General features: G+C 45.8%; 3 protein-coding genes across 3 annotated transcripts in view; all 3 read right to left on the reverse strand.

Moving 5' to 3' along the window:
- The window catches only part of slx4 (SLX4 structure-specific endonuclease subunit homolog), a gene marked incomplete at its 5' end in the record, with an annotated part of 20,367 nt that extends 7,958 nt beyond the window's left edge, over positions 1-12,409 (reverse strand). Inside the window, 7 exons of the mRNA XM_083655826.1 lie at positions 1,658-1,851; positions 4,893-5,145; positions 6,101-6,396; positions 6,844-7,064; positions 8,457-8,681; positions 9,250-9,463; positions 11,950-12,409. Coding sequence (XP_083511952.1) covers positions 1,658-1,851; positions 4,893-5,145; positions 6,101-6,396; positions 6,844-7,064; positions 8,457-8,681; positions 9,250-9,463; positions 11,950-12,409 — 1,863 coding nt within the window. The remainder of the gene's footprint in view (positions 1-1,657; positions 1,852-4,892; positions 5,146-6,100; positions 6,397-6,843; positions 7,065-8,456; positions 8,682-9,249; positions 9,464-11,949) is intronic.
- Positions 12,410-30,739: 18,330 nt separating this feature from the next.
- Positions 30,740-110,347, reverse strand: crebbpa (CREB binding lysine acetyltransferase a). The gene is made up of 30 exons (XM_083656023.1): positions 110,065-110,347; positions 94,428-95,149; positions 89,120-89,248; positions 86,922-87,180; positions 83,314-83,427; positions 80,258-80,512; positions 79,980-80,079; positions 77,205-77,342; positions 76,823-76,940; positions 75,725-75,899; positions 75,243-75,305; positions 73,304-73,425; positions 65,408-65,614; positions 64,277-64,456; positions 63,169-63,340; positions 47,132-47,250; positions 46,410-46,649; positions 45,188-45,276; positions 42,259-42,339; positions 41,532-41,588; positions 40,712-40,789; positions 40,536-40,603; positions 39,703-39,853; positions 37,385-37,531; positions 36,992-37,105; positions 35,788-35,953; positions 35,230-35,403; positions 33,921-34,082; positions 33,309-33,590; positions 30,740-33,128 (listed from the first exon to the last, which is right to left on the reverse strand). Exons 1-30 carry the CDS (start codon positions 110,150-110,152, stop codon positions 30,906-30,908), a joined length of 6,993 nt encoding a protein of 2,330 aa, XP_083512149.1. The 5' UTR covers positions 110,153-110,347; the 3' UTR covers positions 30,740-30,905.
- Positions 110,348-117,534: 7,187 nt separating this feature from the next.
- LOC310793740 (adenylate cyclase 9) overlaps positions 117,535-144,179 on the reverse strand; it is a gene marked incomplete at its 3' end in the record, with an annotated part of 60,835 nt that continues 34,190 nt past the window's right edge. The window contains exons 2-11 of the mRNA XM_083655614.1: positions 137,628-137,812; positions 135,691-135,798; positions 134,076-134,350; positions 133,589-133,691; positions 132,469-132,686; positions 126,761-126,920; positions 123,236-123,384; positions 121,921-121,950; positions 119,790-120,081; positions 117,535-118,539 (exon numbers count right to left, since the gene is read on the reverse strand). Coding sequence (XP_083511740.1) covers positions 117,535-118,539; positions 119,790-120,081; positions 121,921-121,950; positions 123,236-123,384; positions 126,761-126,920; positions 132,469-132,686; positions 133,589-133,691; positions 134,076-134,350; positions 135,691-135,798; positions 137,628-137,812 — 2,525 coding nt within the window. The remainder of the gene's footprint in view (positions 118,540-119,789; positions 120,082-121,920; positions 121,951-123,235; positions 123,385-126,760; positions 126,921-132,468; positions 132,687-133,588; positions 133,692-134,075; positions 134,351-135,690; positions 135,799-137,627; positions 137,813-144,179) is intronic.

Genomic DNA, 144,179 nt, shown 5'->3' on the forward strand with positions numbered 1-144,179 from the left:
TGTCATCAGTGATGTTAGCTGGGGTCGAAGGTGTTTCGGGTCTGTCAACATCATACACCCTCGCCCAGTAGACCCAGCCGAGGCCGATTAAGACCCCGACCCACATCCCAGAAGCAGCCGCTCACGGATCAGCCTTCCTACTCTGTCTGCAACGTTGCCCGTGGAAGGGTTGATCACGCCCAATCCGCTGCAATAGAGTTAGTGCTTGTAAGACCCTTCGGTGCATGGAGGGTCTAAGGCCCTGTGGGTGACTCCCGGCCGCACTCCTCCTTCGTCTCACCAGACCCTCCCGGGGCAAAGGCAATCCAGAGGCAGAGAGGATGACTCAAGAAGGCCTGTGCGCTGCACGTCATTCGCCTGTGCCGAGCACCTCGCTCTAGCCTGAAGGACCCCAGGCCGCGCCGATCTTTGCACAGATTTTCAGGAGGCTAATCCGTAGCGTTTGTGGATTTCTCCCTCACGAGAGAGCCAGGCTGGGGTGCTAAACCCATTCCGTACCGGATGCCGTCTCTCCGACCGACCGTCAACTGTTAATTAATTAATTAATTAATTATTACTATTATTGTTGTATGCTCCACTCGGGCATAACGAGTTCCAAAAATGTTGTAAACATTCTTATCCTATAGTCTTTTAAAACACCTTTATCCTTCTTTTTTCAAACATCTTCTTTTAAACATTGTAAACATCTTTATTCACTCTGAAGGATTTTTCATCATTTTTTTAAACACATCTTTATTATAACTAGCGGGATACCTGTCCCGTGCAGTGTATCGAGTGTATATGTTACGTTCTCTGCCCTATGGCCTGTGTCTGCAGCCAGGCTGCCCAGCGCAGACACACAGTTCCCCAGCCTCATAAATCTCGTCAAATTCATCTGAAATAGCTCCCCAACAGATGGAAACATTAGCATAATATACCTGTTTGATGTACTGTAACTGTACATACAAAGAACTGCCGCGGTTGGATTTGTGAAATACACATTTTTTTTAAATTGCAATTTCCTTCTCCCTGGTTTCTCCCCTGGCGGTCTGAGCTCACCTCGCCTCAACAGAGGCAGCCAGACTGCTGATTCGTGCGGTGGAGGCTGCGCAGGCATTGTGCATTGTGTCCAATTTTCTTCTCTCTGATTTGTCCCCGTCACGTCACACATCGCCTGAAGTTGTCTCGCGCACCCCACTTTGAAAATCACTGCTATAGAGCCAATGGACATTCCAAACATCAACATTCAGTTTAGCCATGACCTGACAACTTTCATTACTTACTGTGCACAACTATTTTGGCACATGTAGACAGACATTACAGAGTGGGCAGTCAATATATGTCGAGAAAGCGATGCTGATTTTTTGAGAGTCCATTGGCCCTATAGGACTGGATTGGAGAGCCACACATCCAGGTAAGCAATATATAAGTAGGTCGTGAAGAAGGTCGTGTGAGACCGAAACGTCAATCAATAAATCTATCCGTCTGGGAGACATCTTGTTCAGCAGAGTGCGGACTCTACTCTTTTTTTAAGCAATATATAAGTACCATAGCTCTAGTGAGGCAATTTACAAGATGTTGGTAAGGATCGAAGAGTATGATGGAAATTGATGGGAACATTTGATCCAGGTTGAAAGTGGCCCGGCTTATGATTTAATGTGATTATGAGTAGTCTTACTGATTTGTGGCTGGCTCGTTCTTCATCTGTTCCTGGGTGACTGGTGGGCCTCCTCCTCCTGCGCTCTGTGTGGTGGGTGGGTGATGTTTCTGGCAGGAAGCCACTCAGACAGAGGTCCGCCTGCTCCTCTGGCTCCTCCAGGACAAAACCACTGAGATGGAGTTCAGGGGTCAGACCGGCGCTGCTCTGCTTGTCTGGGGGGGAACAGAGATGAACAGATTGATTGTATTCGACACTTTGAAAAGAAAACATATAGAAGCCAGATCCTCATACACATTTTTACAAGGGAATAAAGCTGGAAGGCTTATTTAACATTGTGGTCCTTGGGGGTGGGGGTTGGGGGGTGCACCGAGCAGCATATTTTTTACTTACAACACCAATACATCACAGTAATAGAAAACAACATAAATATATATCAGGCCAATTGCATAATTCTAATACCTATATTCAAGATCAATCAATAGAAAGGCTACTTATGCCATGCCACACAACATCAACAACCACACCAACTGCAGCAACATTATCACCATTAAATACAGTACATAAAATACAAAACAATGACAAAATCAGTCACACAGAACACAGCTAAACCGTTTAAGATTCACCTCTAATTCATATTTTTTAGACTGGGCTTGAAACCATTTGCATTTTTTATTCATTTCAAATCTCTAGGCAAACTGTTCGAGACAACAGCCGCAGAATATAGGAATGACTCACTCATACAGCTTCTGAAGCCAACAGGCACAAAATCAGTAGAGGTCCCTCTAGTGGAGTATGCAAGTGTATCCCCCCTGACACTGTTAAAATAGTTCCTGAGATAACTAGGATAACTACGGTAGGTAGGTAGATCACCATAAGCAATCCTATGCACTAGGCACACTGTTATCTGTTTCACTCTGTCTTCCACCTTGACCCATTCCAGACTCTCATATTGAGAGGGCTTGAGGTGAGTACCAGCTGGAAGCCTTAATAAAATCCTGTCTAGCTTGTTTTGTGATGTTTGCAGTTTGTTCTTCAGAACTGAGAACATGATGTCCAGGCCTGTCCAGGTAAATATGTACTCAATGTATGGTATGTCGGGGTATGGTATTGGGTATATATCCCCTAGAGCAGGAGTTTTCAAAGTCTGACACTGTGGGCCTCGCCTAGATGCCTGTGGGATCATGATGATTATGTTATTTGATCCCATTGCGCTGTCACCTCACAGCTAGAAGGTCCAGGGTTCAATTCCTGCCTGGCATGTGTGTACTGGCTGCCCTGCACGTGTACATGTGTGTACTGGCTGCCCTGCACGTGTGCATGTGTGTACTGGCTGCCCTGCACGTGTACATGTGTGTACTGGCTGCCCTGCACGTGTGTACATGTGTGTACTGGCTGCCCTGCACGTGTGTGCATGTGTGTACTGGCTGCCCTGCACGTGTGTACATGTGTGTACTGGCTGCCCTGCACGTGTGTGCATGTGTGTACTGGCTGCCCTGCACGTGTGTACATGTGTGTACTGGCTGCCCTGCACGTGTGTGCATGTGTGTACTGGCTGCCCTGCACGTGTGTACATGTGTGTACTGGCTGCCGTGCACGTATGTGCATGTGTGTACTGGCTGCCCTGCACGTGTGTGCATGTGTGTACTGGCTGCCGTGCACGTGTGTGCTTGTGTGTACTGGCTGCCGTGCACGTGTGTGCATGTGTGTACTGGCTGCCGTGCACGTGTGTGCATGTGTGTACTGGCTGCCGTGCACGTGTGTGCTTGTGTGTACTGGCTGCCGTGCACGTATGTGCATGTGTGTACTGGCTGCCGTGCACGTGTGTGCATGTGTGTACTGGCTGCCGTGCACGTGTGTGCTTGTGTGTACTGGCTGCCGTGCACGTATGTGCATGTGTGTACTGGCTGCCGTGCACGTGTGTGCATGTGTGTACTGGCTGCCGTGCACGTGTGTGCATGTGTGTACTGGCTGCCGTGCACGTGTGTACATGTGTGTACTGGCTGCCGTGCACGTGTGTGCTTGTGTGTACTGGCTGCCGTGCACGTATGTGCATGTGTGTACTGGCTGCCGTGCACGTGTGTGCATGTGTGTACTGGCTGCCGTGCACGTGTGTGCTTGTGTGTACTGGCTGCCGTGCACGTGTGTGCATGTGTGTACTGGCTGCCGTGTGTGCACACACCCAAAAACAGACAAACCCCAAATAAAGATGGGATTTGTCCGTTCGGTTTAATAGACAGTCAATAATTGAGCCACAACAGCCTAAATGCTGTTTGACTTCAGACTACATCAAATACATAATAAAAAGGTCTGTCTGAAGGCATTTCTTTCTGACTCTGGGAGTCACACACATTTAGGCTATTCTACATGATCTGCTTTTGATAACTAATGGAATATTTTTTCACTTCCATTCACTGAGCCTCCCCTGAAACTGTTTGGAGCCCCTCTGGGGAGGCCCGCCTCCCACTTTGAAAGCCTCTGCCAGCCGTTCACACATGCGTACTGGAAAATTACCTGTAAATCAATATCGGCCATTTCCCAGAATTTCCCTTCACACCTGAGCGCTCGCATCTGTGAATATAGTCGTCAAATAGCCTGTATGTTTGGGGGGGGGCTTATTTTGGGGGTCGGCAAAACTCCGATGGTGAAATAAGTTAGCTTGTCACACAATAAATCACACTCGTTTGACTTAAGAGTATGTTGTATCCTTCACATTCGCTCATGGGCTGCAGTGCAGAGTAGTATCCAGGCAGCGTCAAGCCAGCGTAATAAACACAGCCGATTTCCCCCCTCCCCTCTCTGCTCGAGAGAGGCCAGTCCTTCAGTCCTCCGCACTTCGCAGCAGCCCGACACAGGACAGACACAGGGAGAATGGCAGCGGCTTGCAAGCCGCCCAACGCTTGTATGTATGTAGAGAAAGCAAATGCACGAAGCGAAATGTGGAAGTAGTTTGCTTTGATGTGCGCGAATGATTAGATGATGCACGCTGGAAGTGAACGTTAAGCAACGTGTGTACAGTACACCTCGCCCATGAGAGAAGGACCGGCAAATGACTGGACCCGTTTCACACTTGTGTCCCTTATCGCGGCATACCGCTCTTCTGACTGGCTCGAAACTGGTGAAATGTCCGCGATGACGGGGGAACGCTTATACCGGAAAACAACTTTCACACATGAAGGCATTAGACCGCTTTCCGGTCATTTAGCGGTAAAAAGCGCATGTGTGAAAATGGCTCTAGAGTGTGTGTGTCTGTTACCTTTCACAGGGCGTGAGACAGTGGAACCCCACTGTGTGAGGGTCATGCCATCTTCAGCAAGCTCCATGAGGTCCTTGACAGCCTGGGTGCTCACTGGAAGCTGCCCTGTCCTGGGGATGGAGGGAGCTGGGGAGCGTGCAGTCTGGGAGGAGGAGGGGAGGGTGGAGCTCGTGGTCACCAGGACGGAGGTTCCTTCTCCAACGGGTCGGACAGAAGAATCAGGCTTGTCCTGTGCGGTCGACACTATGTCAGTCTAGCAGTGAAGGGGAAGAGACAAGACATTTGTTTTTAAGTCACCGCATTTCAATCCAGGAATCAATTTACTCCAAAGTACCATAATATATGGCATTATCAGTTAACAATACCTACAATTGTAATCTACGGGCATGCAGGTTATCTGTCTTGACTGGCAAATCAAGTCAAACTGAGCCATTACAGGCCTACACAGTACACACTAAACACTGCTCTGGGCATCTCAAGCTGAAAAAAGTTGAACATTTGGAGGAAAAGGGACTGCTCGTCAGTCACTCCTCCTACCTCTTCTCCTGCCAGGGGGATCTTCAAACTCAGCTGCTGCCAGAATTGCCAATAATCTGGCTTCTATGTTTACACAGTGTGAACAATCAACAACATCAAACAGATGACACTAGCTGGCTACCGTCCGTGTGATCGTTGTGTCCTGAACTGTACTGCACACGACTGCAGGGGGAAACAAAACAAAGCACAAAAAAAGCTCTGTGGCTGTGTTTTGCGCGCAATGGAAGTGCTTTCGACATGATTTCCAAAGCGTTGAGAGTTTGGAGTTTTGGAGACTGTGGATTCAGTGCAATGCTGCTGATCTGTGCATTTCCAAATGACAAACATGACCTGATCTGATGTGATGTGATCTGATGTGATGTGATGTGATGTGACATCAGGCACATTAGATTGACGATTGAGCTCAATTTGTATACATTGAGCGACATTTCATTGTGGGGCAATGTGCCAGTATGGGAAATACATTGCATAACCTTGCAGTCAAAGACCCCCTCTAGAGGCCATCTAATAAAGTGTTGATAACTGACAGCTCAACCTGATTATGCCTCTTGATGCCCTCACCTTACCATAAATGTACCGGCCACAGCCAAGATGTGCCAACATTTGGCTAGTCTGATGTTAATTTCCCTCACGTGAGAATGTGATAGATGCAATACACAAGTGTCTCTCACCGTTGCCTTTTCCCAGGGCACTATGAACTCCCTGAGCTCCGGCGTGTAGAACTCAGACAGACAGGTGGGCCCGCTGTCCCGCAATGCACTCTTCTGCCAGAGGGGGGCAGCGCCGCTCCAGTCAGGCAGGCTGCTGGGGCAGCGGGTAGGGGTGGGGGGTGAGGGGGCCCGGTTGCACAGGAGCAGAGCAGACACACGTTCCTGCAGCCTCCGCAGGGCCGCCTCTGCATCCTGGACCAGGAGGAGGGGAGTAGGCCGCGGAACGCCCCCCTTTCTCCTCTTGCCACGCCCCTTACCTGCAGCAAGAGGAGAGGAGAGGAGAGGAGAGGTATTAGATGTTTCCAAAATTATACACAACACACAGTTACAGTCTCAAAAGGCTTCAAAACAGGCAAAGCAAGGCAGGTTTATTTGTAGCATATTTCATACAGAGAGGCAATTCAAAGTACTTGACATAAATAGATTATGAGGAAAAATAACTTAAAATGGAGAGGGTAATGATTCGGTCTCTTGCTCAGGGACACTTCAGCAGGTCTGATGCTTGCTGATACAGACGACTGAACCCAGGTTTACCAATAAACAGGATCTGATGTTATTATCTCGTGTGCTATCTGTAGAAACTAGGCCCAAGTAGAAACCTGGCTTGATTGATAGGGGGCGGGTGTTGGAGAAAACGGGGCCGGTGCTAATATTTACAAAATCTATTTTTGTGTTGTCAACAGAGATAATATAGTGTAGTGTACCTGCATCCGGCCTCCCCTTCAGCAGTGGAGTCATGGAGGTGTGAGGGGCAGCCGTCTCCCTCTGTATCTCTCTCTCTACCTCCTGCTCCAGCAGGGAGGAGGACAGGGCCAGGGCCACCATGGTGTTCTCGTCCAGGGGCTGGGCCTTCTTCCTGGGCTTCTTCCTCGGTCGGAGGAGCGGCTCGGACGGACCTTTCCTCTTGGCACCTCCGGTCTGCGCACTGAATAAGGAATTACAAAAAGGTTACTATACCAGTCAGCATTTAGTTAGTGGGTTATTCAGTCAATGAAACCATAATGTTCTAGCCTGACATCGCCAGACCATTTTGTTGGGAATCTCTCAGGTCAATTGCTATTTCCAGGGGGCGTTACCAAACAGGCACAGTCCCAAATGCCTCAACCAATCAGAGCAACAAAATGTGTGCTGTAGCACAGAACAACTGAAACATGTAAACAGACTACTGATCAGCTGGTTTGCCAACTGCCATGAGATCAGCTGTTACAGCGAGGCGGTCATCATCAGAAAATAAACCCTGATAGGGCGATGCAGGAGCCCGACGCAAATCAACCGTACTTCTTTCTGTGGATTGACATGATGACTGGTCCTGCGTTCGTTTGTTCATAGCAACGGTCTGCTAGCAGCGGTTTGCTAGCGTTATACAGAAATAACAGCCGCCCTCCAAGCCAAAAGAAAGGATGCGTGACAGAAATATGAATTGACCAACCAGGGACCTCGTGGGCGGTGCATTCAGAATTCGGAATTGTGCATTTATAGCCTATATCCCAACGGCCGTCACAGCAAAAGGGGAAAGGCAGAAATGAAAGTAAAAATCGATCCGATCCATCTCGTGCCTGACAAGCAGAGACAAGCAGAGACAAGCAGAGACAAGCAGAGACAAGCAGAGACAAGCAGAGACGAGCAGAGACGAGCAGAGACAAGCAGAGACAAGCAGAGACAAGCAGAGACAAGCAGAGACAAGCAGAGACAAGCAGAGACAAGCAGAGACGAGCGAGAAACAGTCAAACGTTTAAAAGTAGAAACCAAGCGGTCTATTGACGACGATGGCACTTATTAAAAGCAGACTGCAGCTGTTTGACATGCGGGTGTCCAACACACTTTCAGAATGGACTTAAACTTCACAGTTCACAACATGGGAATATTGCTTTATAAAAAAACTGGAACCAAAAGGTAGGAATTCGCCTTATGTTACCTGTAGCCTACATGATGCTGCCTCTGTGATCCATAAAGTCGATCAGATGTCGATCAGCTGCTCGTTATAATATCGACTCCTCGGACATAATAAGCACAACAATGTTTTTCTCCCAATACGCTCGCACCAGCTTGCCCAAGTTTTTTTTTCTTTTCTTTTTTGTGTGCGTCTGATAAATCCCTCTGTAAGTCGTAGGTGAGGATATTTCCTCTGACCAGCTGGTCACATCTCCATGGCAACGATAGAACGTCATGCCGGAATGCCTCCTCATGCTGTGTAAAAGTAAAAAGACAACGCGGACTCATTTTTCGGGCCTTCCTAACAGCAATACCGCGGGATCTCTGTGTAAAGCTGGCTACAATGAGAGGTGTGGATTGGTAGAAGCTGCGGAGTTTGACTCACCGTTGGGCAGCAGCGCTGTCGCTCCGGGGCTCGGCAGCCTGTCTCTGCAGAGCCTGCAGAAGGACACCCGGGGTCACGCCCATATCTGAGGAGCAACGCTTCAGGTGGGCGGAGCGACTCTTCTGGGACTTGAACCTCTTACCACAGATGGGACAGTCGGGGACACCGGGGGGAGGAGGAGGAGGAGCAGGGGCTGGAGCAGCGTCTTCAATCTGGTCCAAACACCTGCAAAAGAGATTTAGACTTACACATTTGCCATCCCACAAGAGTGGAGGTTTTAGGACTGTAGCTTATCAGCAGGTCAACAGCCTCACTCTTTTAGACATGTCATATAGTATACTGCTCCTTAACCAAACTCCAAACCTGCGTTCCAATCCCGATCCCTAATAGTTACTCTAGAAACTCTATAGTATCTAGGGATGCATGATACAGTATATCGGCAGTCATATCGGTATCGGCCAATATTAGTAATTTTTTTATTTATCGGTATCGGTCCAATGAGCAAAATAAAAGCAACGTTAATATTGGTTATTGTATCGGCCAGAATTGTCATATTGAGAGTAAACAATGTGATAAATCTATGATTTATGGGTTGGAAAGAAAGGAAACATAACATTTTTTAATTCGCAGTGTTTACATGTATTTTTCAGTATGTACAAAATTGGTTTATCATAGAAACTTGTTTTTATACAGATCATATCAATATTAATATCAGTATCGCCCAAAGTTTTTATATCGGTGCATCACTGCATCCTTAATAGTATCATATAAAATGTCAATGTAACAGTGGAACCTGTTGAGGTGCTGCGTGCGTCCCTCGGGGCTCATGTGGGACAGGTCTCTGTGGCAGAGCTGACAGAAGAAGAGGCCTCCGTCCTCCAGGTGGACGGTGTGGGCGTCCGCCGCCTCCCTGTCCAGCTCCTGCTGCAGCCGGAGGGCCAGCGCCTCGTCGCTGTCCTGCCGCTCCACAGGGAGGCCAGGGGTGGAGGTGGACGGCTCTGGACTGTCTGGATACAGGGGGGTTGCAGGGAGGAGATACAGTCACAGATTCAGATACAAACCTTCAAACACACACACACATACACACACTTTACCTCCCTGCCAGATTTCAGCCTTAGGGCAAAAACTGTGCCCACTAAAGGGTGGTGAACTTTTTTTGGACCGACCGTCAGAGTGACTTATTTATAGAGCTGCTGGTCGCAGCTAAAAAAAACAAAACAAAACAAATGCTAATTACATCCGCACACATTTCTATTACCATGACAACTACAATTACTGGCTTTTTCAGATGCTAGTCATGTTTCTGTTTCATGTCCTGCAGTGTGTATTAGGTCTGCAACTTAGAATTACTTTCATTCTATGGAATATTTTTTTCAAATAATTTATGAATCATTTACTCTACAAAATGTCATGAATAATGGCAAATGCCCATCAAAATGTACCCGGTGCTGTCTTAAGATTGCTACTAGCCCAGCCAGCAGCCAAACCAACCGCCCCCCCACACACTCCATGAATATTCATTTTTACCGCCGCCAAGGAGGTTGTGTTTTCTGTGCCGTTTGTCTGTCTGTCTATCTGTTTGTTATTACGGACAAAACACTGGGCCAAGGGGCCAAGGAAAGAACCCTACAATTTTGGAACGGATCCGATCTGACTCAAGAAATTTGTATATCATAGCAGACTGGACTATTGGCCTTGGCGGAGGTCAGAGCTCTGAGTCAAAGATATGAAACAGAGAAAAGCAGCAATGATAATACTCTCAACGCGAGACTCAGCCTTCATTCTTCTTCATTTATCATTGTAGCCTCAACGCATTGTAGACTCAACCTTCATTCTTCAGGTTGAGTCTCGCCGTAGCAAGTCCTCAGTCAACTGCAGGCATCGGCTGGAATGGTCTCAAGCGACATACACGTTATCAATCACAATAAAAATGTACCTTACCCACGCACAATGTTGTTATCCAACGATAGGGACCAAGAGTTTCCCAAAATATTGCGTAGTTTTACAATACCAAGCCCTTATTCACATGACAGAGCCAAAGCTAATCTCAAAAACAGTCTTCTTTGTCTTATATCTGTGTCATTGCTGGTTTCAACTGCTCCACAGTGCTGGATGTATCGGTTGCGAGCTCAGTGGTTGGGAGGGTGTACTGCACTGTTTAAAAAAATGTTTGCTTAAAGCAGGACTAAACCCCCCAGATTTCTGGCAGAACGGTATTCTACTTGATTTGAAAACTCTGCAGGCAAGATGGCCGCCTATACTTCCTTCTTTAGCTGGCAGAATTCCTCCCCCTCCTCCCCCATAAACTAACATATCTTGGCCAATAAGTATGTAACATACAAAATAAAACAACCCGTAATGTCTTCATTTGATGTAGAATGCAGAGGACATGTAACTGTTTAGTTAAACTTGCATTACAGGAATATTGCTCTAAAGATAACGTAAATGGCTCGAGACTGTTTCGTCCTGAAACCCACTCGCTTTGCGCCAGACACAATCGAGTGTGCCCAGAACGGTCAAATCAAATCATCGACAGAGACGCTGTGGCCCGCCTCCCAGTATTCTCAGTGTATCCGAGATAGATATCATAGAAAACGTTATGAATATAGCCACGTTATATAAACAACAAACTAACGCTGGTGATCCGTATGGAAACAGTGTTAATCGAAATGGTTAAACGTTCTATCAATTTGGTCATTCAGTGGCGTTTTATTGCCATGTAACATAACTAACTAGCAGCTAATATTAGCCACAGTAGGCATTACCCATGGATGCATTGCTCTTAAAGGGCTCGCGCCGCGTGAACTACAGTAATCACATGGGGGGAAAAAACAATTTTTCACATGAGTGGGGCACGTGCTAACTCCACCGTGATGTCACGATGTACCAAATCTCCCATTCATTTGAGGGCACAAAAAAAAGCAGGTTTGAACCCATAGAGGGAACTTATGCTGCTGAAAATGATACAAATGGTACAATGGTAACAGTTTGGTCTCAAATGTGGAGATTTTGACCAGAATTCTTCACACACCACCCAAAGTCGTATATATTGGTTAAAAGCTGAAAGCTGGGGTTTAGTAGTCCTGCTTTAAACTTTGGCTGTGGCATGTGAATAAGGGCTCGGTATTGGAAAATATGCAATATTTGGGGTTTACTCTTGATCCCTATCGTTGGATAACAACATTGTGCGTGGGTAAAGTACATTTTTATTGGGATTGATAACGTGTATGTCGCTTGAGACCATTCCAAACCGATGCCTGCAGTTGACTGAGGACTTGCTATGGCGAGACTCAACCTGAAGAATGAAGGTTGAGTCTACAATGCGTTGAGGCTACAATGATAAATGACTGATTAATAAATGATCAAAATGATAATAAACACATTTTCTGGCAAGCAACTAATAGTTTCAGCACTAGTGTGCGGAGTACTAGTGAGGGACTGAGTGTGTGTTTGTGATGAAACTAGTGAGGAGCCCAGGCTCCTGTCATCTCACCTGGTCGTCTTTGTGGTGGTGGTGGTGGTGGTGGAGGAGGAGGCATGGCGTCATGCTCGCTCCCTGTTAGCTGCTCCTTGTGCACCATCCTCTGTGGACTGGCTCTCTTGAACTGTTGCATTCGGTCCAGCACTTTCTCTTTGGCCCTCAAACCCTTCAAGCCAACAGTCTCCCCTGCTTCCACCGGGACACTGGGATCCACAGAAACTGACGACACAGCAGCAGCGTCTCCCGGATCGTGCCGAAACCCTCCACTGACCACTGGTTGTTTTGACATAGTAGAGACAGTCTGGGTTGCGCTGACAGCTGTAGTAGCACACCTGGACCCCGAGTCTCCATCTTTCTTATTCCTCCTCCTCTTGTCTTCTCTGGCATCTGCCTGAGTGTCGCCTGCTTTCCTGCGAACCCGTTTCAGCAGCTTTGAGCAGAGCTGTACAAAGTCCTGGTCCGAGTCGTCCATGATGGTGTGTGGCTTTTCTCACAGGCTCTGCCAACATGTTACCGACTGTTGCTGTTCAGCCTGCAGGAACAGACAAGGTTAGAGCAGTGGTGCTCAAATGTGGGTTCAATGGCCATTAGGGGTCCCCAGTGAAATGATTAACAGGTTTGTTTCACACTTTTCCCAGCTCACTAGACGTTAGCATGCTGATAGAAAAGATAAGGATAACGCTAGGTCTTCTGCTTATAAAATCTCAACTGTGCTCACTGTCACAGCCCCAAATAGACATTGTATGCCATTCTACTTCAACAATTACAAACATCTTGGGATTATTTACTTATCAGATGAGGGTCTTGCTCGTCTTTGAGGTAAATAAATAAATGGCTAGGAACCCCTGGTCTGAACTCGCAACTAGGCAAGCATCTAGCTAGCTATCTCTGATGGTGTTTGTTACCAAGCTAGTTAACACTCAGGTTTATTTTCATTCCACCTCGCCGGTGAGATTAGCTTGCATCACTGTTCGTTTACGAGTCTCTGTAGTATGTTGCAATAATCGTTTTTTTTAGGAAGTACTCACATTCGACCGCTTCATGGTGTACTTCTGGTCATGTGACGGTGAACACGTGACAAGGCGACGGCCAGCGACCACACACACACACACACACACACACACACGCACACGCACGCACACACACACACACACACACACACACACACACACACACACACACACACACACACACACACACACACACACACAGACTTGGCAGTTAACATCAGCAAACCAGAAATCAATCCAAGGCCTTTTTTCCCCCTCAATATTTTATTTTCAATTTTTTAATAGAGCAGTACATAAACATTTAATTCAAGTCTGCAAAAACTGATGACTAGAAACCAATGTCTGTTAACCACTTTCATACCCACGTAAAAAAAAGTTGTTGATTGGTACACTACACACTGGTTATTTACCACATAAATGCAGGCAGCAAGTCATTGTAACAATATTGATGATTGTAGCATTCATTAAGGGGGGTACGGTGGGGCAGTGGTAAGCGCTGTCGCCTCACAGCTCGAAGGTCCTGGGTTCGATTCCCACCTGGGACGCTGTGAACGCTGAAGGAATGCGTGCCCGTCCGCATGTCCTCGAGTGCCCACCGCCCGGGTGGGGTTGTCAAAAGGGCCTTTCTGTGTGGAGTTTGCATGTTCTCCCCGTGCCTCCCGGGGGTTTCCTTCATATAGGAACCCCCTTCACAAAAACATGCAATATCATGGTTACTAATGTGGTTCCTCCTCTGGTCGTTAAGGGCGCCTGTTCAGAGGGAGGGGAACTGGTTGGAATAGCGTGAACCTCCCACGTGCTATGTCCTACCGGTGAAGCTTCCCCTGTCAGGTGAAAAGAAGCGGCTGGCTAACTGCCCATGTCTCGGAGGAAGCATGGAGCCACCTTCAGCTCTCCCCAGATTGGCAGAGGGTGGAGTAGCAGCAACCAGGATAAATCAATTGGATTAGCACTAATGGGGGATAAAAATCGGGGGGGAATATAGATTGTAGCATTCATTAGACTGACTCTCATTAGAAAGCTGCTATCTCCTGTCTTGTATGTTACATTGAATGCAGCATGAGCTCATCATGAACCTAACTTTTAGTTATTTTATGCAATAATTTCCTACATTAACTTGTGTTTTCGAATCTGTAAATAGATTGAAATGGCAGAGATCCTGATACTTTTTTTTTCTTCAAAATTGTACAAGGCTTTCATATTAATCAGAGAGATGGCAAAGAGATTAAGATCAATAAGCCATCCCAAATGAAACCCATATCAAAACAAACTTTATTGCAGGAAGCATGCATGTAACAATAGCTTAACAGTTGAAAATGACAAAAAATAAATAAAGAAAAATAGTTGAATGAATATCTTGTCAAGCTTGAAGTGGTTATACGTTTTAACAGCTTTTTTGTTTGTACATTCAGATACTGTTGAAATGTTTGATATACATAGCTCTGGAAAGTGTGGTTTTTGTGCTTAAGATTTTGGATCTGTGAATATAAAAGTAATATAATAATATAAAATGCAAGTAGAGATTCCTGTCCTATGCATTAGTGGCAGTTGTGCAGCCAGTAGCATTTGTTTAAGGAATGAAGAAAGTTTAAGTGCCCTGCAGATCATAAAACCTGTACTGTACTTCCCACAGTAAAATGACATATCTGAGAGTTCCCTCAAGTATCACAGTGGAAAGTCTATACAGAAGTGCATTGGAGTTGTCAAGCATACTGGTGAGTGGTGATAAAAGCTTCCAATAAACCCTAGATGGGTCAGAAAGACAGTGCATTTGTATTATCAAGTTCTGTCAAGGCAGTAAGTCAAGGCACCAATACCCCAGCATTTCACCCTGTGATCCTCCACCTTGATGAAGGATTCAAGAGCACCCTCTGGTGGTGATACAAGATCTGCTAAAATACATTAATCATTCATTTGACAAGATATGCCAATACATTACATTACATTACATTACGTCATTTGGCAGACGCTTTTATCCAAAGCGACTTACATTAACACATTTTTGTCAGCAATAGAGCAATCAACTATGCAACACCAATAATACTGGCATTTGTCATCTTACCTCTAAAGAATGTGCAAAAGTCATTGCATCCGTAGATGTGGATATTAACTCACTGAGACATTAAAAAACAGTCAGAACAGCAGAGGATTGACTGGCACATACCCTTAAAACAGCCTCAGACATCAATTATTGATTAGACAGACTTTCCTGTCCTAAAGTACATTTACATAAATACACATCTTCTACAATTGCACTTTCCAGCACATTAAAAAAGCAACTACATACGTACCTCATACATACATTCCTATACGTATATTTCATACATTCATAAATTTACATTGCTTTGGACTTTGCTGGGCATGGGGACAAAGGAGGGCTTGCAGCTGTTGCACCATTGAGGGACCCTGATCTGCCTGCCTGAGGAGATGAGCTGTCAGCTGTACTCAAGACGTGAGGATAGGGGTCGGGTCAGAGATGATTTCCTGTGCATGACTGATTATGGCATTTTCATAGAAAGCCTGATGGTAACTTGGAATGCTGCATTCCCATGAGCCTCCAAGCTGTGTGATGTGGGCAATCCTTCAGCTGCACTGACAGGTTCAGTACCCTCTTTCCCTGATTTATCAATCCAAGTATCCCCTTTACCCAACTACAACATTTTGCTTAGAAAACTGCAAGAGAAAACTATAGCATTTCAGACAGAGGTCACTATTCTTTTGATGACAATGATCTATTAACATGAGCAATGATGTATTTACAGTACATGTGATCAATGATTATGAATGACAGATTATGAATGTTCAATGGTTATGAAAAGTTCAAAGTCTTTGGCGATTAGACTCCATCACGACTCTGAGACGTCATGCTGACGTGATTATGAAGGGGGTAGTGAAGCCATGAGTTGAATAGGATATCACCCCCGTGGAGTCTAGTCCTGGTGGTGGTGAACTAAGAAGGGCTTCTGGAGATCTCTGACCTGGAGGAGAATGGGGTCGAGGAGGGTTTCTTGCAGCAGCACTGAAATGACAGCAGATAAGAGTATGAGAAGGGAACAGTTCTTAAAGCAGGGTATATGCAGCAATCCTGAGGTTAAATTCAAGACTTTTTCAAGACCCTTCCAATAAATTTCAAGACCCCATCGCGACTTCGAGCTTTGACCGATTACATCAGCAACACACCTTTAACTAACACTTACTATACATTTTGAGTTTGAGATTGCAAAACTAAACGATGTTAGTTTGCCATAACTTCTATGCACTGTATCAATACAACAGAATTCAGATAGGCCGGGAAGGAATCAAGCTCAAGAGAATACATTGAGTGACTAACCCAAAGGCAAGGTTTATTTACACTTAAAAATATATATAAAGTATATTTATAACAATAACATGCTCGCTCGCTCACTCACTCACACATGCACACAACAGTGTTTCCCTGAGGATCAATCTGGTGCACTCTGAGAGCTACCCCCAGGTATTTTCACATGATCAAATCTGGCCCCCATTCAAAAAGGTTTGGACACCCTTGCCATATACAGTCTTATATATATATACTGTATATAGGTTTTTCCAGTGAGGCATAGGAGGATGGCCCTCCTCTATTTTCTAGAAGAGAATGGGGATTTTATATAATAATATATATATTTTTAATAAAATATCAATCAAATGTGTTTTTTCTTAATAAAAATCATGCTATTCTTAAAATGCTTCAACAACAGTGACACCTGTAGGCAACTGATGGAGCAGACAGAGTCTGTGCCAGTCTGTCATGCCCTGGTCATCTGGTGATCTACTCACCGGGGTCCGTGGAAGCTGCGATGCCAGATGAGCATTCTGAGTGGGCAGAGTTGGAGGATGGGGGCAGGTTGGGTAGAGGCCCGGCGCCACCTACACTCCCAGGGCCCATGGAGGCACCGGGGCCCGAGGCATTGGAGCTTGACTGAGCGGCAGGGCTGCTGGCTGGGTGGGAGGGCGGCGTAGACATCTGGTTCTGCTACAGAAGATAGGACAGGCACAAAGGGGTTACAACGACAGGAAGTCATTAGGTCCCTTAGGTCCCCTCTTTTTAACTAGAGCAAGTAAACAGGAAACATGTTCCCCACAATGATGCAGAGGTGTAAAACAAGTTTCTTCATATTTCTTGATTGACGTATGGACAATTAAACAAAGGCTGTGGCGCCCCCCTTAGGCCAATCAGTGCAATCACCCAGATCACCCAATTGTTTTATTTTTACAACCAGATCACGCTATTAAATAAACAGCGTCATGACTCAATAATGTTACTTGGCAGAGGGTCGCTCTGAGCACATGTCCTCCTCAAACTGACGGTGGAAAATGTTTGCTGTCACAAAATAAAAATCGTTTGACGACTTATTTGAGGGAGTGTAATTATGTTATCGATCACATTTGCTACCTGTTGCTCTTTGAAGTCACGATGTTTGTCGGCGTTTGGTCAGCTCCCTTCGCCAGTTCGCCTCCGCACTTTTAAACATTGTTTACAGACGGGCTATGTAGTGTCCATCCCTGTCAGCAACGTAACGTAAGCAAAATAACTCCATATTTCGCTCTCTAGACCGGACAAGACCGCATGCGCTCACAGCAGCCACGTTTGTTGTGTTGAAGCAAGCACTGAATGAGTGAAGGAGAGGAGGGGGGGGGGACGCCCACGACACACCCACACGGACACACTGTCACATGCATGTAACGTTACATTATTTCTTTTAAAAGCTCGCAAATTATTTTTAACTCAGCGTAAATGAACGTCATGAAAACACATCTATTCACATTGAAGAAATAACACATTTAAAGGGTCTTGAATTTGAAATCCACCTAAGACTTTTCAATACTTTTCAAGGGTCTTGATTCCCTACATTGAATTCCCAACTTTCAAGACTTTTCAAGGCCCTGCAGATACCCTGTAAAGGTTGCCGCTAAAGCTGCGATTGGCTGAATGGGAAGGATGTGGCCAGCTGTGATTGGATTAGCAAAACCTCCTATAGATACATGACACCTGAAGGAGAGAGGGAAATGAGTAGCCTAAGTGAGAAACATTAAGGTGACTCTTCCTTTTATCCAAAGCAATTAGTGGACAACCCGCTCTACCTCCTGAGCTACAGCCACCCCCTATGATGAGGATAACCCACCTTATGAAGAATATTACAATACAGATGGAGAGGCACATGGACACTTTGTATGGCTGGTAGCACCATGTTGTAATGTTGAATGTTCATGATGTATGTTTTTGTTATTGTTTGTTTTTTCCCTATCTTATGTACTTTCTTTTCCTGTGTCTGAGCCTGTTTGTTTTGTTCGTATATTGTTCTAAAAAAAATAGGGGGGGGGGTGTATATATATATATATATATATATATATATATATATATATATATATATATATATATATATATATACACACATCCTGACCTAAGTCGACGCAGTGAGTGAGTGCTGAGGACAAAGCGAGAATGGAAAGAAATGGAAATGAATGTTAAGTATTATAATGTATTATGCTTGTCACCCCTTCTGTTACTCCAGTCCTCAGACTTTCCTGCTCAGCACTGGGCCTTTGCTCTCCTTGCTGCCTTCCTCCCATCAGCTTTCCACAAACTGTTAAACAAAAGTGTTGTACTCTTTTGTTAATGCAATAAATGGGATGATATGGGATTAAATGTCGAAAATAAAAAGTTGGGGAATTAGGGATTTTTTTTTAACTTACTTCCATATTTCCACGCCAACACCGCCAACACCACCACCACTAGGCCTCCAACCACAATTGGGATGACAATGGCCACAACGCCACCTGAAAGTATATAAGAAAGATGTTTAGGTTGGGCTCCAGGTGCTACGCTGTGGGTTTTAGAGCTGTACTGAATAGTTTGAAGCTTTGTTCATAATGTTGACATTCAAATTTTAAATCATTTGAATCCTGCGCGGCCTTTAAAAATAATTGTTTTGCACAAAAATGCATTCTGTTTATGACGGAGCTGCTGCTGAAGAGCTGATGACATAAGTCCAGAGCAACCTGGTGCTATTTACAAAGAGTAGATGCTGTAAAAAAGTTGAAAAGAAACATGACATAGCGGTCAGAAGAGCTCGTGGGATAGCGGGAAGGCAGTTTACTGACCTGGAAGCTAGTTGACTTTTTCTAGCTAAACAAAATAGCATGATGTCTTGGCCAACCTGACCGCAAATGTGCTATTATCCTAAGTTTGTATAATATGACCGGGAGGTAACATCATGTGTCTCTACTAGTAGCCTGTTGAAATGTGTTTTTTAGCCACTATGAAGGTGTTTCTCTCAACATGGACTTTACTCTTTGATCCACAGTAGATGTGGTGTGCAGAGTCTCCTTACAGGTAAATAATAAATTGTTTGACTCTGCAATTAGCTCTCACATAAACTGTATAAGAGCAATATTGATTTCGCTGGCTCGTCTCTTTTGCAGCAATTCATGAACACAAATTAATCGGCTCTGTCGTTATTTACTTTAGCAAGCAAGTAAAACTAGAGCGACCGCACCGCGGATTTATGCCTCCGCCATTAGTTCAGTCTCAAGTCCAAATCGCCATTTGAGGCAAATTGGAAGAAATTCCGTGAAGGTGCTCCTGAGATGTTGCGTTAAAGAGCTTGGAAATTGGGTGTGTGATGTCACAGTAAACTTGAACTTTGATCTTTAACCATTAAAATCTAATCAGTTCATCCTTGAGTCCAAGTTAATGTTTGAGGCAAATTTGATGAAACTCCGTCAAGGCATTCCTGAGATATCGCGTTAACAACTTGAAAATGGCGTTCAAAAGGTCACAGTGACCTTGACCTTTGACCACCAAAATCTAATCAGTTCATGCTTGAGTCCAAGTCGATGTTTGAAGCAAATTTGCTGAAATTCCGTCTAGGCATTCCTGAGATATTGTATTAACAAGCTTGAAAATGGCATTCGAGAGGTCACAGTGACCTTGGCCTTTGACCTTTGACCACCAAAATCTAATCAGTTCATCCTTGAGTCCAAGTCGATGTCTGAGGCAAATTTGATGAAATTCTGTCAAGGCATTCCTCAAATAACGAACATTGGACGGACGTACGGACGGACGGACAACCCGGATCCATAATGCCTCCGGCCTGGCTATCGCCGGCGGAGGCATAATAAAAAACACACTATGGTCTGGTGGGGAGCCTACTTAGGTACCCCGGCCTGCCACGCTTTGAATACATTGTGGGAAACCCTGTATTACTTAATACTGGTAATATGTTATGGGTAAATTCAAGAGATAATCTTACTTGTTTCAGACAATGGGAATTTAGTCGTCCCTCTTGGGGAAAAGAAGATAAGATTAATAGTTTGATAAAGCTGTTTAATAAGAACTGTGGACAATAAATAAATATTTATATAAATAAATAAATAAATAGACTAGAACGAACGCACTGCGGATTTATGCCTCCGCCATTAGTTAATTCTTGAGTTCAAATCGCCATTTGAGGCAAATTGGAATAAATTCCGTCAAGGCACTCCTGAGATGTTGCGTTACAGAGCTTGGAAATTGAGTGTGTGAGGTCACAGTGACCTTGAAATTGGACCTTTAACCATCAAAATCTAATCAGTTCATCCTTGAGTCCAAGTCGATGTTTGAGGCAAATTTGATGAAATTCCGCCAAGGCATTCCCGAGATATCGCCTTAACAAGGTGACCTTGACCTTTGACCACCAAAATCTAATCAGATCATCCTTGAGTCTAAGTGGATGTTTGAGGCAAATTTGATGAAATTCCGTCAAGGCGTTCCTCAGATATCGCGTTAACGAACATCGGATGGACGGCCATACATGTACGTACATACGGACAACCTGGATCCATAATGCCTCCGGCCTGGCTATCGCCGGCGGAGGCATAATAAAAAGGACAAAAAAACAGTTAAATGGGCCACTTCTCTGCGACTGAACCCAAAGAGGATACTGGAGCACACGATTCACTGGAAAAGGTAACCGTTTAATAGGTGTTAGTTTGACTCTGATGAAGACGCCTTGTGCGTTGAAACATTAGTCATTGCACCTATTAAAGACCCTGGAAACCAAAATCCACAAAAACCTTCCAACTATGTAATTTAGGGTCGTATGTGACTAATTGTAAGCATAAAATTTTTTGAGACATTAGTTTCAACCCAAATCCTAAATATAGCAATTTCAATATTATTATTTTCTCTTGAGGCAGGTTAACAGCTTCAAACTTCCCGCCTTCCATTCAGTAAAGTAGCTTGCAGTTGTCCATTCTACAAAACCTTCGTGCACCCACACTCAGCCCGCTGGGACGTTAGAATAGAGACACTGCAGTGTGCATCATCGTTCAGAAACCACGCCCAAAACGGGGGGGGGGGGAACAAGAACCCCCCCCCCAATCCTGGCGTTCTCCTATGTTGCACACAACACATCGGTAAAGAATCTGTACTCACCAGATTCAGCCATCCTGCTTGGGTCATCTGTTACACTTCCAGGGACTGTTTAAAACAATAGAGAAAATTCTCAAAACTCAAGTAGTTGCTCCTGCAACAACTGAACCATCTATAGTGCAGGGATTCCCAACAATAGAGTATAAGGTTGCTTCACACCGTTAAGTCGATTGAGAGAAAATTTATCACAAACTACTTATATAATCAATTAGTTGTTTAAGCTGTGTTCACACCGAGATATTTATTTTTCGCTCCGCCGCTCGATTCAACCCTTTGGAATCGCTCTGTCGCTGTGTTTAAATTGCTCGTCAACGGGCACAATAATTGACGGACATCTGGGGGCTATAATGTTACGCAATGTCATGATGTTTGTCCACTACGAGCCACCGTAGATGTTTACAAGCTAAGCGTATCAGCGTGCTCCTAACGCGAGCTCTATACCGGTAGTACAGACTTCACTTCATGTCAGCTGTCAGCCTGTCAATCAGCTGTCAATGTGGTTTGTTGCCACACAATAAACCAGCGGTTTGTTCCAAGCCAGTGTGATCCTTGACTCACTCTCACACGGCAGCCAATCAGCATTGAACAGCGAGGACTGATGCCAGCGTAATTTCGCTCGAGTTGGGATATTTCATCTCGGGCGACGAGCGTATTTTCGCCCTATCGCTGTCGCTCGGACGCCCAGCGATTTTTCTCCCGGGTGAATATACGCTCAATCGGTCGTTTGCATTGACTTTGTATGTAAACTCGATGCCAGCGAAAAACTTTAATAGGTCGGTGTGAACGCACCTTTTTAGATCTAGATAGAAAACAGGAAAAAAATGTGACAAAGGTCATAAAATTGTATCTGATTAATTTGAGGTATATTAGAAACAAGCTGACCATACAGGCTGCAAAGCTGTACTATTAGTGCAATGGTCATCCCTTATCTGACCTACTGTTTAACCAGCAGCTTAACACTAAAATCCATTCAAACTCTCCATAAACAGGCTTTAGAAATACTTGATAAAAAAACAAAGAGTCACCACCACTGCACCATTCTCACTAAACACCTGAGCTGGGATAACCTCATAAAATCTTGGGCTTATGTGATCGACATTTTTCACCATTTTGTGACATTTTATAGACCAAATGACTCATAGTACTCATTAGCCGAGAAAATAATGGACAGATTAATTGATTGATAATGAAAATAAACATTAATTGCAGCCTTGCCTTATACTCACCATGCTTATCAACAGCTAGCTTAATGTAACCAGTCTTCCTTTGTCTGTTTTGTTGGTGTTCTGTTGGTTTGAATATAACAGAACATGTGTATTCTCCTTCATCTGATTGAGTTACGTTAGAGAGTTTCAGGGAAATATTCCCAAAGCACAGTTCATCCGGGAAGAGAGAGACTCTGGTTTTGAACTCCTCCTCCAGCATGTCCTTCTGAACTCCATTTCGAACAGCGTAGAATGTTGTGTTTTGGTCACCTCTACATATACTCCACTCCACCAACAGTTGCCTCACATCCCACTGAGGCTCCAGGTGGCACTGCAAAGTGATGTCATCACCAACGTATGCCTTCATGTCAGATGAAATCATCTCTGGCTTTCCTGGAGAAACAAGTATTACATTCACCAGCTGACCCAGAGTTTCACTCAGACCCAAAATCTAGCCTAACCAGCCTAAATACAACTACTTTAAGATTAGCAGACAGAAATAGCACCTAGCCTAAACACTTACCCACTGTTCTAGTAGCCAAAGTTAAATCACAGACAGGTATCCACAGAATAGGAGCTCTATGTCAGACAGCTATAATGTGTAACTGACAAGACCTCTCTGCAGCAAGGTTTTATGGAGCCTGTAAGCCCCGCCTAGCCAATCAAGCCCCCGTCCTTCACAGGGGGTGCTTGGCCTGATGTCAGCTGAGAGCAATCACCAGCTGACCCAGAGTTTCACTCAGACCCAAAATCTAGCCTAACCAGCCTAAATACAACTACTTTAAGATTAGCAGACAGAAATAGCACCTAGCCTAAACACTTACCCACTGTTCTAGTAGCCAAAGTTAAATCACAGACAGGTATCCACAGAATAGGAGCTCTATGTCAGACAGCTATAATGTGTAACTGACAAGACCTCTCTGCAGCAAGGTTTTATGGAGCCTGTAAGCCCCGCCTAGCCAATCAAGCCCCCGTCCTTCACAGGGGGTGCTTGGCCTGATGTCAGCTGAGAGCAATCACCAGCTGACCCAGTTTCACTCAGACCCAAAATCTAGCCTAACCAGCCTAAATACAACTACTTTAAGAATAAAGAGTTGGCAGACAGAAATAGCACCTAGCCTAAACACTTACCCACTGTTCTAGTAACGTTATGCAAAGCTCAGCTCTATTAATGCTTTAATCTGCTGCTGTGAAATAAATGTTTTATTTGATTTTGAATAGTAGTCTTTCTTGTGTTGTTATTGCGCTTTTCAGAGGTTATTATGGTTAAAAAGTCCAGAAATAGGCATAGCGGGTATATAACCTAAGTTTTACGATATAAAAATATCATATTAAAAAAAAAAAAAAAAATCAGCCCCCTCCCCAGTTATAACCGCCCCCTCAGTCATTTCATTCTGGCGCCGGCCCTGCTTCAAACACTGAAACAGTAGCTCCTTTACAAGATGGTTGCATTCATGCATCATAACCAAACAAATCAGAAGAATCTTTTACAGTTGTGTTTGTTTTCGCACCAATACCGCATCAGGCACTGAAGGATGCTATCCTTTCAATTGAAGTATACAAAAAAGTTTAAGAAAACAAAATAAAGCTCACTTTAAAAGTGAAGTAAAATGAAGTTATAGTAAAAAAAAACTCACCTTCGTGGAGTTGTATGCAAACTGAAATCACAAATCCCAGGAGGAGCAAGCAGGTTTTGGGTGAGAAGGTCATGTTGCTCTGCAGACAGAATGATGGGTGACAAGTCAAGACATCCCTCCAAGGAGAACGAGAGAGCTTAAGATCCACTTGAGGGGAGAAGTGAAGACTGAAGAGCTGCTCTGATCCACTTGCCTTTTTATACACGTGCAGTGCAGAGGGTTTTCCCAGAGCGGCTTTTCCCGGCAGGCTGAGGAATGTGTTCAGTGGGTGGGCGGGACTCGGCAGAATTGGGAAAGCAGGAGGACATACACTTAATAAGTTGAGTCAGCTACATATATAAATGCTTAAAGCTTAATATACTTAACATTCATCATCCTGTTCATCTGATATGTTCCAGTGCAACCTAAATCTTAAACATACAGCTCAGGAATAGGGACAGCTGGAGCCATAGGCTCTACGGCTTCTCGGGAAACAGCTCAGTCAACTTTTACAGACTTGCTGATGTGAAACCTGATGACATCAGAGTTGCGGGACAGATCACGAGGATGGGAGAGATATTCAGGATGACTTCGCTTGGTGTCGAAATGCAATACAGTCATTCTTGAAAGGACCACAAATTCCTACTAATTGCGTAATTCGTCAAAAGTGTAGCCTATCCAAAATGACTGGGAATTTGCCAGAACATTTAATTGAAATTCTAATTAAATCTATTGAAGAAATTTAGGTAATGCTTTAGAATACAGCCCGCAAATAAGCATGTAGTTATAGTATAACAACGGGGTTTAGGGCTGTAGTTATAGTCTAACTACGGGGTTTAAGGAGTGAATTATAAGATCTGTACTTATAGTCTAACTACGGGGTTTAAGGAGTGTAGTTATAGTATAACAACGGGGTTTAAGGAGTGTAGTTATGGTATAACAACAGGGTTTAAGGAGTGTAGTTAGAGTATAACTACGGGGTTTAAGGAGTGAAAAAATACTTTAACTAGAGGGTAACAAGATCTGTACTTATAGTCTAACTACGGGGTCGCGGGCTGTATTATGAAGCAGGGGACAAATGTTTGTACTTATAGGCTAATTACGGGGTACCACACTGTACTTACAGGGTAACTACAGGGTTTAAGGAGTGTAGTTAGAGTATAACAACGGGGTTTAAGGAGTGTATAGTATAACAACGGGGTTTAAGGAGTCTAGTTAGAGTATAACAACGGGGTTTAAGGAGTGTAGTTAGAGTATAACAACGGGGTTTAAGGAGTGTAGTTAGAGTATAACAACGGGGTTTAAGGAGTGTAGTTAGAGTATAACAACATAGTTTAAGGAGTGTAGTTAGAGTATAACAACGGGGTTTAAGGAGTGTAGTTATAGTCTAACAACGGGGTTTAAGGAGTGTAGTTAGAGTATAACAAGGGGGTTTAAGGAGTGTAGTTAGAGTATAACAACGGGGTTTAAGGAGTGTAGTTAGAGTATAACAACAGGGTTTAAGGAGTGTAGTTAGAGTATAACAACGGGGTTTAAGGAGTGTAGTTAGACTCTAACTACACTGTTATTATAAAGTTTGCTGTTTCATAAACTTTTGTTAACCACAGTAGACAGTTATTTCATGCATTTAACCAAAATCCCGATACAAAAATCCCATTGACTTTTAGACTTGGGAACTGGAACTAGCATGACTAGCTGTTGAGTTATGTGTTCTCATCTGTAATATTGTTTATGTTTTATACCCAGTCTGTTAATGCGCTTGTATTGTAAGCTCTGACCAATTATACGCCTACGTCACAATGACAACAAACAGCGTCAGATGCGCAAGACGGAGGCAGAAAGACAGACTCCGCGCAGCCCTGTCAAGTAGTTTTCCAGTGGTCCGAAAACTATTCGAGCAAGACATGTCTTTGTGTTGTACAGTGGGATGCCAGAATCGGAAAGCTATTGTAGCAGAGTATTCGGGTCCGCCTATTCACACTTGGTTAATAAAATAATAAACGATAGAGCCAGGCTGTAACGTTATAACCAGCTTCACCTTTATTCTCCCCACATATCCTGTTCTACGGCAACCGGAGGGAACATACACAGCCTCGCACACACGCAATAGAACACAACACAACACTGAACAGTCTGTTACACTATCAACAAAGCAAGGACTAAAGTTTTACCGAATCCCGTCAACTCATACTGCTTTTAATGCTAACCGTAGGTGTCTTTGGTTGCAAGCCCAAAGAGGAAATCGTTAAAAATGCCCGACTTTGCAGTGCTCGCTCATTTCATATATGCTGTAGCCTAGTAGGCTGCTAGTGACAGCCACATCGCTCGGTTAGTTAACAACCAAGTAACGTTAAATCAAATGTCATTATTGAGTTGAACTGATTGGAACGAGGACATCATTAAAAATGCCCGAAATGTAGTGCTCTTCATAATCAGGTAAGCTGCCTGAAACTGTAGGCTGCTCAGCCACATCACTCGGTTAGAACGACCAAGTAACGTTACATAATGTCCTTATTGAGTTGTGTGCATTATCAACATAACAATATATTGTAGCGTTTCAGGTAATCCAAGTATTACCTGTAATGTGATGTGCAATAGAAGTGTCTAGATTGCACCTAGGAACTAATGTGTGTGGGTGTGTTCCTAGGGGGAAGGGGATATATGTGACCAGCGGCCGGGGCGGAGGCCAGTCAGGCCATGTGGGCGAGCTGACCGGGTGGTTGCAGAGCTAGCAGCGAAGCTAGCTGCTAGGAGCTATATTGTGAAGACAAGAATAAAAAGCCTGTACCAACTTCAAGTCTCCAGTTCCTTGGACAAATACTCACTTTGTTACAATATCTTTGCAAGTTACAGAATAATTATCTACGCTATCCCCAGTTATAAAGGAATGCACGATATATGTATTGCTGGCCACTCTAGGCTTGGCGAATTGACAGCGCCAGTGCGTATGGTATGGGTCTGTAAGACGTATCCCATTAACCAACGTTAATTTCGATGCATAACATTGCTTATCACTAGGCGATAAGCTGTGGTAGTAAGCCGAGAACTGCATTTTAAAACTAAAATCTAACTGTGTGTCGCAGATGAGCACAGAGCAGTCCTGACAGCGGCGTCTTTCACACAGCTCTGTCTGTGTCAATGAGCGGCTCCAGGCTTTTTGCCTACACGATGCGCGCGCAGCTCCATGTTAGTCTGGGCACCTTCCACCCCGCTTTTTGTCATGGGGCGTAAACCACGGAACCAGAATGAACACCGGAAGGCAGCGCGCCAAAAAACATCTGTGTTGCTGTTAGCTTGATGTCTCTTCCCTCGATTAATTGTCTGATGCAAAGCTTCTGTATTGGCTTAAAAGATGTGAGATTGTGAATCCGCAATGTTTCTAAAAGAACTTCGGTACGTCCATCTTTTGTTTTGTTGTTTGCCGTTCTGATACTTGGGTCAAATTGTCAAGTTAACGTGAAAGTTGACGAGCTAGAAACGCTGCCATCCGGTCTAGGGCGGGCTCTAGGCCGGAACCAGTAGGGTGACAAAATCAATTGTGGGCGGGAGCCAGGCTCTTTCTCGCCGAGAAGAGCCTGGTGACGCATGTTGACAAGCTGTATAAGGGGTCATGTGTGACGTGACTTCCTGTGTAACTGTCGTAAAGTCTGCTCTGCTTCCTCTTTACGTTATACGGAAGACAGATCCTGGATGCGTGATTTCTAACCCCACATAGGATAAGCAATAACCACGCCCTGTGGCGCCGGGATTGGCCAGGAGCAACACTGGAGGGCACGCAGCCCAGCGATTTCATGAACCAACTGAATAGCTCAAGCTCAATTCTTACCCAGAGAAAAGGTACAGCACTGAAAATGTAACAAGCAATAGTTTTTTTAAACATCTTTATTTAAAAAGATGAAAAACCCCAGGTGCTTTAGTCCCAAGCTCCAATGCTCCTGGCCAATCCCGGCGCCACAGGGCGTGGTTATTGCTTATCCTATGTGGGGTTAGAAATCACGCATCATGGATGTATTAAAATAAGAGACAGATGAGTAAATTTCTCTTTGACCTTTGACCCCAGCCAGGATGAAAGACCAAGGCAAAGAACCAACAAAGAAAAATCAAGTACATTTTCAGAAAAGCATCTACTTGTGCTTCCCCCTTAAAATACTTTATATAGCTTTCATCTGATACTAAGAATTTAAGATTTATGTCAGCTGAAATAGTGAACTCAATGCTGTAAATATGGTGGGTGAACAGTTTAGTTGTCAGTAACAGATCAGCTCACACTTCCAGGTGTTGTCATACTTTTCTTAAAAGTTGTCAGACAGACTAAGCTCTATCGTCAAAATCCTTTACCACAGCTAAACTATCCAGGACTATTGCTGAAACAGTCAATTATCAGAAAAATAAACCAATTATAATTTTGACAATCATTTAATAATTTTATTCATTAAGTCATAGGGTAGAGTTCACACACCTGACAAATTCAGTCATACGAAATGAAACTGGGACAGACAAGCCCGTCTTTATTGCCAAAAACACCACACGCGCTCATGGGTGCTGCTGGGAGAAAAAAAGCTCTCTATATACAGTATACAGTATACACACAGTGTATATGTAGAGACGTTTTGTCACACCTCCAAAGCCTTGAAGAATTGAAATGATTAAATTGTGATTTGCAAGTAGATGGTGTGTGGGAGCCTTGGATAAAACTCAATCAAATAAAAATACCAAACATTTGCTGGGTAGGTACAGCTTCACAATTTCTATGATTCACTGCTTTTTCTCTGTGTCATCACTATAAAAGTAATACTTTTTTGGGGGGCTGCTGGTTAGATTAAGTAAACAGTGGAATAAATCACTATGGGCTCCGGTAACTTGTGATGATCATGTCATTGTTTTTGACTGTTTCTTGATTAAACAATTAATGGGGGTGGGGGGTCGACAATGAAAATGATTTTTAGTTGCCACTCTATCCTTGACGTTCCCCTAACTGCCCTGATGGAGGATGAACCACTGCTTTACCGACTGCTAAACCTCTGCCTCCACACTGAAGCAATCTCTAGTTCACTGATCAATTATCCATCTGTCCGCTGAACAATGGGACTCAAATTGTGACAAACCTCTCCCCGAACCACTTTCCCAATTTGCATGATTTCAGGTGCAGTGTAAATCCGGTCGGTATACTGTGTGTGTGTGAGGCACCGACATGAAATGGAAAGAATTTGAAATATATACTGTGAGAACTTGATGATCAGGTCAAAGGTCGAGAGAAAAGCACCTGTGGAGCTTTTGTCTACCATCTTTTCTTCCACAATTGACGCTGATTGACGGCTGAATCTTAACTGGACAACACAAATACTGACAGGAATTATTTAGTCAACGGAGTAACTCAAGTTCTTCTGTTGCACAGTTTATTTAACAATATGGTATATAAGTAAGAAATGAGTCTTTAACCAGTTTATACAGTGATTTCATTCTCTCTTCCTTATATTTATAGTATTTCGCTTAATAACTTGCATTTACAATAGGAGAAAAAGTTAATCCCCCCAATTCAAGTTTTTGTGTGAGAGGAAGGAGGGTTGATCATGTTTAGTTTTCCTCAGGGTGAATGTCCACTGCGCCCCCTACAGTAATCCCTCGATAGCACACAGCTTAGTGTAAAATTGAGATCGCAGGGCATCATCAGAGATGTGGCCTATAAACAAGCAGTCAACCAGTGATCATTGTCTCAGCTTAGGGGGCTGGTCTCTTTCGCTCTTTACACTTTACAACATTTGTATGACAAAAAAGGTATGACAAATTCTTTTTAATGTCAAAGCAACAATTTTCTACACCTGCAAGACAGACTCTTCTCCCCCCCCCCCCCCATATTTCCAGGACACTTTGATGTAGGTTGCAGTCCGTGTTTTGCTTGCTTGTGAAAGCGGAAACTGAGGGTTTGTGTCAGCATCTTCATGTGCGCCTGCATACATGCCCAAGTACACAACCTGCCGCAGTCCGTTTCCTATTTTAATACAACTGAGTGCTCTTCATACACACAAAGAGGAAGGGAGGACTCTCCCTCACCTCAACGCATCGTCTGGAAAAATGGTACAACACTAGATTACAATTGCCAGGAATGACAGCTTGAGAAGAGAACGAAAACCTGGCCCAATTCCCAGACAAATTATTTTACAGTTTCAACACAAAAAATGCTTTACGTTTTTTTTCTCCAAAGGTACAAAATAAAAAGGTATGAATAATATAATGCAATTGTCTTGTAAATTTTCTTTAAAAAAAGAAATGAGCAAGGCATGAAACCATACCGAAAACAAACGAGAAATAAAACAAGTATTGAGCACATTTGGTCTCAACCAAAAAATATATTCTTTGTGATTTAAATTTCATTTAAGAAGCAATTTGCAAATCCATCAACATTTTAAGGAAGAAATACCCATCACTTGGGTTTAGGAAACTATTACATTCCCTATAAGTGTTGACATTGTTTTTTGTCGACTCCCCCCCCCCCCCCCCAATGTTCTCTTTTTCTCTTTACAACTGTTGAAACTTTTTACATGTCAGTACAAAAAGTGTTCTCAACCTTAGAAAGAACAAAGAAAGCCCTCTAACGGGATGAGTCCGGGGGAAACGAGGAAGAGGAGTGGGAGGATGGGTCCCTGGGGAGGAAGAGGAGTGGGAGGATGGGTCCCTGGGGCTTTTTCAGTTCCCTGCAGAAATGCTACAATCCCTCCACAAATTTCTCCAGCGTGTCCCCTGTAGCATCTCCCACCATCCCCAAGTCACTGCTCAGCCCCCCTCTGTTGGGCGTGTTAAGCTGCGGCAGCATGGCGCTCTGTTCTGGTGTCCCCATGTGTCCCTGCTCCATGGACCCTGACAGGGGGCCCCCCAGACCTGGGCGGGGGGACCCCGAGTGCTGTGGCGAGGGCTGTGGCTGGTTCTGGACCTGCGGCGAGGGACTGGAATGTGGCGGCTGCTGCGAGGGTGGGCAGGGGGACTGAACGGGCGCCGGGGAACGGACCTGGTTGCTGAGGGCGTTGGCCAGGGCGGGCTGGCCGGGTAAGTGTGCTCCACCCTGGGGCTGGCCGGCCAGCAGGTGGGTCTGGGGGCTCATGGGGCCGGGCTGGGCCGGAGAGCCCATCTGCTGCTTCAGGACGGCCTGCTGCTGCTGGGGAAGCTGCTGCTGCTGCTGGAGCATTCGTTGGTGGAGCAGGTTCTGGGTGGAGTCCATCCCCAAGCTGGGCTGGCCCATCTGAGCCATGGGCGGGAGCTGGCCCATGGATCCCCCAGCTGCTCCTGCGCCTGCCTGCATGGCTAGCTGCTGCTGTTGCTGCATGCGCAGCTGGGAGTACGTGGCTGCTGTTCCCTGGGCCTGAGGGGGGAACTGGCCCGGGTGGCCTTGAGGCATCACTCCCTGTTGTTGCTGTTGTTGTTGTTGTTGTTGTTGTTGTTGTTGTTGTTGCCTTAAGAGCTGCCGGCGGTAGAGCTCCTGGATCTGGGGGTTGGTGTTCATCAGCTGTCCTTGGGCCCCTAATGCAGCCATGCCCTGGGCAGGAGGCTGCTGGGGCTGCTGCGGGGGCATCCCGGGCCTCTGCACCGCTCCTCCTTGCATGGCCATGGCCTGCATTGCTGGCATGCCAGGCTGCTGCTGCTGGCCTGGCTGTTGCGGCTGGGTGGCATGGTACTTGGCTGTTCGCTGTTTGATGAAAGCGGCCATTAGCTGGGGGTTGGACTTGAGGATGTTGAGGACTTGTTGCTGCTGCTGGGGCGAGCTGGGGGATTTCAGGGTGCGGAGGAGGTCCTGGAGGGCGTTGGGAGCGATAGCACCAGGTCTCTGGGGTGTCTGTGGCCGGACGCCAGGCTGCTGGGGAACCAGCATCCTCTGGGGCTGTGGCTGCTGCCCTTGGGGCATCATGGCTCGCTGCATGGTCATGGCCTGCTGCGGTGACTGGCCTTGGGGAAGGCCTGGTTGTTGTGACTGGGCAGCCTGCATGGGCCCCCCAGCTCCAGGCCACTGTCCCGGGGCCATGCCGGGCTGCATGACCTGGGGCCCCCGGGGCCCTGGCACCATCTGCATGGGTTGCTGCATGGGTCCGGCCATGCGCTGCTGTGGCTGCTGGGGATTCATGGGAAGACCGTTCATATTGACCCGGTAGTTCTGCTGGTTCTGCTGGGCCTGGGCCATCATTTCGATGTGCCGGGCCATCTTGACAGCGGCCAGGGGAGGCTGCTGCTGCGGGGGCTGCTGGGGAGGCTGGGGAAGAGGGGACTGTTGCTGGTGTAGAGGGGAGGCCTGGGGACCAGGCTTGCCCTGTGAGACCGGCGTTTGAGGCTGGCCATTGCGGGGCACGTTGGGGAAGGAAGGGGACATGACACCCGCTGAGTTGGGGGTCTGCGGCTGGTTGGAGAGTGGCTGCTGGGGCGTGCTGGGCTGGGGGTGAGAAGTGGGCGTGCTGGGGGCAGTGGAGGCCGGCGGGGACGGTAGAGGCATGGTTCTGCCTTGCATGGTGGCTATCCTTCTCCTCATCAACTGGGCCTGCTGGAGCCTGTGCTGCAGCTGCTGCTGGCGGAGCTTGTGCTTGATGTTCAGGCAGAACGGGACAGGACACTTGTTCTCCTGACAGTGCTTTGCGTGGTAACAGCACAGAGCGATGAGCTGCTTGCACACGGGGCAGCCACCGTTGGTCTTGCGCTTGCAGCCTTTGGTGTGCTGCACCACCCTCTTCATCTTCTGGCAGGACGGCAGAGAGCAGTTGGCGTTGCGGCACTGGCAGGCGTGCACCAGGGACTGGATGCAGCGCTGGATGCTTAAGCGACGGCTCTCCTGCGGGCTCTTGGAGGCCTCTCCGCTCTGGTTGCCGTCGTCGTCCAGGCCGAGGCCCCACTTGACCATCTGGTGCTCGTGGCCCTTGGTGTTGTAACAATTAATGCACAGGTCAAAGTCCTGAGGGGAGAGAGCCACAGAGAAATACGGTCGTTAAAATAAGTGCAACACAGAGTGAGTAATAATGAGAGATTTGGCAAACGTTTCACCAACTGTGTTGACCGTAACCATTTTGGATGCTGGACACAAGAAAAATCCCGGTCAATAAAAAAAAAAAAATACAGTGCAAACTTCTGTCACCTCGCAGACGGTGCAGTGATAGCGCGTCTCTACGTGGTGCTTGCACTCGTTGCAGGTGTAGACGAAGCGGTCCTGGCCCTGGTTGTGCAGCTCCACCAGCATGCACATGGTGCTCCACTTGCACCTCCTCAAGGAGCTGAACTCCCAGTGTTTGTCCCTGGCCAGAGTCAGGAAGGCGTCGCGGCCGTCCATCAGGTCGCAGGTCAGCAGGGGGTCGGGGTCGCTGATGGGCGGCAGGCTGTTGACCATGGGAGCGGAGTGCAGATGGATCACAAAGAACACCTTGAGGAGACAAAGTAGGAGAGGGTGAGAGACTCGTAGCAAAACTGAAATGTGCATTCAGACATGTCCAGATAGTTCAATTTCTCAAATGCTATACATTCATTTTGGAAATATGGAGGAAGAAGAAAATTGCCATACTTTGATCTCATTTTTGTGGAATCACTCATTTTGTAAGCGTGTGTCACCTTTCTTCAAATGGCGGCTGTCTGCATTCATGAAACTATGGCCTATGAATCATACTGTGTCTGTATAATCCGACGGCGGCTTCCAGCGGCACTTGTGAATTGTATCAAAAACACAAAACATGGCTTAAGCTACACAGAGGCTCACCTCTTTGTGCTTCTCCATGTTGGCGTAGAGCTTCTGGGACAGGTCATTGCCTACATTCGGCATCCCAGGCTTCTTCTTATTGGCTCGGCTCACGCTGCTCTTGTTTTTATTGGTCTTTTTGTTGTTCTTCTTCTTGGCATTTTTGCTGTCAACCGGCGCGCCCTGATGTTCAAACACAAAGGCAGAGATGATACAAACAAGAACAGAACTGAGTTGAGTATTGATGGAAGCTGTGAATCGGCCATGAGTCAATATAGAGAGAATTCTTTCAAGCACATAGTAGTTATGGATGATGCCGGGTGCTGCATCCCTATCTTCAATATGTCTGTTTTTTTGTTTGTTAAAGTTAATTGTGTTATCTTATGTGTTCTTTTCCATCAGTGTCCTATTCCTTTCTGACCCAATTTCTCCTCACAGACTACGTTTAATCTCATTTTACATCATACTCACAATTAAAGGTGTCGAAAAAGATACACTACCACTAAGCCACGGAATAAGAAAGTACGTATAACTCTTGTCGCGCATTATTACTCTGCCAAGTTGTTTCTACATTAGTGCTGTGTCATTTGGATGATTGCTCTGTGGTATAACGGTCATCTGTGTCTAACTGTCTACTAGGGAAGTTACAAGTAGCACAAAACAAGGCAGCAAGGCTGCTCCTGGGGTGTCTCGCGTTGCTGGCATGCATATTAGTCTTTCATGGCTTAGTGTTGAGAAAAGGCTAAAGGCCAACCTACTCATATTTTTTGACAGAGTTGTTCAAAATCAAACTCCCAAATGTCTTGTCAATAACATAATTCAGTTTTAGTTTAGTTCAGAGATTCACACACACTCTACCAGATGGGCGAGTGGTGGTCAGATGACTTGACCTAGATCAAAAACCAACTACATGAAGAAAACCGTCATATACAGGTCCATAGCCACTTGGAATTGTCTACCACACAACATTTGTTCCATTAAAGGGAGAGCTTGTTTTAAAAGGATGCTTAGAGCTCATTTACACTCACACTAATAACTATGGTATCACATCACTTTTAGATTCATGATTTGTTTTTTTAAGTACCGATTGTCGTATAACCAAGTGTTATTTTCTGTCTTACTGGCAAGCTAGATAGCTAGCTGACCAAGCTAATGTTTGTCTTAGCTTAGATTCCCCCCCCCCTGTCTTCTTTTTTTTTTTTTTACTATGTGTTTTTGGATTTTAACTATTGCGTGTCATGTAATGTATTGTTGTCTTGGACCCCAGGAAGACTAGCTGTCGCCTAGGCGGCAACTAATGGGGATCCTTTTAAAGAAACACTATTCTGACCTCAGGAGTTTCACAGGCAGCAGCAGCGGTGTTCTCCTCCTTCTTCCTCTCCTCCTCCTCCTGCTGCAGCTCCTTGATGCTCTCCTCCAGCACGTTGGGCCAGAAGTCGCCTTCAAAGTACGGCAGCTCGTTGGCGCTGGTCAGCCGGTCCTCTGTTGCCTGCTTGCAGATGTCCTGAGGTCGAAGACAAAAAGCCTCGGTTCAAACTTCACAAACATTCAAGAGCCTCTGGTGCAACAAACACCAAACGCTGGATGTTCAACTGCAAGGTTTTAAATATTCTGCCGCGCTGAGCATTTCTATATTCTATTCGTTTACTCGTTAGTATGACAATGTAGGAAATGTATTCATAAAGTAATTGGCCTTTTGACAGGAATACAGTAAAACACAGAAAAGCAACTACTTTTACAAAGGAATGGAAGATGTAGTTTATCTGAACATATACAATTAGTCTTAGTTCTGAAAATAATAAACCAATGCACATTGCCCAACAACATATCAAGTCATATCAAAAGCAAAGCCTTACACCAATAGGGTGTGGGGAAAATGGCTCCTCACCTTGTAGTCATGCAGGATCCTCTCAGCGAAGGCCTTGTCCAGCATCTTCCTGTACCACTCTTGCAGCCTCTTGGGCTTGGGGATCTTCTGGTCGGCAGGGTGGCAGTGAAAGATGTAGTCGTCCCCTTCGCTGGGTGGACATGCCCAGATGTGGCCCTGGGCATACCTGCAAAAAGCACACAGAGCAAAACTCAGAGCAGAAAGATGTTAGGGCTTATGCTGGCCTAGAACTGAATCTCCCAGGATTCTCTTGCCTATGTTGTACACCTCTCAGTGTTCCCATCTACTGTCTCAAAAAAGAAAAAAAAACATGGGTGGGTTGTGGACTGCCTATACTACTTTAAAAGGTATACTATGCAACTATTTCATTAAAACACTTTTCTTTAATCCTTATAGAAAAGGTTGCCCTCAGAAACATCAATTCTAACACACTAAAAACTGCGGCAGTGTGTTTGTGGTCAGATGCTGCCTCCTGCCTGATTTTGGTGCTAGTTAAGTTAAGTTATCCTTTATTTATCCCCATGGGGAAATTCATCCTCTACTAGGAACCTTCCTAGAACTAGGAGCAGTGGGCAGCCGCAGTGCAGCGCCCGGGACCAACTTCTTATTAACCCTAACATACATGTCTTTTGGTGGTGGGAGGAAACCCAGACGAACATGCGGAGAACATGCAAACTGCACACAGAAAGGACCTGGGACGGACCGGGGTTCGAACTTGGGACCTTCTTGCTGTGAGGCAATAGTGCCAACCACTGAGGCACCGTGCCGTCCTACATTTTGTTTGGCTGGGCCGGGGCGTATTTGGGCGGGTATATTGTGTAGAGGTCCAAATGGGTCTGTATAACACCCAGCCAATAACATTGCTCACAGCACAACAACCCAGCCAATAGCATCGCTAAGATGTTCCGAGAGTGGATCGCATCAGCACAGTGGAGTCAGCGTGGGCTAATACCAGGAAATTGAGTTTTCTCAACAGAGCATTTTGAAGAAAAAAAAAACTGAAAATACACACAGGGCGCAGCATCTTTCAACATAAACACACTGCCACACTATTATATGGGCCAGAAGTGATCGCTTTGAGGGTCAACTTTTGTATATCTATGTTTTTTTTAATGAAATAGTTGCATAGTACGTTTAAAAGAAACAGTCAAATAGATAAAGAAATGCAGTAGAAGCAGAAGAAGAGCAGGAGAGTGAGGCTTACCCAAGCTTCTTGACATATTCTAGATAGCCGATAAGGATCTCGTGGTAGACTGCTGTTCGTAGCAGCCGAGGTCTGAAGAAGTGAATACTGTCAAGGTACGATATGTAGACCCGTCTAACGAGGGGGAGAGAAGGAAACGAGGTGGAGTTAGGTTAGGTTCGATTCCTCCAACAGCCAGTGTGTCCACAGTGACCTCCATAGGTAGCATTCATGAAATGCATTCATGTACGCGTTTCCAAGATATATGCAAACATACATTTCTATATACCGGTATATTATTTTGTCCAATTTGGTGACTCTAAATCCCTATATTTCTAAAATGCCACATGCCATTCTTACCATGTACCACATACAACCACTACATAGAACTATCCATGTCCACTGGGTACAGACCTGGTGTTGGGCAATGGGGATTCGGAACCGTACTCCTGCACATGCATGCCGAAGAAGCACACGTCCACGCCGTCAATCTCCTCAAAGGCGAAAAGTGCTTTGGTTCTGTAGGGAAAGGTCTCGGACATATCGCCTGTGTCCACAAACCTAGCATACAGAAGGGGGGCATAAACATGTGTGCAAAGCTTAATGCAGGGATTACTCAACTTGCTTTGCCCGGGGGCCACTTTTGTGAAATGATAGAAGGCCAGGGGCCAGTTAATAAACAAACAATATACATTTTTCTGTAGCGGATTGTAGGTTTTTGGGGTGTCAGCCGGAGTTTAGTCTGACAATGTTGTGCACACTGGATAGTTAGTTAGGTTAAGTTAAGTACATACATAAGTTTTTTTTTTTTTTTTTTCAATTCCATCAGGGCTGCAAGTTGAGTATCACTGGCTTAATGTGTTGTCTATTAGGCTATAGTGAAAGTAGGATTTTTTTTAAAGTGCAGATGGGCAACAAGAGACACATCAAGACAACCTCCAAAATCTCCTAATTTTTGTGTATGCCCACTGGTACACGTTGAAGTTTTCACACACCAGTACAGTAATACCAGTACACCAGTTTTCCAGTTAATATATTTTTTTTCGTGAAATATGCCCAAAAAGTTGCCCTGCGTACCACTTGCTTTTAGTGACAGTCAGGAGTATAAGGACACAATTCAAGCCAAATGGCTTTTTTATTGACTCAAGGCAATAAAAAGCCTTGAATCAGTCAACTTGAAGATAACAGGCTCTTCTATGTGGGCCTCCTCCCTCCCAGGATGGAACCAGCATCACAGACTTTGATCTGCTCTGACATGTCACAGGCTTTCTGAGTGGATATAAAAGCTTTATAGAGGGCATTCATCTTTGTATGGCAAAGACAATAAAAAATAAGCTTGGGACAAATAGCTGTGCCTGTGTGGATTTACAAATAGCATTATCAAAGAGGGCGGGACAGGTCATTGGCAGTGTCAAGAAACTCTGTCGTTATTGTTGACTTTGGCCGTCCATTTATTTATTTGGCCAAGACCGTTTTTGTCCATAAGTTGGACTTTCAAGTCAGTGCTTTTACCCGGGGTTCCCACGCCACCTTCAACATCAAATCCAATGACTTTTCAATGACTTTCAAGGTCCAATTGCCCAAATTCAAGGACCCAACACGGCATGGTTTTTGAGACATGAATCAAGGTTCATTACTGTTACAACATTGACTGCGTTTAAAAGGACTTGAGTATCCTGGTTATGAGGCTTATCCTGCTTTTGATCATATTCGGGATATGGTGTTTACATGGAACACAGAGAAAGCAGGTTATTCATATCCCTGTATACATGATAAGTACTAGTATCCCGGTTACTGATTACTGCATACTACTTGCGCAGGCGCCTGTGATCTTTACAATACAAACCGGCGTCATTATTATTATTATATTTTCGCTTGTATTGGCTGCGTGTGACGTCATTCACCTTTTTTGGGCCAAGACTGTGCGGGATTCCCCTGGATTCCGTCTTCACGGTGGTCTGTCCCCGTTTGCGTCACCGTTTGCGTTGGTCTGTCCCCGTTTCATTTGAGTCAGAACACCTTCGTCCTGTAGTCTGTATACTACAGACTTGAATAGGGCAGCATTTCGATGCTTTCTCCTAGCTAAGCTGCCAAGTATTTAATTCTTTCATCACCGAAAGACAAAACTCCGCAAAACTCCCATTTCCTCATCGCTCCAGAAGTGAGACTTGGCTGAAGCCGCGCCTGCGCAGGTAGTCTGCTGCGGTCAGAAAGCAGGATAAGGTGTATACATGCAGCAGTATCCCGGGTTCTTTCAGAGTATTCTCCAGCTAGCATAACCGGCTTTCTCAAAACTGGGATAAGGGCTTATCCAGGTTTCTGAAACCGGGATATGATGTTTACATGCGCAAACACAAAAACGGGATACTCCAAAACCCCGACAGTAACCGGGATACTCAAGTCCATGTAAACGCAGTCTTGAGACATTTTATAATGAGAACTAGCAGACGCTGGAGGCGGCGCAAAATCTGCCCAAGGTGGCCCCCTCGTCATTCTCTACACAGGAAAAACCCTAAATTTCAAAAAACGTTTAATGCCACGATTATTCCTTTTCAAATGCACAAACTTTGAAGGATTTCAAGGGGGAAGCCTGTTTACCATTATCTGAGTTACTTCAGATTATAAACCCATCGCTACATCATTAACAGTGTTTGATCAAATATTAGATCGAAAAAGATGGGTTTAAACGATCAAGCGCTCCTCTGAACCTCCACAGGTGTCATTGCTCTCACCTGGCTTTCATGCCTGGTTTAACTTCCACCGTTTTGTCGGAGCTGGCCACCACTCGCACAAACACCTCCCCAGCCTCCGGGTGGTTCTGCCTCTTCAAGTATTTATTCACACGGTCCTCTATGTACATTCCCAACCGTGTCGACTGTAGCCCTGTAGTGAGAACACACACACACACACACACACACACACACACACACACACACACACACACACACACACACACAGGAGCAATGAGGAGAAACAATTCAGCAAAAATGTGCTACTCCCGTTAACTTTGCCGCAATTAAGAAGAGCAGCCTTCATTTCCGATTGGCATCCATGCATTTGTGAAATGTTATTGTGGGCTTTAACTGGTTTCATGGGTCAAGGACTTGCTCTACCTCTAAAAAGGACCTCCAGTAAGTCTCAATTAAGACCATGAAGACGACAGCCGTAAGAGTTACGAGGGCTTTTCCACAACCAGAGTGATGTTTGATGAGAGAGACGGTGGCAGATGTAATCTGAAGTTAACACCATGTGCCATCAAGGTCAGAAATGTTCTCGCTGACTTACAAACACCAGAGGAGAATGCCAGTAAAACCACAAAGCCAGCAACAACAAAGGCAGCCAGTGCAGGAAAGCGACCGATGGTTATTATCAGGGAGACATATGCAGTCCATATGGGGATGGAGGTGGTTTATATTCTCCTGTTTCTTCGGCACTTGTGAAACAAAACTGCATTAGGTTATGGACATTCTGAATACTGCATGACAAGCGGTGAGGGAAAACCGGTCCAAACCGGTCCAGGGGGGAACCAGGACTGAAGCGTTTGAATATAGAGAACAGCACTAACTTTTTGCAGAGAACTTGTTGTCCTTCCGTGTTTTAGCACTCTTCTTCAAACAATTGTCACAGATGAATCTGGAAAAAAAGAGAAAATATGTAGATCATTTTTTGTCACTATTACCACGGAAGACATGCAACGGCACTGCCGTCCCTCTGGCAAAATGAGGGGGGAAGAGAACTCACCCAGATGGCCAGATGACATCATAGTGTAAGACGCATATCTGGTGCATCTTCCGTCCGCAATCTTTACATTCAACAAACCTGAAGAGAAGGAAAGAAAAGGAACATGTAAGACATTTCAGTGGGAATAAAGAGCGCCCCGCCCTGGCTGTCGCTGAAAAGGTCACAGGCTTGATCCTCGCAACCTTGTCAGTGTGTTGAGCGAATTCTGAAAATGCAAAAAAGTGAACCAGCGTACAAATTGTCACACAGCTTCCGGTCGTGCTGCCAGTGGCCTTCATCTGTATGACAACTTAACTGCAGAGGACAGCAAGCAACACAAACATCTCCATTCAGTTTCATCTTCCTCCAGTCGTTACGCACTTGCAAGCCAGCCAATGCAAGTGCGCCTTTGTAGGAGGATTTTTTTTTTTGTTTTTCAAAGTATTGTGCATTCAAATTGAACTCGGTGAAAGACAAACACTGCATAATCGAGGTGGGCCCATTATTTTCGGATGGAAGTGTGTGACGCTGCGATTCCATTCAGCAGGTGGCGCTGCTGAGCTGCCCCGGGGGCTCTACTGAAACCCAACCGATTGATCTGAAAGCTAGGGAGAAAATATGGAGACCGAGCACCAAAAGCAAAAACACAAAGCCAGATGTGTGCGGCAGAACTAGGATTTACTTTCAAATATGCGATCGGGAACAAGAATGTAGGTAAAGGAGCAGGAGAAACGATTATTCAACAGAAAATGAGGCTAACTCAAAGTAACCATATCCTTTTATGATGATGATGTAACATTAGTCTCTCTCACTGAAAGGGCGTGAGGCTGCGTCTACTTACGGTTCAGGGTCTAGTGTGTCATTCTTCTTCCTTTCAAACTGGTCTTTTGATATCATTCTGCGGAGAAGCAAAGGAATTGGAGGGAGAGTGAAAAGAAGAGACAGTCAGAAAGAGACACAGACACACACACAGGCAGGTATTATTAAGCCAAATCTAAAAATAAAGAACAACTTTGAGGCATTTTTCGACAAAAACAAACGCAATTCGACGTTAATTAGTTGCTCAGGATGGAGCGAGAGCTGGGCTGCTGTTATGTTCATGGCAATGGTCTGTACGGCACGCACAGGATTACTCTAGTCTACACGGTGGTTGAGACTGAATTTGTGAGCATGTGTGTATATGTATTTACTGTTGTTCTATGTTACTCCAATAATGCATACTGAATGATGGATTTGAGGTTGAAGTCCAATCCAATGGAGGACCTAAACACAGCTTGTGGAATAGTGCGATGACAACAGAAATGTTGTCTGTTACCCTCAGCTTTCAAATACAATGAAACATGGGGAACAATGGCATAGTGAGCAGGGATGTCTCCAGTTGGCTTTCAAATAGGGTTATGACCAAAGCAAGGACGTTTTAACAATGTGATGATGGGTACCATGAATAATAAACAAGCCACAAGTCTCCGGTGATGACGGCATGTCTGACAAAAAGTGTTTTTTGAAATATGCGGGTGGCAAATTGAGTCGGTTTTCACGTCGGTAAAGTCAACAACAGGTTCCCTTACGTCTGCGGCTGTGCGGGATCGTCGCCCAACGTCACGCTGTCCCCTTGGATCTCATTGAAGCACTTCTCACAGAAATGATACCTGCAAAGGAAACAAGCACATTCAGCACCTTCAAAACTGTACAAGTGGTTGAAAGAACAGTTGAGTGTGCCTAGGTTTATTTTATTTTAAGTGTATAAATGTGTAATACTGTAATATTCAGGACTCCGCTACTTGTTTATGTGTCAGATACGACGGCGCGCAAAACAACACGAGTGTTTTGTGCGTTACAATAGAGAGAGGGGGAATCCCCGAGCTCCCCGCTGAGAGTGTGAATCGACCACGCTGCAGGAGCCCCATGCTGTATCATTACTGCTGCTGCACAGCTCCCGTTCTCAAAGTGCCCCGTCAAGAAGAGAAGCCCCGCCACAAACAAGAGCTGCAGTTACACAGTCCATGCAGCAGGGGGTGCAAGGTAACATGGAGTGAGCAGGTCATCTGCCTGGCTTTCAACAAGAGGAAAACGCAATGATACGCAACGGCCTCAACACCAAGGCATTATATTTTCAGCTGCCTGACAAAAGAGGGAGCAGCGATCAGTGAATTAAACGGAGTCCCTGAATGGATGCTGAGAGAGAGGAAAACATCAACACTGCCTTGTGTCAAGCCGTGGGGTGAGTGTTTCTCTAATTCAGGGGTGTCCACACTTTTTTGCCTGGCGAGCTACTTTTAAAATGACCAGCTCAACAGTGACCACGCCAGGCCTGGGAGGCAGAGTCACACAGGCCACAGCTGTCATGAGAAACCTACCGCCTGGGTCACAGTGTTCACTCTACAGCTACAGGGCAACGGAGCCCACTGGCCTGGGTCACAGTGTTCACTCTACAGCTACAGGGCAACAGAGCCCACCGGCCTGGGTCACGGTGTTCACTCTACAGCTACAGGGCAACAGAGCCCACCGGCCTGGGTCACAGTGTTCACTCTACAGCTACAGGGCAACAGAGCCCACTGGCCTGGGTCACAGTGTTCACTCTACAGCTACAGGGCAACAGAGCCCACTGGCCTGGGTCACGGTGTTCACTCTACAGCTACAGGGCAACGGAGCCCACCAGCCTGGGTCATGGTGTTCACTCTACAGCTACGGTGTTCACTCTACAGCTACAGGGCAACAGAGCCCACTGGCCTGGGTCACAGTGTTCACTCTACAGCTAGAGGGCAACGGAGCCCACTGGCCTGGGTCACAGTGTTCACTCTACAGCTAGAGGGCAACGGAGCCCACTGGCCTGGGTCACAGTGTTCACTCTACAGCTACAGGGCAACAGAGCCCACTGGCCTGGGTCATGGTGTTCACTCTACAGCTACAGGGCAACAGAGCCCACTGGCCTGGGTCATGGTGTTCACTCTACAGCTACAGGGCAACAGAGCCCACTGGCCTGGGTCATGGTGTTCACTCTACAGCTACAGGGCAACAGAGCCCACCGGCCTGGGTCACAGTGTTCACTCTACAGCTACAGGGCAACAGAGCCCACTGGCCTGGGTCACAGTGTTCACTCTACAGCTACAGGGCAACAGAGCCCACTGGCCTGGGTCACAGTGTTCACTCTACAGCTACAGGGCAACAGAGCCCACTGGCCTGGGTCATGGTGTTCACTCTACAGCTACAGGGCAACAGAGCCCACCGGCCTGGGTCACAGTGTTCACTCTACAGCTACAGGGCAACGGAGCCCACCAGCCTGGGTCACGGTGTTCACTCTACAGCTACAGGGCAACAGAGCCCACTGGCCTGGGTCATGGTGTTCACTCTACAGCTACGGTGTTCACTCTACAGCTACAGGGCAACAGAGCCCACCGGCCTGGGTCACAGTGTTCACTCTACAGCTACAGGGCAACAGAGCCCACTGGCCTGGGTCACAGTGTTCACTCTACAGCTACAGGGCAACAGAGCCCACTGGCCTGGGTCATGGTGTTCACTCTACAGCTACAGGGCAACAGAGCCCACCGGCCTGGGTCACAGTGTTCACTCTACAGCTACAGGGCAACAGAGCCCACTGGCCTGGGTCACGGTGTTCACTCTACAGCTACAGGGCAACAGAGCCCACCGGCCTGGGTCACAGTGTTCACTCTACAGCTACAGGGCAACGGAGCCCACCAGCCTGGGTCACGGTGTTCACTCTACAGCTACAGGGCAACAGAGCCCACTGGCCTGGGTCACGGTGTTCACTCTACAGCTACAGGGCAACAGAGCCCACTGGCCTGGGTCACGGTGTTCACTCTACAGCTACAGGGCAACAGAGCCCACTGGCCTGGGTCATGGTGTTCATTCTACAGCTACAGGGCAACAGAGCACACCGGCCTGGGTCACGGTGTTCACTCTACAGCTACAGGGCAACAGAGCCCACTGGCCTGGGTCACAGTGTTCACTCTACAGCTACAGGGCAACAGAGCCCACTGGCCTGGGTCACGGTGTTCACTCTACAGCTACAGGGCAACAGAGCCCACTGGCCTGGGTCACGGTGTTCACTCTACAGCTACAGGGCAACAGAGCACACCAGCCTGGGTCACGGTGTTCACTCTACAGCTACAGGGCAACGGAGCCCACTGGCCTGGGTCATGGTGTTCATTCTACAGCTACAGGGCAACAGAGCCCACCGGCCTTGGGAATGGGCAATATGATTTTGTTAAAATGGCTGCATTTATAGCCAATTAGACGGTTAATAAGCAACTGTGCATGCAAATGTGCGACACAGTATAATATGTATGATAATTAAAGCTATTTCAGGAAGATTCAATGTTTAACAAAGTGTCCAAGTGTGTAATGAAGTGCAATGTTCCATTTATTTTCTACCAAACTCATAGTTGAGTTCACAGCCACCCATCACTGCACACACACACACACACACACACACACACACACACACACACACACACACACACACACACACACACGTACCTGTTCTGGTAGCTGTAGTATGTGCCTCCAGTGGGTATGGTGCACAGCTGCTTGCCGTAGCAGCAGAGGGTTTGAGGGGAGAACTCGTACTGCAGAGACAAGGCAGAGGACAAACGGTCAGAATTGACAAACCCAAAACATTGAATTGAAACTGGAGAAGAGCGGTTGCCGTGCCATACATCTCTACTATCCACAGTAGGAAAACTAACAGCAGCAGCCAGCAGCTTAAAAGGGATAAATATGGACAGTTTTGGCTGAAAAAATGTGCCTACTCTACCAGACCCTAGAGAAGCATCATCAACAGACTGAGGACTCATTCTAGTCTTTTGAGGAAAGATGCAGAGTTCCATTGCTCGGTACAAGGAGCTGAAATCATGGCTACTTTTTGGACGTACTTCAGGATGTCTGTGGGACAGTTTGAGTCCCAGAGAGCAGATTGAACCAGTCCCAGAGCAAAAGGCTAGTTGTCTGAGGTAAAATAGTCTCAGAAGAAATAACTGAAGTCCAGTTTGGATACCGTGCATTTGGCGAGCTGGCTCAAAATGTGTGTTGGGTGTGGGGATAATGGCGCTAATATGGCTTTTCAGAACTCAACTCATTTCATGGTCGCGACATTGATGATTTCCCTCTGAATCCAGTTTGTAGGTGTGATTTGTGTCCTGTGGTTTACCAATACGCACAGACAGCACTGCACCACAGTATCGTTGCCTACTGAATTCATTGATTGACTGATTGAATTTATTTGACAAATTAAAATATACAATACACCAACAAGCATACAGTATGAAATAAGTCATCAGGATATCACAATACTTATTTAAACTTATTCCCATTGTGGAGTACATGAATTAGTCTAGGTCTATCTATGTAGAACTGTTCATGTCGCAAGCGAAAACATCGAAAAATCAACCTCGATCCGAAAGAATATGTGCTGCAATTTCACTCCACAGAATTTCGCTGTTGATATGCATGGTTGATTTGACTGGATACAGGTTCGAAAAATATTATTGATATGCAAATATTACACAAATAAATCACTCTTAGTAGTGTGTAAAAGCCTTTAGCCACTGTGTGCACATGTTGACTAATATGTTATTTATTCACCCTGGCGTTGTCACAAGGTTGGCTAACAGATCAAATCATAACCCCCACATCTACGCTTTTAACTTGCTTCTCTCCATCGTTCATCCTCCATCCAGCCATTCCCTGTTCTCCATCTCACCTTCCTGCCACAGCAGTAGCCCAGGCCCTGCATGACCGGGTCGATCTCCGACTCAAACACCTCGGCCAGCTTGGAGCAGTACTTGTAGACGCGGGACGTCTTGCGGTTGTAGAGCCAGGCGTTGTTGAACATGAGCCACACATCCTCCACATATTGCCAGGGCTCTTGGAATTGGCCCGTGTCCAGCTTGCGTTTGATTGTGGACAGGTCTATGGGCGTCTTCACGATGTCAAAGTAGTCCTGGAGAGACACAGACAGACCGATACAAGGACAGGTTCCAGGGTCAAAAAATGATTAAAGGTGCAACACATTTTTGCCAAAAAAATCGCATCGAACATTTGACAAATTCCAATTAATCCAGCATTTTACTGAGGCAGGAGATGATCCGGGTCATTCAATTTGGCTATTTAACAAAAAGTGTATAATTTTCCGTTTAAGAGCAAATCGTATACTTTGGGACTTATGGAATCAGGAGACTTGTTCCTTGCGTTATTACTTTCTCAAAAGGTAACTCAATCTTGCAGGAGGCAAACTTGAACTGTAGCAATAAGAATTAAACAACTTCCCTTGACATTTCAAAAGTTGTTTTGGGTGCGTTTCATTTCCCTTAATGGTTCCACCACAGTAAAAGACAGATGGGTATCTGACTGCTTCCCAGCACTACACTGACACAGTGAAAACCTGCCTGTGTGCGTGTGTGTGTGTGTGTGTGTGTGTCCTACCGGGATACCCAGCAGCATGGGGTCGACTGGCTGTCTGAAGGGCAGCGACTCTGGGTCCTGCCTGTAGAGAGACTCCAGCGTGGGCATCAACGCCTGCCGCAACTCCTCAGGCTTGAAGACTGGAGGGAGTGGGGTAGAGAGATGGAGGGAGTGGGGGAGAGAAAGAGGGAGAGATGGAGGGAGTTACAATGCAGAACATGTGTTGTAACAACAAAGACAACACTGTTACAACGCAGAACATGTGCTGTAACAAGACAACAATGTTACAACACAGAACATGTGTTGTAACAACCAAGACAACAATGTTACAACACAGAACATGTGTTGTAACAACCAAGACAACAATGTTACAACACAGAACATGTGTTGTAACAACAAGACAACAATGTTACAACGCATAACATGTGTTGTAACAACCAAGACAACAATGTTACAACACAGAACATGTGTTGTAACAACCAAGACAACAATGTTACAACACAGAACATGTGCTGTAACAAGACAACAATGTTACAACACAGAACATGTGTTGTAACAACCAAGACAACAATGTTACAACACAGAACATGTGTTGTAACAACCAAGACAACAATGTTACAACACAGAACATGTGTTGTAACAACAAGACAACAATGTTACAACGCATAACATGTGTTGTAACATTGTTTGCGCGTAACGTGCATGTGAACTCATGTAAGCGAATGTTCATGTATTTATATAGGATTATAAAGGTATGCTGTCTGAGTATGTTTTATATATATTTATACTATAGTAACTATATGACTTCCAAGTAATATAAATCATATAATTCATAGTAATATATATGATGATATATAGCTTCCAAGTTATAACTATATAACAGTTTACAATTTTGTTAAAAGTAATTGTATTTTAAGTTAAGGAACAGGTTGCAGTTTCTATGATTATGTTATGATTTAATGAAAGGGGTGGGATTAAAAAAGTTTATACTTCTTCCCACTCCCTTTCAAATATGCTAAAAAAAAAAAAAAAAAAGTGAGACCTTTGTTTGTTTTTTATTCTGTAAATTGTAAATGTTTTTCTTCTTGCATATTTGAAATAAAATGGAATCAAATCAAATCAAATGTGTGTTTGGTTCATGTGTGTTTGGTTCATGTGTGTTTGGTTCGTGTGTGTTTGGTTCGTGTGTGTTTGGTTCGTGTGTGTTTGGTTCGTGGTTCGTGTGTGTTTGGTTTGTGTGTGTTTGGTTCGTGGTTCGTGTGTGTTTGGTTCGTGTGTGTTTGGTTCGTGGTTCGTGTGTGTTTGGTTCGTGTGTGTTTGGTTCGTGGTTCGTGTGTGTTTGGTTCGTGTGTGTTTGGTTCATGGTTTGTGTGTGATTTTTCGCCGGAGACTAAAAACTTACCTTTTCGGGCTACACCTGGGTCCCTCCGGAATCGGTTAAACCTTATTGATTATATATGGTTTTAGTTATGTTTTCATTGTTTGTATTTCTCTGAATGAATTGTAATGAAATGTGATGTAAGTCGCTTTGGATAAAAGCGTCTGCCAAATTAAATAAAGTGTGTGTTTGGTTCGTGTGTGTTTGGTTCGTGTGTGTTTGGTTCATGGTTTGTGTGTGTTTGGTTCGTGTGCGTTTGGTTCGTGTGTGTTTGGTTGGTGTGTGTTTGGTTGGTGTGTGTTTGGTTGGTGTGTGTTTGGTTCGTGGTTGGTGTGTGTTTGGTTCATGTGTGTTTGGTTCGTGGTTCGTGTGTGTTTGGTTCGTGTGTGTTTGGTTCGTGTGTGTTTGGTTCATGGTTCGTGTGTGATTTTTCGCCGGAGACTAAAAACTTACCTTTTCGGGCTACACCTGGGTCCCTCCGGAATCGGTTAAACCTTATTGATTATATATGGTTTTAGTTATGTTTTCATTGTTTGTATTTCTCTGAATGAATTGTATTGAAATGTGATGTAAGTCGCTTTGGATAAAAGCGTCTGCCAAATGAAATAAAGTGTGTGTTTGGTTCGTGTGTGTTTGGTTCGTGTGTGTTTGGTTCGTGTGTGTTTGGTTCATGGTTCATGTGTGTTTGGTTCGTGTGTGTTTGGTTCGTGTGTGTTTGGTTCATGGTTTGTGTGTGTTTGGTTCGTGTGCGTTTGGTTGGTGTGTGTTTGGTTGGTGTGTGTTTGGTTGGTGTGTGTTTGGTTCGTGGTTGGTGTGTGTTTGGTTCATGTGTGTTTGGTCCGTGGTGTGTGTGTGTTTGGTTCGTGTGTGTTTGGTTCGTGTGTGTTTGGTTCATGGTTCGTGTGTGATTTTTCGCCGGAGACTAAAAACTTACCTTTTCGGGCTACACCTGGGTCCCTCCGGAATCGGTTAAACCTTATTGATTATATATGGTTTTAGTTATGTTTTCATTGTTTGTATTTCTCTGAATGAATTGTATTGAAATGTGATGTAAGTCGCTTTGGATAAAAGCGTCTGCCAAATGAAATTAAGTGTGTGTTTGGTTCGTGTGTGTTTGGTTCGTGTGTGTTTGGTTCGTGTGTGTTTGGTTCGTGTGTGTTTGGTTCATGGTTCGTGTGTGTTTGGTTCGTGTGTGTTTGGTTCGTGTGTGTTTGGTTTGTGTGTGTTTGGTTCGTGTGTGTTGGGTTCGTGTGTTTGGTTCGTGGTTGGTGTGTGTTTGGTTGGTGTGTGTTTGGTTCGTGGTTGGTGTGTGTTTGGTTCGTGTGTTTGGCTGAGTCCACTTTGTGGGGCTGGCCATCCGGGATGGTGGTGTTGCTGCAGTGGTATGATGCCACTCCCATGATAAATGATAAATGGTGGGGATGATGTGGTTGCGTGTTTGCGCGAAACGTGCATGTGAACTCATGTAAGCGAATGTTCATGTATTTATATAGGATTATAAAGGTATGCTGTCTGAGTATGTTTTATATATATTTATACTATAGTAACTATATGACTTCCAAGTAATATAAATCATATAATTCATAGTAATATATATGATGATATATAGCTTCCAAGTTAGAACTATATAACAGTTTACAATTTTGTTAAAAGTAATTGTATTTTAAGTTAAGGAACAGGTTGCAGTTTCTATGATTATGTTAAGATTTAATGAAAGGGGTGGGATTAAAAAAGTTTATACTTCTTCCCACTCCCTTTCAAATATGCTAAGAAGTGAAAAAAAAAAAGAAAAAAAAAAGTGAGACCTTTGTTTCTTTGTTTTTTATTCTGTAAATTGTAAATGTTTTTCTTCTCGCATATTTGAAATAAAATGGAATCAAATCAAATAAAGTGTGGACCCAAGCAGCTCAAAAGGCAAAAGTATTCAAATTGAAAAAACGGTGGAGCTACTAGGAGTATTTTTATATAGCAATATTTAATGCGAAGTAATATATCTGTGTACAGGCAGTTACAAATCAGAATATATCTTCAAAGTTATACGGGCAGACAAAACGCAACGCGTTTCAACCACGTAGGTCTTCCTCAGGCAATGTTAGCTGGGCGTCGGCCGCCGCCCAGCTAACATTGCCTGAGGAAGACCTACGTGGTTGAAACGCGTTGCGTTTTGTCTGCCCGTATAACTTTGAAGATATATTCTGATTAAATAAAATGGAATCAAATCAAATCAAATCAAATCAAATGTGTGTTTGGTTCGTGTGTGATTGGTTCATGTGTGTGTGTGTTTGGTTCGTGTGTGTTTGGTTCGTGTGTGTTTGGTTCATGGTTCGTGTGTGATTTTTCGCCGGAGACTAAAAACTTACCTTTTCGGGCTACACCTGGGTCCCTCCGGAATCGGTTAAACCTTATTGATTATATATGGTTTTAGTTATGTTTTCATTGTTTGTATTTCTCTGAATGAATTGTATTGAAATGTGATGTAAGTCGCTTTGGATAAAAGCGTCTGCCAAATGAAATAAAGTGTGTGTTTGGTTCGTGTGTGTTTGGTTCGTGTGTGTTTGGTTCGTGTGTGTTTGGTTCATGGTTTGTGTGTGTTTGGTTCGTGTGCGTTTGGTTCGTGTGTGTTTGGTTGGTGTGTGTTTGGTTGGTGTGTGTTTGGTTCGTGGTTGGTGTGTGTTTGGTTCATGTGTGTTTGGTTCGTGGTTCGTGTGTGTTTGGTTCGTGTGTGTTTGGTTCGTGTGTGTTTGGTTCATGGTTCGTGTGTGATTTTTCGCCGGAGACTAAAAACTTACCTTTTCGGGCTACACCTGGGTCCCTCCGGAATCGGTTAAACCTTATTGATTATATATGGTTTTAGTTATGTTTTCATTGTTTGTATTTCTCTGAATGAATTGTATTGAAATGTGATGTAAGTCGCTTTGGATAAAAGCGTCTGCCAAATGAAATAAAGTGTGTGTTTGGTTCGTGTGTGTTTGGTTCGTGTGTGTTTGGTTCGTGTGTGTTTGGTTCATGGTTCGTGTGTGTTTGGTTCGTGTGTGTTTGGTTCGTGTGTGTTTGGTTCATGGTTTGTGTGTGTTTGGTTCGTGTGCGTTTGGTTCGTGTGTGTTTGGTTGGTGTGTGTTTGGTTGGTGTGTGTTTGGTTGGTGTGTGTTTGGTTCGTGGTTGGTGTGTGTTTGGTTCATGTGTGTTTGGTTCGTGGTGTGTGTGTGTTTGGTTCGTGTGTGTGTTTGGTTCATGTGTGTTTGGTTCGTGTGTGTTTGGTTCGTGTGTGTTTGGTTCATGGTTCGTGTGTGATTTTTCGCCGGAGACTAAAAACTTACCTTTTCGGGCTACACCTGGGTCCCTCCGGAATCGGTTAAACCTTATTGATTATATATGGTTTTAGTTATGTTTTCATTGTTTGTATTTCTCTGAATGAATTGTATTGAAATGTGATGTAAGTCGCTTTGGATAAAAGCGTCTGCCAAATGAAATAAAGTGTGTGTTTGGTTCGTGTGTGTTTGGTTCGTGTGTGTTTGGTTCGTGTGTGTTTGGTTTGTGTGTGTTTGGTTTGTGTGTGTTTGGTTCGTGTGTGTTTGGTTCGTGTGTGTTTGGTTCGTGTGTGTTTGGTTCGTGTGTGTTTGGTTCGTGGTTGGTGTGTGTTTGGTTGGTGTGTGTTTGGTTCGTGGTTCGTGTGTGTTTGGTTCGTGTGTGTTTGGCTGAGTCCACTTTGTGGGGCTGGCCATCCGGGATGGTGGTGTTGCTGCAGTGGTATGATGCCACTCCCATGATAAATGATAAATGGTGGGGATGATGTGGTTGCGTGTTCGCGCGAAACGTGCATGTGAACTCATGTAAGCGAATGTTCATGTATTTATATAGGATTATAAAGGTATGCTGTCTGAGTATGTTTTATATATATTTATACTATAGTAACTATATGACTTCCAAGTAATATAAATCATATAATTCATAGTAATATATATGATGATATATAGCTTCCAAGTTATAACTATATAACAGTTTACAATTTTGTTAAAAGTAATTGTATTTTAAGTTAAGGAACAGGTTGCAGTTTCTATGATTATGTTATGATTTAATGAAAAGGGTGGAATTAAAAAAGTTTATACTTCTTCCCACTCCCTTTCAAATATGCTAAGAAGTGAAAAAAAAATGAAAAAAAAAAGTGAGACCTTTGTTTTTTATTCTGTAAATTGTAAATGTTTTTCTTCTTGCATACAAAACAGCCATGAAAACAGCCACGGGCACAAAACAGCCACGAAAACAGCCACGAAAACAGCCACGGGCACAAAACAGCCACGAAAACAGCTACGAAAACAGGCATGAAAACAGCCATGGGCACAAAACAGCCACGAAAACAGCCACGAAAACAGGCATGAAAACAGCCACGAAAACAGGCATGAAAACAGCCACGAAAACAGCCATGGGCACAAAACAGCCACCAAAACAGCCACGAAAACAGGCATGAAAACAGCCACCAAAACAGCCACGGGCAAAAAACAGCCACCAAAACAGCCACGGTGCCCGTGACGAAAACAGCCACGAAAACAGCCACGGGCAAAAAACAGCCACCAAAACAGCCACCAAAACAGCCACTAAAACAGCCACGGGCACAAAACAGCCACGAAAACAGGCATGAAAACAGCCACGAAAACAGCCACAAAAACAGCCACGGGCACAAAACAGCCACGAAAACAGCCATGAAAACGGCCACGAAAACAGCCACGGGCACAAAACAGCCACGAAAACAGCCACGGGCACAAAACAGCCACGAAAACCGCCACAAAAACAGCAACGAAAACAGCCACGGGCACAAAACAGCCACGAAAACAGCTACAAAAACAGCCACGAAAACAGCCATGGGCACAAAACAGCCACCAAAACAGCCACCAAAACAGGCATGAAAACAGCCACGAAAACAGCCACGAAACAGCCACGGGCAAAAAACAGCCACGAAAACAGCCACAGGCACAAAACAGCCACGAAAACAGCCACGGTGCCCGTGGCGAAAACAGCCACGAAACAGCCACGGGCAAAAAACAGCCACGAAAACAGCCACGAAAACAGCCACCAAAACAGCCACGGGCACAAAACAGCCACCAAAACAGGCATGAAAACAGCCACGAAAACAGATACAAAAACAGCCACGGGCACAAAACAGCCACGAAAACAGCCGCGGGCACAAAACAGCCACGAAAACAGCCACAAAAACAGCCACGAAAACAGCCACGGGCACAAAACAGCCACGAAAACAGCCACGAAAACAGCCACGGGCACAAAACAGCCACAAAAACAGCCACAAAACAGCCACCAAAACAGCCACGAAAACAGCCGCGGGCACAAAACAGCCACGAAAACCGCAACAAAAACAGCAACAAAAACAGCCACGGGCACAAAACAGCCACGAAAACAGCTACGAAAACAGGCATGAAAACAGCCACGAAACAGCCACGGGCAAAAAACAGCCACGAAAACAGCCACAGGCACAAAACAGCCACGAAAACAGCCACGGTGCCCGTGGCGAAAACAGCCACGAAACAGCCACGGGCAAAAAACAGCCACGAAAACAGCCACCAAAACAGCCACCAAAACAGCCACGGGCACAAAACAGCCACCAAAACAGGCATGAAAACAGCCACGAAAACAGCTACAAAAACAGCCACGGGCACAAAACAGCCACGAAAACAGCCACGGGCACAAAACAGCCACGAAAACAGCCACGAAAACAGCCACAAAAACAGCCACAAAAACAGCCACGGGCACAAAACAGCCACAAAAACAGCCACAAAACAGCCACCAAAACAGCCGCGGGCACAAAACAGCCACGAAAACCGCCACAAAAACAGCTACGAAAACAGCCACGGGCACAAAACAGCCACGAAAACAGCTACGAAAACAGCCACGAAAACAGCCATGGGCACAAAACAGCCACGAAAACAGGCATGAAAACAGCCACGAAAACAGCCACAAAACAGCCACGGGCAAAAAACAGCCACAGGCACAAAACAGCCACGAAAACAGCCACGGTGCCCGTGGCGAAAACAGCCACGAAACAGCCACGGGCAAAAAACAGCCACGAAAACAGCCACCAAAACAGCCACGGGCACAAAACAGCCACCAAAACAGGCATGAAAACAGCCACGAAAACAGCTACAAAAACAGCCACGGGCACAAAACAGCCACGAAAACAGCCACGGGCACAAAACAGACACGAAAACAGCCGCGGGCACAAAACAGCCACGAAAACAGCCACGAAAACATCCACGAAAACAGCCACGGGCACAAAACAGCCACGGGCACAAAACAGCCACAAAAACAGCCACGAAAACAGCCACGGGCACAAAACAGCCACGAAAACAGCCACAAAAACAGCCACGGGCACAAAACAGCCACGAAAACAGCCACGAAAACAGCCACGGGCACAAAACAGCCACAAAAACAGCCACAAAACAGCCACGAAAACAGCCACGAAAACAGCCATGGGCACAAAACAGCCACCAAAACAGCCACGAAAACAGGCATGAAAACAGCCACGAAAACAGCCACGGGCAAAAAACAGCCACGAAAATAGCCACGAAAACAGCCACAGGCACAAAACAGCCACGAAAACAGCCACGGTGCCCGTGGCGAAAACATCGTCGGCCGCCGCCCAGCTAACATTGCCTGAGGAAGACCTACGTGGTTGAAACGCGTTGCGTTTTGTCTGCCCGTATAACTTTGAAGATATATTCTGATTAAATAAAATGGAATCAAATCAAATCAAATCAAATGTGTGTTTGGTTCGTGTGTGATTGGTTCATGTGTGTGTGTGTTTGGTTCGTGTGTGTTTGGTTCGTGTGTGTTTGGTTCATGGTTCGTGTGTGATTTTTCGCCGGAGACTAAAAACTTACCTTTTCGGGCTACACCTGGGTCCCTCCGGAATCGGTTAAACCTTATTGATTATATATGGTTTTAGTTATGTTTTCATTGTTTGTATTTCTCTGAATGAATTGTATTGAAATGTGATGTAAGTCGCTTTGGATAAAAGCGTCTGCCAAATGAAATAAAGTGTGTGTTTGGTTCGTGTGTGTTTGGTTCGTGTGTGTTTGGTTCATGGTTTGTGTGTGTTTGGTTCGTGTGCGTTTGGTTCGTGTGTGTTTGGTTGGTGTGTGTTTGGTTGGTGTGTGTTTGGTTCGTGGTTGGTGTGTGTTTGGTTCATGTGTGTTTGGTTCGTGGTTCGTGTGCAGCCACGGGCACAAAACAGCCACGAAAACAGCCACGGGCACAAAACAGCCACGAAAACAGCCACGAAAACAGCCACAAAAACAGCCACAAAAACAGCCACGGGCACAAAACAGCCACAAAAACAGCCACAAAACAGCCACCAAAACAGCCGCGGGCACAAAACAGCCACGAAAACCGCCACAAAAACAGCTACGAAAACAGCCACGGGCACAAAACAGCCACGAAAACAGCTACGAAAACAGCCACGAAAACAGCCATGGGCACAAAACAGCCACGAAAACAGGCATGAAAACAGCCACGAAAACAGCCACAAAACAGCCACGGGCAAAAAACAGCCACAGGCACAAAACAGCCACGAAAACAGCCACGGTGCCCGTGGCGAAAACAGCCACGAAACAGCCACGGGCAAAAAACAGCCACGAAAACAGCCACCAAAACAGCCACGGGCACAAAACAGCCACCAAAACAGGCATGAAAACAGCCACGAAAACAGCTACAAAAACAGCCACGGGCACAAAACAGCCACGAAAACAGCCACGGGCACAAAACAGACACGAAAACAGCCGCGGGCACAAAACAGCCACGAAAACAGCCACGAAAACATCCACGAAAACAGCCACGGGCACAAAACAGCCACGGGCACAAAACAGCCACAAAAACAGCCACGAAAACAGCCACGGGCACAAAACAGCCACGAAAACAGCCACAAAAACAGCCACGGGCACAAAACAGCCACGAAAACAGCCACGAAAACAGCCACGGGCACAAAACAGCCACAAAAACAGCCACAAAACAGCCACGAAAACAGCTACGAAAACAGCCACGAAAACAGCCATGGGCACAAAACAGCCACCAAAACAGCCACGAAAACAGGCATGAAAACAGCCACGAAAACAGCCACGGGCAAAAAACAGCCACGAAAATAGCCACGAAAACAGCCACAGGCACAAAACAGCCACGAAAACAGCCACGGTGCCCGTGGCGAAAACATCGTCGGCCGCCGCCCAGCTAACATTGCCTGAGGAAGACCTACGTGGTTGAAACGCGTTGCGTTTTGTCTGCCCGTATAACTTTGAAGATATATTCTGATTAAATAAAATGGAATCAAATCAAATCAAATCAAATGTGTGTTTGGTTCGTGTGTGATTGGTTCATGTGTGTGTGTGTTTGGTTCGTGTGTGTTTGGTTCGTGTGTGTTTGGTTCATGGTTCGTGTGTGATTTTTCGCCGGAGACTAAAAACTTACCTTTTCGGGCTACACCTGGGTCCCTCCGGAATCGGTTAAACCTTATTGATTATATATGGTTTTAGTTATGTTTTCATTGTTTGTATTTCTCTGAATGAATTGTATTGAAATGTGATGTAAGTCGCTTTGGATAAAAGCGTCTGCCAAATGAAATAAAGTGTGTGTTTGGTTCGTGTGTGTTTGGTTCGTGTGTGTTTGGTTCATGGTTTGTGTGTGTTTGGTTCGTGTGCGTTTGGTTCGTGTGTGTTTGGTTGGTGTGTGTTTGGTTGGTGTGTGTTTGGTTCGTGGTTGGTGTGTGTTTGGTTCATGTGTGTTTGGTTCGTGGTTCGTGTGTGTTTGGTTCGTGTGTGTTTGGTTCGTGTGTGTTTGGTTCATGGTTCGTGTGTGATTTTTCGCCGGAGACTAAAAACTTACCTTTTCGGGCTACACCTGGGTCCCTCCGGAATCGGTTAAACCTTATTGATTATATATGGTTTTAGTTATGTTTTCATTGTTTGTATTTCTCTGAATGAATTGTATTGAAATGTGATGTAAGTCGCTTTGGATAAAAGCGTCTGCCAAATGAAATAAAGTGTGTGTTTGGTTCGTGTGTGTTTGGTTCGTGTGTGTTTGGTTCATGGTTCGTGTGTGTTTGGTTCGTGTGTGTTTGGTTCGTGTGTGTTTGGTTCATGGTTTGTGTGTGTTTGGTTCGTGTGCGTTTGGTTCGTGTGTGTTTGGTTGGTGTGTGTTTGGTTGGTGTGTGTTTGGTTCGTGGTTGGTGTGTGTTTGGTTCATGTGTGTTTGGTTCGTGGTGTGTGTGTGTTTGGTTCGTGTGTGTGTTTGGTTCGTGTGTGTTTGGTTCGTGTGTGTTTGGTTCGTGTGTGTTTGGTTCATGGTTCGTGTGTGATTTTTCGCCGGAGACTAAAAACTTACCTTTTCGGGCTACACCTGGGTCCCTCCGGAATCGGTTAAACCTTATTGATTATATATGGTTTTAGTTATGTTTTCATTGTTTGTATTTCTCTGAATGAATTGTATTGAAATGTGATGTAAGTCGCTTTGGATAAAAGCGTCTGCCAAATGAAATAAAGTGTGTGTTTGGTTCGTGTGTGTTTGGTTCGTGTGTGTTTGGTTCGTGTGTGTTTGGTTCGTGTGTGTTTGGTTTGTGTGTGTTTGGTTCGTGTGTGTTTGGTTTGTGTGTGTTTGGTTCGTGTGTGTTTGGTTCGTGTGTGTTTGGTTCGTGGTTGGTGTGTGTTTGGTTGGTGTGTGTTTGGTTCGTGGTTCGTGTGTGTTTGGTTCGTGTGTGTTTGGCTGAGTCCACTTTGTGGGGCTGGCCATCCGGGATGGTGGTGTTGCTGCAGTGGTATGATGCCACTCCCATGATAAATGATAAATGGTGGGGATGATGTGGTTGCGTGTTTGCGCGAAACGTGCATGTGAACTCATGTAAGCGAATGTTCATGTATTTATATAGGATTATAAAGGTATGCTGTCTGAGTATGTTTTATATATATTTATACTATAGTAACTATATGACTTCCAAGTAATATAAATCATATAATTCATAGTAATATATATGATGATATATAGCTTCCAAGTTAGAACTATATAACAGTTTACAATTTTGTTAAAAGTAATTGTATTTTAAGTTAAGGAACAGGTTGCAGTTTCTATGATTATGTTATGATTTAATGAAAGGGGTGGGATTAAAAAAGTTTATACTTCTTCCCACTCCCTTTCAAATATGCTAAGAAGTGAAAAAAAAAAAGAAAAAAAAAAGTGAGACCTTTGTTTCTTTGTTTTTTATTCTGTAAATTGTAAATGTTTTTCTTCTCGCATATTTGAAATAAAATGGAATCAAATCAAATAAAGTGTGGACCCAAGCAGCTCAAAAGGCAAAAGTATTCAAATTGAAAAAACGGTGGAGCTACTAGGAGTATTTTTATATAGCAATATTTAATGCGAAGTAATATATCTGTGTACAGGCAGTTACAAATCAGAATATATCTTCAAAGTTATACGGGCAGACAAAACGCAACGCGTTTCAACCACGTAGGTCTTCCTCAGGCAATGTTAGCTGGGCGTCGGCCGCCGCCCAGCTAACATTGCCTGAGGAAGACCTACGTGGTTGAAACGCGTTGCGTTTTGTCTGCCCGTATAACTTTGAAGATATATTCTGATTAAATAAAGTGGAATCAAATCAAATCAAATGTGTGTTTGGTTCGTGTGTGATTGGTTCATGTGTGTGTGTGTTTGGTTCGTGTGTGTTTGGTTCGTGTGTGTTTGGTTCATGGTTCGTGTGTGATTTTTCGCCGGAGACTAAAAACTTACCTTTCGGGCTACACCTGGGTCCCTCCGGAATCGGTTAAACCTTATTGATTATATATGGTTTTAGTTATGTTTTCATTGTTTGTATTTCTCTGAATGAATTGTATTGAAATGTGATGTAAGTCGCTTTGGATAAAAGCGTCTGCCAAATGAAATAAAGTATGTGTTTGGTTCGTGTGTGTTTGGTTCGTGTGTGTTTGGTTCGTGTGTGTTTGGTTCATGGTTCGTGTGTGTTTGGTTCGTGTGTGTTTGGTTCGTGGTTGGTGTGTGTTTGGTTCGTGTGTGTTTGGTTCGTGTGTGTTTGGCTGAGTCCACTTTGTGGGGCTGGCCATCCGGGATGGTGTTGTTGCTGCAGTGGTATGATGCCACTCCCATGATAAATGATAAATGGTGGGGATGATGTGGTTGCGTGTTCGCGCGAAACGTGCATGTGAACTCATGTAAGCGAATGTTCATGTATTTATATAGGATTATAAAGGTATGCTGTCTGAGTATGTTTTATATATATTTATACTATAGTAACTATATGACTTCCAAGTAATATAAATCATATAATTCATAGTAATATATATGATGATATATAGCTTCCAAGTTATAACTATATAACAGTTTACAATTTTGTTAAAAGTAATTGTATTTTAAGTTAAGGAACAGGTTGCAGTTTCTATGATTATGTTATGATTTAATGAAAAGGGTGGAATTAAAAAAGTTTATACTTCTTCCCACTCCCTTTCAAATATGCTAAGAAGTGAAAAAAAAAATGAAAAAAAAAAGTGAGACCTTTGTTTTTTATTCTGTAAATTGTAAATGTTTTTCTTCTTGCATACAAAACAGCCATGAAAACAGCCACGGGCACAAAACAGCCACGAAAACAGCCACGAAAACAGCCACGGGCACAAAACAGCCACGAAAACAGCTACGAAAACAGGCATGAAAACAGCCATGGGCACAAAACAGCCACGAAAACAGCCACGAAAACAGGCATGAAAACAGCCACGAAAACAGGCATGAAAACAGCCACGAAAACAGCCATGGGCACAAAACAGCCACCAAAACAGCCACGAAAACAGGCATGAAAACAGCCACCAAAACAGCCACGGGCAAAAAACAGCCACCAAAACAGCCACGGTGCCCGTGACAAAAACAGCCACGAAAACAGCCACGGGCAAAAAACAGCCACCAAAACAGCCACCAAAACAGCCACGGGCACAAAACAGCCACGAAAACAGGCATGAAAACAGCCACGAAAACAGCCACAAAAACAGCCACGGGCACAAAACAGCCACGAAAACCGCCACAAAAACAGCAACGAAAACAGCCACGGGCACAAAACAGCCACCAAAACAGCTACGAAAACAGCCACGAAAACAGCCATGGGCACAAAACAGCCACGAAAACAGGCATGAAAACAGCCACGAAAACAGCCACGAAACAGCCACGGGCAAAAAACAGCCACGAAAACAGCCACAGGCACAAAACAGCCACGAAAACAGCCACGGTGCCCGTGGCGAAAACAGCCACGAAACAGCCACGGGCAAAAAACAGCCACCAAAACAGCCACCAAAACAGCCACGGGCACAAAACAGCCACCAAAACAGGCATGAAAACAGCCACGAAAACAGATACAAAAACAGCCACGGGCACAAAACAGCCACGAAAACAGCCGCGGGCACAAAACAGCCACGAAAACAGCCACGAAAACAGCCACGAAAACAGCCACGGGCACAAAACAGCCACGAAAACAGCCACAAAACAGCCACCAAAACAGCCACGAAAACAGCCGCGGGCACAAAACAGCCACGAAAACCGCCACAAAAACAGCAACGAAAACAGCCACGGGCACAAAACAGCCACGAAAACAGCTACGAAAACAGCCACGAAAACAGCCATGGGCACAAAACAGCCACCAAAACAGCCACGAAAACAGGCATGAAAACAGCCACGAAAACAGCCACGAAACAGCCACGGGCAAAAAACAGCCACGAAAACAGCCACAGGCACAAAACAGCCACGAAAACAGCCACGGTGCGCGTGGCGAAAACAGCCACGAAACAGCCACGGGGAAAAAACAGCCACGAAAACAGCCACCAAAACAGCCACCAAAACAGCCACGGGCACAAAACAGCCACCAAAACAGGCATGAAAACAGCCACGAAAACAGCTACAAAAACAGCCACGGGCACAAAACAGCCACGAAAACAGCCACGGGCACAAAACAGCCACGAAAACAGCCACGAAAACAGCCACGAAAACAGCCACGAAAACAGCCACGGGCACAAAACAGCCACAAAAACAGCCACAAAACAGCCACCAAAACAGCCACGAAAACAGCCGCGGGCACAAAACAGCCACGAAAACCGCCACAAAAACAGCTACGAAAACAGCCACGGGCACAAAACAGCCACGAAAACAGCTACGAAAACAGCCACGAAAACAGCCATGGGCACAAAACAGCCACGAAAACAGGCATGAAAACAGCCACGAAAACAGCCACAAAACAGCCACGGGCAAAAAACAGCCACGAAAACAGCCACAGGCACAAAACAGCCACGAAAACAGCCACGGTGCCCGTGGCGAAAACAGCCACGAAACAGCCACGGGCAAAAAACAGCCACCAAAACAGCCACCAAAACAGCCACGGGCACAAAACAGCCACCAAAACAGGCATGAAAACAGCCACGAAAACAGCTACAAAAACAGCCACGGGCACAAAACAGCCACGAAAACAGCCACGGGCACAAAACAGACACGAAAACAGCCGCGGGCACAAAACAGCCACGAAAACAGCCACGAAAACATCCACGAAAACAGCCACGGGCACAAAACAGCCACGAAAACAGCCACGGGCACAAAACAGCCACAAAAACAGCCACGAAAACAGCCACGGGCACAAAACAGCCACGAAAACAGCCACAAAAACAGCCACAAAAACAGCCACGAAAACAGCCACGGGCACAAAACAGCCACGAAAACAGCCACGAAAACAGCCACGGGCACAAAACAGCCACAAAAACAGCCACAAAACAGCCACGAAAACAGCTACGAAAACAGCCACGAAAACAGCCATGGGCACAAAACAGCCACCAAAACAGCCACGAAAACAGGCATGAAAACAGCCACGAAAACAGCCACGGGCAAAAAACAGCCACGAAAATAGCCACGAAAACAGCCACAGGCACAAAACAGCCACGAAAACAGCCACGGTGCCCGTGGCGAAAACAGCCACGAAACAGCCACGGGCAAAAAACAGCCACGAAAACAGCCACCAAAACAGCCACGGGCACAAACAGCCACCAAAACAGGCATGAAAACAGCCACGAAAACAGCCACAAAAACAGCCACGGGCACAAAACAGCCACGAAAACAGCCACGAAAACAGCCAGTGGCTGCGTTGTAACATTGTTGTCTTTGTTGTTACAACACATGTTCTGTGTTGTAACATTGTTGTCTTTGTTGTTACAACACATGTTCTGTGTTGTAACATTGTTGTCTTTGTTGTTACAACACATGTTCTGTGTTGTAACATTGTTGTCTTGGTTGTTACAACACATGTTCTGTGTTGTAACATTGTTGTCTTTGTTGTTACAACACATGTTCTGTGTTGTAACATTGTTGTCTTTGTTGTTACAACACATGTTCTGCGTTGTAACATTGTTGTCTTTTGTCGAACCAAACACACACGAACCAAACACACACGAACCAAACACACACGAACCACGAACCAAACACACACGAACCAAACACACACAAACCAAACACAGTGAGTGTGGAGGTCAATGAAATGCTCCTCTGTTGTTGTTTAGGGCCTCTGACTAAGAGATAGAAACGCAGGGACCCTGCGTTTCTATCTCTTAGTCAGAGGCCCTAAACAACAACAGAGGAGCATTTCATTGACCTCCACACTCACTTTTCCTCCGTGACTGAGTCGGGGATGAGGAGGTTGTGCCGTTGGCTCCTCCCTCCTCCTCGTCTTTGGGTTCCGTCTTCATTTCCGGCTTCTTCTCCTCCACCTCCATTGGCTCCTGCTTCTCCTCTGGCTCCTCCTTTTTTATCGATAGCAAACCAGCGTCGTCCTCAGTCTGCAGACAGAAAGGCCGTGACTCATTCCATCGCTGCTATATTTGTCAACTCAACACTTGCAGGGGTTGGATAATTGATGGCTTACGCCATTCAGAGATTGGTTTAGACCGGGGGTTTTCAAAGTCTGAGAATGTAGGCCTCCCCCCAGACACAGCTTGGAAAAAGGAAGTCCCCCTCAGTCAATTCCTGGAGGCCTATTGGATCATGATTATGTTATTTGATCCCATAGACACTCAACAATTGAGCCATGATAGCCTGATATTGTGGTTTGCCATACTTCAGACTAGAATACCAAATACATACAAGTGTACGTCTGAAGGCATTCATTTGTTTCGGACTCTGGGAGAATGGTAGAAACAGTAACATTGCCCAAAACTACTTTATCTCTGAACTATCTTTAACCAAATCACACACATTTAGGCTATTCTGTGTCATCTCCTTTTGATAACTATAATCTAATAATAACTAATGTAATATGTTTTCACTTCCATTCACCTCACCTCCCCTGAAACTGCTTGGAGCCCCCCAGGGAAGGCCCGCCTCTCACTTTGAAAACCTCTGGTTTAGACAAAAATACATGTTTCTGTTTTTATTTGAGTCTTGTCATTCTCCAAGCTTCACAATGTGAGACATATTTCTCCATAGCAACCAAACAAAGTGACTTCAAATACATTATATTATCATTGAGAATGGAGATCATCCAGGAGACTGATATGTCCAGATTAGAGATTAAACGATTACCGGTTTAATGAACCGTGATCAAATTCCTGGCGTTTGGTATTAGCGTTTAAGATTGTAATTATCATTAAAACCGTGTTACTATGATTACAGTGCATTTGAAAACAAAAAACAATAAATACTGTCCAACATCAACCAAAGTGGCAGTTGTTGAATGAAGATGAAGAATGAAGAATGAAGGCTTAAGGCCCACCCACCTCCATCTTGGGCTCAGTCTTGCCACCGCTGGCCTGAAACGCGCGCGGGTCATGCCGTGGCTCGGCTTTGGTCTCCTGCACAGGCAGGTCAGCTCCAGCATGCTGCGAGTGCAGGTCCGCACTGGCAGCTGAAGCCGGTGTGGGAACCCGGTTATCCAGACTGGCCCCCGGTTGAGACAGCTGAAACACAGAGGAGGGAGGGAGGGAGGGAGGGAGAGAATCCATGAGGCACTGGCATCAGCTCACTGTTTACTTGTGTGCATGCAGGGTTGGAGCTACGAGGACACACATGGACATCTCCCATTTGCAATTCATCGCTCCCTCAAGTCCAAAGATGCGATATTCCCATTGTGACGGATGCTATAAACAGAGATGCGGTTACAAGACAAACAAGGTGAACGTGCGTGGGACGGTTGGTGCATGGCAGTCAAGAGGGATGGAGTTTTGAGGGGAGGCGAGTCAGAGCGGAGGGCATGCGGAGGGGTCTCGGGGTCTCACCGGCGTGGTAGGGGGCTGAGGCGGGGGCTGCGTCTGTGCTGCTACGGGGAGCTCCGCCTGTGTTTGGGGCTGGGCGGGGCGGGGCGGGGTGGCGCCCTGGGCCGGGCCGGGGCCAGGACCAGGGCCGGGGAGGGTGGGGGTGGAGCTGCGGCTGGAGGGCTGAGGGTGCGGCAGGTTAGAGGAGGCGGCGGGCGGAGGCGTGGAGAGCAGGGGGGAGTGGGAGGAGCCTAGCTGGGGGCCCAACGAGGGGCCAAGTGCATTCATGGGGAGGTTAGCGCTCTGTTGTTGTTGTTGTTGTTGTTGTTGTTGTTGCTGCTGCTGCTGAAGAAGAAGACACACAAAGTGTAGGCGGACACACGCGCACACACAGACACGAGATAAGCAGACAGACAGTCACAAGGTCATACAGACAACAAAGACAAACGTAACACCACATAGATTTGGGTTTAGAGAGCACCTTGTGATTGGTTTGAGAGTAATTTAAAAGCAAGTAGCGGCTAGTATGATTGGTTACAGCAGCTTTCGATTAGTCCCCCAGCAGCTAGTCTGAATTAGCAAAGTTTAGTAGCGAATCTAGTCCGAAAACGAACAGCATTAACAAGAGCAAGCCACGCATGTCTCTCCATGTCTCACCTGGGTGACTGCAGCCTGTGCCTGTGGCTGGCCCATGCCAGGGCCCACGGTGACATTCATGGCAGCGGCGACGGCAGCAGATCCGGGAGGAAACTGGGTCTGAGCCAGAAACTGTCCCTGGCTGGCCGTCTGCCCCACCATGCTGCCACCGCCATGCGCCACCATCATGCCCTGGGCCTGGGGCATCCTGGAGGGTGACATGCCCATCTAGACAGCAGGAGAGGGAAGGAATGGCCATGGGATGTTACCATGAATTGAGCAACAGGAATGATGACGTTTCTACCGACCACACTAGCAACACAAGCCATTGCGATGGTTAAAGGAACATGCAAACATTTAGGGAGATTCGCCTATTCCACGCCATTTTCACGAGAAGACAGATGCCCTTCTCTTCTCTGTGCATGCATTAGAACGTAGCGCCCCTCCTGCTAGTTAGCTTAGCACAATGACTGGTAGTCTGCGGAAGGGCTAGCCTACCCCCGTTAAGTCACCAAATACACATTCAAACAGCGGCAAAATGCTCATATGTACATGTTGTGACTGGTGCATTCAACACGCTATGAAATAATGTAAAATTAAGAGACATTGTAATTTTCAAAGGCTTGAAATTTACACTATCTCACAATCTAAGGGCCTAGCTTCTTTTCCTCAGGTCTTTTTTCAGTTGTTTCCAATGGGTATGCGGGTGCACACGGACGTCTAGAGAAAGTGCACTGCAACCAGCGTCTATTTTCAGAGCGCGCCGTCATTTTTGTGCGCCGGGCTCCCAGCGCTTCCAGCTGAAAATATTTTAACTTTTCAGAAAGACGCTGGTGTCGGGTGCTCCTTTTTTGGCAACTAATCACATGGAGAAACTATCACAAGAGATACAATTGTGGGAACAGATTGGCTAGACTTCTGGTGAGTGTTGAGCTAAATCACTGTATGTGTGTTGCTAGCTAATGTTAGCTGTCAGCTATAGCTACCGCACTGAGCTAACGTTACTTTCAGACTGCTTCCTTGCATATTGTGGACTGAGATCAGCGCTCCCCAGCGTACTTCCAGCGTTTAACGGTCAGAAAAAGACGCTAGATGGACACACAGCCTTACATAATTATTTCATAGTGTGGTTAGCAAGCACTTTCAAAATGTTCTTAAAATGTTCTGCAAAGGATAAGAAATGATCCGCTCATCTTCCGCAACAACATTGCCTTTTACCGCTACACAGGCTTGGGTAGCCACTTTTTACTGGTTTCTTGGGACTTGGTGGTTATTACATGAGGGCCTCAAATTCATTTTCCAAATGTCACATGGGGGGATTTATAGACTTTGGTGGGGACAGGATCCTAGGAGTATGGTGGTTCTCATCATGGGGCTTTGACGCAGTACCCAGCAAAGTGATGAATTGTTCAACTTCACCATTATTTCATTGACAAGAAGCCAACAATTAGAGAATGTAGCAGAATGGCCATTTTGAGTATAGTTTCACTGTTACCTCTTTCTCTACCTACAATACTTTTTTAATGGGAATTCTGGACACACTCCTATCTAACAATACACATTTTCAGATTTGGGTCATAGACACAAATCACAATATCATCAAATGGGGGTCTGTGGCCCTAAATCAGAGGTCCGTAACATGGAAAAGGTTGAGAATCGCTGTACTAATGAGCTTAACTCATTCTCTGCCAAAGACGTACCCGGCGGTACTTTTAACAATGGCGTTCTGTGCCAAAGACGTACTCGGACGTACTTTCATGTTTTGGCTGTTTACATTACATCAGACACTTTCCCAGCCTGTGACATTGTTTCAGGTCAAACTGATAAAAGGAACCCGCTAGTTTAGTATTTATGGGTGGAGCCTGTGGTCGAAACAGAGTCCGACTCAGAGTTCTCGGATGGCGACGATGGCGAGGAAGACGCCGGCGTTTTTGTTGTTGCTCCACGACGGAGCGCCATGGCGACGAAGGCTCCCCTTCACAGCGTTCTGGTCCGTCTGATACAGATGAATCGGAGGAGGAGAAATGGGTGCCACTTGGAGAGAGGGATGACGATGGTAAAAAGTAGCCTATTTTTTGTATCGCGTTTGAGATGAAATGATCACACACACAACATTCGAGTATAATTGTCACGCATTGTTTATAACTTATGCCGCCGGCATGACTCGCTTCACGTTTCCTCTTGCCAGCTCTCCCTCTCAAGGGAGAGCTCTGTCACACTCAAGGGAGGGGGAATCACATGGATACGTCAAACGCGTCAAACCGCGTCACACACCCGTCCCCAGCAACCAAGGCGAAACATGTGTCACATAAACATTTCAAAGTTTACAGCACTAACGTAGCTATTGTGTGATCTTCTGTGCTAACGTTAGTTATGAGAGGTAACGTGACAGCAGGTAACGTTACAGCACTCGTTATTCCTGTGTGTGTGTGTGTGTGTGTGTGTGTGTGTGTGTGTGTGTGTGTGTGTGAGAGAGAGAGAGAGTGTGTGTGAGTGACCACATAAGGGTTCGTTCCATTTGTTTATGCTTTTATCAAGCTAAGCTAAAAATCCACATGGCAACTGTAAAAGTAAATTATTTATTTGATTTTGTGCACATATTTATCATACTTTGATAAATACTGCGGCCAAGCTTCATCTGTCAAGAAACCCCAGGGGCCAGACTCTCTCTCTCTCTCTCTCTCTCTGTAGCCGCTCACTGGGCGGGATGGACCGACACAGCTCCCTCAAATACATTCTCTTATTTTTTATTTATTTATTTGGGAAAACAAATACTGTATAATGTGTCTGATGTGTCACTGAGGCAAAAAATAAAAGGCTCAAAAGAGAGTTCTGCTTGAAACGGTGTCCTTCACTAAAAACCTCTTTTTCTCCTATTTCTGTTCCAAAGAGGGCATTTTTAGTGAAAACAAGCTAACTTCCACTGCTTGTAACTAAACAAGGAAACATGGTGGAGTTTCAGTTTTTTACAAGGGGTAAGAAGAGAGTCTCTGCTTTATTGTGAGATATGTTGTGTAATTTTATTCCTAGCACAGAATATTCTGTGGGTCCTGGAAGATCAGGAAATATGCTCAAAATCCTGGCACTGGGAGCACACAGACCGAAATGACCCTGGCAGAGAATGAGTTAACTACAGGTCTTACACTGACTGCGTTTACATGGACTTGAGTATCCCGGTTATGAGGCTTATCCTGGTTTTGATCATATTCGGGATATGGCGTTTACATGGAAGAGAGAGAAAGCAGGTTACTCATATCCCTGTATACATGATAAGTAGTAGTATCCTGGTTACTGATCAATGCATGCTATTTGCGCAGGCGCCTGTGATCGTTACAATACAAACCGGGGTCATTATTATTATTATTATTTGCTTATATTGGGTGCGTGTGAAGTGACGTCATTCACCTTTTTTGGGCAAAGACGTGGGATTCCCTTGGATTCCGTCTTCATGGTGGAGTGTCCCTGTTTGCACGCAGCGCGCGGCTTTGGCTTTAATTTGAGTCACAACACCTTCGTCCTGTAGTCTGTATACTACAGACTTGAATAGGGCAGCATTTTGATGCTTTCTCCTATCTAAGCTGCCAAGCATTTAATTATTTCATCACCGAAATACAAAACTCGGCAAAACTCTTTCCTCATCGCTTCAGAAGTGAGACTTTTAAGTCGAATTGCACTGACATTTGCGCGTGAGTATTTCCAGGTAAAACGATTAGGTATGTGCGGGACCTACAGCAGCGAGGTTAGAGAGGAAAATGCCTGGCAGGGCTCGACGTTAACTTTTAAAAATGGTTGCCGGAGGGGCAACCTGGCAAGAGCTTTTGGTTGCCCGAATAAAAATATGGTTGCCCAATTTTAGTCGCCTTATATTTTGAGTAATTAAGATACTATGCAGTCATAAGCCGGCTTAATAATGACGATGTGACAGAAAAGTAAGTATAATAGTCTATAGTATAGTATAATAGGCCTATTCAGTGTGCGCACCGGGTGTAGTAGTAGTAATAATGATAATAATAATAATAATAAATTTGTGTCATTTCGTTTTCTAAACAAATCTTATTTTTTGTTTTTATAATGCATTTGCACTGAAAGGATTTAACTAATATTTGTGAACTTTCATTTTCATATATTTTTTAACAGTTATTGTTCATATTGTGCTTAATTTATTAATTAAAAGCGTTATTGATAATTAAGTAGCCTACCCTCCTCCAGGCCCAGCTCCAGACCCAAGTTACAGAGGGGGCCTGCCCCTAGCTTGGGGGGGCCAAGCTACCCAAGGGGGGTCCGGGGGGATTCTCCCCCGGAAGAAGATTTTGTACATTTTAAAGTAAAATTTGTCAACCTGGTGCATTTGAGAGCAAAATTAAGAGGCTAAATCTGTGAAGAACTACACACATCTCTAATGTGTTGTGACTTTACAAATAATTAGGCCTAAACAATTAATATTAAGTGTATAATTTTACACATTGTGCACAAATTGCATTCATTGTGACAAATTTACAATAGTTAATATCCAGCCAGAATCATTGCAAATGGATGTTCAAAGTAACAGTTAGCAATAGCATTGAGTTAATCAATGCCTAATGACAGCCAGATTCCATGTTAAACTTTAAAACAGAAAAACAGAAAAACGTTTTTAGCAAAAAAAAAAAAAAAAAAAAAAAAAAAAAATTTAATGGGGGGGGCCAGTTTGTTGAATGGGGGGGCCCGGCCCGGTCAGGCCCGGCCCGGTCAGGCCCGGCCCGGTCAGGCCCGCCCCTAACGCCGGGCCTGCCCTCCTCATGTTCATTCAGGGATACTATGATGACAGTGGTTTGGGGCCCCCACTCTGATGTTGCATAGGGCCCCAAAAGGCCCAGAAGCGGCCCTGCAATCCCTCTCTCTCTCTCACCCCGTATGAGAGGCTGACAGGCCAGGGATGCAAATCATTCCTCAGCACATATACGCGGTGGTAAAACGTTTTTGAAGGATGTCCTGGTCGAGGTGTATGTTGTAGGCTTGTTGTAGGCTACATGCTTTGCAGTATAGACCAAATCAGCGGGATGTTTACATTTACTTCCGGGTACCCCTGAGGTCCACACATTATAATGGCGGTGGACGGCACAAACTGACGTGTTGAAGACAAAAACAGACAAAGAAGACAAAAATGGTTCATCCGTGTTGTGTTGTTGTTTAATATCATTCATAACAACACTTTCACTAACGTTAGTGGAGACCAGACTAGCTAATTTACCTGTTGGACCAGACTAGAGTAGACTTGAAGCTAAATTAAATTGACGTGGCGTCAGTAGCTCTGTCTGTACCAGGCTCTTTCTCGCCGAGAAGAGCCTGGTGACGCGAGGTTACTCTGTCTGTAACGTAAAAAAACAGCGAGTTTGACAGTCAAACAAACGTTATTAGCTAGCTAACACTACATAAAACAAACACAGAAGAAAGGCTAGATACGTCGGACAAGCATGTTTACCAACCGTTTAACCATTTAAATTGAAAGTAGTCGGCCGAAAACAACGAGAGGGTTTGACAGCATTTATTTGACAACACGCACATTTAAACCTGCCGCCTTCCCCAAGTGGTACCCGGAAGTAAATTTGTTTACATGGTGACGTCACGGTGATTTGGTCTATAGCGTTATGCTGGAATTATGCTTGAAGTTTGGACTGTCGCACGGAAATGAGAGACTGAATCTTGACGAGGAAACGTGTGGAGCGTTTATACACTGTGTGGGTTTCTGCTCGCGGAAGTGAGCTGGAGTCTTGAAAACTCCACTTTGTCCGCCCAGCCGCGTCCACGTAGTTACACAATTCGGGGTGTGCACGGCCAGGCGAAAGCCATCTGCACAGCAGCCTTGTGGAGGGGCGCGTCTGCTGATTTGACTCACTTTTCCGTGCGGACACTCGCCGATGCGGGGGAAAGCGCGCTTGTTGTAGGCTACATGCTTTGCAGTATAGCATTCGTTTTCCGTCCCGTTCAAAGACGCACTAGTATTTCACCTCAATGACAATTTCCTCGTCCTTTGTTTCTGTGCGGGGCTGCGGGCGGACGCGGTTCTTCTTGCGTCTTGCAGCCGCTGTGATTGTGTGCGAGCAGCCCCACCTGTCCGAGTCAGTACTCGTTAAACATACCGCACGTGCAGCATGCATCACGTAGCTTCCGACTGGTAATTAGTAACATCGTTTCGATTGTAACAGCAATAAAATGTCACATATATGTCACTCACAACAAGTATTAAAACATTTATTTGGTGTATATTTTGCTGTTTGCTGCTGTACATATTTTGTTGCATGTTAAATCGTGGTTGCCCCTGGGGCAACCAAAGACCAAGAAATGGTTGCCCCATGTTTTTTTTGGTTGCCCGGGGCAACCGGGCAGCCGTTAATGTCGAGCCCTGCCTGGAGTCTGACGGCGGTCTGATGAGGAAGTAATCGCGGCACTTCTATACTTTCTAATGTTACTGGACGAAATTCTGATAGTGAAACGGGTCATTTTGCGCAAGCTGTGTTGTGTACGGTAGCCCCTCGCGTTGGAGGGTGTTCACGGTGTGTTCCGCGTTGTTTGGTCATGAAATGGAGGGGGGGGGGGAATGCCTGCAAGTCTGCTGCCTTTTGGAGATGAACTGAACTGAAGCCGCGCCTGCGCAGGAAGTCTGCTGCGGTCAGAAAGCAGGATAAGGTGTATACATGCAGCAGTATCCCGGGTTCTTTCGGAGTACTCCACCTCGCATAACCGGCTTTCTCAAAACCGGGATAAGGGCTTATCCAGCTTTCTGAAACCGGGATATGATGTTTACATGCACAAACACAAAAACGGGATACTCCAAAACCCCGACAGTAACCGGGATACTCAAGTCCATGTAAACGCAGTCACTGTCCTATTCTCTTACCTCAGATTCCATTTCGTAGCTCTCTTCCAATTTAAGGGATTTATTCGGATTCTCTGATTGAACTATTCTGTAGTCTTTCTCTTTCTCCTCCTCCTCTGTGTCCTTAGTCTTTCTTTTGGTGGCTCCATCTTCTCCCTTGTCTCCATGCTGTATCCTTTCCCTGTACTCTCCTCTGCCTCTTCTCTTTCCACTTAACAACTTTGTAAAAAAAAAAATGCTGAACTTTTTTCCAGGACAAAATCATCCTCATTCACTATAATAGTTTACCAACAACCTCGTCCTCCTCAGTGTTATTCAGTGGCCACTGCTCTACTCTTTCCTAAGTAACAAGCTTGCACTACCCAATTACAATCGCTGAGTGGTCGACTGTGAAAGAGAAATTGCATGTTCAAATCACAATTGGGGTTTGATTAATAGTGCAGCCATAATTAATGCAAAAAAACACCACTGGGTCATATTGAATATTTTGTCTGTAGTCAAATGATATTGAATCAATTCGCTCGGTTGAGGCAATGTTACAATTTCAATTACCGTAGTCTCTCATAGCACATTGGAAAGCTGCGCATTGACCAAGAGCCATTGATGTGCAGTGCACTCACAATTAATCCAATTCCCATTCTCTGGCAATCAAGGAAATGACTGGGAATATGATTTGGTATTAAAAAGGTCACTGTATCCCACACCTTGGTTTCCAAAGGCTCTGCAGTAGCTAGCACACCGTGGCTAAGGGCCCTCACTGTGAAGCAGCACAACAGAGACATCACCATCAGCACAGGCCTGATCTTTTCTTCTCAATTCACCTGCTTCTGCTTCACACTGGACTTTTGCATTTGTTGTCATTGCACACCTGCAACAGTGACTCGTCCTTCCCAAAATTCACCAGCCAGCTAGATTTTTGAATAGACGACCAAGTGGCTATTAGTGTAGACAAATAGCCAGAGGAAGAATTGACCAGCGTTTGGGTGTTAGCTGATGTTACTTTCCCACTGTGTGTGTGTGTGTGCTGTGATGTGTGATTGGCGTTTCCCCTCCCGCCTCACCGGTGGGACGGAGCTCATGTTGATTTGCTGTGGGTGGTTCATGGGGGAGGCTGCGCGGGCTCCCATGGGTGCCTGGGACATCTGGACGTTGGGCAGAGCCATGGGATTGAATTGGTTGATTCCTGCACACAAGAGCGGACCACAATGTTAAGCAATGGACACGATGGAACACAGAGGCAATGCACATAGAAAATGTCTCCGGATAGAATTCAACCACCTACACTTTTTCCCGCATTTTATAGTGTTGCACATGGATAATAAATGGATTCAATGTTTTGTTTTTGGCAACAAGCTACACACAAAAAAACATAACGATGGACTGAAAACATTTAGAAATTGTTGCAAATGTAATGTAAATTAAAAACGGAGGATTTAATTATTTGCAGAAGCACCTTTGACAGCAATATTTACAGCGTAAAGACTTCTACAGAAATCTGTATGAGCAGGGCACATGTGGATTTTGGGGAAAGAAAGAAAAAAAAAAAACTTCCTTGCAAATTTGCCCAACCTCAAGTCAAGTTTGATGCGTAGTATCTGTGAATGGCTCTCTCTCTCTTAATCTAGATTCCAGTGGGATTTAAGTCTGTGCTCTAGCTGGACCATTCCTGAACTTTTACATTCTTGTTCTGAAGCCACTCCAGTTTTGATTTGGCTGTGTGCTTAAGGTTGTTGCCCTGTTGCAACATTAACTGTCACCCCAATTTAAAGTCTCTGGTAATCTGAAGCAGGTCCTCCTCGGGAATTTCCCTGGATTTGGCTCTTTTCATTGTTCTCTCTGCTGCTGCTGCCACGTCCCTGTCCAAAGTCCTTCCTGCATGGTCGCTCAGTTCAGCTGGACAACCGGCTCTAGAAGGAGTCTGGGTCTTCGTATTGTTTTTCACATTTCCTGATACTGAAGCCTACTTTGTTTGTGTCTATTCACCAACACAAATTGGTTTACAGCCTTCCTCAGATCTATACCTGGTTGTAACTTCTTCCAACTCCTCCTGTTGGATCCCCAGGCGCTCCCCAGGAGGTTGGGAGATATAATCTCGCCAGTGTGTCCTGGATGTACCCCAGGTGCGTGGTAAACCTATAAAGGGAGGCACCCTGGGGACGTTCTTAACAGGTGCCTGAAACTCAACTGGCTCCTCCCAACGTGATCGAGCAGCAGCTCAACCAAGTGATGCCGCCGAAATGTCACAGAATCGGGACACTCTCCAGACCTCAGCTGTGCCTTGATATTCTGTTCACGAATAACACAAACAGGAGAGGGGACAACGCAGACACTCGGTGGAGTCTGATGCCCACCTTGAACAAGCTTGACTTGAGGCCAAGAATGCAAAGGCACATTGTTCCTCCTGAATCAAAGGGTATGGTAATCAGTGGGAGTCTCCTTTCCTTGGGCTCCACTGTAAACATTCTGCTCTGACATGCCTGCCATCTGTGGGAACCTTATGGAGACATATGTGCTGCTTCAATGTAAAATCATGTCCAATGAGTTGAACTGGCGAGGAGTGGACTCCAATGAAATGACAGAAATAGCTCATGGACAAAAGACTTTTCGATCTGCCTTAATTCAATTTGGAGTGTCAATGTCACGGGGTTGAATAGCTATTGTCTGAAAATATGTACGCTTTTCATTTTTCATGGATTAAAAAAAAAAAGGTCCAATGGCGGGACGTTATGATTTATTGTGTGTAGATCTGTGATTAAAAATCCTACATTCATCCAGGCTGTAACACCACAAACGCAGGAAAAGTTAAGGACAATGAATATTTTGTCAAGGCAGTGTATACCATCACACATGTACATAGACACACACTGATCCATGCAAACATATTCCCCACAAAATAAATCATATACACACAGGGAGACACAAAGAAATCCCATACACACAGGGACACACAGATGGATCGACATGCATACAGAAAGCTTAACAGCAATATGGAAGAGGTACCTTGAGAAACCTGCATGCGATTCATGATCTGATTTGGCACGTTGGGCATAGGCACAGGACCATCTATAAAACAACAAGTAAACAGAAGACTTAGAAGTCGCCTTGAAAAAACCAAATAAACATGTCTGCAAGAAGGAAAAAAAAGCACAAGAAACATGAAATGTTTTCATTCCTAATCACGCTTATTTCTAGGTACGCACTTTTATTTTTAACTTTACCCAAGAAATGGTCCAAAATAGGCTTTTAACATTTACAACATGATAAATGCCAACAGTCACCTAGGCCATATTGCATTACAGCTAAGGCTTGCTTTCTTTTTCAAAGAATCAATAACAAAATACGTGAAACGACAGAAAATCAAATATCAGTAACTATACAGTTATTTTCCAAACTTGTCCAATTCCCAAAATGTTCAAGACCTTAAACGGTCATACAAATTAACTTTCCAAAGGTTTTCAGACATTTGTAGGGAAAAGCCTCACTCTGCGGCCTGGGGCCCAGGGCGTTGGGCTGCGGGAGGCCAGGTTGCTGGGCGGCCTGAGCAGCAGCCAGAGGAGCCTGGTTGATGATCTGCTTCTGCAACCTTGAGCGCCTCTTCTCCTCTAGTTCCTTCTGGATCTTATATATTTTCTCAGCCAGGAAGTGGTAGTACTCATCCTTAAGGGAGGGTGGGGGGAGGAGAAATAAATGTCATTGTAAAAAGATGCTCAAAATAGGCATACCGTCGCTGTCGGGGCGGGACCTCGAATGTCCCTTTTTTTTCCACAAATCAATGCCACTGGTCACCCTTCACGTCTCTGTGCGGGTTTTACAAAACCCTCTCTTGGCCATGGCAGAGTGGGAACTCTGCTGCTGCTGCGCGCCCCCGCTGCCGGAGCAGCAGCAGCGGCGCATGCCCGTGCGCTCCAGAATGGAGGCGGCCATGTGCGGCTGCTCGGCCGGGAGACAGTGCCTCCAACTCGGACTGATAACATAAACATCATCATTTGAGCTTATTCAGCTAAGATATTCATAATATGGCGTAGCTGTAGATCAGGAGGTAGAGCGGGTCGTCCACTAATCGCTTTGGATAAAAGAGGTCGGTGGTTCGATTCTCGGCTCCTCCAGTCTGCATGTCGAAGTGTCCTTGGGCAAGACACTGAACCCCAAATTGCTCCCGTTGGTGTGCCAGCACCCTGCGTGGTAACCTGCCGCCATCGGTGTGTGAATGGGGGAATGTACCTACCGACTGTAAAGCGCTTTGGATAAAAGCGCTATATAAATGCAGGCCATTTACCATTTTACCATAATGTAATGACACATCCAGCGGGAAACTGACTATAATGAAGACACGTGGCAACTTTGACGACGTGGTGTTCAGTATTTTAAGAGCGCACTTTTTTTTTTTTTTTACTTCCTGAAAAGTTGCGGTTTTGGAGATTCAAGTTTTCGCCCCCGACAGCGACGATATTGTATACTTAATGGTATTGTTATAACTAATGGCTGCTTCACTGCAGGTAATGGGAGACAGCGGGGCGTGCCCATGTCAAGCTGAGCAAGCAGAGTGGTGGCCTAGTTGAGGCCTGTTTTAGAAGACCTACCCTGCTGTTAGCCGACTCGTACATGTCGCCCTCCACCTTCCTGGCGTAGGCCACCAGGTTCTCCATTCGTCTGTCCTTCAAAGCTGCCGGGTCCGGGGTGGGGAATATGGCTTGCACTCTGCACAACCACGGAAGGAGAGAATGTGGAACAATGAGTAATATGTATGAAGAACCCCTTAAAAAAACATGGACAAAAATAGACACTGTCCTATCGATATAACTTTTACCACCCAATAGCCCCTGTCCACAATTTTGACTATTTCACCAGCCAACAAGCGAATAAAATCAGACCTCTAACAGAGGACAAACTTAAAAGGCCCTAGCTGAAATTCATTCTGCTTTCTCAAACAGTTGATCTTTTCCACCGGTGGGCTGGACTTACAGTTTGTGTACGAGGTGATTGCGCAGGTCCTGAGTGACGTGCTCGTGCCAGGCTTTCCTGGTGCCTGTGGCAGAGAGGGGTGCTGCTGTGGGCAGGTTGCCCATGGAGCCCACCGCCAAGCCGTCTGAGAGCAGCTGACTGGAGGAGGAAGAGGAGTGGGGAAGAAGAGAGGGAGACAAGAATGTTAAGCACTACCTTTGTTCCGTTTTTTTTTTTAATAATGCCCAAGTCGGCAGGTAACCGTAGTAATTAGGGCTGTGATTCGATTACGATTCAGAGGGCTATGATTCGATTACGATTATCGATGCATCTCGATGCATCTTAAATCGATGCATCACTTTTTTCCGCAATACACAATTTATTTTTTCTCACTTTCTTTTTTCTCACTGTGTGCCTACTTTTAAAATAAAAGTGCATTTGGAATTGCATTGTATTATGATCCATAATTAAAGTAAACAACTGCATGTACTTCCATTATATTTTATTTGATTATACTGTTTATATTTTTTTAAGAATCGATTTTTGACATTTGTGAATCGATGCAGAATCGTGCACGTCCGCATCGCGATGAATCTTATAATCGATTATTTTTGACACCCCTAGTAGTAATACTAAAGGAACGTAGGATGCATAAGTTCTACAGTATTGTACCACTACATGGTACAAGTGTTTGTCTACTACTTTAAAGTCAAAACTGCTCCACCAACTAAAAATCTGTTCAAAGCTCTTAGGTCCCTACATAATAACATACTAAAGCTGGCCTACAATGTTGCTTCTGACCCCAACCACGTTCTGAACAGTGAATACAACCCGTTACCTTCAAACCGGAGATAGTCCCATATTTCAATAAGGGTCGACTGAAGCACTCCTTTTGTGCACCAGTCAATCCTAAAAGTTTAAAACTAAACGGAGCTAAATCCCAGACCAAAATGCAAATGAAGACGTTGAATGTCGTCTTCTGTGATTGTAATTTCATGATGAATGGACGTATCTGTGTCTTGTTTTTCCCCAATCTCTGTATTTTTGTGATGTTGTAATTGGCGCTGCTGAGATGCAAGAAGAAATGCAGACTCTTGACAAAGTAGTATCGTATCGTAAGTATCCACAAGCAGCTAAGAGGAACTTTCATTTTGTGTTGATTTTAGCGCCCCCTGTGGACAAAAGCAGTAGTGTTCTCCCAGAACGAAGACTGCATTTCCTGAACACCAAGGGCCCTATCGTTGCAATCGGCGTAGAAACTGCGTTTAAGGCCTGGCCTAGTGCAGTTAGTGGGTGTGGACCAGCGCACTCGCTATCTTGGTATCGGCGCTACACGCAGCCTCAACCATTATAACCACGCCTTTTAAGCGTAAAATTATGTACAGTCCGCTCATTTGAGAAGTGCAGTACGCTTGCCTTTTAAGCTCCAATTCCAGGAGAAATCCAGTAAAACCAGACAAAGCCAAGCCTCTGCCCCCCCCCTCCCTTCATCCCGTCTGTCTGTCTCCATATATAGGCTATATTATTCCATATTATTATGCTTCTCAAACCAATCTAACTGCAGTTTAAATACTGCAAGCATGTAAATACGCTACACTATAGCAAGATCAAAGTGAAAAGAATGTTCTAAATGCATCAGCTAGAAAAATATAGCCTATCCCTATATGATGAGATTAATTAGATTGGTGAAAGTTTGTCCAGAAAGATATCGTTTTCTCTCCCCTGCTGCAGGTAGAATGATGCACATAAATATAGCCTACATTATGTAAAGTCATTGCATAAATGTGTTTTTATTGTAAAACTAAATGTGAAGTAGGGCCAAGTTATTGGAGCGGACATCACAGTATAGCACATGACAGTAGAAGCGCGTTCTGCTGTCACTTATCTAAATCACGTTAAATCGACAAGGGATATATATAGGCCCAGGAGGACATATATGTTTCACATAGGGTGGTGTTTTCATTTCGAGGTTTTATTTGGTCCAATATTGAAATGTTCTACAATTGCAGGTTGTGTTACCATTACACATTATTTAGATCTACCTTTACATATATTTCGGATCATTTGGTTGCTATTTAGTAGCGAAATGGAGTAGCACAATGCATGCTGGGAGATTACACAGGCAGTGAACTTACAACTTATTTTTCCTATGGGACTGTGTTGTGTCTGTCTGAGCGAGGGAGTCAGAGAGAGAGAGTTGTATTGTGCCTGTCAGACTGAGGGGAGAGAGGGAGTGACACAGAGAAGGGTGACAGAGCAGAGCCAGAGGAGTGCTCCGCGCAACCAGCGCACTGAATAGGCCTGGTTTTCAAAAGTGCAAAGCGCTAAATTTACGCCAGTTGGGAAGATATCATTAGGCTGATATTTAAGGCCGAAACGCCCATTCTCGCCCATTCAGGGAGTGCGCCACGCCCATTCAGCGTAAAGCGCATTTACCAGCCTAAAGCCCTGTTGATATCTTCCCGAGACAGGCGCAAGGCACGTTTTTTAGCGCCGAAGGCCCGTTTTAGCGCCGAAGGCCTGTGGGAGAATAGGGGCCCAAGTCTCCTCCCGCTGTGACAGGTCGGCCACGGCTTCTCCAAGCCGCCTGAACAACAACGGATGTGAACACAGGAAGTCCCGCTGTCTTGAAAAACTACATTGAAATCACCAATCTCCTTGTATTAGAGTATTAAACTTAGCCTGTTTCATAACCAGTTAAAAGTTCCACATAGCTGCTTTAAGTGGAGAACTTGTAGTGTCATATAGCTCAACATCGCTAAATGCATTTCCAAACACATATTGGCGTGGACTGACTTGTTAGCGTTGAGTGTGTTGGGAAGGGAGTCTGTGTGTAGGTTTGTCTGTTCTGACGAGGGCACGCCCATTGCCGCACCTCCAAGAGCCATCTGGTTACCTGTGAACACAAAACAGTGGGGGGGGGGGGAAATGTGACAACATAACACAAACGTACATCTGAAATGCTGTTTCCCAGACCTTATTAGGAACCTAACCCTCCACACAGTGCAACGTTGACTGAATCAAGCAATTAAATCAGCTACACCATATTTTCCTGTCAGTTGTCCAGTCTTTACCAAGTGCATTGATGGGTCTGATCTGCTGCGGAAGCTGCTGTTGGGCCTGTGCGTTCTGTGCGGCCGTCGTCTGCCCGGACCCCGGGGCCTGCCCAGGGGCCTGGCTGCTGTACGGCAGCCCGAGTGCTGCGTAGGCCCTCTGCATGGAGCTGGGGTCTATGGTGGGGGACGTGTTGATGGTGGGGGTGCTGGGTTGGCCCGTGCCTACTGAGGACATGGGGTTCTGGAGGCCCGTGTTAGGGGAGCTCAGCATGGCTGGAGAGAGAGAAATGGAGGAGTCAACACCTCATCATTCGCTTTACTGTCGGTTGCATGTGATGTTAACGATCTCCGGGATAGAGCTTATTCTACTGCTACACTCAAACTAAGTCGAAAATGTAGATGCTATATGCCAAGCCTAGGGATGCACATTTAAAAAAAAAAGAAAGAAAGAAAATCTGTATGGTTATTTAGAAAAAACACGCTTGCCACCACACACACTTAGGCCATGTCCACACGGAGACGAGTTTAGGTGTATCCGCTAACGTTTTTTCTCGGATAGACGTTTCGTCCAGACGGAACCAGCGTTCTGGGAGTATACGATCTGGGAGTATACGCACATTTTTGAAACCGGGTCCCAGAGGGAATAAATCTGAAGACGCCACCCTTGCATTTCCATGTTTACAACCCATACGCATCTTTCCTGAAACGATGACGCCATAGCCCCACCTCTCTCCACCACCAACAATAACAATCATGGCAGTAGCTACTGAGCCTGTTGGGGATCTTGCAGCAAAATATAATGCTCCTCTATTACCACCGTCAGCAACAAGTGGACACGGAGAACAGCGTGTACAACATCCTCAGGGCTCCACAGCTGACACTTCCCATCCACCCCTCCCCTCCCTTTATTGGATATTTCCCAGAAGGCTTAGCGTCGGCTACGTTTTTACAAAAACACAAACAAAAGCAGGCTAAACGTGTTAGATAGAAATAATATATATTTTTAATACAACATGCAATTCTGGAATATTTTAATATTGGACAAAATGAAATGAAATGTAAACCCTGAGTGTAACGGACATACTCGGGATGCTCTATATATAACCCTCGCAAATACAACGTGAATAGTGAAGTGAGAAGTTTGACGACCACACGGTTGCACTGTGATGTCCACTCGTGTCCACTCCAACAAGACTTAAGCTTACTTGACGCCACTTTTTCAATAAAAACACATTTATGCCATGAGTTTATATAATGTATATTTATGTTGCATCATTTAGCCTGTGCTGTGATGTGCAGGAGCGGCCAATACGCTGGGATGTGTTTGCAACATGTCTAAAGATCATGGAAGTGGATGATATCAGGAACGTTACCGATAGTTAACGTTCTATATTGTAGGCTACAGGGAGACCATCAGCCCTGCTGAACAGCTCTGCATTTGCCTGTATAGGTTTAATCATTTTATTCATCGACATGGCAAACCTCCCCACAAAGCCAAGGGTTTAAGCTGCTCGCTACAGTGACATACACATTATAGACTGTGCGCCCCTAGTGGTTGAATGCCATTATTGACGAGATTGTCTTGTTCTCTGTTTTTGGTGTAGTTTGTGGCAGCGTTACAGCACCACTTACCGGCCTGGCATATATACTACAGCGGTTTCAGTGGTATTCAGTGGTTTCATTTGGATACACACATTTCTTGAAACGATTCCGTGTTTATGGAAAACTTTTCTTAAAGAAAAAAAAAGATTGCTTCCGTCTCCGTGTGGACATGGCCTTAGTCACACTGAGAAGCATATTGAAGCTGAATGGAAGCTATTATCATAAAGAGCAAAATATATAATAATAATATAATATGGTATAATATAATAAAGGAATATATTAATATTAGTCTATGTCACAAAGTTCTTACTTATAGGGAGACAAGATACAAAGACAAAAGAACCACAAAGTCATATGCACGCACACACACACACACACACACACACACACACACACCCCCCTTCCACTTTGAAAAGTTTGAGTCAAAAAAGGATATAAAGGATTATGAATCTAAGGCTAAACGCTTTAAACAGCAGAAACCCAAAGAAATGCCTCAATTCCTTCAGGGGACGGGACATTATCATATTCTTGTGGGTTCAGGTCTCGGTCAGTCAAAAAGCCAACACTCAGCATGTGTAAAGACACAAATCGGAGGAGGCAGAACAAAGAAGTTCTGCGTGCTGTTTGCGTTGGCAGGAGAGCGTACAAGTCGTGGCGTTGTGCTCTCCGACATGCGAGCCAAACAAGGACAAACCGACACGGGAACGCTGGTAGCGATGAAAGATGCTGAGCAGTGCGGTGAGGTAAAGAAAAGCAGGAGAAAAAAAAAAAAAACGAGTGACGAGGTGGGAAAATTCAAACGACAGCCGCAAAATTAACTCATGTAAATCATTCAGAGAAATAACAGATGGGGAAATTGGAAGCGAGAAAGAAAAGTGGAAGGAAAGCAGCAGCAGCGGTTGGTACGAGGCAGAGAGGCTGTCAAACTCGGCTCTGCTTCGGCGGGGAGTAGCAGCAGCCAGCAAGCAGCTCCACCGCCAACGGCTCAGCGGGACTCTTCTCCATCACCCCTCCTATCCCGACTGTGTGTCAGATTACAAGCCCAGCGGGACTCCACTCTTTGCTCAGCCAGCTCTTTCAGTCAACGTGGAGGCGCGCAGAGCTAGAAATAAATGGCCTGCCTGGTTGGGTATGCACTCGGGCACGCCGATATGCATACGCCCGTTTCCACACACCTCGTCGGCCGGTTTGATGCTTTAGATAGAATGACGTTGGCAGGAAGCACACAAGCCAACGGCTTTGCAACGCCGTGACTCAATATGTCAATAGGTTATCCCCCCTAAAGGTAAAGACCGAGGAGCTGCGAGATGAATCCAGAACTTACGCACGTCTGTATTTCTCTCAAGCTCGCCCTATCCCAAGTCGATGACACAAGTTCATCCGTGCGTTTGATCGCTCTATTAAAGAGGGCCCGGCTTTGCGATGGGTAAGCGATCCCGGGCCGGCGTTTAAGGTCGTTGGGTTACACTCACGCTGCTGGGTGCGCTTGTCGCTAGCGTTCTTCAGCGGCAGGCAGACCGGACAGTCCTGTCGCGTGCAGTTCTTCCAGTGGGAGATGATCTGTCTGGACGATGCGCAGTGAGCCACTAGAGGAGAGAGATAGAGAGAGGGATTAGAACTTATTAGGGCTATATGAAAATAAAAGATTGTAAATAAAGGCTTTGGGGTAGTATGAGAAATACAAGAGATGTGGGCTCTTCTCAACAGAAAAATGTTTAAGGGACATTACATTTTTTTTTCAAAAAGAGACAGATGGAGGGCCAGAAAAAAATGAAAGAAACTAGAGACAGAAATGTGTCCGCCCCAAAGTCAAAGATCTCAGGTTCAGCACAATGGACCAATTCCCAGTCTTGGAAGGTCACTAATTTGGACGAGTGGAAAGAGGACCTAAAAACGTGTGTTCCTGTGTGCGTGATTGGACAGCTCAAGTCGCCTCATCTCAGCTGTGGCCAGGCTAACGTGCTAGCGGGCAGCTAATCTAAGAAAGAAAAAAAATGGCAGCCTGGGCTTGACTAGGCCCTGCTGGCTGCCTGGCACCGCTGAGAGCCGCTCCATGTGCCGAGGACAATTACGACATGCCTTCAAGCGTTCAGCGCCACGCATGAAGAAATGCCATTAAAGTCTATTATCTTTGTCGACACGCCAGCACTTTTGGCTGAGACTGAAACACTTCGGCGGGCCTATAATGTTGGTGGCTTTTTTTTCGCATTCAGTATTCAGTGATAACCAAAGCAGCAGGCCTCAGACTCAGCTCCCGAGCCAAACTAAGCACTGGCGATGACCGCAAAGACTCCAGGCTCCATCAGGTGAAATTGAACCAAATATTGGAAGTGAACGCAGATTAGTCTGAAATCTTGGGGGACGATGAGCACTCGTTGAGAAACAAACTCTCTCGCTGGCCCGGTTATTTAGGTGGCAGTGAGAGATGACGAGATCCTGAAGCGAGAGGAAATGAGCTGGCCAGCGAGAAGCACACGAGATACAAGACTCCTACACACTTACACACCTTGGCCTATGAGTGTGTCTTACACACCTTGGCCTATGAGTGTGTCTGGCACCAAATTCAACTTCAAGTGCTCAAGGCCGAGGGCATCGCAACAGCTGGAGCCAAATATAAATGAGGGGTGGCTTGAGGGGAATTTTTCATTAGAAGCAATGATGTTACCGACACAGGAAGGAGTGTGATGGAGGCTGAGGTTCAAGAGCGTTAGGGGGAAGTTAGCAGACAGAAAATAAATAGAGACAAGAAGTGGGAGAGGGAGGGGCAGCACATTTATCCAGCTAGAATGGCAGGCTGGCAGGCAGGTGGGGTGGGCTGGCAGGCAGGTGGGGTGGGCAGTGTTTCCTTTTGTAAACGGGTGGAAATCCCCCCGTGCTGTGTGTGGATTAGGGCGAGACACGTGGCGTGACCAATCAAGAGTGAAGGGGAGCGTATGCCGGAGCACCCGGCCCTGTCTGTGCTACTGGCCTCGCCGAGGACACCAGACGCCCGGCCCTGTCTGTGCTACTGGCCTCGCCGAGGACACCAGACACCCGGCCCTGTCTGTGCTACTGGCCTCGCCGAGGACACCAGACGCCCCGGCCCTGGCTGTGCTACTGGCCTCGCTGAGGACACCAGACGCCCGGCCCTGTCTGTGCTACTGGCCTCGCCGAGGACACCAGACACCCGGCCCTGGCTGTGCTACTGGCCTCGCCGAGGACACCAGACGCCCAGCCCTGTCTGTGCTACTGGCCTCACCGAGGACACCAGGCCCTGTCTGTGCGACTGGCCTCACCGAGGACACCAGGCCCTGTCTGTGCTACTGGCCTCGCCGAGGACACCAGACGCCCGGCCCCGTCTGTGCTACTGGCCTCACCGAGGACAACAGATGCCCGGCCCTGTCTGTGCTACTGGCCTCGCCGAGGACACCAGACGCCCGGCCCTGTCTGTGCTACTGGCCTCACCGAGGACACCAGACGCCCGGCCCTGTCTGTGCTACTGGCCTCGCCGAGAACACCAGACGCCCGGCCCTGTCTGTGCTACTGGCCTCGCCGAGGACACCAGGCCCTGTCTGTGCTACTGGCCTCGCCGAGGACACCAGACACCCGGCCCTGTCTGTGCTACTGGCCTCACCGAGGACACCAGACGCCCGGCCCTGTCTGTGCTACTGGCCTCGCCGAGGACACCAGACCCCCGGCCCTGTCTGTGCTACTGGCCTCACCGAGGACACCAGACGCCCCGGCTGTGCTACTGGCCTCGCTGAGGACACCAGACGCCCTGTCTGTGCTACTGGCCTCACCGAGGACACCAGACGCCCGGCCCTGTCTGTGCTACTGGCCTCGCCGAGGACACCAGACGCCCGGCCCTGTCTGTGCTACTGGCTTCACCGAGGACACCAGGCCCTGTCTGTGCGACTGGCCTCACCGAAGACACCAGGCCCTGTCTGTGCTACTGGCCTCACCGAGGACACCAGACACCCGGCCCTGGCTGTGCTACTGGCCTCGCCGAGGACACCAGACGCCCGGCCCTGTCTGTGCTACTGGCTTCACCGAGGACACCAGGCCCTGTCTGTGCGACTGGCCTCACCGAAGACACCAGGCCCTGTCTGTGCTACTGGCCTCACCGAGGACACCAGACGCCCGGCCCTGTCTGTGCGACTGGCCTCACCGAGGACACCAGGCCCTGTCTGTGCTACTGGCCTCGCCGAGGACACCAGACGCGCGGCCCTGTCTGTGCTACTGGCCTCGCCGAGGACACCAGACGCCCGGCCCTGTCTGTGCTACTGGCCTCGCCGAGGACACCAGACACCCGGCCCTGTCTGTGCTACTGGCCTCACCGAGGACACCAGACGCCCGGCCCTGTCTGTGCTACTGGCCTCGCCGAGCACACCAGACACCCGGCCCTGTCTGTGCTACTGGCCTCACCGAGGACACCAGACGACAGGCCCTGTCTGTGCTACTGGCCTCACCGAGGACACCAGACAACAGGCCCTGTCTGTGCTACTGGCCTCGCCGAGGACACCAGACGCCCGGCCCTGTCTGTGCTACTGGCCTCACCGAGGACACCAGATGCCCGGCCCCGTCTGTGCTACTGGCCTCACCGAGGACACCAGATGCCCGGCCCTGTCTGTGCTACTGGCCGCGTTTTACTTCGAGACACATCATAGATTAAAATAATTTTGATCTGAGAGAGCAATCTCAGTCATTCAAAAAGTTATACAGTATATAGGAGTTTCTAATTTATGGAAATGTCAAAAAATTCAAACGTTAAGTTTTTTTACCATGTGAATGGTTTTTGCCAAGGGATACCAAGCGCTATTACATATGAGCAAATACCCATTAAATGAGCAACGTGCATCCATGTATCAAAGAGACAGCGCTAACACTTCTATTAGCTCACAATTCTTCACAGCAAAAAATAGTACATGTGAAATTCCAGCAGGGGTGTAACGACACAAAACGTGCAGTCGCGTGTCAGGACTGATTCCCCCTGTCTTTTCTAACCATTGTGTCCGACGTCCCAGCTTTTCAATAGCAGGAAATATCATCATCAGGTTCATTGGATTATTTAAGCGTCTCAAACGCTGGCGCTTGAACTCACCCTGGCAGGACTTGCCGGCCTGGCAGTGGGTCATGTGGTTGAGCACGTTCTTCATGGTGCGGCAGTGAGGCAGGGCGCAGGCCCTCACCTCCCCGTTGGCCTGCTCCCTCCGCTGGCACTTGTGCGCGTGGAGCAGCAGGACCAGCTGCTGCTGGATCAGCTTACGCTTCTCTGGGTCGGCCGTGGGGCCCGCCGACGCCACCGCCACCGCCACGCCGCCACCGGCCAGGGGCAACATGGCCGCCTGCTGTTGGGGCTGCTGCATGGGAGGAGGAGGAAGAAGACGACAAGACAAAAAGAAATGTCCAAGTTGAGACGAGGGAATAGAACATCCTTGGTTTCTTTGGTTCTAAGGCACACATGGGCAAAATGCGGCCCCAGGGCCGGCCCCGGCCCCTGGACCATCTCAATCCGGTCCCCAACGTCCCCAAAGAAAAACAAAACAACCCCCAAAACTCAATAAAAAGGCAGAATTATGTCAATAAATCTCATCTGCTACAGCCATTGGATTTGTATCACTATTATATCGGGAGATTAACGAGAACTGACCAATCACAACGGGAGAGAGGGTTAAAAATAGGGAGACTCACACAAAAATCAGGAGTTTTGGCAGGTATAATCTCTAATGTGTGGCCCTTCACTTACTTGATGTCAGTATGGCCCTCGGAGAAAAAAAAAATTGCCTACCCCTGATCTAAGGCAACAAATTCAGCGCTTATATGTGAGCACTATAAAATGTCATGGTTTCCACCACATCTTTTCTATCAAATCAAGTCTAGGGATGCCACAGTTGGGACATTTCCCTACCGGTTAGAAAAAACCTGTGACAACACCGGTGGGGGGGGAGAACATGAGCCCCTATACTGTCCTGATGCTCAGGAGTTTTCTTTTAACTGCTCTCAGCCCGACGCAGCAGTCAAGGTACTAGTCAGAGTGTGGATATTTGTGACGAAACGTTAATTTATTCAGGTGGGCTCACCATGTTGTAACGTAGCGGACTTCTCCCCGTTTACATACTGCTCTCTGAACAAACTCTTCAAAGTAAGCTGTGTATCAGTCACTGCTGCCTGCTACTTCATATAAACAAACAAGTTGAATTCACTTGAAGACTTGTAGTTTACTCACATTCGGGTTGAAATTTGGAAAGAATCTGTACGATTAATGTACACATTAGTTTCTTCTTTAACCGACACAAGCTCTCTCAGCTCCGCGGCTCACTGTCTGTGGCTGGCTGCTGGGTGTTTTGAAGGTGCGTTTGTCGCGCGGCGCGTGCCCTAGTTGTGGAGTAGAGTTTACCGTGTTAAGCACAGTGATTGGTCTGAATGACTAGGGCTGTCAAAAATGAAATTTGAATATTCCTTAATCACTTTCCATAAGATAGTGAAATTGGGTGAGGAGGAGGAATAGTGCTTTGCCTTGCTGCAGTCTGGTTTGTCCCTATTCTGCACCAGTAGCTCCACAGGCGACTTAACGGTAAGCTAACTAGCTTAGCTACGTAGTTTGCACACAACTTTTATCTCAGATTCCACAATTTTGCCGTCTACTGAGAAAAATCCAAAGTGCTTCCAAACAGGGCTTCTTAGACTGCTCAGAGTGGAAATCACTCTCTCTTACTGCTGTGAACAAAGTGACTCCTGTCCATCAGTGAGTGTAGTGGCCCAGATCTCGCCCGAGGCAGACAGACAGACAGGCAGCAGCGCAAGCTCTCATGAGAACGCGCAATGCCCATGCAATCCAAATCTGCCTGTTCATAATGTTTGTTTGTTTTTGTATGAAACCTAAATGTATGCTTTTTTTATGCTGCCAAGAGTTAGGGTTAGGGGTTAGGGCCATGTAATATTATTAATCGAATATACATTTTTCATATTCCGAGTATTCGTTTAATTTATATATTAGAATATATATTAGAATATAGAATATTAGGCTGTCTCACGAAGCTACACCACGCTTTACTTGACTGAGACTGCATGAAGTGGAATTTGGCATGCGTTTCCCTGCACCTGGGCGGGGGAAACAACATGTTTCCCTGCACCTGGGCGGGGGAAACAACAACAACAATGGTGTCGATGGTGGGCGAGTAAAGTATTCGATGTATGCCCGACCACCGTGTAACAGCGGTAACACAGATTACCGCGGCTGTTCTTTCTTGAATAGAACAGAATTGATACGAGCAGGACAGTGAATGAATGTGTACTAACCATGTTTGGGCTGGTGGGCAGGCTGTTGGCGAGGGCAGCCTTGTTCTGGAGCTGCTGCTGGCCCGACCCCGCTGCACCCTGACCATAGGCCTGCGCCCCGAATGGACCCCCATTACTGCCAAGGCCCATCTGGAAACACCAATAGACAGACGAGAGAGAAGGAGGGGGGGGGGATCAAGTTAATAGAATTCCAAAAATGTCCAAAAGGCGAGATTCTTGATAAGAGCAGCCAATCCAACACTAAAAATGAGTACATTACAAAAATGCAGTTCAATGAATGAGGTTAATGCGACAGCATGCACTTTTATAAATAAATTATTGTTTGTGAGATAGTAGTCTCGCTGGCCAGCCTCCTCTCCCTTCCGTCCGAGGAGTCTGGCACCGCAGGTCTCCATAGTGGGATTGCGATGGGCGGTGCTTAGCGGCAGTGCCCTTGGAAAATAGTTTCAAACAATCCAACTTGCCGTTTTCAGCGTGTAGCAACGAGCTAGCGTGTAGGTTTCTGCCGTTAGCTTGCTAGCTAGTTAGCGTTGTTGTTTTCACTGCGGTGGCAGGGCACTATTTACAGCGACACACAGGGAGGAGGGAGCGGAAGCCGCTCTGATTGACATGGTCGGAGCCAATGACAGTTTGTAATAAGCCAGGAGTCTGTTATTTTCATTTTGGTACTTCATATTATTCGAGGAAACTCCAAATGTGTATTATTTTGAAAGTTATAACAGGGGGTGGTGTTTTAGCTCAGGCTGTTAGCTTGACGGCGGGAACACCAGCCACAGATAGGAACATGGAAAGCTAAAAACAGCATGTTTTAAAAAAGAAAGATCGCCACAGAGGAAAGTTTTCCAGCTTCGTCATTGTATGAGGAAACGTGGGCGAGCACGAGCAGCGTGGGAGCTACGGGCGAGCATGCGCAGCATGAGAGCTGTGGGCGAGCATGCGCAGCGTGAGAGCTGTGGGCGAGCATGCGCAGCGTGGGAGCTGAGGGCGAGCATCAATCAATCAATCAATCAATCGTGCGTGAGAGCTGAGGGCGAGCATGCACAGTGTTCGAGGAGGCGAGGGACGCTAGAAAGGAGCACACGATATTTCTAGTCTTAGTAATACACAAAGCTCTGTGTAGGGCAGTGGTTCTCAAACTGTTTCTGTCATGCCCCAATTTGGAGGAGGAAAAATTGTCATGCCCCAATAAAATTTTAACAAAACGGTCCAAGTCTAACTTTTATTGAAATATCATAACAAGATCATGACCATTGCTTTCCATTTTCTTTCAGTAATGTCCGAATATAAAAAACGACTTCCATTCCAACTTTATAGACAAATTTGTGCAACATTTTGTGACTAGATTGCTCCCTCTGTACTTAAACAAATAATAACAAAGAAATAAAGAGAAATCAAACAAGCATTTGCAATCACTTTGCTAGAACGATAACAAAGTTAACTAGATTGCTCCATCAGACAAAAATAAAATAAAATGTGCAATCACTTTGTTAGAACAATATCAGTAAAGTTATATCTGTGCAAAAAAGAACAAATATTTGTCAATAAAAATGAGCAAGTCCATTTGTGAGAGCATTAAGTCTTAATTATCACTATATTAGCTGCTGCAAATTGGTCTCCAAGTGTCTTTTTAATTTGTTGGGTTTCATACTGTCCGCTGCCAGAGTTTTCAGACATAAAACACAGACTGGTGGTCTCTCCTCATCTACTATACCACATTCACTATGAATCTCAGAGCAAGATAGACATCGTCATATTTTCTTCTTGCCTTGTGTTGTTTTGGTTGATTACCTTCACCCGACTCTGTCTTCTTGTTTATATAGCCTGCTTTTCTTTTTGCCTGCCCTGTCACATGTCTCTTCATTCTGACTGCACACTCACTGTTACACTGAAATGAATGAACGTGAAGTCACTACGGAAGTGGGGTTTGTTTATACCTCTGCTGTGAAAAGAAGTCCGACGCCAGCCGCACATGTGCACGTCAAACCGGTCAAAACATTGGTTCCGCGCTGCCTTTCTGCGCCCCACCTGTAATGCCACTGCGCCCACCACAGTTGGTGTAGGGTCTATTTCCTCGTTTCATGTCCTCTTTAATGTCATTTGGAACCGAAAATTGGTACAGAATTCTTCAGATCCTTCGTCATTTAGCCAGTGTCTCTAAACTCTAAAGTACTTCATTTCCGTAGCCATCCCTTGTTGTCGTCTGTGGAGAAAAACACTTTTGGTGCACTGAAAACAAATCATAAACACTTAAAAAGCTACTTCTTTCCTCGCATTTTTCCCCTGGCAATCTGACCCCCGCACCTTCCCTCTCTGCTCCGTTTGTTTTCCTGTCCTTCAAATCCCACCCTCCTCCTTTCCTGGTGGACATTTTAATCCAAAGTGCCTTACAATACCATGACTGCATACATATTTCACGCGGGTGGCCCCGGTGGGAATAAAATCCCCCGTTTGTGCCATGCTCTCCAGATTGATCTAGTCACGGCTGCACTCTCATCCCCCTGAGCTGCTGGCAGAGCAGAGCAGACTCAGCCATGCCTGGCCAGGCAGTGCAGTGCACCCCCCCCCCCCCCCCCCCCCCCAGGCTGTCGACACCACTCCAACAGACCAGATAAAAAAGACCCAGCTGAGACGACCAGAGGCTGGCAGCTTTCCAACACAGCTGAGCGGGCGGAGACACACACACACGCGCACACACACACACGCACACACACACACTTTGCTCTCCCATTCACTCCCCTCCTCACTGACACACTCCACACAGCGGCAGGCAGCACAGTTGCCAGCGATCGTCTCAGCACTCCACTACCAGGCCAGGGGGAGGAGCCGAGTGCATTCAGCCAAACTAACCCTCTCTCTCCCTCCCCTCATCGCGCTCGCTCGCCCGCCCCCTGTCATTCTAACTGATTAAGTGCTTTACAATACCTGCCCCACCCCCCCCCAAGTGAGTGAATGACAGGGCAAATAGCCAGCCAGCAAGCCAGACAAACAGGAGGGGAAGGTTCATACTCACACAACAACAAATGAACCGTGGGGGTGGAAAAGAGCGACTGCAGTCTCTCACAAACGCATGCCCAGAAAAGAGATTTACAACTTGACAACGACAGCGGGACAAAGACTGTGGGTTAGTGGTGGTCAACCCCTCAGCGTGCTCCTCTCTCTGGAGCTGCTGGTGCAGCGGGTTTCCGCTAGATACGTTTTGGAGCGGCGGTTACGCGCCGCTGCTGAATCTTGGCCGCTGCTCCTTTAAAAAAAATATATATAAAATGTCACGTCACAATTACATGACTCTGCAGAGAGAGCTTTTATTTTGAAACGAAGGCCAGTGACGGCAGTGACGAGTCGCAACGTCGATGCATGCTTGCATATTATTATATTATTATTTGAATTAACTCCGTACTCGATCAATTTGGTTCACTTCTCCCCGCCATGTATTCCATATATTCTGGCTTTACGCAAAATATGGAGAAACCTCATTTACTGATCCAATATGTGCCTAATTTTATATTATGCATATTCGTGTAACGTTACATATCCATAACTAAAGGAAAACAACCAAATCTAAATGGAACATCACTGTTGTACATATTATGTAATATGTATAATAAATCACAAAAATGATGCTGGTGGTGGTGGTGGTGGTGGTGGGGGGGGGATTCGGGTGCCAGGCCAGTGAAAATATACAAGGGGCCATAAAACCACGAATGACCCAGGTACTATAAAGCCCCGCCCACCCCCCGCTGCTGAAAGAGATCCTAGAGTAAACAGTGTGGTGACGTGAGAATCAAAGCAGCAGACTGGCTGAGATTATCACCACAACAGACACAGACAAAAGCTTCCTTCTTCAGACAAATGATCATGGTCCCCCACGCCGTCGATACTTTGACATCCGCTCTCCATCTCTCTGATGTCTCTGCTGTGGTTAAAGGTCGTGCACCTGTTCTCTCGCATGTCAACACGTCGCACACGCACACCGTCTCCCAAGTCCACTCTCACTAGCTTAGCACTGAGCGTCTGTTGTGGTTACAGAGCGCTTCAGTGTGTGCTGCCAGCAGAATAGATGGCTTCCTACTGATTTCCTGTGAAACCACAATGGTGGCAAGCTTAGGTAAACAGCCCATGACACTATCTATACGCACGCACACATGCACACACGCACACACGCACACACACAGAGAAATCCCTGGACTGATCTTGACAATGACTGAGCGCTTGACAACAGAGTCAATATCGGCTTCCCTGCCAAAAGTTAGCGTCGAGCTGCCAAGTGTGGCGTGTGTCCATTTAATTTCTAAAACGGAGTCCAAGCGATGACAATGAGAAAGGAGACAAAGAGCATGCTTGTGCCAATGAGACAATCAGTTTGCTCTGTGGATGCGGCTGCACACACAACACGCACAGACAAATAAGCAAGTTGGAGCGCGGCGCGCGCACGGCTTTGATACAGCTCTTTATTGTTGTTCTCCCAAGGCCTTGGAGGGCTGCTGCAGTGAATAAATCAAGCCGTTTGAAACAAAGCCTCAGCAGTTTTATGGTCGACCATGGAACATCTCCGCTCTCATTAACTGGCCAATTAAGATGGTCCACAGAAAGCCAAGCGCACTGGCACAAGTATCACACACATGCAACTTGAATTCACTACGAGTGCGTTCAGAAATCGAGCTACATTGAGCAGACAAGGGCATCAACACACAAGCGCACACGCGCGCGCACACACACACACACCAAGCACATGGAGGGTTTCTGTCAACACTCTGCGTCCTTCCAAATGGCTCCGTTTCAAAGAAAATCCATTTGTGTCCAATGTCAAAACACATTATTATTTCAAATTCCACCCACCCCCAATCCTCACCAGGCAGGGGTTTCACAGAATCGTCGACTATCAAAACCACTAGTCGACACTGTGGATGTGGATCGTGTAGACCAGGGGTTTTCAAAGTCTGAGGCTGTGGGCCTCCCCTCAGCCCCCTGCTGACCATTCGAAAGAATGCAGGTTTAAGGTTTCACTTTTCAGGACCGGAGGTTGCCCCTTGCTCCGTCTATACACACGATGGCTCTCGTCTGAGCGTAAGGCGTAACTGCGTTAGGGCTCCGTGCCGCTGCCTGAACAGAACCAGACTCATGTCATCTGTCAGGACGCATGCGGGATCAGACTAAAATAGAACAGGTGTGTATTTTTTCCGTACCCATCTATTAACATAGAGAGAGTCTGAGCTGGCAGTTTTACCGGATCCGTAACTCATCTGGTGTACATTGGGTTCAAGACAAACAGGCTTTACATGAGGGGATGGTGAATGCGAGTGTCACTCACCTTGTTCATGTTGCCTGCCTGCTGCGCTGCATTGAGGGTGGCATGAGCTCCCATCTGCTGGCCCCCCTGGAGCGTCTCTGCCAACACACTCCCTGCTCCTCCGGTGCCCGGCGCTGCCCCCTGCACGGTCGCTCCCTGGTACTGCATGCCCGCCACCCCGGCTCCCCGGCCTCTGCCGGCCCCCGGTCCCAGGCCGCCGTTCATCACTTGGCCGGGCTGGGGCTGCCCGCCCTGGGCCGAGAGCCCAGCGTGACCCTGGCTATTGTTCATCATCGCCTGGCTGAAGCCCATAGTTGCTGTGTTGTTGTTGCTGTTCTGTCCTGCTACTCCAGTGGGTGTTCCCGCTTTCTGGGCCTGGGGGGAAGGGTGGTTGTTCGGGGAGCCCTGGCCCAGGGGGCTCTTCCCGTGCGACGCGCCCAGCTGGGGGCCCATGCCGCCCGGCTGAGGGCTGGCCGAGTTCAGCCCTGCGCCCGCGAGGCTGGAAGTGCTACCGGCTCGAAGGAGCTCGGAGAGCTGCTTGTGTTTGGCGGCTGCGTCCGGAACGATGGTGGCGGCGCCCCCTCCTCCGCCGAGGCCCGCCGGGGTGCCACCCGGCCCGCCGGCAACAGGTGCAGAGCCGCCGTTGGAGGGCATTCCACCCATCAGGCCCAGGTCTCCTCCGTTAGGGATCAGCTCATCTGGAAGGTCGTTCTCCAAATCATCCCAGGACAGAGAGCCCAGATCTATTGGGAGAGAAGGAAGGGGGGAAGAGGAGCAGGAGAGGGGAGGATGAAGTGGTAGGAGAAAGGGGGAGAAGGAGAAGTGGAGGAGGGAGAGGTGTTAAGATGGCAGGATACTAGAAACAAAATTGAATTGCAAAATGGCTTGTTTGTTATTGGCTTTGATTGCTGGACGGTGTGTGCACAGAGGCTCGCCAGCTGAACTAGTGAGACTTTGAGTTTCGTTCACTGCACCCCAACACACCACTGACTGTAATTGGTCCAACAATGTTACATGATGGGTTGGCCACACTTTTCCAATTTATTTCATTTATTTCCATCTTTCCTCGGCTCATTTCCAAGATGAAAATCAGTGCAAGGCTAGACTTGCTGAAGTTGCGAGACCAAATTGTGTGCACTTATATGAGCGCACAGGCAGAGACTATAAGAAGTGTCATTAAGTCGCAGTGAGGATGCAGACATTTGCTTGCAGTGCCATGTTGGACCACAGGCAACCTGATTCCATTTCTACTATACTGCCGCATATAATGGTAAATCATTTTGCCATTGTTTATAATAAGGAGCCACAATATCCAGTATCAGAATCAGAGTCTATCCAGGTCCAGGAGAATGTTGAGGTATCGGCTACAGGTTGCTAGATCAACTTACAGTCCATTAAATGCATTTTATGCAATATGTAACAGTTATGCTGGTATATTTAGCAAGCAGTACATATATATTCATATAGATATTTATATCAACTCTCCGCAAATTCAAGCAGTTAACAGCTACAATGGAAACCCGCACAAGATATATTGAGTGGTAAGCATTTGCATCCCCCCTAACCACCTAACCACCACCGAACACATCAAATAAATCAGATCTCATTTCCTCCTCAGCAGCAATGACAACATGCTAACTGGCGCAGCATCATGCCCTCTCCCAGCAGCAGAAGAGAGAAATTGAGCCAGGGGCAAGTGCAAAAATGCCCCCAAGAAATCTCAGAATGCCCCTAAAAACCATGATCCAGGGGCAAAAATGGACCAATATTTTGATCATTTTATTTAGATTCAATTCATTTAATTTCCATCTCTAACACACACACACTCAGCACCTGCAAGCTGGTTGCCAGAAGACGATGAAGAACACTCACACAAACAGCGCTGTTGTTCACACTACGCTTTAGCAATTTTATGCACTAATTAAAAAGAATTTAAGTGTCCCCAAAACTTTGTAAATGCCCCCAGATTTTTAGACAGTGGGGGCAAAAGTTTTTTTTGCGATTATCGATTCTGGAATAAAAGATCGATTCAAAAAATCGTGACATTAAAAATCGCGATACTTAGGTGAATCGATTTTTTCCCCCACCCCTATTTCCTACGCTGAGACCGGTAAACGGGAGAGACGCTGCTGGCTGACAGACACAGTGTGACAGCAGTGAGAAGAATCCAACAGCACTCGAGGGTTCCTGAGGGGCTCACACCATCCGGAGGTGTGAGCGTAATGCAGGCAGCCCTGGGAACTGCAGTTCATTCGAGGCAGATGAAGTGATTAAGACGACAAAGAAAGATGGGGGAGGTAGGTGTGTGTGTGTGTGTGTGTGTGTGTGTGTGTGTGTGTGTGTGTGTGTGTGTGTGTGTGTGTGTGTGTGTGTGTGCGTGCCCATGTACACTGGGGAGCATTAACTGTCTGGCATGAAACGGCTATGCAGAATTGGGAATTTCTGACTTGACACCAAAAGACAATTAAATCACTAATTGGACTGTAATTAGCAAGTCAGGAAGAGAAAGCACTCCTAACTCAGAATTCCCTAATCTATCAAATGGGGATGGGGGCGGGAGTCCTCGGGTAATTGAGTACTCGTTTGTAGGGGTGGGAATCGCAGAGTAACTCACGATACGATCGCAATACTTGGCTTTTGATAACGATGGCGTCGCGATACAGCGATTCTGTGATCATCGATAAATTGCAAGAAATGTCATCTGCGATACGAACCCGGATCCCCTAAAAGGCAAACAGCAGGAATTATGTATTTGTTTATACGAGGGATCAGCCGAGCAGCATTTTAATTACTTCAAATGCCCATCCATACTATCAGTATCAAAGTCAACTATGTGTTTTGGATTGGCTCACTCGTCTTCGGTCAGTTTTTCAAAGCTCAAAAGATAAGGAACCACCACGTCAGGAAATGAACACCGGCTATCTGCTCATTAATTAACTTTGTCTACTTTGGCAGATAGCCAACCATGATGTGAAGCTCTAAATTCAAAAAAAAAAATCCAGTTGGCTGGTAAAGCAGTGAGTTTTAAGCTGTACCTGCAGTTTTCTGCCCTACATATAAGCCGAACAGTGTCCTCCTTTAGGTGGAATGTGGCTGTCCTGTTCTGACTGCTGTGGGATGGGAGAGAGCAGGCCTGCTGCCTGCTGTCTGCTGCTGCTGGACGTGTTCATTGACATTCAGGCAGGATCCAGGCTTTGACGAGGCCACTTGGCCCACACACTTCCCTGAGTAAACACAGCCGTGTGGCTGGCCCCGCTGTCTCTCGCTGGCATCAGGCGAGCAGGTGCTCCGTGTGGAGGAAGCTTGGCTGGGTGCAGAGGGGGGACCATCCGTCTTCCCTCGCTCGCTCCTCTCTCACACCCCACCGCCTCTCAACTAAACAAGCGGCCGCTTCAGCGTTCTTTCACAAAGCGCCGGCGTTCATTTCAAAAACACATGTCTTCTAAACGGACCACAAACAACACTTTGTGTGACCTCGCCACCAAGGCCCATGGCTGGAGTCAACACGAAAAGTAACGTTTGGGGGTTTGGTAGCGACACGCAGTCGCTCCAGCCATGGGAGGAGGGGAAAGGGAGACAGAAAAAAAGGGGGTACCGTAAATTCCGGACTATAAGGCGCACCGGTGTATAAGCCGCACCTGCAAAGTTGACTGTTTTTTACATATATAAGCCGCACCGGACTATAAGCCGCGGGTGTTTTAATGTTTTTTTTATTGTGTTTTAATGTTTAATTACCATATGTAAGGGTTCATGCACAGAGGGGATTGTCGGGAAAGAGATGGCTGTTTGAGGAAGCTCCCATTTATTAACATTTCAACAAAACAACATAACACAACACCACCTGTGTTGTTTTTTACAGTGCACACAGTGTCCGCGGTGTGGTGAAAAGAGGGCAAGAGAGGAAATTAAAACAGAAGTGGATTTATAGTTAGAAAGAGTGCTAAAAAAGAGAGATTTTTTTTTTTTTTTTTTTTTTAGGAAAAAATCCATAGATAAGCCGCACCGTTATATAAGCGGCAGGGGCCAAAAAAGGCCAAAAAACGGGAAAAAAGGTGCGGCTTATAGTCCGGAATTTACGGTACTCCTCATCTCCCCCGGCAGCCTCCTTTGCTTTACTTTCCCCTCTCTTCCGTGCTCAGTTTCCTTTCCTTCCTCCACATGATGCTCCTTCACCCACTTCTCATCAGCTCCCTGGCCCAGCATTCCCAGAGGCCACGCTGCTCTCTGCTCCTCTCCTCTCTTCCCTGCTCCATCCCCTGTGGCTCGCGTCTGGGAGTTAAGAGGCTATAAATAGGCCCCGGCAGTGGTCCAGACTGCGGCTGTCTGTCATCTCGCCCCAAGGCCTAGTGTCTGGCCTGAGGGGGGGGGGGGGGGGGGGACAGGTGCAGCACACCCGCCTGGCTGAACCGGGCTTCTACTCGCTGTTCAGCATCACAGCAAGCACACCACTTAGCACTGGGAATGTCATCCATCACGCAGCTCTTTCAACTAACCTTTAAGCTTTCTGGCTCTCTGACACTGGAGAAGGTATGCCTGTTAAAGAAATAGGACAATGGAGAAGAAGAAAAAAGGTGGTGGAGGCAAAAAAGTTTTTGGGAAAGGAGATTATAGCCAATTCTGAATAAAGATCTAAAAAAATCAGAACACCAAGTTATCATGAATGTTGCGGAAATGTACATAAAACGCACTAAAGCACTAGATTTGTAAACGAGTGAGTCGTCAGGCCGACACGAGTCAATCTTGCCCATTTCTCGACAGTGAGTGAAGGAGAGAGCAGAACATATTCATCTCGCCAGCAGCTGTTAGGCAGTCAGCAGAAGTCATCTGGAGGGGAAAAAACCAATCCTACCAACCAGCCAACTGAGTTAGTCTGGTCTACAGACTGGTCTACAGCTCGTTGTCAGGCCCTAAGGGAAGACATGCATTACCAGTCTGTTCATGTAGAAAGACTGAGGCCGACTCCAAGGCTGATTATAGTTAGGCGTGCTAACCGTAACCGATAGTGTTTTTTAGGCCGATACCGATACGCAGTTTGTAAGAATCTGTAATGGCAGATGCAAAACAAGTTCAGCTTTTCAGAGTCAGACCCATGCCCATCTTAAGATAATTAAGTGGTTTTACTAAATGGCTTTTCAACAATAGACGATATTAGTTGTGTTTGTTTGCTACTTTGACAGTTGTATTAATTATACTTCTAGGAATAAAGGTCACAAAAATGAGAATCTAAAATTCCACAAATCGGGGCAGATATCGGCAGCAAAAATTATATTGGGGCCAAGATCCGTCAATACTGTTAGTGTGACAATATCAGACAATACCCCTTTTAGTAGGGTTGATAGATATCAATACCATTGTTGATACCAATTATCGATACCAACACACTATTCCACTCCACTTATATAACGTAGCAGCATGTCAGCTCAGACTAAACGACCGGTCTGCTTGCCATCTGATTGCTAAACTGTTCACATTACGCAATACAAAATATGTGTTATCGTATACTGTTTCTTCGCTATATGAAGCTACAGTTTACTAATGTATTTTGAAGTGCGATCATTACATTATTGATTGGGAACTAATCACTTATGACAGACATCTTTCATTTAATTTGTGTGGACGGATCCGGGCATGCTGCCATTTTACACTATTTTATATGACAATTACTCTTCTAAATTAAATACTATAGTAACTTACCAAGAGTGGAGCTGGTGCAGTTTGGAATCGTGTTGACCTCAGCATATCTATGCGAGTGGGTGTTGTTAAAGTGACTTCTCTTCTGGTTCATTTTCTTTTCCCTTCCCCGTTAGGCTAAAGTCTCATTCGCTGCTGCCAATGTCCCTGTGGGATTTCAGTCTTGGAGAGCTTCACACTACACAAACCCAACAACACTCAAATTCAAATGTATGTAAAAAAACAACAACAATATACACAGTAGGCCAAATGGCCAGTGTTGGGTCCATTCACACGACACGATCATCTGCACCGAGCGCCAACACCACTCGCCACTAACGCTATCCACTGAGCAAGCAACGAAATATGACAAGTGAAATTAAGAGCATTTAAAATCCGCCCCTGGGGAAGAAGGTGGCTCGCCATTTAATTTGTTTCACTAAATTCACTTTTTGAACTTTTTTCCAACAGGCTTGTTACCTTGCCTCAACAAGGCCGAGCCAGAATTCCGAGGAATTGCATGAAGCAGGAAGTTTGCTGAAGCAGTCCAACACACCACACCGCTTCAAATTAACACCATGTTGGAAGTTGCAAGTGCTTCATAAGAGTGTTGCTGTTGCCAGGTTGCACTGGCACTGGTTTTAATTGCCTCTACCTGTACTTACAGCTGCTTTAGTCAAGTTGACCCACACTGAATTAATTCACCTTTCGGCCAAGACACACACAGGTGGCAGCTAGAAATGGCCATTTGCCTGATAATAAAAAAGGAAGATACCTTAGAAGTTAAAGCAGGACTAAACCCCACAGATTTATTGCAGAACGGTATTCTACTTGATTTGAAAACTCTGCAGGCAAGATGGCCGCCTGTACTCCCTTCTGTACCCTGGCAGAATAAACTATAATAATAATTATGGTACTATAATGGCCAATAAGTATGTAAGATACAAAATAAAACAAATTGTAATGTCTTTATTTGTTGTAGAATGCAGAGGACATGTAACCGTTTAGTTAAACTCGCATTCCAGGAATATTGTATTTACTGCTGCTCTGCAGATAACGTAGTTGGCTCGAGCCCGTTTCGTCCTGGAACCCACTCCGCTTTGCGCCAGAACACAATCGATTTGGGGGTGGAACACGCCAGGATTGGCCAACGCCAATGCCAGTGCCCAGAACTGTCAAATCAAATCATCGACAGAGACGTTATGGCCCGCCTCCCAGTATTTTCCGTGTATCAGAGATAGAGAATGATAAATGATCAATATAGCCACGTTATAAACAACAAACTAACGCTGGTGATCCGTATGGAAACAGTGTTACTCGAAATGGTTCAAAGTTATATCAATTTGGTCATTCAGTGGCATTTTACTGCCATGTAACATAACTAGCTAGCCACTAACATTAGCCACAGTAGGCGATTACACCATGATGCATTGCTCTTAAAGGGCTCGCGCCACGTGAACTACAGTAATAATCACATGGAGAGGGGGGGGGGGGGGGATTTTCACATGAGTGGGGCACGCGCAAATACCACCATGACATAACGATGTACCAAATCGCCCATTCATTTGAGGGCACACAAAAAAGCAGGTTTGAAACCCATAGATGGCACTTATGCTGCTGAAATGATAAGGGTTTGTACAATTGTAACAGATTGGTCTCAAATGTGCAGATTTTGACCAGAATCCTTCACATACCACCCCAAAAGCCATATATATTGGTTAAAAGCTGAAAAAGTGTTTTGTGGTTTAGTCCTGCTTTAAAAACAAATTGAAAACGAACCGCAGCGGTGCAGCCGTACTATTTCCCCAAGGGTTTATTGGTCTGACCAATCGGTCAATCTGACCAGTTCTCGATACCCAACCCTAAAGCTGCCTCCACATGATAGCAGATATTTCGAGTACAAACAGAAAGTGAGCTAAATCTACAAACTAGCCTACAGGCTTTTAAAAACAGGCTTTTAAAAAAACTTTCCGTGCTCTCCAGCACAGACATGTATAAAGGGGGAATAATCCCGCATTGGTTTGCACGAACAGATTACATTACGTCATTTGGCAGACGCTTTTATCCAAAGCGACTTACAATAACACATTTTTTGTCAGCAATAGAGCAATCAACTATGGAGCAGTCTATGACAACCACAACTTCTGAAGGAACAGTGGTACAAGTTTAGGTTAGTGGTACAAGGTTGGTTAGTTTTTTTTTTTTTTTTTTTTAATAAGGAATGAGAGAGAACAAAGTTAGATCAAGAAGGGCCCAGATGGAGCCTGAAAAGGTGTGTCTTTAGTCTTTTCCAAAAGATCGGCAGTGATTCAGCAGTCCTGACCGAAGGTGGAAGCTCGTTCCACCATTGAGGTGCCAGGGACGAGAAGAGTCGAGATCGGGATGAGCGACTTTTGAGCCCCCGTAGCCAAGGAGGGGCGAGGCGACCTGCACTGGTGGAGGAGCGAAGGGAGCGCTGAGAGGTTTGGAACCTGACCATGGATTGCAGGTACAGGGGAGCTGACTGGTGTACTGCCCTGTAGGCCAGTACCAGTGTCTTGAATTTGATGCGGGCCGAGATGGGAAGCCAGTGGAGCTCCTGGAAGAGGGGAGTGACGTGAGAGAATTTGGTGGTGTGGAACGCTTCCGAATAAATCCCCCCCAAAGTCTATAAATCCCCCCTATCTGAAGAACATATGGGGGGGGGGGGGGGGGGTTCCCCCCTATTTTGTAAAGTGAATTTCAGGCAGTGCGGCAGAGTTGGTCTGTCTCCAGCCTTCACATGATGAGTGATCTTCTCTTCTCTCGCCGTGAGGTAGAGCGGAGAAAGTTCAGCGCTAAGTAGGTCAAAGTTGAAACAATTTGAAACTGTGAGAGCAGCGCACGATGGCAAATTCGAGCGGTGCGCGACGCCAAAGGTTAGCGCTGCCACACAGTTGGGGAGGCACTGCTCTCTCCACAGAGAACAACAGCGGGCACAGAGCTGTTTCACCACGGAACATGTGTGTGGGGGGGCTTAATGCTGTGTGGGGGGGCTTAATGCTTTGTAAGTAATAACAGAACAGAGTTTCGGGGCAGGAAACAAACTTCCACTGTACTGGTTCATCCCAAAACGTGCCAAAACGCTTTCTCCAACTACATTTTTAGATTTGAACACGACCAAAAAACCGATGGCTGGTTGCCTAAGCGTCTGGTTCAACAGATAAACCTACCCGCCATTGCCAACATTTGTCAACATTTAGCTGGTGGCTGGAATTAATTTCCCAGCCCATAAATAAGAGCCAAGCTCCATTTGTGTAGTCGAGTTAACGTCTGGAGCTCCTCAATCATCTCTGCGCTTTGCTGTAGTGGATCTAGTCAGGGAATCACAGCATCTTCTGGCTCCTGAGTGTTTTGCTTATCATTCCCCTCTGTCTTCTGCCATCTTAGTTATCCTTTCAAATTTCTATTTTCTTCTTGCGTTGTTTACCCTTTAAGACTACTACCATTGATTCTTCTGTTTTTCCAACTTGTTTCCTCGGGGCACCTGATCCTTGTCATTTCATGTGAACTTCTGAAAAACCTTCATCTTATATCCTCATTCTTCGTTCTCACCCATTCCAGATTTCCACTGAAGTCAGGCTTAGACCGGCAGCAAGTGACTGATGTCCCGTACCCGTGCGTACGGTAGGAGTGGCTGGCGCTCCTTTGTGTGTTTGTGTGTGTGTGTGTGTGTGTGTGTGTGTGTGTGTGTGTGTGTGTGTGTGTGTGTGTGTGTGTGTGTGTGCTCAGCCCGCCCTTGTGAAACTCAAGACACAGAGACAGCAGAGGACAGAATGCCCGTAACACAAAACGTGGTAGACACTCTCGTCCATGTGGCGGATAGCCTTCCGAGATTTACTCGCCAAACTGAAAATCTACCGCCGTTTGGAGCTTGGTGACTGTTCATTTCGCCCCCCCCCCCCCCGATGTGATGTGTCAAGAGTTCACAATCAAACAGCCCCCCACAGAGCTGAGCGGCAGTTCATATTGAACGTGTTCGCTTGTGCAAAAATGACACCAAATCCGACAGCGCATGTCCTCGGGTCCACAGCAGCACGTCCGCCATGCCGACGGTTCTCTAGATACGCGGTAAATACGGCAGGCAGATACAGATTGATGGAAATGGTACGAAATTTCCAAACAAAATACCAGCCCACAATGCTTCTCGGCAATTTCCTTTCACTCTCGTCCTCTCTACAGAGGCAGGCAGCTGCAGGTGGGAGCAGCAAAAATAGCAATATTGGCTAATCGGGAACAGATTGGATTAAAACAAGGGGAAACAAGCTTAAATACAAGCTCAGACACATGCGACGAGTGGCATTTAAATCCACCAATTAGGATGTGCAGCGGACCCGGCCAGCAAAAAAAAAAAAAAAAAAAGACGCAGTCATAAGCGCTTTCAGTGGGAGGGGCAGGCGGGTGGGTGCCACACACCCCTGCATCCCCCCCCCCCCACCACCACCATTTTTCTCAGGGATTTTCTCCTTGCCTGCAGGCAGAAGAAGGGCTTAAATGTGCCATTTTGGCAGTGGTAAGTTAACACATGAAGGAGGAATAGGGGGTTGGTTGGGGTAGTCTCACGTGGTCAGACCCACCCACCGTCGACGTCAGCTCTCTGAATCACACGAGACTTACAGATGCTGCAGGCGAAATCTGGTTGGCTGGACTGTGACGGACGTTACATCATACAGCGTGTCATACAGCGTGTCATACAGCGTGCCTCCCATATTCTCAGTCCGGAGAGGAAACACGTACAGTGGGTGGAACGCCTTGAAGCACCGTGAAGAGACTAGTCTCACAGTGCCAGCCCAGGAGACACCAAAAAGTAGCGATAGGCTGTCTTGCAGGAAGAATGAGTGGGCAAGATAATTTAACAGCTGCGTTACAGAAGGTGTACCAGGTCCACGGCGTAGACGCTGTCAAGGACGCATTTGTTGCAGTTCACCCAGGGTCGATTTAGCTGTTGCACACATTCCGAATGCACCGCCCGCGAGGTCCTCCCTGGTTAGTCAATTCATATGTCTGTCACGCATCTTTTTTGGCTTGGGGGGTGGGCGCTGGGCGTTAACCACTTTTCAGAGTTGTGTTCCAGAAGTAGATATCATCTACGCTAGGGATGCACCGATATGAAAATTTTGGCCGATGCCGATAACCGATATTAACATTGCTGTTATGGCCGATAACCGATATTTACCGATGTCGATATGATCTGTATAAAACCAAATTTTTATGATCATCACATTTTGTACATACTGAAAAACACATGTTAACACTGAATTTGAAAAAGTTATGCATTTCTTTATTTGCAAAGCCTTTGGAAAAGCCCATAAATCATAGATTTACCGCATTATTTCATATCAATGTGAAGAATTTGGCTGATAATGATAACCGATATTAACATTGCAACATCTGACCGATACCGATATGACCGATATGTTAAAAAATGACCAACATCGGCCGATACCGATATGATTGCCGATATATCGTGCATCCCTAATCTACGCCTGGCACTGCAAGCCCTCATTATGAAATATAGTTTAAGAGAAAAGCGCTCCAGTACAAAAGTAACATGCCGCAAAAGTAACACGGACCATTTCTGGAAGCGCACACAGGAGTAGAAGTGAGGTGGCTGCCAGGCTACCACATTTAGCATGCTATCCAGGCTGAATGGAGAGCATGCTATGCAGGCCTGAATGGAGAGCATGCTATCCAGGCTGAATGGAGAGCATGCTATCCAGGCTGAATGGAGAGCATGCTATCCAGGCTGAATGGAGAGCATGCTATCCAGGCTGAATGGAGAGCATGCTATCCAGGCTGAATGGAGAGCATGCTATCCAGGCTGAATGGAGAGCATGCTATCCAGGCTGAATGGAGAGCATGCTATCGAGGCTGAGTGGAGAGCATGCTATCCAGGCTGAATGGAGAGCATGCTATCCAGGCTGAGTGGAGAGCATGCTACCCAGGCTGAATGGAGAGCATGCTATCCAGGCTGAGTGGAGAGCATGCTATCCAGGCTGAATGGAGAGCATGCTATCCAGGCTGAGTGGAGAGCATGCTATCCAGGCTGAGTGGAGAGCATGCTATCCAGGCTGAGTGGAGAGCAAACATGGGTCTGCTAGCCAGCGTTGCTTTGGGGACCACGTTGGAAACAAGTGTTAAGTACGCTTTGACGTGTTATCCTCTGGGATAGGGATGTTCATCAATTATCGAAAATAGATAATCGATCGTTAAGGATTGGAATCGATCCTGTGGCATTTGGATCGATTTTTTAATTATTAAAAAAAAAAAAAAAAAAAAAAAACTTTTTTTTTTTTTGGACTAAGTTTGGGTGGAATTCGTTCCTCCTCGCCCCACTCCATTGCACAGCCGACTAACGTGAGGTGGAGCTTCATATAGTCTCTAGTTTTCTGGCTGGGCACGGGCCTTTGTGCCAACAAAACTGTTTTAAACATGGGAAATTCACACCGGCATGCACCGGGGACAGCAGTGTTGGAGAGGAGACACATTGAAATAAAGAGTTCATTGAGGAGAACACGTTGTCTTTCGTATTTTCTGCCATAGGCATTCATTTTGTAAAAAAAAAAAAAAAAAAAAAAAAAAAAAATATTGAAAATATTGAAAATTTTCTAAGTATTAATAAAATCGATGATCGATAATTGATCGTTAATATTCACCGATTATGGATTTTGGAAAATTTTCAAAATGAACATCCCTACTCTGGGATGTACTTTTGTCTGCACTTTTACCCAATAAAATGAATCTATCACAAACAACGGACACGTTTCAGCACACAGCCATACTCTGTGATAAGAATGTGTGGTAGTGGTCGACCAATACAGGTTTTTCAATGGCAGATGCAAATATTCAGAGAGCAGGGCGGCCGATGGCTGATACTCCGGATATCATGCTGCTTGTTTTGTTGTTTTTAAATACAACAATTTAATAACAAATGATACACAAAATTGCCGAACTTAAAGGAACCCTCCACCAATTTTTAACTAGCTTTTTATCACAACAAGATCAGTAGTATATCCTTATTCGAAAACAGTTTGGCAGGCATTCGTTTAGTTTGACAGTTATTGAGAGTTGATTTGAGTTCAGTTGTGGACCAGTGATGTCAATAACTGTCCAACTAAATGAATGCCTGCAAAACTGTTTAGTTTTCGGATATACTACTGATTTTGTAATGACACAAAGCTGGTTGAAAATCAGCAGAGATTCACCTATTTGCCATCTTCCCGATAGTAAGACGAGAATATAGACACCCTTGTCACCTCTGTGTGTGTAGTAGAAAAATAACTACCGTACATGCCCCTCCAGCTAATTAGCTTAGCACAATGATGATGAAATCCCTTCCCAAGTCATAAAAGTGGCCCTCATTAAATGACGACCACTTTTATTACTTTTGAAGTGATTTCTGCAAATCGTGATTTTTTTAAATCACATTTACGCTTCAAAAGTCATAAAAGTGGCCCTCATTCGTGTAGAGGATTATCTTGCCGAATACGGATTTCACCATTTCATAAACTTTTGTTAACCACACAGACCTTATTTCAGACAGTTAACCGAAATTCCCATACAAAAATCCCATTGGCTTTTAGATGAAGGAACGATGGAGCGGCGGGACTTCTGGGTAAGCCTACAAAAATGCGTCATCCCTGCGGTACTCTATAAAAAAAGAAAAAGGAATAGCCAGATCCCAAAATAGAAAACCGAAATACCTCCCCAACAAATGAATATCCGAATAGTTGAATATTCGGGTCATGGTCATGGTCATGCCCCCCCCAATCAACCAAACGAATGGTTGAAGAATCTTGGTAGACTGAAATTCTATAAGGAGACGAAAGACAACAGACAATCATTAAAAAGTTATCTGCCAACATACTGCACCTCCGAATTTGTAAACCGTTTTCTGGATTTGAGAGCAAAATAAATTTTACAACTACCACAATGGCATAAGTGTAAATACTACAACTGAAATGGCAAAATGACTTTGTAAAAACAGTGCACACTGCCAGGGAGGGGATTATATGCGGACAGAGGGGTGAGGGGGGGCAGAAGGACCGTGCAGGGGTGACAGATGGCCTGAATGAGGAGAGAGGGGGCACGTATTTGCTCTCTGCCACACGAATAAATAAGGTGGTCCCCCTTCAAATACAACTACATCAAAAAAATCCCGAACGCACCAATAGAGGGAAGGAACACAGATGCTTTGCCGCTCACATTTATGTAGACAGACACAACAGGGACCAAAAACATGAGCTGCTGTGTACACCCCAAAATGGGATGATGTGCAACCCAAGTCAGGCCCCACTGCAAAAGGCAACAGCCAAATATCAGATGGGTGTTTTGCACGAAAAGCTTGAGGCGTGACAGTGAGCAGACAGACTCTTTGTCTGCAGTAATTTACTGCTGATGATGGTGTTGCACTGCACTGTCCCACAGGGTCCATTAGGTCACAATTGTAAATGTAAAATACCAAAAACTATAAAGGACGGCAGCATACGAGGGTTTAGTGATTGATCACTGCACACATGTGGGGCCTCTCCTGCCATGTGCGACGGGAGTCATTGTTCATCGTTATTGTGACTTGCTGTTGTTTTTCTTGGAGATTGTCTACATTTGGTCAGTTTTTCCTGCACCTGTGTACTGGGCAAGATCAAACTCAAGAGACATAGATAGACATCATTAATATCCCCGAGCAAAGGATTCGCTTTGCAGCGGATTTAAATTTGCACTTCAGCGTTTCTGTAAAAGAAAAAACAAATACAATCGGGGGTTCTACGGTGCTGCCATTTTATTGGCACATAATGCTCCCAAAACGTCATTAATTCTTCATTGAAAACAGACAATGGAGCACATGTGCAACTACAGATACCAAACAGCAAACAGATGGATGGGCATAGGCATATTCACTTTTACCTAGACTTCTTACAGTTTTCAATTCAAGAGCACATGTGCTTCTATGGGAAAATGTGACAGCAGAACGGGGTGCAAAGTACATTGTAAAGAGCAGCGCCTCTGACAAATAAATGCATAATGTACATTGCAGTACTACCTCATCCAGCTTGGTCCTTCTGTTCATGAGCTTGCTTAGGAATGCAGTGGCGAAGAAGAAGTTGCTGACTGAATGAGGTGTTGGGGTCAATTGGGTGTTTAGTTCCCTTATCCCCAATCTAGCTTGCAACTAGCACTTGATATACACAATACATAAGTTGATATACACACTACATACAATACCATTGGTATAGGGGAGCCCGGGTAAACACAAGTAAATGCAGTTTACCCACCTCTTTGAAATGAGGCAGATAGTTTACTCATCTATTTTAGAACAACTGTAGCAATCAATGAGGGGAAACGAGGTGGCCCACCTCTGTATTTACCACTACACCCCTGAGGATACCTCAATAAATACCGTTATAAGGGAGAGCAGGGGGTGATTTGTCTACAAATGAGTGGAAGTGCTTTTGCAAGGCCAGGACAGCAATCTTTGAACTAGTTAACTTATATTGTATTAAGTTAAACACGGACGTTGTACAATTTGCTGGACAGATTTAGGTGTACTCCCGTTAGCTTTCAAAGTCCTGTGCGGATCAGGGATGGGTTTTTGCTCGCGTGGACCCCGCGAGACTCAGCCTTCATTCTTCAGGTTGAAGTCTGAAGAATGAAATCCGAGTCTCGCGCGTTGAGGCTATAGGTTTTTTGCGAACCAACACTGGGTGACAACATTACGTGCAACTACAGCACATAATGGTCAACACAGCAGCGCAAGCAGCATACGTTAGCAACAACCACCAACCAAGCAAACTTTTTGCTAAGCGTTCAGCACACCTAGCGTTAGCTAACGTTACGGCCTGCTGCTTGGTTTAATGATCAATGGCTTCAATGATTCAAAACATAACGCACATGGTTACAAGTGAAAGACTTGGCGATATACTTTACTACTAACAGGTGCCGAAATAGTCGAGGCCTTGAACGTTAACGTTACCTGGTCCATCTGACGCGGACAGGGCAGGTGAATTCAGCTTCGGTCGCTTTGAGCTGGGAGGTCCAACATCCAGCAGGTTTTCGGCCATCCTTGTGATCTGTTCTTGCTGGTCGCTTACAGAAGTGTTGATAAATAGAATGATCTCACCACAGGGAAGTTGTTCTGCCAACCTGCAACCTTCCCTGTTAGCACATTAGCCTGCTAAGTTTTGCTAACTGGCTAATAGCTAGCTTAATTGCCTGCTACCAGCTAAGTTAGCGTTAGCTACTCCTTGCAGTGAGAGTCCGTGTCTTTCAAAAGAGATGCAATAGCGCCCCGCTTCGCCACCGCCATTCACCCCATGATAATCCAACACCCAACACCCACATTATTATCGTTAAATAATCCCAAATAAAATATTCCCCATGAAAAAATCGAACGTCAAAATTTCAACTAAATATAATCAGATGGATTGTTGCATTCCGGGGGGAAAGTCGTTGTTGTTAGTTGTCCAAAGAACCCATTTTGCGTGACGTCAAATTTCTTCATGCAAAAATCGTGCGAAGCTCCATACAATTGCAGAATTGCATAAAAATGCTATATTTTTGCAAAACTGTCGGAAAGTGACGGTCTGGTCTCCGCTTGCTCACGGTAAACAATACTGCTCCGAACGGCGACAGGGGCTGAAGCAGCGCCGCACTCTGAAGGGGAAATCAGATATACGGAGCTTTTCTGTCCGACGAACACCGATCCAATCCTCGATTTTTCGCACAAAATATGTCCGAAATGACGATAAGATGTCGTTTTCGGCGGAAGGATACTGTCATATCTCGGTAAGGATGCTCGATTCCTAAATAAAAAACAGTGTTGGACCGAAATCCTAATTCCGAGCCACGACAAGATGGCGGCTGTTGATTCCTTCGATACAAAAAGTTTTTTTTTTCTCCTCCGTGGAGGGGGAGGGGCCGCGCAATCACGCCCTACGTAAAACCATCACACCAGTTAACCACTAGGGGCGGCAGTGCACCACCAGAGACTTCTTGAGGGGTTCCTCCAGGCCAGGGGGTCCCCAGCAAGAAGGGGAATATTGTATTTTCACTAGAATTCCATCCATAAGTAACACAATGACAGAATGTAGGACTATTTTGGTAATCTTGTTTCCATACACTTTCTGTAATAAAATATCGACTCTTGCACACCTGAAGTCTTGTGGCAGGTGCATACTGTAGGTGGAGTAGCCTAGATGCGCACACTGTAGGCTATTTGCTCAAAGCGCTTTATAAAATAAATAAATTATTATTATTATTTAAGAGTTTAATATGCAACGTTTCGGTACAAGACCTTTTTCAAGTATAAATAAATAATAAATTGTACTTGAAAAAGGTCTTGTACCAAAACATTTAAACTCCTGATTGAGCAAGTGAAGAGTGTGTGGGTGGCCCTCCTCTTTTAAGTGTAATAAAATATCTGAAAGCAAAAATCTTATCAGATGGGGGAGCCTGGAAAAAAATCTTATCAAATGGGGGTCGGTGGTCTAATATGTGTACATTTAGGGGCACTTTATGTGAAGAAGTTTGAGAACCATAGAGCCTGTGATTCCCTTTTCATATGGAGGACCCCTAGCCACATTAGGCCACCGATCCTCCATTTAATGGTATTTTGCCTCTCGGACCCAAATCGGACAATATTTGTATTGTTAGATATGATTTTGTTACACTGAAACCACCACAAACAAAAGTCATTCTTCTATATTCTATTGTGTTAATTTCTTGTAAATGAAATGATTAAAATTGATCAATTTGCTGGGGACCCCCTGGAACTCCCTCAAGGATCCCTGGTGGTCCATGGACCCCACTTTGAGAACAGCTGCCATAGACCTTATAAAATAAGGATTCAGCAATAAGTTATATTAAAACAGACTATAGGTATATAAAGGTATATGGTAAATAAAACCATTCTAGCTGCAGATTAAGAATACTACTGTACATATAGATATGGTTTGCCTACACTCACATCAATATTGTTTCAGCCAAAGGAGCTGGATTTTAAACTCTGGAGTTTGATTCCCTGCATCACATAAAAATAAACCAGCTTTATGTACAGTATGTTACTCCTCTCTACAGATGAGGAAAGCCACAGCAAAATAACAAATTGCACACAATCAACCAGTGGCCATGGAGTTCATTGATTTCCTTTGGCATCACATTACAGTGATCTCTTCTGTGGGTTATTGATTTTGACCATAAATTCATACTCATTGATTTCTTTTTATTTTATTTATTTATTTTCCATCTTCATGGCTGGTCTTGCGATCTACTCAGAGTCTGTTTTTCTCGGCTGCTGAACACTGATATTTATAGATGCCCAAAGCAAAGAATTGGGTGATTTTATCTTAGTCAAATTCTGATACTGAATATTTGGTCAAATGTAGTTATAGCCTACCAGCGCTGAAATACACCCTCCTGACAGTGCTTGGGTCAAATACAGCAACCTTTTCCACCACCAACCTTTCATGTGTGCACAGTGTTTGACCTGATCCATCTCATAGCTCAGCAAATCACTGTACACGGCACTATTTTCTGCTTTGTGATTACCATCAGGGGAGAAAGAGGGGGGGGGGGGAATGAAATCACAACACACGCTAACTCAGACAGACACACATTGAATCATTTGATAATAAGTGTCTCTTTTTCATTGTTTTCTGGCAAAATCTGGCACATGCACATGTATAAAAAAAAATCATACGTGACATACAATACCTGCATATGTACAAACACTGAGTGCCTTGTGCAAATGTGTACAGATTATGATCATGTGTTGATAAATGATAGACATGGGTAATGTGCACAAAACATACAAACATAATATCAGCTGATTCATGAAAATAAAACAAATACACAAAGACTTTCTTTTAAATGAAACAACTCTGCCTTAATTAATATTTTGTATGTCCCAGTGTGATCAAAAACACATACTGATTGAATTTACTAGGAAATTTATAATGCAAAGACGTGTGCAACTGTTACCATTTAAGTGAGTGATTAGGCTATTTGACTGTGATGATTTTAACAAGTGCTAATAAGACACTTAAAACACTTAATAAAAATCTTCCCCTCATCTTTCTGTCACAGCGAATCATCGCATTCCTTCAATTAAAAAAAAAGGATGACTGAAAGATGCCTGAATAGAGACGTTCACTGGACTTGTTTTGGACTGGTATGGTTTTCATGGGCCACTTCTTTCCATTTATAAAAAAATTAAAATACATTTATTTTTACACACACATCGTTCATCAATACAGTGTCAGAAAGGACGACATTTGGGTATAATTGACCCATTTCACAGCAACCGTTTTGAGGTGGTAAGCAAGTAGTAAAGCAGGTATGCGACGTTCGGTGACGTCTCCTGGTCCGGAAGAGAATTAACCATTCATTTCGATTTTTCCCCCCCTGCTTTTATTTTTTGTTTTTGCTCCAAGTGAAATGTTTTATGGTCACTCACAATTCAGTAGGTCGTTGGCCGGCTTGGTTCCAGCCTTTAAACTCGTTATATAAGGATTTTTCTAAATGTCTATGGAGAAAATAAATGGGGAATTCTCTTTCGGACCAGGAGACGTCACGGAACTGCTTGACCTGCTTTACTACCTGCCAGGGCCCTCGTCAATGTGGTTCATTACACCTGCTTTACCACCTCAAAACAGTTGCTGGGAAATAGGCCAAGTCCAAGTGTAACCTTAAATGAACGAAGTTTGTTTTTGGAGAATTTTTGCTTGTGTTATCTGGCGGAGTCATGTTAAAACATGCTTTCGGTTCGACATAAATATGATAGAAAATGATTTTGAAAAAGAAGTGCAAGAATGATAGTACACTGCAGAGGTAAACTACAAGCTGTGTAGCAAAGAAGAAAGTCACTCAGTCATTCATTTCCATGCAGACAAGATCGCGCACACGTCATCATAGATCACAGAGTGGGCGGCGGTCACCTGAACTTTCATTTGATTTCTCTGTGTGTACAGATGTGCGCTACAGGAGGGCAGGTGTGGTGTGCCCATCGACCCACACCTCCAATAGACCCTTTTCACGGGGCCTATTTTGTGTCGAAAAGGCAGGGTAAACACAGGTGCAAGCAAAACAGTAATGAGGGTTTCCAACTTCCATGATTGGAATTTGGAAACCCTTAGTAGTGTTTTGCTTGCACCTGTGTTTACCCTGCCTTTTCGACACAAAATGGCCCCCGTGAGAAGGGTCTATTGACTACGGATAGCTTCCTTCACCTTTCTGCCCGCTGTGGCTACAGTGACATGGTCTACAAATCACCAAGGATTATGCAAGAATGTAAGACAGAGAGGGGGGATCTGGAAAAACTGTGGGAAAAACATAACTTTTCCCTTAAAACCGACACCCGATATTCTCATCTGTTTCCAGAACTTTATGCGGTTTGGTTTAATAGGTTTGGCGAACTTGAAGTGTTGGGAAAGTGCATTACAAAAGCGCTGCAATATTACATTTGCCTGTAGGAAAATACTTTAAATATCCTCACTGAAGCCAATTAAATCTAGATTTTTTTACCCACACAGCAGATCTGATGTTGCTATCCGTGTGCCTTGATCTACGCTTCTGGAGAAAATCCTCTTTGGGTTTTGAGCATGGGAATGTCCACTGAGACCTTCAAAATCGTTTATGAATAATCCTATCGATCACACAGGCCGACCGACTAACAATATTCCTAGTTCAAAAGGCACTGGTTGTGTACATGAGGAGTGCACATTATGGCAGAGGTAAACAAAGACACGTTTCATGCTACAGATGAAGATGGCTACATAAGTATAGATGGTTCTCCCCCCCCCCCCATCATCTCTGCAGCTGTCAGTGTGTTACCCACATTTCTCATCTTTCTCAAGGCAACATCCTTCAACCACAATGTCGACTAAACTCTAAACGGTGCAGAGGTGATATGCGTTTGCAGGATCCACTCTTTATAGAGACTAGAAATATCGCACGCTCATGTCTAGCGTGCTCGCTCGCGTGCGCGGAACCCCTCGCCTTACTGAAGTAGTGGGTGAGATTTCAAACTTTGGGGTTTGATTCCCTGCATCACAGAAAACCAAACCGTTACTCTGCATGCTACTCTCCCCTACAGATGAAGACAGCTGCAGCAAAATATATCACAATCTACCAGGTGCTTGATTAATTTCCTTTGGCATCACATACTGTGATATTTTCTGTCATTGATTCTGAGCATAAATTCATATTATTATTATTTTTTCTTCAGATTAATGTCTGTCTTTAGATGCCTATTCACAAGCCAGTTTGTTAGATGCCCGAAACAAAGAATTAGGATATTGTTTATCTTAGTCAAATTCTGACAGTGAACAGAACGGTAGCATTTGCATGTAGTCTAGCTACTAGCACTCGATGCGCACGTGCGTACGTACGTACACACACGTACGTACACACACGTACACACACACACGCACGCACACACACACACACACGCACACGCACAAAGCACAAAGGGGAAGCAAGTGAGTGTTAACGTCTCTTCAGAAGACGAAAAGACAAAAGCGTGGGCAAAGAGGGAGATGTCAGCAAGCTATTCCATGGGCACACCACCAGGCACACCACCAGGCACACCACCAGGCACACCACCAGGCACACCACCAGGCACACCACCAGGCAGGCACACCACCAGGCACACCACCAGGCACACCACCAGGCAATGAGAGCACAAAAAGAACTGGAAAGAAAGCAAAAGAGATAGATGGAATTTGTCAAAAGTGGCAGCAACAAGCTGCAGAAGGCGCATCATTTCCTCAAACATACAATCATAATCTATCCTCATCATGACAAGAGCGTGATACAAAAATTGTTTTCTGAAACAAACAAAAACTATTTTCTCTCTCTCTCAAAAATATAGTTGTTCATACTTGTAGGCACCACAAAACAATCAGCTAGTTTAGGTTGCATTGCACCTACAGATCACTCAATTAAAGTGGCACAATTTAAGTATATTGATACAGTAGTGGGGCCCCCTCAATATAGAGGCTGTGATTGGATCAAAGTCAAAAGTCCCATCCCTTCAACAGCAAATCACACAGCTAAGGCAGACAATACTCCAACTATTGACTGAATCTAGTGATAGTTTGATGGATTCTTTTCTTCAGTGGCAATTAATGGATCTTCACAAAAGTTGAGTCTGAGGTCTTAAACATTGTACTGTAGAAACCACGTTGAGTCTAATCATCTAATAATAATACGTCTGTGATCACCACTACACACTGATTGTCACTCACAGTTCCACTTAAGTATCTTTAAAGTGCCTTCCTGCTTTTGTGATCACATCGCCTCTCTTTTAAATCACCCTTTCTTCCTAACCTATTCCCTTCTCTGATTTCAGTTTGCCTTTGATTGTACTTGCTGTGACAGACGAGGAGTCTGTTTAAAAACTCTCTTTAAAAAGCTATCTCGTGGTAATAACTACCAAATACAAGTGGTCGAGAAAACACTGCTTGTGCAAGACCTGTGCTTAAATGTGCATTTAGCTGCTACACAAATCTACACTAAATCTATGTAGCCCTATTTAGTACTATGTCCCTTTGTACTGAGACTAGCACACTGTACAATACTGTATCAAGCCCTCATGTCAAAGCAGAATACATATAATTAACACTGCTTATTATGATTCCCTCATTCTACCCATCGTTCCCTGCTCAGCCCATCATGCTGCACTGGCACTTATATCAAATCTAAAAATTAATTTTCCCTTTAGTCAGGTCAAGAATTTGATCAAGTTCAAACAAAATGATATGGCACAAAAATAATGATTTTTCAAATACTTGCATTGAAAAGAAAAGCATGGAGTAAGAAACCACAGCATGTTCCGTAGTCTAAATCTTACAGGGGGAGAAAGCCCATACAAAGATTGTTAAAACTTTTTTTTGTTCAGTATTTCATATTTGTTCATGGTTCTAGTCCTGAAGGCACTTAACAAAAAAGAATAAGAAACACCAAAAAATGTCCCTTCCCTCCTAGCCCCAGTTTAGCCATTTCTCCACTGTATATCACTGTGCTCAACACAGGTCCAACCCACCCCAATACTGAGGCAACATTGCCATGAAAAAAAACAAAAAACAAAATGTTAGTAGCCATTTTTGTAGCCACTATTGTCTGCGTCCAAACACACGGAAGGACCGACTCCCTCTTCTTCATCCATGCCTACTACTTCTGGAGAAGGAGAAGAGACCTCACCCTCGCCTAAAGTAAGGAATGTCCCGCCCACTATGCCTACAGACAGGCAGACGGACATGGAGAGACCCCGCCCACTATGCCTACAGACAGTCAGACGGACCTGGAGAGACCCCGCCCACTATGCCTACAGACAGGCAGAGACGGACCTGGAGAGACCCCACCCACTATGCCTACAGACAGGCAGAGACGGACCTGGAGAGACAGCAGTCGGGAGCAGCAGGGGGGGAGGGGGGAAGAGGACGGATCAGAGACGAGAGTAAAACTCCTCGTTGAGTTTCTCCAGTTCGTCGTCGGCCTCCTCCTCTTCGTCCTCCTCCTCCTCTTGAAGTGCGAGAGGCGCGGGCTGCACTGGGGAGGCGCCGGGTTCTGGGTGTAGTTCTGGGAGGGGAGGGGAGCAAAAGTCTGTGGTGGGGGGTCGCCCGCCGAGGGGCGTAGCGTCCCTGTAGCCCTCCTCCCTCGCCTCTGTGGGCTCGGCTGGGACAGGCCCCGGCCCTGCAGCGCCGCGTTGGGGTTGAGGAGTGTGAGAAGGAGGAGTAACGTTACAGGGAGGAAGAGCTGTTGCCGTGGCAACAGATTCCAAAGTCTTATTGGCTGGTGCTGCCGTGGACGCATCTTGGTCTTGGCATCCCGGTACGCTTTCCCCGCTTTTGGGGTACAGAAAGGTCCTCATTTGTCCTTTGCCTTTTACATTTACGGTACCTCTGTAGTCAAACTCTAGGCCCATGGCGCTGAGCACGGCATGGCTCTCCTCGCTCACCTGCACCCGGCACTCCACGCCGGTGGAGTCCATGCGGCTGGCGATGTTCACCGTGTCTCCCCAGATGTCGTAGAGCAGCTTGGTGGTGCCGATCACGCCGGCCGTCAGCGGCCCGTGGTTGAACCCGATGCGGAGCTTGAAGCCGAAGCCCAGCATGTTCTTGTTGAAGTCGTCCAGGACGCCCATCATGTCCAGGGCGAAGTCGAACAGCGCCCTCAGGTGGGCGTGCGGGTCGTCGCCGTCGCTGTCGGCCAGCTGCTGGACGTTCAGTCCCGACGCCGCCATGTAGGTGGCGCCGATCGTCTTGATCTTCTCCACGTTGGCGAACTCGGGCTTGCGCAGGAGCTCGTCGAAGTCTCCGATCAGCTCGTTGAGGACGCGGTAGCACTCTTTGCCGCCCTCGTAGCTCTCCTCGTAGAACTCGCTGAAGTTCACGATGCTGGCGAAGATCACGCCCGCGCTGTCGTGGTTCTTGGAGTAACTCTGCGTCACCTGAAGAGACACGGGGAGATGATGGTATTACAAAGAACACTTATTGTGAGAGAAATGCTTTTAATTTAAGGATTTTGGTTTCCAAGGTGTGTATCTCTGTATAGACCATTGAAGCCTGACGTAAATTATCCTTCCAAATAAGGGATTGCTGGTTTCATCGCCTTGTCAGACTAATGGAAAAATGAATAGGGCTGTAAATGATTGCCTCTAACTATGTCCAAGGCCAAAAGGGACTATTTTCCTTAAGATCTTTGGATTTAATATGAATTTCTTTATTTGTTGAGGTGTGTGTGGACCCGTTTTGAATCTGTGTGTGATGAAACAATGTAAAAAAGCTTAGCATTTCAGTATTTGACGCCGACGAGCATCTGATGCAGGTTCTAGCATAGAGAGGTGGCTCCTGTGACACAACATCCACACCTAGTTTGTGGTGGTTTCACATATTTAACCCATTGATACCTGATGCAGCATTTGCGTGTATATCCCTCATTTGTGTGCGTATCCCTTTAAGACCGCGAACCGCGTTAACGCGGTTCGCGGTCTTAAAGGGATACACACACAAATGCCGCATCAGGTATCAATGGGTTAAAGGACAAAACAATTGGAACAAACAACAACGACGGGAACCAGAGATCCTAAAAGGAACCAGACAAAATGTGACACCACTTCAGTGGTCTATTATTGAAATGATTTTCTCGTTCCTTGAAAAAAGCCAAACACTAGCTGGCTGTGACCAGTGATGGTACAGTGAGTAGGATTATCCTCTAGTCTTCTCCCTACTGGCCTACCATCAAATCCCATGACAACTTTCTTTGCTGTCTTCTTACTCGGTGTGACTTTGAGCTGTTCTACTCTCAGTATCATTCAAGAAAAAGAAGAGTGATGGACTGCCAGTTTTCCTTTAAAATAAAAATAAAAAACACATGAGGTTCACATGTGAAAACATGTGCAACACATGTGAAACCCATGGGAAGTGTGTGGTTTTGGAATATTTTCACATGTGGAAAACATGTTATCACGTGTTGTATAGCAACATGTTTTCCACATGTGGAGCACATATGGGAAAGAACATTTACATGGGTTTCACACATTTCAAATGTGAAAATGTTCCAACACCACATGCTTCCCATGGTTTTTCATGGTTTCACACGTTTTCGCATGTGAAATTTAACATGTTTTCACATGTTCACATGTGAAATCGCATATGTTCGCATGTGAAGTTCATGTGTTTTTTCTAAAAAAACAACAACCTTGAGTTGCTCAGCGACATGGATGGGGATGATGTTGCCCAGTAACCACTCCGCCTGGTCTCGCATCATCTGGATCTTGAAGCGGTGCTTGTCGGCCTCCACGTTGCCATGGTAATGGAGGCGGTAGCTGACCTCGAACTCCCGGTTGAGGAACCAGACCAGGAGCAGGAGCAGGAAGAAGGCCAGCACGGCCTCTGGGACCAAGAGGTCAAGAGGTCGCAGCGGAGAGTCGGGGCGCGGCTCTGGAGTGGTTGACGCTGAGCCTCCATCGCTCAGAGCGGTCACGTTAACACTGAGGGAGACAGGAGCCAGGGCATGAGACATGGAGATAGGAGGATCAGCAAAAAGAAGAGACAGGGCAAAAGTGAAAAGAGATCAGTTTGGGCTCAAAGAGATAGCAGAGCAAGGAAATGAAGGATAGAGCTAAGTACCGCGAGACTTTCCTGCCGCTGGCCTGTGGACTGACTTGACGAGAGTTGTGTCTCACTGACCCGACAGGCGAAAATGGGATGCCTGTAACTACCGCTGAAAAGAGCTCGGGGGGAGAATAGCAGTTTGATCGTTCTTTAGGGATCAGTTTATGATGATATGCGTCGAAAACGGGAATAAAACTGTCTATTTACATGGATGAAAAGCACGCTGCCACGTGGCCCCCACGGAGCTCCATTCTAGGACTGGCTTGGACACTATTGATCTCAAAACAACGCCTAAGACGGACAAAAACGCAAGAACAAGAACACTGGGTGAGTCGTCAGATAATAATGAATGTGAGGAGAGGGCTCCAGGTTAAAAAAAACGAAATTCTCCTTTAAGCAGATAGCTCTTAGTAACCGGAGTATCTGGGGTGCATGTAGGCGTACTCAGCGGACAAGCATCTGTGGGTGGATCTTTCCTGCAAAACCCCCACCGCTGAAGCCACATGTTCCACTAATCCTGCCACAGCCATCTCTCCTGTGTCTCTCCTGTCCGTCACAACTGTCTTCCTGTCTCAATGAAGACAACATACTAAGGAGGAGAGAGGACCGCCCCTCTGCCTTCAAAGAAGAAAGGAAAGGACAGGTGTGACAGAGACAGAAGGATAAGACACAGGAGGAGGGCTGTTGATAGGCAGCAGTTAGTGGGACACCTACCTGTAATACTGAACTATACATAGATAGTGCATTTCACATTTCCACTACAGTACTATCAAAAACATATCACAAAATCTTTCCATTTTCTTCCATGTCAGGCAAAAAAAAGCACGAATTTACCAAAGAAGAAAGTGAGTCAATCTATAGACCTTCGTGAAGGCATACAAACTACGACTTAAAGGAACAGTTCACCCCAAAATGAAAATGCTGTCATCTCCTCAACCAGTCACCACTGACTTCAGTTGGACTGTGCACAGAAGTCAGTGGTGACTGGTTTTCTCTCCAGTGGTGCTGCCAACCTCCCTGTGTGTTAATATGGACAAACTTCACCTGTGTTTCACTGGCATGAGGGTGAGCAGACGATGAGAGAATTTTGGGTGAACTGTTTCTTTAACTGTATCCTGTATGAAAATGCAAACTGATGAAGAAAGAAAGAAAGAAAGTGCTTGTGCTTGTCAGTGTCTCTCGCTCTGCCTCAGCAGGGCAGCTAGCTAACCTGTGGCTTTAATAGAAAAAGCGAGGCTGCGCTGGCTGTGTGAGTCATTTCCAAGCACTGGTGACATTTAGCAGCCATTACAGCTGCTGAACGTGCCGTGTGAGAGAGAGCGAGAGAAGGTGGGGAATAAAAAGCAGGAACGCATGAGAATGAGTGAGAGAGAGAGAGAGAGAGAGCGAGAGAGAGCGAGAGAGCGAGAGAGAGTGTGAGAGAGCGCGTGTGTGCGCGAGAGAGAGAGCAAGAGAAGGTGGTGAATAAAAAGCAGGAACGCGTGAGAATGAGCAAGAGAGAGAGAGAGCGAGAGAGAGAGAGAGAGAGAGAGAGAGAGAGAGAGAGAGAGAGAGAGAGTGAGAGAGAGAGAGAGAGAGAGAGAGAGAGAGAGAGAGAGTGAGAGAGAGAGTGAGAGAGCTGCGGTTATTGAAACATAAAAGAGGGCCATCACTCCTGTTGACCCCTCAAATGTCTCTCATCCATCAAACTTCTCTGTTTCCACGGCGACACTCACCCAAGCGCAGGCAAGCTGTTATTACCAGAGCTGAAAGAGAGGAGGGTGGTGTCGGTTAGAAGAGAGGAGTGGTCACATTTACACACACACACACACACACACACACACACACACACACACGCACACGCACACACACAGATGAATGACATGAATGACACATATATCTGCTGGCTGAATGAGTCCTCTCAGAGCAAATGGTTCAAATCCAATTGGCTTAATTGCACAATTGAATTGTAACTATCTATAACAAGCTGAGAGGTTATTTTGGTCATACGCGCTGGTGAATTTATGTATGAATTCACTAATGAATGTAGAGCACAAACTTATGGCTCTATTACAAGACAGACCTTAGTGGTGCTGCATGGGTCATTTCATAGTTACACCAGGAAGGTTGGCTACAGCTAAATAAGGGTGGATAATTGCAAATATATATATATATATATGTATATATATATGTATGTATATATATATAAATATATATAAATGCCAAACACAAAGCCTTAAAGGGACACTCCGCCGATTTTCAACCGGCTTTGTAACATTCGAACATCAGTAGTACCGGTATATCAGAAAACTGTAAACAGGTTTGAAGTCGTTCATTTAAGTTGACAGTTATTGAGAGTTGATTTGAGTAAAGTTGTGGAACCAGTGATGTCATTTGTGCATGAATTACATTACTGGTCCACAACTTAACTCAAATCAACTCTCAATAACTGTCAAACTAAATTAATGACTTCAAAACAGTTTGCAGTTTTCTGATATACTACTGATGTTCTAATGATACAAAGCTGGTTGAAAATCGGCAGAGTGTTCCTTTAAGTTTGTAAAGCATTTTAACATTGTCTGTGTCTGCCATGTTCATTTACAGGCTACTTGTAGATGATTGCCACGGCATACATCAACACCTTAGGTATTTAGCTTGAACTGTGAGAGTGACCAGTGCTTGTGTACACTTCACTTGTATGTAGCTACTATTTGCTACCTCGCAGTTCCACCAAGCTGCTTCAACTAAGTACATATTAAATGTGTTTGCATGCATATGTTTGCACTTGTGTGTGTGTGTGTGTGTGTGTGTGTGTGTGTGTGTGTGTGTGTGTGTGTGTGTGTGTGTGTGTGTGTGTTTACACTGTACATGTGTGCATTTGTGTATACACACTTGTATGAGTATGTCATTGTGTGCTTGTGCTGGTTTACGAGTGTGTGCATATTTGCGTCTGTGTGTGTGTGTGTGTGTGTGTGTGTGTGTGTGTGTGTGTGTGTGTGTGCGTGTGCGTGCGTGAGTGCGTGCATGTGTGTGAGGACTGTAGCTGCCCACCTGCTCCTGTGGAGGGGGCTGTAGAGCAGCAGCAGCAGCGTGACTCCTGTAGCGGTGGCCAGTACCGAGCGCATCCAGAAACTCAACTGACAGAAGTTGCAGTACTGGATGATGGCCAGGATGGTGGCACAGCACAGGAACATTGTCACCTGGAGAAAAGAAGATGGGCCATTATGTGTTTCTCAAAGCAATAAAGAACACAATAAAGGCAATTAAAACACAACCAACTCAATTGCAATTCAACATGTAAGACCGCAGTTTGTGTGTACTGATATCTGGCTACGTTAGCACACAAGATATACAGCTGAAATTATCTTTTTCTTGCCATTTGCAAATTATGACTTTTGTACTGCCCTCTTTCTCTGTATCAAACTATGAATAGCCCTTGTTAGCTTATGGGCAAGCTGACATGAGATATGAGATTCAAGGTTCAAGGTTATCTTTATTATCCCAGAGGGGCAATCTGTTGTACAGCCAGCCAGCAGTAACCACATAACCATCAGACCAACAATAATGAATCGACAACAAATACAGTATAAAGTACAAATTATTAAAAAGGCCAATGGCAACAGGGACAAATGAGTTCTCAAGTCTATTGGCAGATAGTATCTGCAGCCAGGCAGAAGCAGCTTGGACAGAATGTGGCTAGGAGCAGCCAGGCAGAAGCAGCATGGACAGAAGGTGGCTAGGAGCAGCCAGGCAGAAGCAGCTTGGACAGAAGGTGGCTAGGAGCAGCCAGGCAGAAGCAGCTTGGACAGAAGGTGGCTAGGAGCAGCCAGGCAGAAGCAGCTTGGACAGAAGGTGGCTAGGAGCAGCCAGGCAGAAGCAGCTTGGACAGAAGGTGGCTAGGAGCAGCCAGGCAGAAGCAGCTTGGACAGAAGGTGGCTAGGAGCAGCCAGGACTGACTGGGCCTTCTTCAAAGTCCTGACGTTGTCCAGATGAGGAAGGTCAATTAGGGCCTGCAATTTTCCTGCACAATTTTGACGATAGCCTGCAATCTGTTTCCATTTCTGAGGGTAAGTGAGGTTAAGTGAGTCTGAGGGTAAGTGAGGTTAAGTGAGCCTGAGGGTAAGTGAGGTTAAGTGAGCCTGAGGGTAAGTGAGGTTAAGTGAGCCTGAGGGTAAGTGAGGTTAAGTGAGCCTGAGGGTAAGTGAGGTTAAGTGAGCCTGAGGGTAAGTGAGGTTAAGTGAGCCTGAGGGTAAGTGAAGTTAAGTGAGCCTGAGGGTAAGTGAGGTTAAGTGAGTCTGAGGGTAAGTGAGGTTAAGTGAGTCTGAGGTTAAGTGAGCCGTACCAGCTAAGTGAGGGTAAGTGAGGTTAAGTGAGTCTGAGGGTAAGTGAGGTTAAGTGAGTCTGAGGGTAAGTGAGGTTAAGTGAGTCTGAGGGTAAGTGAGGTTAAGTGAGTCTGAGGGTAAGTGAGGTTAAGTGAGTCTGAGGGTAAGTGAGGTTAAGTGAGGTTAAGTGAGCCGTACCAGCTAACAAAGGACAATGTGAAGACTGATTCAATAAAACAGGAATAAAACATTTTCATTAAGGTATTGTCAACGTTACTTTAACGCTTACGATAAAAGTACATTTGCCGACGGGCTGAGTTCAACAAATACCATCCTCCCTTCATTCTGGGTCATTGAAAAGTGCTATATAAAATAAACAAATTATTATTATTATTATTATTATTATTATTATTTAAATACTTGGACTTTATTTCAATGGAGTTTACATTAAGCGCAGCCCCTCAGAGCCAGAAAACAGTCCATTGAAAATATATAATCTTGATGCAATAAATACACGGGTAGTTTTTTCCATGTCAGAGCAGAGTAAATACCTAATTTAGCTTTTTGCTATAGGTATCTTGAGGTGATTTTCTGCATTTGATATTCTGCATCTTCAGAAAATCCTTGTCTTGGGCCGCCTTGGTAGCTTCGTGCATTTGGGGACGCAAATCTATTCTAATATACACACAGCAGTAATCATTTGGGCACAGATTTGTTAATGATGACATTGCCAGGATAACATCTCTCTCTCTCTCTCTCTCTTTCTCTCTCTCACACACACACGCACGCGCACACACCCACGCGCACGCACACACACACACACACACACACACACACACACACACACACACACACACACGCACACACACACACGTCCTCCCTCTATCTCCCAGCCATGCAACCCCTCTAGCGCCGCTATTGGGTCTTAATATCTTCAAAGGCATAAAGGCCCAGAAAACTGCCTATCTAATTAAGCGTTCTCCCTGGGACTACCGCTTTGATCTGCAGGCCCTGAAGGAGGCGTGTGGGAGAGAGAGACGGGGAGAGAAAGAGAGGGGGAGCAGGGCGGGACAGAAATGGATAGAGAAATGGGGTGTTGAATTTTCGGGGGGGGGGGGGGGGGGGGGGGCAAAAAAAAGAGCAAAAAGCAAAACACCACACATCTTGCAAGCAGCCAGGGCTCTTGAAGCTGGAAGAGGAAGAGTCAAACTTATAGAGAGCTGGATATGGTCATATGGATGGCCTCGACTCAAAGCTGCAGACTACGGCTGCTCTCAATCTTCTCACATACACGATTCAGAGAGGAAGAAATGTCAACATCTCTGGTGCCAAGGTCCACAGGCGAAGCCTCCTGAAGCCTCTTGGTTGTTTTCCTTCTACAGTTCCTATCAGTGCTAATGCCAGCTAACGGCTCTGCATGCTCTCAAAGGATCTTTGGCTTCAGACCGCCACGGGCAAGGGTTCAACCCGCCCGACTTCCCTCTGCTTGCTTTGGCTTAGGTATATCAAAGAGGGCAAAGCATCACAGCTTGGAAATCACGAGTATGACTACTACAATTAGCAGCAGTAGTAGCAGCAGCAGCAGTAGAGGTAGTAGTTGTAGTAGCGGCGGCAGCAGCAGTAGAGGCAGCCGTTTTAGTAGCAGCAGTATCAATAGTAGTAGTAGTAGGTAGAAGCTGTGATAGTAGCAACAGCAGTAATAGTAGCAATAGTGTAGTCTCGGTAGTACAAGTAATAAAGGTAATAGTAAGTGCAAGGACCTGCAGAATTCAACAAACATTGGAAAATACTGTATCTGTGGGTGCTGGTTTCGTGAATTACTTCAGAATCGTTGTCATTCAATTGTCAGGTGTCAGCATGGTAATCAGCTGAGTGACCATGGAAAGGTGTCAGGATGGTAAAACAGCTGGTCACCAAGAAAAGTTGGCCATGGCTGAACTTTTCGTGATCATCAGTCATCAACAGTCAATGCAATTTAATTTAACAGTTCTGCTTGGTAAGAGCAAAATGGACGAGTCGCTGATTACAGCCATTAAAAGCTTCCCAGTTCTCTACAACTTTTATTTGAAACATTACAGGAATTACGTAACATGAAACACACACGCGCGCGCACGCGCACACACACACACACACACACACACACACACACACACACACCTCCGATGCATGCACCCATACAGTCTTTTTCATCTGTTACTACACCCCCCCCCCCCACACACACACACACACGTCACCCTCATGTTGTCCCTGTTACCTGGATAGGCAGGTGGAGTGTGCAGGTGAGGTGGGAGAAGACGGAGACGGCAGGAAGTGAGACCAACACGGCCCCGATCACATGACGGGGGATCCAGCCGGAGACCGCTCTGAGCAGGGAGCGCGTACAGCTCATCACCTCCTCCAGGTAGAAGGCCATACTGCAGGGGAGAAGAGGGGTGGGTGTGTCAAAAGTGGAGAGAAGACAGGAGAAAAGGGTAGAAGAGTTAGACATCTGAGCGTCATCTGAGGAAGAGCAAAAGTATAAATCCTAAGGCTTATCAGTATTTATTCAGCCTTTAACCAGGTAGTCTCACTGAGACAAAGACCCGCCAAGAAAGCTGCATCAAGACCAGCAAGATACTCATACTCATACTCATATATTCTTTAGGTTTGGTACCAGAGTTCGACCAGTAAGTGTATAACTGTATCAGGTTGACAATTTATCAATTTACTTCTATTTTATTTTATTTCACCTTTATTTATCAAGCCAATGTCCGAACAGAGAAATGACTCCAGAGTAGCGGTGGGACAAAATATTGATACTGGAATATAGGATTATACTTCCTCTTGTGATATGTTATCAATACACTGGTGCCAATTGCCAAATATTGATATTTTCTATTTTTATTTACATAAAACAAGTAGGTAAGCACTGAAATGTATCTAGATTTATGTAAGACAAGTTGGTTATGCTTGTTAATAAATAAATACATTGATCAAATCAATCAATAAGCACTGAGATGTGTATTTTCTTTTTCTGCATAGATTTCTTTTCTTCTGTAAACTTAAATTGCACAGATTGAAAATATTTTTGTGAGGCATAGTTGTATGCTTCCTTTAAACATTTTAACTCCAGAACAAATTTTAACTCCGAACTGCCAGAACTGCTTTCTGGCAGTTCGGTCTTTTGCCAGTTTATGGCTATTTTACATTGGAATTATGTTGACATGGACAAGTTGACATGGACAAGTTGCAGTCTGCGTGCGTGCGTGTGCGTGTGCGTGTGTGCGTGTGTGTGCATGTGCGTGCGTGTGCGTGCGTGCGTGTGTGTGTGCGTGTGTGTGCGCGTGCGTTAAAGCCAAGATCAGACTACACAATATTTTTTTGTCTTTCACGAACGACCCAAAAAGCCACAAGTTTTCTCACGCAGTGAAAAACAACATCATAATTGATAACTCACGGAGCGAAAAGAGGACTGCCAGCGCACAGGCAGGCAAGACAGACAGCACAGGGTAGCAGCACCGCCCCAGAAGCCGCACTTCAAGCTGAGGTCTAAAGGAACTTGTCGTAATGTAGGCAAGAGAAGACCAAAAAGACTGGCATGCTAGTCTTTTTGTCGGGGTGTCGTGAGGTGTCCCAGATGCCACGACACACTGGTCTTTCATGATGTCACACTACAAGAGTAAAGACGCCCGTTCGTCGTTCCCGATGGTCCTGGTCGGGCCTGTGACCAAATCGTGTTAATATCAGGCTGAATTTGTGTAGTCTGAGGCAGACAGAAGCACACTAAGCAAAGACTCTATGCACTTTGTTGTACATTGTTTCATCTCAGTTGTCAAATTATTGATTTATTTGTATTTTATTATTTTTCTTCTTGTCCCCCTTCTTCCCAGATTCATGTTATATCTGTTCCCTTCCTGTTCATATGTGTGGTGGGAGGGAGGCTGTGGAAGAGTGTGGGTTGTTCTGGAAACCCCTGACTGTGATTCTGAAGTGCCCTCGAATATAATAAATAAAATATTGGTTAAAGTTGTCAAATTCTGTGAAACTGACACCACAATGCAGCGAATAAACACATAAGTCCTGCTTTTTGCAGGGGTATTTTTTCTTCTTCTTCGGCTACACAGATATCGCGATGTACCATAGATTAACTGTCCTGCAATGTATCGAGTATCGCAGAATCACTGCATCGTGATAGCATCGTTAAGTTAAGTTAAGTTATCCTTTATTTATCCCCTTGGGGAAATTCATCCTCTGCATTTGACCCATCCTCTACTAGGAACCTTCCTAGAACTAGGAGCAGTGGGCAGCCACTGTGCAGCGCCCGGGGACCAACTCCAGTTCTTTTTGCCAGTACCTTGGTCAGGGGCACTGACAGGAGTCTTAACCCTAACATACATGTCTTTCTTGATGGTGGGAGGAAACTGGAGCACCCGGAGAAAACCCACACGGACACGGGGAGAACATGCAAACTCCACACAGAAAGGACCTGGGCCGGACCGGGGTTCGAACCCGGGACCTTCTTGCTGTGAGGCAACAGTGTTAACCACTGAGCCACCGTGCCGTCCAGTTATCACGGGCAACGTATCGTCATAGTATCGATTGGTGTCGTCATGACTACCTCTGCGATTCCCACCCCTACTCCAGAGTGGTGTGTGAGCCAAAAATCCCTTGTATGGGTTTTAGTGGAGAGGTGTAGTGTCGTACGATGGTTTAAGTTAGTGGTTTTCAACCCTGTGCCACTGAGGTCTAAAGAGTCTGCAGGTTTTTATTCCAACCAAACATGACAGCAGCCAATTTGGAAACCTGTGCACTCTTGGGTCTCCATGGCACAGGATGGAAAACCACAGCTTCACATGATGTTTTAGAGGCTTTCCCACCCTGCCAAGAATACAATTCTGGGGGGAAACACTGAAGCCTTGTTGTTTTGTGGCATGAAAACATAATTGAAGTTTGAAATAATGAATATCGGCACACAATATCAGCAACAGCAATCCCATCGGTTCAACCCTAATTGGTACGCTAGTCACACACCCAGAGACACATCCACATACTGTATACACACAGCCAGGTTTAGATGTTAACGGGATTTTACAAATCAGATTACAACAAAGAAGCGGTAACTGTAATCCCTTACAGTTACAGAAAAGAAGATTACAGTTACATTTAGTACAAATTGGGATTACCAGCAGATTACAATTTTAAAATGCATTTTAAAATAAAGAACGATGCGCACACATTAGAACACTCGGGTCCAACTCCCAGCAGTTTGTGAAATAATAGTCTGCAGCCAGTTGCACCAGCTGACATTGTTATTTTTCACGTTGTATTATTATAAATGCAGAACAAAAGTAATCCAAAAGTAACGGAAGGTAATCAGTTACATTACTTTATTATTGTGATTATTTTTTATTTTTTTACAGGTAATTAGTAATTGTTTCGGATTACATTTTCAAAGTAACCCTCCCAACCCTGCACACAGCCTCCACATGCATCTGCATGGCATCTGCCTAAGGGTGGTTTCACGTTAGGAAGCAAGGACCGTTTCCGAGCACACTTGACCCCAACTGACCCCGGGTCCGGTTTGTTTGATCAGTGTTCTGTGCCCGGGCACACAACAGCAAACCGTTCCTGGGTCCACTTGAAAAGGTGGTCTCGGGTACGCTTCAGGTGTCCCCGGGGACGGAAGGAACACGTCAAGTGTGAACACAGCCGTCCCAAAACACTGAAGTGGACTGCTATTTCTTTACAGTGTGACGACCAGTTATCCTATGTTTGGGACTTTTGTGACCTACAGAGGTAAATACGAGTTTGTGTATTGTTCTCTATATACTGTGACAAATGTTACGTGTAAAATCGAGTTGTGTTGCTGTTAGCATTAACGTTAGTTTGTTGATATCTGATTTGGTATGAAAGCAAACGCTAATGGGCCATTTCCACCGCTGGTATCAGCGCGGCCCCGCCCAGCTCGTCTCGCTTTTTTGTCTCATTCCACCGATCAAAAACGTGGACAGCCCAGGTTGAGTCGGCGTTGAGTCGTGCTAGTTTTGGTCCCTGCTTTGTTGAGGTTCCAGCGCTGTGAACCCGGTACCATACGGTGACGTGAAAACACTGCAGACGACTGATTGGTCAGGCAGAATCATGTTTACTGTATCTACTGACTGTCAATGCTGGATACCAGTTTAGTGGAGCTTACCTTCTCTTCTGTTAATGTTATTTCCATCAGTCTTTTGTGTTGCTGCCTTCGGCTCTGGTGAAATAAAATCGATCTCCTTGCTCAGCTTTAACATGACGGTGATTTCCAATTGTTTTTTAGAGAGAAAAAGTCCGCTCCTCGTGTTAGGCCGGAGGCGGGGGTTTAGTGAAGCCGCGGTCTTGCCTGGTGAGAGGCCGCCGGGGTAGAGGCTTCCCTTCTCCCTGTAGCGCAACTCCCGTCCCACGCGCAGTGCATGCATGTGAGTTTGAGTAACAACAAAGTGATATCCATTCTCCTAGCCGATTGTCACATTTGCCCATGTACACTGTAGGTCATTTAGAGGCACCAGTATTTCATAAACAGTTTAAAAGTTCTGTGTATGGATTTAATTTTAACGTTATACGTTATAGCCTACTTCGGCTATGGGCGGAGGGCAGATATGCGGTCCCTATGACGACCAGGTGTGGGCGGAGGCGAGTAAACTTGCTATGGAAACAGAGTCTATATCAAGTAGAGACGAGTAAGACCAGGTCGAGTAGAGCTGTACTGTGCTGTTATATGTGGTGGAAATTAGCCATAATACTAACGACTACTGGCTATTAGCAACACAACTCGCTTTCCACTATACATTTTAAAGTCGAACTGAACCCGTCACGTGCGTCGCAGTCCGTTTCAGACTGAAAACATCATTTGTCTGAGATGACAAGTTGAGAGGCGGGTCATAGTATCATGTCGATGATTTGATTTGACAATTCTGTCGACTGGCTTTGGTATTGGTCAATCATGGCGTGTTCCACCCCCAAATTGAGTGGGATTCAGCGTGTTGTCGTGCTACGCGAGTGGGATCCGCAGAGTACCAGGCAGGCAGCTGCTTCGTGCGGAGCGAGCGGACAATCCGATGCATGGGTGCTGCCCGCCCGCCTGGAATCTCCGAGGACAGACCCCTGACTACCATGCTCTCAAGCGTGCGCCTTTTACGCTATTTCTGTAAATACGATATTCCTGGAATGCGCGTTTTAACGAGCCAGTTACATTTCTTTGCATTCTTAGAGATTATAGTTTTTGTTTTTTGTTCATGTTTCTAACAATTGGCCAAGTTAGTAGTTAGTTTATGGGATAGGAATTCTGCCAGATGACAGGCACTAGGCGCCATTTTCTACTTCATTTGGAAGAGAAAATGATCCTGAAATGAAGATTTGATTGACAGCTGCATGTCGTGATATGATTGGTTGAAATGGGGTAGAAATTTGATAGTACTAGGTGACGTCAGCAAACTGTACATTACTGTTATCAATGAAATCTTGAAAAATGAACTTTTGATGTGAAAAAGTGTGAAAAACCAAATAAATTAGATTTTTGTGATTTTTTTTTGCATACATTATTAAATAGGTGCACTGCATACGCAGGTATTTGAACTAAAAGAAAAGAAAAGTCATTGTTGGGTTCAGCTCAACTTTAAGTTTGTATTTACCTCTTGTAGTAGATCACAGACACAAAACTCCTAACCAGGATAAACTGGTCGTCCACTCCAATACTATCCACATAATCCACTTGGCAAATGTTAACCTACTCTTCTTTGTTGTGTTTATTGGCTGATCGCAAGCCAACTAGATGCATATATCGCCCCCTATTGTATGAGAGTGTGTAGAGATGTAAGCCTGCCCGGTGACAGAACAACAATTATAATGTGAAAGCGGACTGGCGGGGGAGAGGGGAGGGGGCAATCGTTCTCGGGCTCGGAAAACAAAAGCAATGGTTCCTAGTGTGGAAACACTCTAAAGCCACCTCACCGTATGGAGAGCACCAGGGAGGCCAACTCCAGCAGGCCGGCCAGGGGGGCGATGGCCAGGGCGGCGGGAGCCGGGGGGCCGGCGGCCACGGGGCTGACCAGGGGCGGGAGGAAGCATGCCAGGGTCAGGGCCAGGAAGACCAAACAGCTGAGGAGGACGTCCAGGAAGGAGCTGAAGGTGGCACTGGCAGAGGTCTGCACTTGGACCTGGTTCTTCACCTGGAGAGACAAACCCATTATGATCCAATCCGTCTCACAAAATTATCATAGCAGACTGGACTATTAGGCTTGGCAGAGGCCTGCGCTCTCTGAGTGCACTTCTACAGTGGTTTACAACTAAGTGCGCAACTAATTCTAAAGTTGTTCAGCCAAATTAACTAATTAACCAGCTAAATGTATTTCCAGAATACAAAATAACCTCCGTTCCATCAATACTGGTGTGGTTAAGTAGAAAATATTTTTGTTAAAAATAATGAGAATAAATTAACTGATTAATTGAAAATGGTCACAGGTTTAGGCTTTACAACTTGGCCAGGAAGTTGCAGCCAAGTAGAGAAAGAAAGGAGAGACTGCCACTGAATATTACTGCAAACATATTTAATACAATTAATTGAGAGGTTGAATGTGAGAGAAAGAAAATCTGTGATTTATTTTGTGCCATGTAATGACACTGGTGTAACAGCAGAGGGCTGTAAGAGTGCTAGACCAGTGCAGGCCAGATGGAACTGGCATTATAACAGTGAGAGGCATACTAGTTTGGAGAAAGGAGGGATGTCAGCGGGACCCACAAAGAAACACACACACACACACACACACACACACACACACACACACACACACACAGAGTTTAAGAGTTATTTTAAGATTAGTGCTCAGGATGGGACAGAAGTGGTGAGGGTTAAGGTTAGGGTTATAGGTTAGGCCCTAACCTAGGGAATGAATATAGTAATGGAAAGTTCTCATAAGTAATTATACTAGTATACTAGTGTGTGTGTGTGTGTGTGTGTGTGTGTGTGTGTGTGTGTGTGTGTGTGTGTGTGTGTGTGTGTGTGTGTGTGTGTGTGTGTGTGTGTGTGCGTGCGTGTGTGTGAATGCGTGCGTGCATGCGTGCGTGCGTGTACCTCCTCCTGGTAGCTGGTGCGATAAGCCATCTCCAGTGGTCTCTCTAGGAAGTTGAGGCTGATCTTGTTGATGGGTGGTTTGAAGAAGTAATCCTTCATCAGGCTAGGAACCAGAGAGAACACAGGATCAAAATATGAAGAACCTCCACCTGGATTCACTTGGTCAGTCTATTTCATGGAAAGAGATCATCATTAGATCACTATATTTTGTGGACCCGTTTACAGTATATAACCACAATCATACAGTACAGTAAGACAATGAATTTATGCTAGTGCAGACAATATCAGGAGTACTATTCAAGAATATCATAACAGCTGCTCTCCTTTGAAATGAATGAATTTCAACAGAGGGCGAAACATCCCACACATTAAACTTGACGGGTAATAAATGGGTTCTTGATTAATTGTAAGAGGACTGAATAAATCACAGTATCAGGCAGTATCAGCTCATTAATTTCACCCCAACCTCCACTCCCCCCGACCTCACCTGTCCTCCCTGATAACATCCACAAAGTGGGCGTCGCTCTTCTCTCTGAAGTTCTTGGCGCGGAGCTGCATGAGGGCTGAGTGGTCCATGCCCGTGCTGGCCGGCCCGGCGCCGCCCGCCATGCCCAAGCTGGTGCCGGTCCCCGTGCTCGTGCTGGTCTTCTTCTCCTTCTCCTGGAGCATGTCGCACAGGGAGCTCTGGCTGGCCCGCACCGCCTCCTCCAGAGGAGGACTCAGCAGACCGTTGGCTGCCCGGGGACTGTGGCCCGGGGCAAACTGGAGAGAGGGAGGAGAGGAGGAGGAGGAGAGGAAAGAGAAGGAGAAGGGGAGAGAAGAGAAGATAAGGAGAAGGTTAAGGAAGAGAGTGTGAGTGAGCACAATCCTTCGGATGAGACGTTAAACCGAGGTCCTGACTCTCTGTGGTCAATAACGATCCCATCGGCACTCTGCGCAAGAGTAGGGGTGTAACCCCGGTGCCCTGGGGGGTGTAACCCCGGTGCCCTGGGGGGTGTAACCCCGGTGCCCTGGAGGGTGTAACCCCGGTGCCCTGGGGGGTGTAACCCCGGTGCCCTGGGGGGTGTAACCCCGGTGCCCTGGGGGGTGTAACCCCGGTGCCCTGGAGGGTGTAACCCCGGTGCCCTGGGGGGTGTAACCCCGGTGCCCTGGAGGGTGTAACCCCGGTGCCCTGGGGGGTGTAACCCCGGTGCCCTGGGGGGTGTAACCCCGGTGCCCTGGGGGGTGTAACCCCGGTGCCCTGGGGGGTGTAACCCCGGTGCCCTGGGGGGTGTAACCCCGGTGCCCTGGGGGGTGTAACCCCGGTGCCCTGGAGGGTGTAACCCCGGTGCCCTGGGGGGTGTAACCCCGGTGCCCTGGGGGGTGTAACCCCGGTGCCCTGGGGGGTGTAACCCCGGTGCCCTGGGGGGTGTAACCCCGGTGCCCTGGAGGGTGTAACCCCGGTGCCCTGGGGGGTGTAACCCCGGTGCCCTGGGGGGTGTAACCCCGGTGCCCTGGGGGGTGTAACCCCGGTGCCCTGGGGGGTGTAACCCCGGTGCCCTGGGGGGCGTAACCCCGGTGCCCTGGGGGGTGTAACCCCGGTGCCCTGGGGGGTGTAACCCCGGTGCCCTGGGGGGTGTAACCCCGGTGCCCTGGGGGGTGTAACCCCGGTGCCCTGGCTAAATTCAGGCCTTCCTTCCATCATGGCCACCTAATCATCCATCCATCCATCCATCTCTAATAGACCCTTTTCACGGGGGCCATTTTGTGGCAGGATATACACAGGTGCAAGCAAAACACTAACGAGGGTTTCCAACTTCCAATCATGGAAGATAGATCTTGAAAAGCGCCATATAAATGCAATCAATTATTATTGTTAGTTGGGGGGTTTGTAGGGTAGCTAGGGTCGATGATAGGATTGACAAATGCATAATGGTGCTGTCACTGTGTGTGTGTGTGTGTGTGTGTGTGTGTGTGTGTGTGTGTGTGTGTGTGTGTGTGTGTGTGTGTGTGTGTGTGTGTGTGTGTGTGTGCGCGCGTGCGTGTGTGTGTCTGTGTGTGTGTCTGTGTGTGTGTGTGTGTGTGTGTGTGCGCGTGCGTGTGTGTGTGTGTGTGTGTTTTACCTTGGCACTGCTGGACTTATGCTCCTCCTGGCAGCCATTGAGCACAGCCACCTCGTCCCCCTGCTCTGACCCTGCTGACACAACCACAGTGCAGGACGCACAGGAAGGCTGGAGAGATAACCAGAGGGGCGGGGCCACAAGACAAGACAGGTTCATTTACATTAGACACAAAACTCACACAAACTCGTATGTTTGAGTCATCCCTCCTTCTACTCATATTATATGATGACTGCACTGTAAGCATACGTTTTTGTGAACACTTCAGTTATTCTCGGTCAAAGGACTACTAGATGCATTAAGATGCCTGTCGTTGACATCATCACCTTTCCCACAGTACTAAGCAACTTACTAAGCGTTTGTTCACACCAGGCGCTTAAAGTCGAACTGAACCTGTTCGTCATGTGCATAATGAGTCCGTTTCAGACTGAAAACATAGTTTGTCTAAGATGACAGGTTGAGAGGCGGGTCATAGTATCATGTCGATGATTTTATTTGACAATTCTGGGGACTAGATTGGGCTTTGGCCAATCCTGGCGTGTTCCGCCTCCAAATCGAGTGGGATTCAGTCGTGTTGTGGCGCTCCCCTCGGGAAGGGCCTTTTGACGGGAGGAGTGGATGTCAGCGACCCGCAGGCAGCCAGCTGCCTTCGTGTTGCCGAGCGGAGAGTGCAGCACGTCGGCCTGGAATCTCCGAGGTGCAACCCCTGACAACCAAGCTCTCGGATGCGCGCGCCATTATCGTTGCTGTAACGATACGATATCCCTGGAATGCGCGTTTTAACGAGCCAGTTACATTTTTTTGCATTCTTAGAGATTATAGTTTTTGTTTTTTGTTCATGTTTCTAACAATTGGCCAAGTTAGTAGTTAGTTTATGGGATAGGAATTCTGCCAGATGAGAGGCACTAGGTGCCATTTTCGACTTCATTTGGAAGAGGAAATTATCCAGAAATGAAGATTTGATTGACAGCTGCATGTCGTGATATGATTGGTTGAAATGGGGTAGAAATTTGATAGTACAGGGTGACGTCAGCAAACTGTACATTACTGTTATCAATGAAACCTTGAAAAATGAACTTTTGATGTGAAAAAGTGTGAAAAACTAAAGAAATTAGATTGTTGTGATTTTGTTTGCATACATTATTAAATAGGTGCACTGCATACCCAGGTATTTGAACTAAAAGAAAAGAAAAGTCATTTTTGGGTTCAGCTCGACTTTAACAGAAGCAGAGCTGAAGCTAAAGCCACGCTGAAGCCGAGCTCACGCTAAACCGGTCACACAAGAAGCACTCTCTTTTCCTCAGCGCCTCACTCGGCGCGCCTTGACCCCGCCCACAACTTCCATTGACTTCATGCCTGGCAGCTTCACGTTTCGAAAATAGAACTGAATCCTGAACGATCGCTTCAGCGTGGCTTGAGTGTGGCACGTGGCTGGTGTGAATGGCCTCGCCTGTTAACAAGGACGCTGAAATGAAACTTGTAGCTTCAGCGTTGCTTGAGCCTTGCTTCGGCGTATGGTGTGAACATCCTGTTAGGGCTCTCTCATTCATTCACAACTCGCATTAAAATGGACATGATGGAGTAAGCGTGGTCAAGATATGGGTAATTGCAGTCAACACAACTGTTGCGTGTTGGCTGCACTTTGGTACAGCACAAGAAAAAAAACAATATGGACAGATCCACAGTTATGTAAATGTGCCTCTGTCGAGGACTGATTGAATGGAGAGGAACCAAACCACTGGACAATTACTTTTTGTTTTTTCTTGTTGGGTTTTCAGGCACAAGAAGCACGAATGCTAAGGTACGTGGTCGAGCATGAACCAGGTGTTATAGGTCAACATCACCTTCCGTTGGTTTAGAAACTGGCAAGAACCATGACCGACTGAATGGCGGAGGCGTCCATCTCTATTTTCCACACCCACTCGTTCCCTGTGACTTACCACGGTCCTGTCTGCCGGTCGGTGGGGCAGCAGGGGCTCGGCGGCCTGCGCTCCCCCAGGGATGAGGTCCGGGGTGTGGGGCTGAGGACAGGAGGGCAGGCTCCCGCCAGGCTGGCCCAGCTGGGAACAGCCACACTGGGCCTCATGCTCCAGCTTCCTCCCTGAGATCAGGTAGGTCTTCAGGCCTGAGGGAGAACTTTTGTTTAGCACTTTTCAAAAAGCATGCCTCAATAACGTACTTTATAGACATTAAAATGATTAAACTCAACATAACAGACAGGGACTACAAAATAGTGAGGGGAAGAATCCCTTTTATATATATTTATGGATATATATCTGACCTGGAAGAATATTGGAGGCATGAATCATCTTGGTCCTGCTGTGTTCACACAATCTGTATTTGTCATTGTTTTATTAATGTTATATGTTTGTTAAGTAACCCCCCGGGGATTAACAAAGCCCTGTCAAACATAAGATCATGGCTAACACCAATAATCCCACACCTCATAGTGAGACGAGTTATTCACCCATGAGTCCTACACTACATGAGGCCTACACGTAGTCTACAAGCAGTCAGATGAAGAGCGTCAGTGTGCTGCCTGAAAACAGGGAAAAATAAACTTGCTTTAGGTTCGTAAAAAAACTGCAACAACCTGGAGCCTAACTTGTGTTTTCATTTCGCGGTTCTGCAGCCTTCAAACCTTCAAATTCTACTTTGTGATGCCTGACAATCTACATACCCCAAAAAGGTTCATAGTGTCTATACTTTACTTAGATCGTTAGGTTTTCTTCTATATCAGTTTAAGACACGTCACACACCATCTAGTGACACCTCTGATGAAGACGGAATTATTGCCGTCGAAACATGTCAGGTAGGAACAAAAACCTGTGTCTGATATAGAAGAAAACCTAACGATCTAATCTACATACCCAGTCTCTTTATTGATGATTTCACCTGTTACATCTACCAGTTTGAGCAGCAAGTTTATAATCATATAATTTGATATAATAGATCAAATGAAGACGGGTGAATCTCAGTTTCTAATATTCTGCATGTCATACTGCTGTATTTTCTGTATATATTACACCTGCATGCTGGATGCACACAGCCTGCCAGGCACGTGGTAATACAATCCTGGCTGTTGCACAGAGTGTGTTTGCACATCAAGCCAGAGCGCTGGCCTTGTTCACACTAGTGTGGCGCCAACAAGGAAATACACAAACAGTGGATTAGAGAGTTGGCCAGGAGCCATCGACTATCAGCCTGTCCAAACACACAATAACCTGGCTAAGCTGTCGGATTGTTCAAATAGCTAACGGTGCTAACCTTGCTAGCATGGAGGTAGTCAGACAGTCAGCCATTGGTGCCGACCATTTTGGTCGGAGCGGCTCCCTGCGTGTGCTCTCAAATACCTCCACCACTGTCATACAACAACAACAACAACAACGCTAGCGTTGCTACATGCTGAAATTAGTGGCAAGTTTTGACGAACATTTGGATTGTGCAATAAAGCAGGCCTGCTTGGTACTTTCGGTGGATGGTTGTAAAGATAACAGAGCCTTTTTTCACCCCGCCATACCAGAGTGAGGGTAAGAGCAGCCAGACTCTCATATTGGGCCCTTGGTGCAGGTGTTATAGGCTCCCTTGCAAATAACGTTATTTTTCAGCCAACCAATTGCCAATTTCACTATTGATCGTTTTCCAGTGATTTTATCATTATTTTAACTGCTTTTTGTTTTTAAACAAAGCAGTCTAAATATTACAAAGTTACTCCTAGTCAAGAAGAGAGCAATTTTAGGTTGTCATTGTGTAAAGTCTAGCTTGAAATTCATCATTCATCCACTCGACACGTAGTGTTTCACTCATCAGAATGATATAATAATATGTGATTATTATCTGTCAGCCTGTGAAACTGTGACTGACGAATTCCCAACTCATACATGAAAGCATGTGTGTCAGTCTGTTGGTGCCAAGCAGTGTGTGTGTGTGTGTGTGTGTGTGTGTGTGTGTGTGTGTGTGTGTGTGTGAATGACTCACTCTTCAAAATGAAGCTGCAGATGCAGATACAGTACACACACACACACACACCTATCACTCCCCCTCATGTCTCTCCATCTCTCTGCTGAAGCCTCGTCTCTCCTTTCTGTCTGTACAGACTCTCTCCATCCATTTCCTCTGACATCGTGTACGCAGGTTCCAGAGCCAGCGTGGGGCTCTGTGTGGAGCGTGGGCTCTGTGGCTAAGTCTGAGAATTACTATTAGATCCTTCTGACTGACGTCTAAAGCGTATGCATGCAGCCACATAGTGATGACTTAAAGGAAGAAGGCTTTGCTGTTTTTTTCAACCAGATTTGTATCCTTACAATGGCTACGGTTACATGAGGCCTTTTAATTCGAAATGAAATCATTCGAATCAAATAATTCGCATTGATCGTTATTTCCTGCGAGTTTACAAGAGAAAATAGTATCCAATCTCAATCCTCTCTAACTCACTGCAGTCTTTCTGCGCATGCCCGTTTCACTTTTGACTGAAAAATGATGCCTCTAGATTAAAGAAAAGACACTATGTGATGTTGACTTTTATGTAAATGTGCGCATTCGTTTTGTTATAGATCATGACTGCCCCGCAGCTAGCTTCACGTTAGCTTGCATGTAACGTTTTAGCGTCACCACAAGCTTGTGGAGCGCTGCCTGTTGAAGGTAGCCACAACTAGCTAGCTAAAGTTAGCCATAGCCACCACAACAGCTAACGTTAACGCCAAACAAATCCGCTGCCTCCTCCCCACGTTGCAAAAGTGGTTGATTTGTCATCATTTGAAACTGTCAACAGCCACTCTGGAAGCGGCCATGTTTCGCTAGCTGCTGGGGCCGGGTGTGTCTGACGCGGTTTGACGCGTTTGATGTATCCATGTGATTCCCCCTCCCTTCCTGAAGTGTGACAGAGCTCTTCCTTGAGAGGGAGATTGCTGACAACGGGCATGCGCAGAAAGACCGCAGTGAGTTAGAGAGGATCGTAGAGGAAAGAGCGTTCACATGTATAGAAAAATACTTCAATCGCATTGAGAAACGAACTACACCACCCCCTTACATCGAATTTGACTTCACATCGAATTGGCCTTTTTCATTCTGCTTTAGGTGTTTACAAGATAAATTTGAAGAGGATTGGGATCGAATTCTGAGTTAAAGAGGATTGAAACTGTCCATGTAAATGTAGCCAATGTCAGTAGAGTAGTATGAGCAGATGGGCAGCCGTTACCTTCCGTCAGTCTACCCTACAGGCAGAGCTCCCAGTTCATTCTCTGGCAAAACGCTCTGTTGTGACGCGTTTCACGTCACAACGCGTCACAACGGAAATGCGGAAGCTCTGCTCGAGATGCGGAATCTGCTCGAGGGCTGTCGAGGCGGTTTCCAGGGCGGCGGTTATGTTGCTTTTGTTTTTTTTAGGTATGCCAGCCTTAACGAGCCTTAATGACTTGCAGCTGGCGGGGGTGGAGTTTCTGCAGCCAGACAAATGGAGGATATTTCTCCGTGTGGAAAACATATAGAGAAGGTAAACACAGCCCATCTGCTTATATTACCGAGATTATAATGATACAAAGTGGGGTGATAATTAGCAAAGCCTCCCTTTAAAAAGATGTAGCCTGTGGTAAAATAGTATTTTGTTAAGGGCTTTGTCAACTGTCACTCGTGTGATCCAAGCATTTCCAATAAGCCCAGAGCATTTGAAAATCTATTGAAAAAATATAGATGTAATCATTTCCAAAATTCATAACATCTTTTTACCAAATGAAATACTCATTCTTATTCTTTTTGGCTTTCAATCATTCTAAATAACTTTCAAAGTATTGTTTGCAATTAATGGTAGGACCGTGCACTGCAGGGCCAGCAGCGGAAACGCCGGATAAAAATCGTAGCCTTTGATTGGCTGGTGATAAAAAACATAATTGGCACAAGGAACTGATTGGACCTGGACTGTTACCGTCATTAATGATGTATGATTTGGCATGGATTGATTCACTGTCTGATACAGGGCCTGTTTCCCTCGCTGCTTTAGTAATGACTGCACACAACAGTGAACGAATGTGAAGTCTGGAGGAATCAATCAATCAATCAATCAATCAATCAATATCGTTGAAGTGCGTGTCTTCGCTGTGGGCCCTCGAGGACAGTGGGCCCTTGGTGGACGTGCCTTGCCGAGAACACTGCGTTCTGGCCCAACAGTCCCATGCCAAGCAAACGACAAAGGCCGTTGATGAGATGTCCACTCGCTCACTCACACTCGCTCTCACGAAAGGGTCCATTGCTGTTTCGGTGCCATCCCTATCAGATTGTAATGGCTGTTAACAAGCTCCGCCTCCTTCTGTCATCTGTATAATAACGAGCCAAGCAAACGGCTGCAGAGGCCTAAATGATGGCTCGTCTGCCTCTGTCTCAGTCACTCCCCATCTCCAGTATCTCCCCAGTCTGTCTCTGTGATCTCTCACACACACACACACACACACACGCCACACCCACACTCCCACACCCACACCCACACCCACACACCCACACCCACACCCACACACCCACACACACACACACACACACAGATCAGGCCACTGGACAGTGACACAGGGTCAACTCAGTGTCAGAATCAGTATGGGGAAGTGAATGCAGGGTTGGGTAATGGTGAACCATATACAGAGAGAGGAACGAAGACAGATACAGAGAGAGAGAGAGAGAGAGAGAGAGAGAGCTCTTTTGTATAGACCTTATTCGATTGACGTCACTCACGTACGGGCACGCCCACCGCCGCCATGTTCTCGACATAACGCAGCAGCTCTTAAGTGACAGCCTATGTAAGAGCAGCGTTTATAGGAAGCTAGCCGCCGTTAGCGTTACCTGTATCGTTCCAATTGTGTTCGGATGGTGACCTGCGTTACACACGGCTGTAGTAATGACAGCAATAAAGTCCCCGTGGTTTGTTTCTATCTCTACCGTCCTCAGACGTGAAGGGAGCGAGACTGAGGATACGTCAGCAGCACAGGAGATGTGTGGATAGTTGGGAGAGACAGGTGAAACTTTCTGACAGCTCCTCACAGCAAAGTCTGTTCACCTCGTTTTTTCTTTTGTTTATTATTACAGGCATTAACGGCAGCATACAAACAAAAACTCTGGGTTTTTTATTGCTGTCATCACTATCGCTATTTTGTAATGGAACAGAGACGACAATAAGGCCGTTACTATAGTTGTCAGCTGCAGGACGGTATGTCAACAATATGGCGCTGTCCGGGGTTAGCGAATAAGGTCTATTACTATCCCTTGTTTTAATCCGTGTTATGTTGAAGCCGTTTGTTAAAGGTGCTTTCTAAATAAATCTAACGTGTGTGGGGGTGTGTGTGTGTGTGTGTGTGTGTGTGTGTGTGTGTGAGAGAGAGAGAGAGAGAGAGAGACAGAGAGAGATACCGAAATATGACACAAAAAGAGATTCATTCATAACTATTCATATCATGTCCATACAGAATAACTACTACGACTTCCTCTTGGACGGAAGTGTGGGAGTGGGAACAGAATACTCAGCAGTTAAGATCCTCTCCCAACAGTAGGACATGTAGACTGTAGTTAGTCTTTCAGGTAGAGTTCACCACCCCAAGTCTGTTCAAGTTCAAAATGGCCACTGCGGAGATTACCGGTAGGTCTATAGACCCTTTTCACGGGGGGCATTTTGTGTCGGAAAGGCAGAATAAACACAGGTGCAAGCAATACACTAATGAGGGTTTCTAAATTCCAATCATGGAAGTTTGAAACCCTCATTAGTGTTTTGCTTGCACCTGTGTTTATTCTGCCTTTTCGACACAAAATGGCCCCCGTGAGAAGGCTCTATTGTCATTCTGGATAAGAGCCACAAATGACTAAATTCCTACAATGTGAAAAATGCTATTCAGTGTTCAGTGTTTTTCAACTCCCATGTCTATAACGCCCTCTAAACTAGATCAATATGAATTGCACCAGCTTGAACTGAACTGAATTGAGAAAGAGAGTTAGAGGGGATAGAGGCAGGCCCTTATTCTGTGATTGTCCTCCTTGTTTCAGCATGTGTGTCTTGCAGCAGAGACAAAACACCGACGACAGAGAGAGACAGAGACAAAACACCGATGACCGAGAGAGACAGAGACAAAAACGCAGACGACAGAGGGACACAGACACAGAGACAAAACACAGACGACAGAGGGACACAGACACAGAGACAAAACACAGACGACAGAGGGACACAGACACAGAGACAAAACACAGACGACAGAGGGACACAGACACAGAGACAAAACACAGACGACAGAGGGACACAGACACAGAGACAAAACACAGACGACAGAGGGACACAGACACAGAGACAAAACACAGACGACAGAGGGACACAGACACAGAGACAAAACACAGACGACAGAGGGACACAGACACAGAGACAAAACACAGACGACAGAGGGACACAGACACAGAGACAAAACACAGACGACAGAGGGACACAGACACAGAGACAAAACGCAGACGACAGAGGGACACAGACACAGAGA

The sequence above is a fragment of the Poromitra crassiceps genome (genome assembly GCF_964638095.1).
Source record: "Poromitra crassiceps genome assembly, chromosome: 19".
Taxonomy (NCBI): Eukaryota; Metazoa; Chordata; class Actinopteri; order Beryciformes; family Melamphaidae; genus Poromitra; species Poromitra crassiceps.

Excerpts from the sequence above, each read along its gene's own strand:
- crebbpa (XM_083656023.1), bottom strand. The coding sequence starts at position 110,152 with ATGGCCGAAAACCTGCTGGATGTTGGACCTCCCAGCTCAAAGCGACCG. Across the intron at positions 42,340-45,187 it reads TACTACAGCTACCAGAACAG|GTATCATTTCTGTGAGAAGT; the intron begins GTACGTGTGTGT and ends TTTCCTTTGCAG. Across the intron at positions 33,591-33,920 it reads ACATGGAGAAGCACAAAGAG|GTGTTCTTTGTGATCCATCT; the intron begins GTGAGCCTCTGT and ends TGTCTCCTCAAG.